The 144,179-nt window shown below is 38.0% G+C and overlaps 2 protein-coding genes across 2 annotated transcripts; both read right to left on the bottom strand.

Annotated features, from left to right (window-relative positions):
• Positions 1–229: 229 nt before the first annotated feature.
• Positions 230–3,315, bottom strand: LOC125235148. Its single transcript, XM_048141598.1, has 7 exons — positions 3,262–3,315; positions 2,743–2,765; positions 2,015–2,119; positions 1,776–1,829; positions 1,466–1,534; positions 1,027–1,057; positions 230–338 (listed from the first exon to the last, which is right to left on the bottom strand). Exons 1-6 carry the CDS (start codon positions 3,313–3,315, stop codon positions 1,045–1,047), a joined length of 318 nt encoding a protein of 105 aa, XP_047997555.1. The 3' UTR covers positions 230–338; positions 1,027–1,044.
• A 25,345-nt stretch (positions 3,316–28,660) lies between these two features.
• Positions 28,661–118,463, bottom strand: LOC125235473 (altered inheritance of mitochondria protein 3-like). The gene is made up of 7 exons (XM_048142042.1): positions 118,442–118,463; positions 114,433–114,565; positions 113,194–113,264; positions 36,519–36,644; positions 30,420–30,689; positions 29,507–29,707; positions 28,661–29,311 (listed from the first exon to the last, which is right to left on the bottom strand). The coding sequence occupies exons 1-7, from the start codon at positions 118,451–118,453 to the stop codon at positions 28,805–28,807; spliced, it is 1,320 nt and encodes a 439-aa protein (XP_047997999.1). The 5' UTR covers positions 118,454–118,463; the 3' UTR covers positions 28,661–28,804.
• Positions 118,464–144,179: the final 25,716 nt, after the last annotated feature.

The following is a 144,179-nucleotide window of genomic DNA, read 5'->3' as shown; positions in this document are numbered from 1 at the left end:
GGTTGTTATAAGTTTCAGTGTGTCTGTCTGTGGCATCGTAGCTCTCCAACGGATGAACTGATCTAGATTTAGTTTTTTTTTTGTTTGAAAGCTGAATTAGTCGGATGTGTTCTTAGCCAAATTTGATGAAAATAGGGTCCACTGTGTGGTCATAAGTAAAATATTGTGGCTAGGTTATAGTAAATAGGTACGGGATGGATTAAGAGACGTCATAAATTAAAGAACATCGTTTGTTTTCTGACAAATATTTGTATTTCCTGGTTTTTAATAATAATCATAAACATTAAGCATGTGCATTTTATGCTCTCTACAACCCTCCACTAGGATGTGCTTGTTCCCTGTAACGAAGATATTTTTATGAGTTTTGGACAAAATCACATTTTTGTACAAGATTTCAGGGCTGATTGTACCCAGATTCAAAAAAATGGAAAAAAAATCGCTTCCGACGGGACTTGAACCCGCATCCTCTGCAATCCGTGCATTGCTCTTAACCAATTGAGCTACGGAAATATTATAATTATGACTAGAGGGAGCTGTTATTATAAATATAGTATAAAGAAAATTGTTCTAATGGAATTTCCTCAACATAGCGCGTAGTCATATAACTCAAATATTTCTGGCCAGCCTTTAATAAATAATAAATAAATAAAGCGGGACACCTTACACAGATCAACCTAGCCCCAAAAAGACTGTACTATGGGTGCTAAGCGACGATATACATACTTAAATAGATAAATACATACTTATACACACAGAAAACATCCACGACTCAGGAATAAATATCAGTGTTCATCACACAAGTAAATGACCTTACCGGGATTCGAACTCGGGACCCCGGCTTAGCAGGCAGGGTCACTACCAACTACGCCAGAACGGTCGTAATATTTAAGGACATTTTAAAAACATCTAACTGGGTAGGTGCTAGCGTTGTTTGTTTTATAACAAAATCATTACGGTCACCTGTCTCCATTGGCACTGAGTAAATGTATGTAAAGGCTTGATTATATTTAAAGTGTAGTCGCTTACATATCCAATATATCCATCCTATTCGGAAGTCCTGTAAATAAAGTTTTATATTAATGAGGATATCCAAGTTCAATGAAAATGATTAAGGCCTGATTTAGACGGCGTGCGAAATCGCATGCGATTTTAGTTACATTGCGGGCTGTTGGGGTTACATAAAATTTTGCACAGCCATCAAATACCGCAATGTAATAAAACTTGTATGCGAGTTCTCGTACCGTCTAAATGGGGCCTAAATCACAGTGACATTGATACTTGACACTGACAATTTTGCCGTTCATGGCCCGTTCAACAAGGGTCCATTATTCTGGTCCCATTTCTGGGTTGATAGGTAACATTGTTACTCAGAGCAGAGTCAGTATTTCCTTATTGAACGGGCAATGAACGGCAAAGTGTCACTGTAGGGTGACAATTGTCAGTATTGTCATATAGGATAACTTACCACCACCACCACCCCTCCTGCCTGGAAGAAGCAGCATCGTATGCGCGCTGGTGATCTTGTCCGTCTGATCTATGAACATAAAACAATATTTTAAAATTGTTGAACTCCTGTACAAGCAATAAGTACTCTAAGAACAAACATAATGTTTTTAATTTAATTGTATTTTGCTTGTCTTAAGTTAACTACTAATATGTACATTTATATTTATGTCTAGTGATTAAAACCAGTGATAAAAAAAAAACAAATCAAATTGTTTTCATAGAAAAAATTTTTGATCCACGGGGTTTGGACCACCCAGTATATTATTTACCGTTGGTAGTTGTCGTAACTAGAGTCAGAAGACCTTAACGGCCCCATTCCGTTCCTACAAAATAAAAAATATTATAAACAAGAGTCTTGCAAAAAGTCCATTAAGTAACATTTACAGTACGGAGAAGCGCAGCCGTGCCGTCAAACGGTTACTTACTACAACTGAACATGACATCTTCCGAGCATTAGGCAGGATGGGCCAAGTTGCAGCAATAAAAGTTGATAGTAATAGGAACTCACCACTCGTCCTGACGGTCAAGTCCTGACTTATAGTCGTCACGACGGTTAAAATGTAAAATTATTCCTATTCTTTCTGGCTTTGCCTGCTTTGATGGCCTGACGTTTCTGAAACATTTAAAAAAACCTATTTGATTCCACATTATACCTACAATACAACATACTAATCGTAATCGACTATCAAAACTGGAAAAAACTTGCGGAGAAGCGGACGGAGTGGCGTAAGTTCATTGGAGATGGTTGAAAGTTCGTCGATGAGACCTGGTTTGCACTTGCAGACAAAGAAGACACCATAGCGAAATGTCGTAATCGGTTGCAAGCTTAATCGAGCATTTCTTTTTTTTTTTGCCATTTTTTTATTTTGAGTTTTTTTAGGGAATTTTAGGTCAGTTGTACTCAGAATCACGAGTACTTTCAATCTCACTGGGAGACAAAAAGTGTCTCAGAATTTCCATACATTTTTGTTACTTTCCTCTTTTGTTACCCCTCACAACATGTACGGAAAATTGTAACAAAATAAGAAAAAATTGTATGGGACAATTTTTTTAACTACTAGGATTAAAAAAGCTAGTGATTCTGAGTAGAAATACATTTTTTTTTCAAAAATATCACATTTCATAAAAGTGGCGAAAAAAAAGAAATTCTCAATCAGGCGCGGTGGCTTCACTCCTCACAAACGGTGTTGAGTGCAAGGACAAATAGTTTAACGTCTATAACTGTTAATAACTTACGGTGGTGGTGGTGGTTGAATACACTGTAAAATAATAGGATAATATATATAAATATAAATATGTAGACGATTAATCAAAATACGAGATTTAATCGACTTGTATCACGGTGCTAATGGATCTGATTTCTGATTCTCTGATTTCTGTAAAACGTAGACATTCAATTGGCAAACAGTAAATTAAATTACTCGTAAATATATATATTTTTTAAATAAATTATTGGTGAATAATTTATTTAAAATAAAATTGAATATATATTGTTGAATATTTTTTCACTAATAGAAATAAAGATGAATTCATTCATAATTATTATAATCTATATATTGACAAACAGTGCGTCAAAGACAACCCTTACTATGTCTGAGGTTGACGCTCTGCAGGCCCTGGGGATGATGCGCAATTGAATTTATAAGTGTACTAACTAGAACTACTTAACTACTGTAGGCGGTTTAGAAGTAATAATCGTAAAACCTAATTGAATAAATAATAATATTGATTTTGACGGTTACAAATGCTACGTACCTGTACTGTCAGAATAACAGCCAGTACAACTACGACGAAGAGCGGTCGAATCATTTCGTCTGGAATATAGAGGTAGATAAATGAATACTATAGGACATTCTTGAGCGCTGGTAGCCTATCGGTAAGTACGTGCGACTTTCGTTCCGGAGGTCGCGGGTTCGAACCCCGGCTCGCACGAATGAGTTTTTCGGAATTTATGTGCGAAATGTCATTTAATATTTTGCCAGTCGCTTTTCGGTGAAGGAAAACATCGTGAGGAAACCGGACTAATTCCAATAAGGTCTAGTTTACCCTTCGGGTTGGAAGGTCAGATGGCAGTCGCTTTCGTAAAAACTAGTGTCTACGCCAAATCTTGGGATTAGTTGTCAAAGCGGACCCCAGGCTCCAATGAGCCGTGGCAAAATGCCGGGATAACGCAAGGAAGATGAGGATGACTATAGGACATTCTTACATTAATAAAATTGGCTAAACCCCATAAGACTTGTTTTTTGGGATCTTATGCAGTGAAATGGCAAAAAACTGATTGACGTGGTATAAAAGTGTATATTATACAAAACACCCTATGTGACTATGACTTATAAGCAAATACTTATCTGTGCTCATCACAAAAATAAATGATCAAAGGTACGGGATTCGAACCCAGGACCATTTGAATAGTTGTTAAATTGTAGATATATTTTTTATACCTAGTTAATAATTAAACACGAAACACACCTGCGTGGAGGTAGCTTGTACTCTCAAATGCATATAAAACGACTATGCAGATGTTTATCTACCAACTATTATACAGCACAGCATGTATCAAATTGTACCAATTATAATTTAGATGTCACCGTAACAATTTACTATGTCCACATTCGACTCGGTTCTTGGTATTTAAACGATTACTATAGACGTGAAAGTGAAAGTTAATTATTAAAGAATCACCCGACGTATCAAATCAATTTGCTTAAAAAACGTATTTATTTATATGCATTCAATAGGATTTGCAAATCTTTTCGTATCTTTTCGATTTGTTTTCTGGGATTGATTAATTATATCTCATTTCGGGCTTACAAGATTGATCGACTCATCATAGGCCTAATGTACCCCGAGGGATAGGCGACCTAGGGCAAAAATAACTATTATTCTAAGTCCTTAGACTAGAAATAAATGAAAATTATTATAGTTTATCTTTTTAACGACCGACCGCCGGTTTTCGACGACCGGTCTGGCGCAGTCGGTAGTGACCCTGCCTGCTACGCCGCGGTCCCGGGTTCGAATCCCGGTAAGGGCATTTATTTGTGTGATGAGCACAGATATTTGTTCCTGAGTCATGGATGTTTTCTATGTATATAAGTATTTATATATTATATATATCGTTGTCTGAGTACCCACAACACAAGCCTTCTTGAGCTTACCGTGGGCCTCAGTCAATCTGTGTAAGAATGTCCTATAATATTTATTTATTTATTTAACTGGCTAACAATTAACCCTGAGACTCTCAGTCAAAACGCCAATATACCTTTTAATTTATCATGAATTGTGCAATACTCGAAAATATTTATAATTTTCGCCGTGTGGTAGAAGTCATTTTATACTTAAATAATTTTCGCCGTGTCGTAGAAGTCACTTTTCTAAGATCCTCCTACAACAGGAAAATTTAAAAAAATTCGCATTTTTAACTATAAAACTCCCGTGAGACTCATACATATTTAAAAATATTTGTGTGTCGAAAGCGCGACATGTAAAGGCGGGGTCGCTACTCTTGAGAAAGGTTCTCGAAATTGAACCGAAACATGTCGAACGCTATATCGACTTAATACGTGAGTAACCCGCTTAAAATATTTTTAAATTCGCATTTGTACAATCACCGGCAAAAAAAGTGATGATTTCTGTACCTTGTCATATTAACGTCTTGTTTTAAATGTCATACCAAATTTTCAAGCAATTAAAAGCGACAAGGTACAGAAATCATCACTTTTTTATGCAGGTGACAAACGGTAGACTATTTCATGGAATGCTCTACAATATCTTTGATACCTATCGCCTATGAAATAATATTTCCATTATTTCCCAAGGCCGCGATCCCTATCATTATAATACACATGATAAATGACACAAACACATTGTCTCTCACTTCAAGGCCGTTTTAAACCCTTTACAGGACATACTAATCACAAATCATACAAAACAGAACCTTAACCCGGCTGAAATAAAGTTAAAAATCTCAGAGCAATTATATATGACGTATAAATGCTTAAACCCCTCACACAATAACAGGCCACATTGCTATTGTCTTAGGGGTCTGATTACCATGACAATGAACCGACTGGGTCTAATCACTATCCTGTTCTGACCCTCCTATTCATAAATGTTACTAGTGAAACCTCGGTAATTTGGATCACGATAATATAATTTAATTATAGCTTCGCGAAATCATATAGAAATGAACCTGTGTGAAGATTTGAAGAATAGAAATAGAAATTTTGAAATAAAACTATGGAAACGGATTAAATCGCGTATAATGAATTTAAAATACATCCCGACGTTTCGAACTCTTTACAGCGTTCGTGGTCAACGGGTGACTGAGGAAAAATTAAAATGTGCAAAAGCTACCCACTTACAAGAAATATTAACGAACCATGACCACAAATAATCTAGATTTCTAAGGCAGGTTCACACACTATTAATAAAGCTAGTTATACATTTTTTTTTTTTTTCTTTACCATTACTCTGTTAAAAAATAATTAACCAATTAATCTACACAAAACTGACAAAGAAACAAACTGCAAATGTCCAACACCATACAACACAAATGCCTCAAAGCCTTCGTCGTGCTTGTTCCATTATCAGATGTACTACTGGATCCCAAGCCGGTGGTTTCCATAGTTTTATTTCATGAGTAACTATCGCGGTAACCGAAGACAATATTATCGAAATTTTGTTCGGGTATCTTTCTGTAACCATAAACCTACCTACTAAGTACCCTATTTTACAGATTTGCTTTAATTTAAAGTGGTTCACTTTCAGGCAAAATCGTTTACTCTCATGGTTAAATTAAATATACTTCGCTCGCTCAACTACCTATCAATATTACCAAGAGAGGGGGTTAAAATTAAGTAGTAACAACTTTTCCCCCTTATAAAACAAACGACCGGTCTAGCGTAGATAGTGACCTCACCTACTACGCCGATGGTCCTGGGTTTGAATCCCGATTAGAGCATTTACTTATGTGATGAACACTGATATTTTCGTTCCTGAGTCATGGATATTTTCTACGTATAAAAAATACTAATATTTCGGTTAAGTTTTCTTTTATCAAGGTTTCACGGTACTGAAATAAAATTCTGTACCCTGTATAGCGGCTATATAAATCTTAGCGAATAGGGCCCTATTTTAAATAGCTTGAATTTGAATATCGTTGTTATTTCTAGTTAACTGTATTTATATGGGCAGAATATTAATCATATTCATTTGAAAAGGGAAAATAAGCCTCCGGTCGGAGGAAAGGGGTAAGGAATGGTCCTATTGATATATCTTTTGCTTATTATAAATTATAGAATTACTCGGTAGGGTTTTAGGGTACGTAGCCAGAGGGACAAACGCTCACGATAATACCGTAGCTACCTCTATCGCTAGAGCCAGGCTGTGTTTCAATCGGCGTCTAGCGTCAACGATTGTCATTCTGCTAGGCTGGCTGGACGGAGTAAAGTTTGGGATTCTTAAAAAAAGGAATTATGTAGGTTTAATAGCCTGTAGGCCTAGCACATGATGGCCGCGAGAGTATGTCGCCGCGAGATAGATCACACGTCTTCTTCTAACTGTATTAATGACATAAGGACGGGTAGTCTATCTCGCGGCGACATACTCTCGAGGCAATCATGTGCTAACCCTGCTGGTAAATTCGGTAGTGAGTATAGTGAACATTTTTCCCTGCTTTTGTAGCACCATACGTTGTTATAATCACGGTAAAAGAATTTTTTTCTTTACTTGTTTTCCGGATATGTTATGATTTGTTCTGAAATCGTAGATTACCTCATTCTAGTTGATTTCGACCACAGACTGCAATTTTAGTTGCGGTAGTTGACTATGTATCTAAGCACGTGTTAAACGGCATTGATGCCATTATGGAGCATAGTTTTACTATCCTCATTAATACATGTCAAAAAGTAAAAAATAAAACCTTTTAAAAATAGATTTTTAGAAACAAAAAAGTTGAAACTTCTTTTAAGTGCACGTTTTATGAATAACGTCTAGTTTCTATGAAGAAAAAAAAACACATCCAAAAATGATCCAAAAACAAAAAAAATGGCACAATATCATCAAACTTATGTGACATGGTTTTCTTTCTTTTGGCCTCAGAAATAAGTAGTTAAAATATTCAGTTTACACACCGTGTATATGTAGGATCGACAAGGTTTACTTATCAAGTTATCAGTGATTTAATCGACCCTTCATGTATTTCTTGACACGATTCCCATTATTTTATTTTCAGACATATCAAGTTTTAACTGCTTCGAGGGGTACCATAAACTCGTTTTATTACTCTGCAGCCAATCCGTAATTAATGTATCAAGTAACTTCCCAAATCAAAATGTCCTAATATCTCCCATTTATTCGCTTCCTGATATATGGGCCAACTTCTGCTGAAACTTGTAACGTTATCGGTAAATTATGATACTCAATACTCATATCAAAGACGTATATGTATAACCATACCTTAAATATAAGAAAATCATACCATCTTATACATTAAAATACATCCGCCTAAGAACGCGCATACACCACACCACATACAGATGGCGCCAAAAAAAAATGATTACTTGTAGATTGGCGTTAAGTGTCACTTTCGAGCAATAAATCTATGTCAAAAGTGACAACGCAATCTACAAGTATAATTGAAAGCTACAAGACATTTTTTTGTGGCGCCATCTATGTGTGGTGTAGTGTATGCGCGTTCTTAGGCGGTCGCATTTCAATGTATGGGATGGTATGATCTTCTTATTTTTTTTTTTTATACTACGTCGGTGGCAAACAAGTATACGGCCCGCCTGATGTAAAGCGGTCACCGTAACCTATGGACGCCTGCAACTCAAAGAGTGTCACATTTAATCTATGGTATAACTTTGACAGATACCGTTTTAGAAAGAAACCGAGCTGTGTTTTTGTATCGTCGTAGGGAGACGAAGGACAGGAATATAAGTATTTAGGTATCAGTTTCTTCGAATTCTACGTCGGTGACCGTAGTCTCAAAGGGCGTAAGGGACAAAACACGATTTTTCAGGAGAGCCAAAAAACTATTTATTTTTGAGAAAAAAAATCATAACTCTTTTATTTCTTTATGAATTTTGGTGCTTGTTTTTGATTTTTTCATGTATCTTTGAGTTCTTTTTTACTAAATAATAAGTATTACGCTAAGTGGATTAATAACAGAGATAGATGTACGTTACGCCAAAAAAAAATTGAGTTTTTGAAAAGATTTGTACGTTACACCAAAAACAGCTATATTCAGTTCATGAATATTTGGGCGTATCGGACACAAAACTTGTTTTATGAGAACGATTTGGCGTAAGTCGTACACTATTCTTAACAATAATTTTGTAAAATCTGCGACAAACTTCATGCAAATTGCTATTTTACTGCGTATTTTTTTAAATTATGTAATTAAGAGGGAATCATAAGTTTATTTTGGAATTAATCAAATTAAAACTTCGCAATTAAATTACATTGTGCGTTAAAATTGTCGTATATAGTACTGAGTAGACTGTAGGGCGGATCCATCAATGTACAAAAATACTTTTTTCGACGTTTTCGTAAACGATGGGTGCGATTTTGATGCCTCTTGTGGAGGCCGTTCTTAGAAAAATAATGAAAAAAGTATTAATTATTGGTAAGTGTCTAAGCTATTTAAACTGTGTGTAAGCTATTTAAACTAATAAAAACACATTAAAAAAAAAGTGTTTTGTAACTTACCTAATCGTTGGTTTTTTTTCGATAGCTTTGTGGAGGCACTTCCCATTATTTAATTTTTTTTAAATATTTTTTACGTCATTTGCACCCTAGAGAACACCAAATTCACACCCATCGTTAAAAGATTTATTAAATTTAGAAAAATGATCCGCCCTGTAACGTACATGAGATTGGGGAGTTACGCCAAAACGCACCAAAAGTTTTTTTTAGCTTGGTGGATACGGCAAAATGCTCTTTCAAACTTGGTAGAAATGACGATTTTTTTTAGGGCGTATCGGACATTTTTTCAAAGGTATCGAGACGTTGAATATACCATTCGATAGAGAAAAAAAATCTGAGTATAACTGCATTCATAACTCATTTTCGCCATTTTGTCCCTTACGCCCTTTGAGCCTACAGTCATCGACGTGTTTTTATTGAATTCCGTTCACTTTAAGGGAAGGTTCTTTATTCATATTCATATTCATATTCATATTCATATTCTTTATTCAGTATTGATTATACATTGTCAGGTTTTACATTCACATATTTATATACAATTTACAAAAATATTTATCTAGTTTAAGTATAATTTAATTTATTGTACATTTTCTCATTGGAATTAAATATTATAATTATTATTTACAAAAAGTGACATATAATTCTATTATATTCGTATTAATTATGATAATTTATGATATTAATTGCATAGTAGGTATATAATTTTATTTCATTCGGTCATATATTCAGAAACGGAATAGTAGGCCTTCTGCAACAAAAATGATTTTAGTTTTAGAGTGAAGCCTAAATATGTGTTCGTATTTTTGATGTTGACAGGAATTTTGTTATATAGCTTGGGACCTAGTAGTCCTAGTACATGCAAACTATTAATTAGGTCAAATACAATTAATTTCTCTAAAAAAACTAGCGTCTCAACTGATCACTTCCTGATGTTATTTGTTTTGACATGTGCCTTCAGACACTTGGCAAAAACTTTACGGTTATTATTTAGGTCCTCTTACACTTTCATTTATTATGTACATACTAGCTTTTTGCCCGCGGCTTCGCTTTTAACGCGAAAATTTCATAATGCTCCATACAAACTTCCACCTCTCATTTTAGTGTAGTGGGGGGTTAGAAAGAGACAAAAAGTAGCCTATGTCACTCTCCACCCTGCAACTATCTTCATTAAAAAAACGACATCAATTCGTCGCTCCATTTTGCCGTGAAAGACAAACAAACAATCAGACACAAACACTTACTCATTTATAATATTAGTATGGATGAAAATGACATTTTTTTTTAATTTACAAAAAGTGATATACCGGGTAGTTCCTGATAATGAACCTAACTGCGTGTCGAATTTACTGGAAAAAAACACGCTGTATAGCTTTCTCGCGCCCCACGTTGGGCGCCAATGTTACGGGATTTTGATGCTACTCAGCACTCACCGTATCAGAATCTCCTAGCCAAGTTCTTAGTCTTAGCCCTCTCTACGACTACACATTTTACTTTGACAGTAATTCCTTATACTCAATCCTCTTTTCTCATACTTATAACTATAAATAACAGAATGGGAATGTAATTCTGAGAGTGTGTATATATTCCGGTAAAAAGTGTGTCTCCCACGGGAAATCTGTGAACTAGTCCCCGTGTTATAAAGTTGTGTGTTTTATAGTCCTTTATTTTAGTCTTTGGGGTGTTATGCTAATGTTGAGCGCCTACGGTTTCTTTTATAGCAATGACATGAGACAGTGTAAGTTTTTTTTTTAATTTAACTCAAATAACCTACATTCATATTATAAATATGTAATCTTTGCAATTTTTTGACTGATATGATTAAAAAAATCAGAATCTAGAACACTACTTTGCTAATTCTCGAATAGATAACGCGTGCTAGTCAATCAATGCTAACCCGTTATACTTACTGCATATTTTTGCAATAAATGTTCATGTTATTTGTAAGGTTTTGCTATTTTTGTGATATTGATTATTTGATTCCAATATCAATAAGTATAAATTATGAAGGTCAGTGAACATTCGAACAGCTCTGTAGGTATGTGTGTAACGCACTAATGAGCCCTGTTTACGGCTCGTCTGTCAGACCCTTTACAGCCTTACCGGCTGAAATATAGTTACGATGGGAAGTTTAATTTCACTAAGGTACGTGAGCCTATACTATAAGTTTTCACTTTTTGAAGTGAAACTTTTATTGCGACTTCTAGCTGCTTGCTGTTGCCACTTCCAACTGACAGCGTTAATCGTTTAAGACTCCTTATTCCTTAGAGCGCTCATCAATTTCACGAAACGGCCATCGATAGATGGCGTTGGCGCTCGGTACGCGAGCACCTGCAACTCAACGCGCGTTTCAACGCCGACACAAATAATCTTGATAGTTTTGAATTAAATTGGTAATAACATAATTTTCAATTTTATACGGGGAATTTCCTGTTCATGGTATGGTAGTAGTAAATAAGGTGTATGAATGTAGTAAAAGTATAGTAGTCTACATATACATATATAAATACAGGTTTCCTAATTAATTGATTCAACAACCAACACCGCTGAGCCGAAACTACGAAAGCTAGAAAGTCGAAATTTGTATAGATTGCATTAACAAAATTTCGAAGAGATAAGAATCGATTATGAAAATTTACACCCCTAGTAGAGGGAAAAAGGGGTGAAAGTTTGTATCGGGATCAATTTGTTTTTTTTTATTAGGAAAATTTTAGTTAGGAACTGGAAATTAGAGAATAGTTTAATAGTGATTTCTGTTTTTTTATTGAATGTATATGCATACTGATTGGTCCCATTTTTATCAGAACCCAGTTCTGATGATGGGATCCTGGAGAAATCCAGGGAACTCCTCAAGTCTGAAAGGCATACATATAGCGATTTTTGTGTTTTTATATGAATAGCATGCATTTACGTACGGAACAATGACATTTGGTGCAGTGGAACTGTTGATGATGGTCAGACCGGAACTCCCTAAATCTAAACGGCACAATTATAGTGACTTTCATATTTTTATAAGAACAGCATGCACTTACGTCCAGAATAGTGACATTTGGTGCAGTGGAACTGCTCATGATGTTGTGTCACTTTTTAACCATCGCCTCAAATCTCTCAAGGAAGGACGGTTCTCAATTCGTCTGTTTTTTTTTTGTTTGTTCCTCGATATCTCCGTCGTTACTGGACCGATTTAAAAAATTTAATAATTAAAGCATTAAAAGCAGTTTTTAAAAAATACCTACACATTTCTACATGTGCTCTGCCTACCCCTTTATGGGATACAGGCGTGATTGTATGTATGTATTTGTACATAATCCAACATTCGCAAGTAGCTTTCATCAGAACCCAAAAGGCGGCGGTTTTTTTTTCTTAAAAATTATTAAACGTTTTTTTTATGGGATAGGAGGCAAACGAGCAGACAAGTTGCCTGATGGTAAGCGATCACTGCCGGCTATGGACACCCGAAGCACCAGAAGTGTTGGTGCGTTGCCGGCCTTTAAGATGGATGTACGTTCTTTTCTTGAAGGTTTGAAGGTCGCATCGGTCCGGAAATACCGCTGGCAACAATTCATTCCACAGTTTAACTGTGCATGACGTGACCTGTGCAAAACATTGCGTCTTAGAAACATTTGAAAGGGTGAAAATCAAATTATGTACATGTTCGTTCTAAAAGTAGCTGATCAAACATCGTCGGTTTGGAAAGCCTGCGATTAAATTTTTGCTCCTTCCTTACTATACATATTTTATTTAGAGGGTTTTGAGATTTAGGTAATAAAACAACGCTTCATTAGGTTTAATAGCATTATGTAAAGTATAATGTCAATGTAAGTGCAAGCAGTCTTATGAATAGAATAGCAGTTCTGTTGACCACCTCCTGACTCCATCATGAGACCTTGGACCTCATCTAGTTCGATGGTGCTCGTCGGCCCAAATCTAATGAGCCCAAACATGATGGGGTTATAATGAGGAGAATAGCAGTTCTGTTGACCACCTCCTGACTCCATCATGAGACCTTGGACTTCGTCTAGATCGATGGTGCTCGTCAGCCCAAATCTAATGAGCCCAAACATGATGGGGTTATGATGAGGAGAATAGCAGTTCTGTTGACCACCTCCTGACTCCATCATGAGACCCTGGACCTCATCTAGTTCGATGGTGCTCGTCAGCCCAAATCTAATGAGCCCGAACATGATGGGGTTATGATGAGGAGAATAGCAGTTCTGTTGGCCACCTCCTGACCCCGTCATGAGACCTTGGACCTCATCTAGTTCGATGGTGCTCGTTAGCCCAAATCTAATGAGCCCAAACATGATGGGGTTATGATGAGGAGAATAGCAGTTCTGTTGACCACCTCCTGACTCCATGAGACCCTGGACCTCATCTAGTTCGATGGTGCTCGTCAGCCCAAATCTAATGAGCCCAAACATGATGGGGTTATGATGAGGAGAATAGCAGTTCTGTTGACCACCTCCTGACTCCATCATGAGACCTTGGACCTCATCTAGTTCGATGGTGCTCGTCAGCCCAAATCTAATGAGCCCGAACATGATGGGGTTATGATGAGGAGAATAGCAGTTCTGTTGGCCACCTCCTGACCCCGTCATGAGACCTTGGACCTCATCTAGTTCGATGGTGCTCGTCAGCCCAAATCTAATGAGCCCAAATATGATGGGGTTATGATGAGGAGAATAGCAGTTCTGTTGACCACCTCCTGACTCCATCATGAGACCTTGGACCTCATCTAGATCGATGGTGCTCATCAGCCCAAATCTAATGAGCCCAAACATGGTGGAGTTATGATAAGTAGAATAGCAGTTCTGTTGAACATCTCCTGCCTGACTCCATCATCATGAGAACCAGAACCTCATCCTGGTCCCAAAATATAATAATAATTCAAACTCTCAACAAACTTCACGTATAACTTAAAATCCAAAATCATATGAAAAGCATGTCGAATGCTAAAATTGCATAAGGTGTAAAAAAGGATCAAGATTTGTTTAGTCGCAGTTTACGGCACTTCTCGGAACTATCGCGCTGCTTACGAAAGCTAGGTGCGCCGGACGATCAAACTCAGGTCCGTTGTCTTCGAGCGCTCGGCGCAGACTGAGCGGGCTCGCGTTAGCACAGTGTCTTTTATTCGAATTTTAGGTGTTTTAAAAACATATCTATCGACAGAAAGGTATGTCTTATATGTATGATTTTTTTTTTATAGGTCAATAAGAAGTTCTAGTTTAGGATAATATTATTTAAGAGTTACAAAAAATGCAGGAATCGCAGGAAAAATACATAATGTAAACCTCTTTTTATCGAAAAAATGGGGAGGATACGGAAGGTTATTTATCCACCATTTCAAGTAAATCTTAAAATGTCAAAGTATTAGCTAACTCGTACAGGATATAACAAATAGGATTGTGATCATTTATTACCCCAAATAACATTTTTAACAGCACAATCACGATTCTAAACGAGCTATTCCACTACGAAATTTGAAAACGTCTTCCGAAAAAACTGATTTTTCGGAAGTATAAAAAGACATATTTTAAAGTAGTACCAATTGACTTTCTAGCTTAAGATATGTACTTTTAGGAACATTATCATTTTTTTAATAATCATTTATAGTTTCTTTATAATTTTGAATGAAAAAGGTTCTATTTTGCAAAAAACGCTCGTCTTTAGGAATAAGGCCTCTTAACGCTTAGAGTTGCCAACTCGAATTTTGAAAAAAAAAAAGAATGCTGGACTGATGCGAGGAATATGCCATTTTTTGAAGTGAAACTCTTGAACTTTCATAATTTTATGATTTTTTGCAATAATTTGAATAATTTGCAATGTATACAGTAAAAATATAGAAGTAAATAAACGCAAAAATGCGATAGTCACTTGAAAGAATATTTTTAAGGTTATTGTTTGCGCCTTTTTCATTCATTATCATCATATCGTCCATCCCGCTCGCTCTTTTTTATGATAACTTCAACCTCATTTTCATTTGTCATGTCACCTGCCTTTTTGTCCGACCTTCTTAAAAAATATAAGTATAAGTAAACACGTCAATCCAATAAAAGACATTCGATGTCAATGTAAAAAAATATGCGCAACGACGAATAAAGTTATAATTATTAAAATAAATAACGATTCGCAAGTGTGCACTGGAAACAGTGAACCAAGTAACTCTTCGTAAGGGTGGCCGCCCGCTGAACTATCCAGACAATAACAGCAGTAAGTTCGGCAACCATCAATTACCATAATTTTATTTTTCTTGTTTATTTTAATTATGTTACAATAGTTCGTCTGGAGCTGGTGGCTTAGCGATAAGAGCGTGGGACTTTCGATCCGGAGGCCGCGAGTTCGAACCCGGCTCTTAAGTCCCCGGCGGAAAACCTTAGCCGTCCTTCTTGACGCGCACGCTGCCCTGAGATAAGGAATGCAATGCACGGTCGGTTGTGTATCTACTTGAGTGGGTGCTATTTCATTTTTACCCGCTAATATTGTAGTGTTAATTTTTAATTTGCAACTTTAATTTATCCTATGTATCACAATAAATTAAATGTAAAATGTATCCACGAATCGAGTGTCAACACAAACCTGACAGGGTTTCATGGCACTCTGGTGTATGAATAAATGTAAGATTTTTAATATAGAATAAATAAATAAAAAATACCAATGAGTTTTTATGAACTTATGTGCGAAATGTCGTTTGATATTTGCCAGTCGCTTTTCGGTGAAGGAAAACATCGCTAGGAAACCGGACTAATTCCAATAAGGTCTAGGTCCTTCGGGTTGGAAGGTCAGATGGCAGTCGCTTTCGTAAAAACTTAGTGCGTAGACGTAAATGATTTTAATCGCACTGTAAATATCTATTTATGGCATTTTAAGCAATCGAGTAAGTTATTCTAAAACATGAAAAACCCATGGTAGAGTCACTTCAAAATTAACTGGTCATTTTCCTGCTCTATTATTAATGGGCATCTTTACAGGCTTAGTTAAGACGGGAAAATATGAGGTGTTTTATGGGCTACAAAATTTTAACACTTAGTTAAACTTAGTTGTTTATTATTCGAAGAAAAGTTAATGTTTACTTATTCTTAGATCCTTGTAAGCAAAATAGGGTATTGGGGTAGCTTCGAAGATAACCTAACCCGACCTTCCCCTATTGAAAATAACTACATCCCCATGTTAGTGATGGGTTAAGAACCACCACCCCCTTTCCTCCCGTGGGTGTTGTAGAAGTCGACTGTGGGATATAGTTCCATTGTGTTGTAGGTGATAGACTCGTAAGCTGCCATTCATCAGCATCATCATCATATCAGCCGAAAGACGTCCACTGCTGGACATAGGCTTCCCCCACAGAACTAGATTTGGATAGAAGAAACAAGTTCATCTATTTGTATGGGCCGAGCGTGTCAGATTGTGTACTGAAGTTGTTACTTTCCTGTCATTTTAAATAAGTCTCAGACCCTTGTGTGTTCATAATTTTTGTGTTGTTGCAATTAAATATCACGTAACGGGGCATTTTTGGATGTTTTTGTTGACTTCGACTTATTAAAATTCACGCCCGAAAAATGCAAGCTGCGATTAAAGACGGACAACTCAGTCGATTTTACTGAGTTCATTTGACACGCTAAGTAGATACTCTTGCTTGCTCTATGGTATACTTATATATGACTTCTGTGGCCTCCCCCAAAGATTGCCACAATGACCTGTCCTTCGCCAGTCGCTTCTAGCGGACTCCTGCGACCTTCACCAAGTCATAAGTCCACCTTGTGGGTGGCCTACCAACGCTTCGCCTTCCGGTTCGCGGTCACCATTCCCATTCGAGAACCGCCCCGCCCCAACGGCCATCGGTTCTATGTGCAAACTGCCACTGAAATATCAGAATTTTGTCTTCTTTCAATCCTTAAATTGTCAAGAGTGGCACTAAAATTTTACTAATTTCCGCCTACAATCTTCTCTGCTTCAAGTTCGCCTTTTGTACAGTGAGCTATATAATTGCATGGAAAAATTATGAATGAATCCATTGATAAACTCGCAATGCACATTTGCGGCCCACTGTACATTAAGTTGTTCTTTTGCTCTTAACCCATTTGGGACTACAGGCTTGTGTCTTCATGACTCCTTAAATATTTGTAATCGTACTCAAAAACAAAAAGAGTCTTGTTTTTAGCCTTCAAACAAAGTAGCGTTAAAATCGCGAAACAAAAGAAAAACTCATAAATGTGAAATGAAGCGAGGTGCAAGTTTATAAATACTTAATCCGTTCTCTGAAGGAGTTCCTCAATTTTCGTTATAATGAAACAACGAACATGGCCACAGACCATTTACTAACCTAGATCTTGACTCTCTAGCATTTCTTAAAATTACATTCATACACTTACGCTTGTTTCCCAGAGGGATAGGCAGAGATCACGGATTTCCATTTGCTACGATCCTGACAAACCACTTACAATTACATTTCCATTAAACGCGTACCATATTTTGTGGCCTTATTCACGACGTTTATAATTACCGCCCGACATGGACACTTTGCCGTACATTGCTTTCGGTGTCAATGTGACTTTGACCTTGGTCTCAACAATTAATTAATTGAAATACTGACTGAGATTATCGTTTTTAAAATGTAAATACCAGTTTTGTTAAAATAGTATTTGCCTGTGTGGTAACGGGTTAATAATTTCACCACCCCCTTTCTTCCCGTGGGTGTCGTAGAAGGCGACTATGGGATATGGGTCAAATTGTGGCGTAGGCGAGAGGCTGGCAACCTGTCACTGCAATGCCACAGTTTCGTTTTCTTTCAACCCCTTATTTGCCAAGAGTGGCACTGAAGCTTTAGTAGTTTCATGTATTCTGCCTACCCCTTTATGGGATACAGGCGTGATTGTATGTATGTAGTATTTTATATATAATATTATTGAAACCTGTGACAACTTCTAGGGCGGAGCTTTTCAAGAAGTATTTTAACGATGACAGTTTCGAGATGTCATAAATATGAGTTTTAAATGATTCACGGTCATAAATATGTACAGGATAAGTAGCGTAAACGAAGGGTGGCCTATGCTCAGCAGTGGGCGATTAATGGCTGAAATGATGATGATGATGAAATATGTATTTACCTAGTTTTAAATCTATACACAAAGTGAAATTAGTCGGAAAGTTGACATCAAAGATTCAAAGATTCAAAGATTTATTTGTTCAACATAGGTAAGTTACTAGATGTTCAATAATTGTTTTCAGTATCACTATGTCGTGCCTATTGACATACAAATATATTAATAATATAGTTACACTACTTAATTAAAATATCACATTCAAATATCAGAACAATAACAGTCAAACAGGGTTATCTCATGCAATCAATTCAATCTAATAATTTAATAATGTCAAAGTAATGTTAAAAAAAAAAAAGTAATTATAATAATCACAATTCATTTTAATTTAATTTAATTTACAATTCAGTTAAAAATTCTCTTATAGTGTAATAGGCTTTCTCTATAAGGAATACTTTAAGTTTTTCTTTGAAAACATTACTTTTGTCCTTATATGCTATTATATTTGGCGGTAACTTGTTGTATATTTTGTGCGCCATTCCTAGAATGCTTTTTTGCAAAAGTGCAGTCTTACTTGGTATTTTTTGCGAAGACTTTATTTTATTTTGAAGTCGTACACTCTTAAATTTAGTAAATAGATTTTGGTTTGTATTTACAAAATTGGCCATTTCATATATATATAAACTTGGCAATGTAAGTATATTAAGGCTTTTAAAAGATGGTTTACATGAGCCTCCTTCTTGGATACCACAGATTGTTCGTATGCATTTCTTCTGAGCCTTAAATACACATTCTTTATTGGTGGAGTTTCCCCAAAACAGGACACCATATCTTAAATTAGAAGTTACATAAGCATGATATGCAGTTAATAGTGACGATTTGTTTGCTATTTTTTTTAAATTGTATAGAGCGTATGAGTATTTACTTAATTTGTTACATATATTGTCAGTTTGTATTTTCCATGTCATCTTATTATCTATGCTTAATCCTAGAAATTTTGTTAAGTCCGTTTCATTTACTTTATGCCCTCTGTAACTTATGTTTAAAGTAGTAGATTTGGTTCGTTGCTTAAATGTCATGATATTGGTTTTGTCCAGATTTATTCTAAGATTATTATTATCCAGCCATTCTATGATAGTATCTAAGGTATTATTTATTTCAGTTTCATATGATTCTATATTTTGACCAGAAAAAATAATAGTGCTATCATCTGCAAAGAGAACCATTGGATGTACCGTGGCCTTAGGCATATCATTAATATAAATTAGAAATAATAATGGGCCCAACACACTTCCCTGAGGTACCCCATAATAGATATTCCTAAAACTAGATGTGTAGATTTCCTCTGTCTTCGTAGTCAAGGATATTCTTTTAATTTGTGTAATTTGTTTCCTATCTGTCAAGTATGAACGGATTAGATTGAAAACATTTCCGCGAACTCCATAAGCAAAAAGTTTGTCTAAAAGTATATTGTGATCAACGAAATCGAATGCTTTCGACATGTCCATGTACAAGGCGCACGTAGGAATTTTTTTGTCCATGTTATTAATTACTTGCTGTACTAAGTCAAAAATAGCGAGATTTATGGATTTTTCCTTTCGAAATCCTTTTTGTTCCTTTGCAAACAGATTTTTATTTTCAAAGTAGTTATATAGACTGTTGTATATGACTTTTTCTATAATTTTGGCAAATACAGAAATCAACGCAATTGGTCTATAGTTCTTCATGTCTTCTTTATCCTCTTTTTAGGGTTCCGTAGTCAACTAGGAACCCTTATAGTTTCGCCATGTCTGTCTGTCCGTCCGTCCGTCCGTCCGTCCGTCCGTCCGTCCGTCCGTCCGTCCGTCCGCGGATAATCTCAGTAACCGTTTGCACTAGAAAGCTGAAATTTGGTACCAATATGTATATCAATCACGCCAACAAAGTGCAAAAATAAAAAATGGAAAAAAATGTTTTATTAGGGTACTCCCCCTACATGTAAAGTGGGGGCTAATATTTTTTTTCATTCCAACCCTAATGTGTGATATATTGTTGAATAGGTATTTAAAAATTAATAAGGGTTTACTAACATCGTTTTTTGATAATATTAATATTTTCGGAAATAATCGCTCCTAAAGGAAAAAAAAGTGCGTCCCCCCCTCTAACTTTTGAACCATATGTTTAAAAAATATGAAAAAAATCACAAAAGTAGAACTTTGTAAAGACTTTCTAGGAAAATTGTTTTGAACTTGATAGGTTTAGTAGTTTTTGAGAAACATACGGAAAACTACGGAACCCTACACTGAGCGTGGCCCGACACGCTCTTGGCCGGTTTTTATAAAGAGGTCTAACAATGGATATCTTTAGTTTGGTAGGAAACTCACCGTGTTCAACCATCACCAGGCGTATAAGCATGGTCGCGCGATAAATGATAAAACATCAGGCGGTCCCTACCACACTATTTGTAAGTGCTCCCTGCCAGGTTTCAACGTCAATATATAAGTAAAAATTATTCCTCTAAAGATTGCAAAGTAGGGTAATTCGCGTCGTCTAGTTCGCTACATGGTCTGTGCACTTGACTCATTAATACGAAACGGCCTGCAATAAGTTACCGAAAACGTCGTTTGTAAAACACGCGACACTGAATAACAACTGAATAAGCAATCTTGGAGGCGTATGCAAATCTCCCAAATATGATTTAACAACCGGTCTGGCCTGAGGCTTAGCAAGCAGGGTCACTACGCGCTAAGTGACCCTGCCTGCTAAGCTGCAGTCCTGGGTTCGAATCCCGGTAAGGCCATTTATTTCTGTATGACACAGATATTTGTTCATGAGTCATGGATGTTTTCTATATATTTGTTTATTATGTATATGTATAGTTGTCTGAGTACCTACCGAAAACACAAGTCTTCTTGTGCTTACCGTGGGACTCAGTCAATCTGTGTAAGAATGTCCTATAATATTTATTTATTAATAAATTTGAGTATGATACCGTAAAACGAGGTGGTTTTAAAATGCAGGGACGATTTTGAAAATTTCCTCCTCCCTTATTCATAATTTTCATAAACGTTCGCTAAAGCTATCAAGGCGATAAAAATCAAACGGTTTTTTTACCCCCGACGCAAAAACGACGGGGTGTTATAAGTTTGACGCGTCTGTCTGTCTGTCTGTCTGTCTGTCCGTCTGTCCGTCTGTCCGTCTGTCTGTCTGTCTGTCTGTCTGTCTGTCTGTTTGTCTGTCTGTCTGTCTGTCTGTCTGTGGCATCGTAGCTCCCGAACGGATGGACCGCTGAAGATTTAGTTTTTTTTGTCTGAAAGCTGAGTTAGTCGGGAGTGTTCTTAGCCACGTTTCATGAAAATCGATCGACTACGTCGCGGTCGGGGGTTTTTTCAAAATTTTAATTTTGTCGTCAGGTTATAATCGTAATAATCATAATCATAATATTTTATTTGTAAAACCAATTTACACGTCAATAATATAATTAGTAATTAACTACAATACAATATAAATGTATGATGATTAGAACAAACAGATTGTTTAATCTAATAATGTCATTGTATATTGTATTTTGTTGTGCTGTATATTTAATTTAAACAACTCTTTGCAGCTTGATATTTAAGTATTTTGCCATTTGTAACTTTAAAAAATGTTTTCTTTTCTGTTTTGGTGGGACCAGTACCTAAACGAGTTAAAAACAAAATGCAATTAAAAACTGGGCAAGTTTTAAGTTGTTTCGAGGGTCGCGCGTTAACAAAATGTGTGGAGTTTAATTTGAAGCAGGGTCAAGTGGGATAGTGAGACATTTGCAGAAGAATGAGCTATGAAAACATTTACATTTTGCAAACAGACGACATTGAGTTTTTGACGTTTTAGAATACAACTTGACAAAAAGAGTAGATATTAAACAAGTTTTTTTTTTTCATCATTTCGTGCTGTTCTGATGCCTGTGTGGTGACGGATTAAGAATTTCACCTCCCCCTTTCTTCGCGTAGGTGTCGTAGAAGGCGACTGTGGGATATGGGTTAAATTGTGGCGTAGGCGAGAGGCTGGCAACCTGTCACTGCAATGTCACAGTTTCGTTTTCTTTCAACCCCTTATTTGCCAAGAGTGGCACTGAAGCTTTAGTAGTTTCATGTGCTCTGCCTACCCCTTTTATGGGATACAGGCGTGATTATATGTAATTGTTCTGATACAAAAGTGTCAGAATAGTTACTACATGTGTTTCCGCATGAGTACAATCCAGGTCTCTTTAAAGCAAGAGTAAATAGGTATCCACCGTAGACCGCATCATCACTTTACCATCAGCCCCTTTAGCACAACTTGTCTTGTCGCGCGCGAGTCCATACATCAAGCGCGACTTCAAGTATGGACTCGCGCGCGACAAGGCAAGTTGTGCTAAAGGGTCAGGTGTGCACGTGGTCAAACGTCTACCTATTCAAATTAAAAAAAATGTAAAATCGGTTTTCAAAGACGGTGTCGCCCCTATTATATTCTACTCTGTTTTGAAGTTACTTGTAGGTATAGAATGTAGAAAGAACTGGAGGAACGTATTGTACGAGTATGAGAAGTGCACGTATATACAATATAAACAGGTGGCGCTACAAACCCCTACTGGCCAGATTTCAAATCACTGACAGCGTGGGTACCTTCACTCCGTCATTAATCTCTTGACGGTCCCCTAGCGCCATCGCCATTTTTTCGAGTGTATGCTTTTTTACAAACTGTACCGATTCACTTGGGCACATAAAATGGCTAATCTGGTTATATAATACATAATAATATATTGTATGTAAATTATCTTTTTAAAGTATCTATGCGCCAATGGCAACTGGTTCGGTCACACCAACAGAGATAACTATGAAGTTACGAACGTCAAACATTAGCCACATGCATAGGCATAGACCCTAAGCTTCCATTCCAAAGCTCTCTAGGCATGCAGAATATCACCGAGTACTCAGTCCGGGCCTTATCGCGGCGCGCACGCGGCAAATTGTTTCCATTTCTATTTACCTTGTCCTTGTTTGCTATTGCAATCGCCTGCAGAGCAAAGGTGCTCTTAAAAGTAATGAAGATCCTTTGGGTCGAAGGTAAAAATGTGTGTGACAGTGACAAACAAGCTAGAATTATTTTGATCAGTCCAAACCGAAAGCTACATGCTGTATACGATTGAATTGTCAATGGCTTGATCGTGAGCTTCGCTCTTGAGATTCTTCTAATCTAGATGCTCTTTCGAATTGCGTTCTAATAATAAAGCAACAGGATTCATTATAAAAATGAGCACTATTTTCCCTTATCATAGTATTGTTTCTATGTCCAATCCCATCAGCATTGAACACTTTATTTTATAAAATTTCTTGCTTCTAAATAAGATCCGTATAAATGATAATGTTGTTTAAGTACAGTCAAGTGTAAAAATATGGCTGCGTACAACTTATCAAAAATATGTCCCATAGCACTTTATGTCGGCGGAATAAGGTCTCGGTCAGTGGCGTAGCGAGGGGGGGGCCGGGGGGGCCATGGCCCCGGGCGGCACATGACAGGGGGCGGCAAAATCGGCAATTAAAAATTATAACATAACATAGAGACAGAGTCGCAGCATAAGTGTTCCTTTGTACCTTTTTGTTACGGAACCCTACTAATAAAAGAAAAATTAAATTATGAGACCAACATTTTTCAAATCGCGATGTAAAACGCGCCAATTCTCTGTTTTGTGCTGGCGCCAGGGGCGGCTCACTCCGCGATTCTATCGCCGCGCTACAAGTACATCCTCGCGGCCGCGAGTTCGCGGCCTACTCAGGGGTGGCGCGCGTCCTCACTTTCTATTGTTAGTTTACGTCGCGAGGTTTTTTTAAGCGATGTCCGCGTGTTGAATGGCTAATAATACTTAGTTAAATAGACATATTGAATAAAATAAATACCATAAGACATTCTTACACAGATCTACTATTGATTAAGTCCCACGGAAAAGTTCAATAAGGCTTGTGATGTTGGAACTTCCAAAATATATAAATACAGTATATATACCTAGAAAGTTCCCAAGATTTGAATATAATAGTATAACATTTTATGTGAGTATTAGGTAACCCTATCACCGGACGCCGCGCACGTGCGGCTCGTTTCTTTGTAAGAATTTTGTAGGTATTTAAAAAGGCGGCATTTCGGGAACATCAAAGCAGTGGGCCTTCTGTACTTGTACTATTATATATTCTGTGCTGGCGCCGAATCAACGCCGAATACACCACGGCTGCGAGGGACGCGGGGCGGGGGCGCGAACGGCCGCACGCTGCCGAGCTTCACGAACTATAGGCGAATGTTCGAAGAACTATGGCGAAAGAGCTTAAGCGGCAGCTATATTACACGATAAAACACCTTATCTTCATACAGTTAAGCCTTACTTTGTAATGAATGGAGTTTTATATTTTTGTACTTACGACACGTGAGTACTTGAGTTGAGCAAACAAAATTCGTCATTTTGTTCCGAAGTTTCGATTTTAAAAACTGCAATTTTTACTTCTTAGAGTTCTTAGTGCTAAGTTTAATTTATAATAGGAAAATATTACATTTGATCTGTGGATTGATATTCAATTCACTTATTGTCAAATTGAGTAAGTGTCTATTTTAAGCATTTTTAGGGTTCCGTAGTTAACTAGGAACCCTTATAGTTTCGCCATTTCTGTCTGTCCGTCCGTCCGTCCGCGGATAATCTCAGTAACCGTTAGCACTAGAAAGCTGAAATTAGGTACCAATATGTACATCAATCACGCCAACAAAGTGCAAAAATAAAAAATGGAAAAAATGTTTTATTAGGGTACCCCCCCTACATGTAAAGTGGGGGCTGATATTTTTTTTCATTCCAACCCCACATGTGATACATTGTTGGATAGGTATTTAAAAATGAATAAGGGTTTACTGAGATCGTTTTTTGATAATATTAATATTTTCGGAAATAATCGCTCCTAAAGGAAAAAAGTGCGTCCCCCCTCTAACTTTAGAACCAGATGTTTAAAAAATATGAAAAAAATCACAAAAATAGAACTTTATAAAGACTTTCTAGGAAAATTATTTTGAACTTGATAGGTTTAGTAGTTTTTGAGAAAAATACGGAAAACTACGGAACCCTACACTGAGCGTGGCCCGACACGCTCTTGGCCGGTTTTTGAATATGAATTGAATGTTGAATAGTTTTGTTCCATGTTTGAAATATTTCTCGTATGTTATGTGCGTAAGTAAACAATAATACTTTAGCTTAGTGGTAAGGCCACTGAGTAATATTAGACGGTCAACCAAATTTTAGCACTAAAAAAATCGGCTAAGTGCGAGTCGGACTCGCCTACCGAGGTATCCTACAAACTTTCAATAGTTGAATCATCAAATGGTATTCATATAACTGTACAAAAGTACAAACTTGACTAAATCCCTCAAGATCCGACTCAATTCCCACATAAGTAATATTTTAATATACAATTTTATTGTTAGACAAGACAAAGAAAATCACGATTCGACTTAAATAGTTTACGACATGTAAGGACGCTCCTGAAGCGACCTCATTATGTCAGGAAAAACGTGATGTAGGAAATGAGCGTTCAACGTACAGCGATATCTTTCGGCAAATTAAGTAAACTAATGTGTGCGAGATAGTATGGACGATGATTTTTATGAGATAATTGTTTATTATGTGAACCGATTTTAACAATTTTTCCTCTCTTTGAAAGCAAACACTTTCATTTTTATTCTGTAAAAAATACAGGTACAATAAACACCCGCAAGAGTGTTCAAATTGAAAATGTAAATCTGGAAGGATTTTTTTATAAAGTAAAAAAAAAAGTTCACATTTTTTTCCAAAAACAGTTTTTCTCCACAATAAAAAAATTATGAATAAAATAGTTCTGATATGTATAGTTTGAGTTCTTTCTAACGATAACCCACTTGCCCTAGTAAATTTGAAATTTGTAGTCTTCCTCCCTTTTATTTTGACCATTTTCTGTATTTACATTAAAAAAAATATACTTTCAATTCAATCTCTACAAGATTAACGATTTTCATAAGTATTGCAAATTTAAAAGCGATAGCATAAGTAGATCTCGAGATATTAAATAATGTGACAGACAGACAGACAGACGGACAGAGTCGCACCATAAGGGCCTTTTATTTGTACCTTTTGGTAAGGAACCCTAAAAAGGCGCGAAATTTAAATTTTCTATGGGAATTTAACCTTCGCCCCTATATTTTCAATATTTTTTTGAAGTGTCAGGATATGGTTCGTCGATGATTCCGCCAACGCCAAGGTTTAGGAAGGCACGCGTTTCAAGAAATTAATAACTAGCCGCTGAGCCCTCTACTTTTCAAATTTGCCGTTTTTTTTAGTACCAAGATTTGGTTGACCGTCTTCTTTAGTAGGAACTAGGAACAAAAGACAAAAGCTATTGGTTTGGATTACCTCAGAAAGGAAAAACGGATCCCTATAGGATCACTCGTGCGTCTTTCTGTCCATCTGTCACAGCCAATTTTCTCCAAAACTACTGAACCGATTAACTTGAAATTTAGCACACGTATGTCCTGTGACCTAAAGACGGACAAGCAATTTAAATTAAGAAAATTTAATTGTATTGTAGGGGTCACTTTTGGTTGATAAAAATGAAAATTAAAAATTAAAGTTTTTCAAACTATATTGTGTTACATTTTATCAAATGAAAGAACTTAAAATAATTTCTCAAATAATTTTTAGTCAAGTAATTTTCAAGTAATTTAATAAAATAGGTAAAAAATGCACAAAAAAAAATACACGAGATAGCCTTCAATCTATGGGTTACACAGGAAAGCCTATTATAAATCTACAGTCAAGCGTAAGTCGGACTTAAAAGAAAAAAAAACTCAAATTTCACTCTCTGCCGCTGAAAGGAGTTACCAAATCTCTTGAAGTCTACCTAAATTAATTTCCGTTTCGTTTTTTAGAAATTGTTCAGAATATCCATTATTCCCAAAAATTATTTAAGTGCCTTCAAAAAACGAGGCGCTTAAGCCCTTCTTGTGGTGTACGGAGCCCTTACAACCATAGCATAACTCGCACTTATAATGACCAAATCAGAGGACCAAATAATCTAGATATGTTGATCGAGGGGCGGCATATCGGCAAAATTGGTGATCGGCCCCGGGCGGCAACCACAGACGCTACGCGGCTGGTCTCGGTACATATTTTTGAGCGGATAAAATCGATAAGTATTTTTGCACTTGACTGTACAGTACATATGTATACATATAAGGGTCATACTAAGAGTTCACACAGTTAATCAGGTACCTGATCAAGCTATATAACCCGGTCGAATGGATGCCTCGCGTGCAAATGGAACAGCGTAGCCTGGACACAATTCAGGATTTTGCGGAAATAGGTTTGGGAGGGAAATATTATGTTTCCTGCACAAGTGCGGACATTCAGAGATTTGTGGATGCATCGTATTTTTAAGGTGGGCAAAGCGTGTTTGCTTTTAATTTTTAAAGTCTGGCTGGAAAATGTATTTTTGGGAGACTTCTGAAGTATATAAACCGCTTAGAATATTTCTGCGATAAATCAGGGATGAAAATTAAATCAACTGACTCGGGAATATTAAAAAAAAACAAATTATATTAATGATTGAAACGAATTATATTATTCATCTCCTGGGAGTTTTGGATCAATTCCTTGGCCATTTTAATTATAAAACTCCCGTGAGACTCAGACGTTTAAAAATATTTTAAGCCGGTTACTCACGTACTAAGCCGATATAACGCTCGAAAAAGCACTCTTGAAAAAGCTCCTTGGAAATGGAGCGAAACATGTCGAGCGTTATATCGACTTAATACCTACGTGAGTAACCCGCTGAAAATATTTTTAAATATCCTTGGCAATTGTTTAATGTCCACTAAGTTCTTTAGTGTCGCTTGTCATGATTTAGCCGTTAGTGAATTAAATAAATAATAAATAAATAAATATTATAGGACATTCTTACACAGATTGACTGAAGCCCACGGTAAGCTCAAGAAGGCTTGTTTTGTGGGTACTCAGACAACGATATATTTAATTTTAATATATAAATACTTATATACATAGAAAACATCCATGACTCAGGAACAAATATCTGTGCTCATCACACAAATAAATGCCCTTACCGGGATTCGAACCCGGGACCGCGGCGCAGCAGGCAGGGTCACTACCGACTGCGCCAGACCGGTCGTCGAATTAGGTAAGTAGTTATTTTTTACGCTGATTGGATCTTTTGTAAGATGGTATATTACAAGGTATTAAGGTATTACAAGATGAAAGTAGGTAGGTAGCTTTTAAGTTTTAACATGGTAATTTATGACATGTTGTTTTTGGAATCAGGAACTTATGAATTAATGACCCATTTCGCAATAAACAAATAATTATGTAATAAGATGTATCAAAATCAATAAAATAACACTTTTGGAAAATAATACATTTATTAAAGTACACTTTGTATAAGAATATGGCATCACAGAGAAAAATACTTTCAGCACCTCAATTTTCTTACCAATACTTAAAAGAACTTAAGCTAAAGATAACATTACGGAAATTGTCCTACACTTCACTGGTACTGCCCGAAGATGGAGTGGGCGAATTTACCAAAGTATTGAACTGGGGGGAAGTGGGGAGCAGCTGCTTGGTAAGCTGGAGGTTGACCCTGGAACACCTGGGCTTGGTATGGGACCACTACAGGTCCTTGTCGGATGAAGATTTGACGTGGTTTCGTCTGAATAGGGATGAGGTTCTGAGATTCTTGTTTAATTTGACGAGCTGGTTGCTGGACTTGATATTGGGGCTGAGGTTGATACTGGATTACTTGAAGTTGGGGTTGCTGGTATTGAATTTGCTGTTGAGGCTGCTGCTGATATTGTTGAGGTTGAGGTTGATATTGAATTTGTGGTTGAGGTTGCTGTTGAGCTTGTTGCTGATAATGTTGCTGTTGTACTTGCTGCTGTAGCTGTTGTTGAGGTTGGTATTGAAGTTGTTGAGGTTGAGCTAAAGGTGCTGTAGGGGCTCCCACTGAGAAACTGGCGTAGCTGATGGCTCCTTGGGGTTGAGCGTTGTAGTTCTGGAAAAGGATGAAAACAAATTATATTTTTGTCTGAAGGCGACAATTATTCACTGTCTTAGACAGTATCTTAATTTTCGAATTCGTTAATAGAAAGTTTCTTGCTTTGTTTTTCTGTATCTGTATTTGGACTTACATCATCATCTTAAATCGCTATTGTACCTAATATTACCAACTCAGGGGAAAATAAATTACCTGTTGTATTTGCGGTTGTGGCTTGGCCCTTTCCTCCGCTTCCTTCACAGCTTCAGGTTGTCCTGTCTTCAGCTCCCTCTGAGCCGGCCTTTGATGTTGCTCCTCGCTTGCGTCAGCATAGGTGATGCCGGGTTGAGCTTGCACTAGCTGGATTAGAGGCTGCTGGTATCCTTGGTTCTGGTATTGAGGGGCTGGAGCTTGCTGTAATTGATAAGTTATAATTAGACTTTTTACTTCAGGTTCCAATAATGAAGTTTTTTGGCAGGGTGTTCAAGAGTTGTCATAAAATAAATACAAATAATTTTTGTCAACGGATGTATAAAATTGAGAAAAAGAAACAACCCGTGTTTACAACTATACTTCGTTTCTTTTAAGATTAGAATTATCTGTCAAACGGGTAAACAAAGAAGCAGTGGTCGTAGACCTTCCTTCTTCGATTTCGGCCGATACCACTGATTTCTTGGAACTTATAACTTATAATAATATGTAAATAAGTTCCAAGAAATCAGTGGTATCGGCCGAAATCGAAGAAGGAAGGTCTACGACCACTGCTTCTTTGTTTACCCGTTTGACAGATAATTCTAATCTTAAAACAAACGAAGTATAAATGGTGAAAAGTTTACGTAGACCTTGGCAATAAATAAGAGTTTAGAATGATTCACGGTTATTTTCATTAGACTTATATTGACCGGGATATAGACCGTGATTACCTTTTTGATTTTTGAAAAGGTAATCACGGTCTATATCCCGGTCAATATAAGTCTTGGCAATAAATGTTGAGGATACGGTTGATAGGTTGTAGTTGGATGTTAACCTAGCGATACATGATGTCTTGCTTGGGAGATGCCAGCGTTACTTCTGCAGAATATCATTCTGTTGGGCCTGGTAAATAGGTGATTGATTGACCAATTACCTGATACTGAATAGGTTGATTAAAAGCTTGCTGATAAACCGGAATCTGTTGAATAGGCTGTGGTTGATACACAATCGGCTGCGGCAGCAGCTGTTGAGGATACGGCTGGTAGTTGACCGTAAGCCGAGCGATAGCTTGCTTAGGGTTGGTCAACTTTGGGTTATACTCTTGTAGAATAGCATTCTGCTGGGGCTGGTAGATCTTGTGCTCGGAATACGCCAGTTGTGATGGGATCGGGGCTGATATCTCATATGTTGTGGGTGATGATAGCTGAAAAAAAATGTAGATTATTAGAAAACGGACCAACTTATTGCAATATTCCCTTATAATTTTCCAGTAGGCCTAGCATTTGATTGTATATAGACTACCCGTCCTTATGTCATTAATACAGTTAGAAGAAGACGTGTCAATCATGTGCTAGGCCTACAAAGGCCAAAATAATTATCAGTTTTGCTGTCAATTAAAAATTTGCAAGATTTATTTAAGATGGCGGTAAAAAGATACCAATTCAGGCACATTTATATTTGCATAGCTATATCAATAAAATGTCTGAAAATAAACGATGAAGACACTTAACGGGTAATTTTGCAAATAAAACCTATTCAGACGAAGTGGCTGTGAAAATTCCATTCCGTTTATGACCATTCATTTCAGTATAAGAACCACCATAAAGACAAAGTTTACACGCGCTCTAGATAGTTTAAGTCATCATAGCATGGTTGTTTTCATTCTGTTTTTTAACCCCCGACGCAAAAACGACGGGGTGTTATAAGTTTGACGTGTATGTCTTGTAACTGAACAACTTCATCTAGCTATAAATAAGAAACATTACAAGTAACAAATGGTTTAAATTGATGATTAAATGTAACTTTGTATCTATTTATTCATATAAAACTATGTCAGAATTAGAATGAATTAAATGATTACACAAAAATAATTAAGCTTTATAATCAGCGTATTATCGTCTATTGAAATTAGCGCCATCTTTCAGCAAATACTAAACATTAAGAACTACTGAGAGACGTACATGGGTGGCGAATAGTTAACGAAGTTATTGAACGGGCGAGCGATTGTAAAACAACTCCGCTAGATGGCGCTTGTTCAACAAAACACCTTATACAACGTGTATCTGCTAATACTCAAAACCTCACACTACACTTAGTAAAATAATTGCTAATTGCCATCATAAACTATAAAACTATTTATTTATGTGCGTTACTGCGGCGACATAGGGATTACCAATAGACAGCTAAGATATCATTGTAAAGCACTTTGAGGTTTTGTCACGGTGGATTTCGCAATTGTAGTAGGCGGGTTTGAGCCAATATTAAGAGTGACAAAGGTTGTGATTAGATGCGAGTTTAGTTTGTAGTGACTTATGATAAACATTAAGATTGGAATGACAAACAACGTCAGGCTCGTAGCGGGAAGGAGAGTTCGCCCAGGTAACTGGCCAGTATTGACAACCCTAAATATTGAAAGGGGTGAGCAGCCTCTGGCGGTGCGATGTGTACATTGTTGTGTTGCAGGTACGGAGGAATAGGCTTGTAAAAAGATGATTAATCATGTTGATTTGAATGGAAATATTACTTCCATCAAGATATGGTTCAGTCGATTCTACTCTCGATTCTGAATAGGCGGTTTTCATATTTTTGGTGTTGGATGGAACACGGTGTATTTCAAGTATTTCAACTATTGCGCAATGCAATAAGTAGTTTAATTAGGTATAAACAATGATATATCTGTCTCTCTCTAAGTCAGGTGTGGAAACACCTGTGATAGGAAGCATCTTTTGCTGAGAAAACGTGGACTTTAATTCGTAGAGCGTATGGGTGTAAACAAAGCACTTATGATCTTTTTATTTTGGATATCGGCGTGTCCAGATAAAATGTCTAGAAATAATTTCACAGGTGCGTGTCCAGAAAAAATGTCCAGATTCGTGCCCTATAAATAGCTCCGGGAGCATTGTTTTGATTCATTATTTTTCGAGCATCAGGGACCGACAGTCGACTCTGGCCTAAAGTGTAAATTGTTTTAAATAGCGGGGAACCTCTGCCCAAATTTCTAAGTGTTTGATTTTATTGTGAATAAAATCTATGTTTTATTCTCGTAAAGTCAGCATTTGGGATAAGTGCTTAGAGTTGTTTAACTCTGGTACTAATGGGTAGTGATTTCTACTAAGTTTAAGTTATGTTTTACTAGAAGTATTGAGAGTTAGTGAGTGTTTATTTTATTCATGCCGTCTATTGTTTGGTTTTGTGGGGAACATATGTTCTTTTCAGAGCTTGATTTTGGATGGTAGATTCCGATTCGGTGGTGCAGGTTTATTGTCTTGTGCTATTGAGTTGGAGTTTATATGAGTGAAGTGAGCCGCTAACGATTCGGTTCTTCTTGTCAGAAGTTTCATTGTTATTGTGATAATCAAATTTAATGGTTAAAGTAAATAATACCTAATCAGTTCAAATTAAGTGAAGAATATTTAATTATAAAGCCAGATCGCTGCCCAGACAGACAGTTTGTTTAGCCTTGCATCGATTAACCTAGCGGCTGTTAAACTATTGATGCAAGGAGGTCCGTAGTTTTACCAATACAGAGGGTTAAATTGGCATTTTTCTCTTTACCAACATAGAAAAATGAAAAATCTCTCCCTCCCTGGTTCTTCAATGCCCAGCTGTTAGCCTAGAGCGAGGACATTATATGTGTCATTTGGAGTAATCCAAGCTCGTTCAAAGCGGCAGTATTTGAAGGCCTTGTATATTTATTGTCATAAGTATATATCATATACACAATAGGGAACTATCCTACCCGATTGCCTCCTGTCCACGGACGCCTGCATCGGGGGGGGATAAATACACAGACTTATAGGGTTTGCTTTCTTCAGTCTAGTCTGCTGAACTCTAGCGTAGTCAGTTTAGGTATACACCGCGTATGTCCTAAAACTCTGGGTCCATGGTGAGTACGAACAGAGTTTTTATCGTTTAGAGTAGGGAACTTTCAGTCTAGTAGGGTAGAATCACACACATTGATAGGTAGGGAAATAAAATAAAGTTCTGTATAAAAACCTATCTTATTTAATAACTAAAAATAAATTAAATTCAAGATCTAAAATCATTGTGAACAAAATTACTGGGTGTTAGAAGGTATTTTATAAATAATATCGTGTGTTTATTCTTGGTATAATGAAACTTCAATATCATATTTATTATCGAAGTGTGAAAAAGCTTTGAATTATTACTGGTTAATTCATCTAAGTGTAATTTGTAATTGTGGTAGCAATTTCTGATTCTTCATGTGACAGCGATCATTGAGTGTTAGCTGGGTTTGTTTAGGGACCAGTGGCATGCGGGCGCCGTCCACTGATGGAAAGCCGAAAACTCCGAGGAGTGATTAAGCTTACTTTTCTTGGGTTTTCAATTGGAAGCTTCTTACTCGGTGTATCGTTGAAACAGTGAAAGGGTCGAGAAGTTATGGTCTATTAGCAGTATTGGGGAAAAGGGGGGTTTAGCTAGGGAAAATGAAACAAAATAAAAAGGGGGGTTAGTTCATAGATAGATAGCCCTTCTGGTTAGGCATAGGATTCTCAACAGAGCAGTTTGGTTGAGATGAGGAGTTTCAAACCACAACGCAAGCTTCGAGCCCAATTGAAACTACTAATAGGGCGTAGTGGATGATTACTAAAATATTTTTTATATTATTTACCATTTATAAACCAAAATTATGAATAAAATGTCTGGCGCCTATAGGTTCTTTCCTGTTCAAGTTCGTATGTTACTTTGCTCGCACATTTTTCACAGGCGTTACTTAGCGTTAACATAATCTCCACGTCTTTTGCCTATTTGTCCAAATTAATGTAATTTTCACAAAATTATGCTGAGTTTTAATTAGTGGGTTAAGTTTTAATTAATCATATGAGTCCAATAGTCGTATCTACTTCGCATTAAAGAGTTTGGGTTGCTATGGTTCATATCGAGGGGTCCTTCTACTACCATTAGACGAACACAAGGCCAAATCTACGGGGTATTTTTAAAGGATGGTTAGTTGTAAGAATGTTTAGTCAAGTAAGTAAGTAAATAAGTGAGTGGGTGCGGAAGTTCGGTACAGTCTGTCTGTCTGTGGAATCGTAGCTCCCGAAAGGATGAACCGATTTAGATTTTTTTTTGTTTGAAAGCTGAGTTAGTCGGGAGTGTTCTTAGCCATGTTTCATGAAAATCGGTCGACTATGTAGCGGTCGGGGTTTTTTCAAAATTTTAATTTTATGGTTAGGTTATTATAATATGTATAGATAGCAAACGAGCCGACTGACGGGAAGCAGTCATCACCGCACATGGACATAGCAATATCAGGAGAGCCACATATGCGCTGCCGACCTTTAAAAACCCTAAATACCTATTCCGAGATCCCTAAATAGGGTTCCAATTCCTATTAAGGGAAACACTTCAGAAGAGAGCTCATTACACAATTTTCACGTTCTGGGCAAAAACGAACATGAGGCCCGTTTGCTCTTGGTTTGCCACATGTCGAGAAAGTGAGGATGAACTTTGTTTTGTGATTATTTTTTTCTTTCGTCTTTGTATTAAAGGTATTGACTCTAGTTTAAATGAAAATAAGTCAGCTCTAATCTGTTATCCCCTGGATCTCCATTGCCAATTAGTCACATTGCGTCAATCAGAGCCTTGGCGTAGTCTTACTGTCGATTTCATTTATTTTAAATGTGTTTTTAATCCTGAGCTGATCGACAAAACATCCAAATGCCCACACATCCAAATGTTGACGACCGGTCTGGCTCAGTCTGTAGTGACCTGCCTGCTGAGCCGCGGTCCTGGGTTCGAATCCCGGTAAGGGCATTTATTTGTGTGATGATCACAGATATTTGTTCCTGAGTCATGGACGTTTTTTATGTATATAAGTATTTGTATATTATATATATCGTTGTCCGAGTACCCACAATACAAGCCTTCTGAGATTACCGTGGGCCTCAGTCAATCTGTGTAAGAATGTCCTATATTTTTTTATTTTTTTTAAATGCTGGCAGACTTTAGTAAGGCCTGAGTGAACGCTCGGAACGGAGCGTTCGACGGGGCGAGCGAGCGTGCGTCTATCCTCTGCAGGGTCGACTCAGGACACTTGTATGAGCTTCAACTGTTTGACATGCAAGGCGCACGCCCCACCCCGCAGCACGCCAAATATGAGCTTAGGCCCACTTAAGAGTTCAGTATTTTTTAAGAATTAGACTTGTAAATGTGAACAGTCAAACTAAATAATTTTGTTTCGGTCCACTCTGAACCAGAGATGCTACACATCGCAATATTTCACCAACCGAATGTCATTTTAATGGTCGAACTGAAGCAATGTGTCTGTATTACGACTTTGGCTATTGGGTTTAGGCTGTTACGAGCTAACTATGAATAATATGTTTGTTTTGGGACTGTTGGGGATGCTTTATCATCGTAATTATTAGAGTTTAACTGTCGTTTAGTAGCTATAATGTTCTTATCTAGATGTTTTGAAGTATCCAATAACTGTATGGTCTATTTTATTCGTACTAACGTGTTTTGAATTGACGTCTTCTTTTCGACCTGGACAAAATACCATAGTATTTTAAGTAATGCCTCCAGCGAATCCTGTACTACTTTGGACACGTGGCCAGACGGGAGCCGGAAAACCTAGAGAAACGCATTATGGATGGTATGGTGGATGGAGGACGGGGAAGTGGCCATCCACCGACCCGCTGGGTGGACAACATTAAGAAGGCCTGCCAGGGATTAACACAGGTGCCTATTATAAGGACTGCAGAAGACCGTGCGGAATTGAGAGTTTTTGTGCGAAAAATAACGACCTCATGTGGTCGCGACCCTCAACCATGAGGAACCGAGGAAGAAGAGATTTTCATCCAATGTTGTGCTACTAAGATGACTGGTGTGCACGCTGCATTGCAATACAGCTATACAAATAGTCAACTGTTTACTAATGTACTGTTATCATAGCGGCAGGGAAGAGGGGACTCTGACTGGGTGTCTGACATTTTAAGGCTGAACTCCGTAACTGCATCATGCATTCATTCAATATATGCTACTAATTGCTTTTAGATTGTTGGCTTACCCGTGGCTGATAGACAGGGATTGGTGAGAAGAGATGGCTGGCAATGGCGGCTGGGAATGGAGGACCCTGGCCTGTCAGCACGTCGGATATCTTGGCTACTTGAGACGCTGGTTGGGAGTAGATTTGCTGTGGACAAATGGAAATTAATGATTAATGTGTCATAATAGTTTAGGTGTAGGTATAATTATTAGGTATCTGCGTTTGCGTTGCCACATGGCTGTAGCTGATTTTATCTTTTTATGTTTAGCTCAAATACGCTGCTTTATGTTGCTAGTTGCTGCGGAATTACTAAACACTGATGTATATACAATTTTTTTAATATTCAGTATTGTCTTAATATAGTCGACTTTCGTTCTGGAGGTCGCGGGTTCGAACCCCGGCTCGCACCAATGAGTCATTTGATATTTGCCAGTCGCTTTTCGATGAATGAAAACATCGTGAGGAAACCGGACTAATTCCAATAAGGTCTAGTTTACCCTTCGGGTTAGAAGGGCAGTCGCTTTCGTAAAAACTAGTGCTTACGCCAAATCTTGGCATTAGTTGTCAAAGCGGACCCATGGCTCCGATGAGCCGCGGCAAATGCGGGGACAGCGCGAGGACGATGATGATTGTTTTAATATAGTCGCTATCAAATATATTGAAGCTGCTAAAACTTACATAAATATCGAAACACGCGCTCTCACATTTTCACATTAACGTATAAGCATGTCCAGAGATATTTGTGAAATCTTTGAAAGCTTTAAAATATTTGTAACGACTGCACATACTCCTTACCAAGTTACGAACATTTAATTCGATGAAAAAGGCCCTAATTCGATAACTAAGGAATAAATAGAAGCTAATAGGCTACAAATAGTTTAAATCTATCCCTTTCCACTCCCTCGAGCGTTTTGAGACTACCAAAAGTTTAATCAAACGAAGTCAGTGTTTTTACCTGATCCTCGCTCGACCCAGTTCGGAGTCCGATCTCCGGACAATCCGGATAGGCGCTGACGTGGGTAGTCAGGTAGTGACAGATATTGAAGGATTGAAGCATGAAATTGTTGCTAAATAACGGCAGTCGTCAAATATGTATGTTTTTGAAAAATGGGGGGTAATAATATACAACACTTGCAATGAGGAAATTGAATCGAAATATTTGTTTCACTTTTTCAAGGCGGTTGCAAATAATTATGTTTGTTGTGTTGTGATTGTGTGCATGCACATTAATTGTATAAAACGCGCTGCTTTAATCAAATCTGATGCTCGATGCCATATCGTATATGAAACGAATTAGCATTCTGATGGGTCAGGGCACAATAGGACATCAACGTTCCACGTCTACCTATAGAACACAAATACATAGGTACATTTTGCCATAGCAAAGACTGTACGTAAGAAATCATGGTGCGTTTCTAAAATCTTTTTGTTTCTCGAGTTATTACATTTCCTACCATGAAAAATTTTCCCCAAAAGATCCTATCGGAATTACAAAATTCCTTTTTTAATCCGTCAGTTCCCTTTGCAATTCAGCTACCTATCACTGTAAATGAATGTCTGTCTTCCCTAAACGTGCCTCGAAAAAAAAACTCAACATTATACTTTGCATTTCTTTGTAAAACGAAAACATTTTCCACGTTTCCTCCCATCTCAATAAATTTGGGTAACTTGCAAAAATGCCTCCGTGTGGCACAACACAAGGAGCTATGAATCATAAATTAAGGGCCCTATTTGGGTCAACTGAGGAGCCGTTTCAGCAGAATTTAGGGGAGGCGCAACCCGACAATCGAATGCGCTATTAGCACAATAGGCTCTGTTACAACCAGTATCATGACTTTTTTTAAATACTATGTCAATGGCAAGCAAACATACGGTCTACCTAAGTGTCCGTATCCTCTAGACGCACGTGTTACATGCGCGTTGCCGAATCCTAATACTCTCCACCCTCGTTGAATTATGGCAAACTTACTCACCGGGAGGAATACAACACTACTTATGAATCGGGTCTACTTGTATAAGTATTCAGAAATTTGACGATTATCTTAAAACTCTGGACAGTTTCAGTTTCCACGTTGCAGAAAATGATACTTATAAGAAATAAATAAACAAGTGTTTTGCTCGGTATAATTGACGAACATACGATCGAGATGAATATAAAGTAAAGTATTCACACGGTATCTAATAAGTATGTCACGTCACTGCCAAGATTTCGTAACTTCTTAATTCAAGAGTGTAAATGGTATATTTGAGGACGTATTAGGAAGTTAAAATACTGTCCAATATGACTGTGCAGCTATTAAGGAAGATTATTTCTTAAGAAAATGTTTATGTACCAGTTTATGGGCGAAGGGATTAAAAGAAATAAAGACGGAACAAGATTAACTACATCGTCTCGTTGCGCTGCCGTTTAAAATCGCGCTGTTTGTTTTACGGACGATGCTTCGCCTAGATTCGTTATTGCGGAAATAAATGCATTTATATTATTGTCTTGATTTTATTTTGCACTGATAATTTAAGGAGTATCTTTATGTCTACTTCCAAGGAGCAAGAACGGGGTTAGGAATACCAATTTTGAACCCAAATTGCCTATTTTACCCCATTTTCCTCGAAACCTAGCAATGTGTTCAGGTTGCGAACTATCTCCTTTAGTGGACAGGGAGTCGCGTCAACTGTGCACACACAACATTTCCATTCTTCATCATCTAGATGGCTGGCAGTCCTAAACTGTGCGTTTCTCCAGAAACTTCCTGCCCCGCACAGCTAAACTGTGGAATGAATTGTCGCCTGCGGTATTTCCGGACGACCTTGAAACCTTCAAGAAAAGAGCGTACATCCATCTTAAAGGCCGGCAACGCACCTCCAACACCTGGTATTTCGGGTGTCCATGGGCGGCAGTGATCGCTTACTATCAGGCGACCTGTCTGATCGTTTGCTTCCTATCCCATAAAAAAACTGTAAGTGCTTGAAAATGGAGACACGGTATCAGCAAGGTTTGGGCGTCCTTTTCGCACTTACAAAAAATGCGAAAAATTTTCCGACGCCATGGGCCTTTATGTGCAAGGCAAGACGCTCCAAAATATGTTATATATTATGAATAAATTGTATGTGAGTTAACGGGGCGTGCGGCGTGCATGTCAAACAATTGAAGCTCATACAAATAACCTGAGTTGACGCTGCACGAATCCGCACGAAGCGCTTTGCTCCTTCTTTTCTTATGCGCACTGCCAAGGAGTGGAATTCCTTGCCGGCGGCTATATTTCCGAGCTCATATAACCCGGCAACCTTCAAATTAAGAGTGAACAGGCATCTTCTGGGCGAGCTCACTCCATCGTAGGCCACGTTTTTCCTTTGGCTAGTCTGTGGTCAAGAGTAAGCCCATTTATAATAATAAAAAAAAAAAAAAGGTGGACGGTCGCCCGCCCCGCCGCACGCTCCGCTAAGAGCGTCCACTTAATTACACCAATACACTAAGGTTCTATTGGTCTAAGCGCGACAGCGGTGAGCGGCAGCCATACGTGCGAATGAAAAGTCCCATCGCTGTGTCTCGCTCCAATGTATGGCCGCCGCTCACCGCTGTCGCGCTTAAACCGATGTCGTGGCTGAGCCACCTATTTTGATGTTGCTAGTACTCTTGAATTCCTTCCTTCAATGAAGAAATACTAATATTTCCCAGTGAAGCAAGGCTCGGACGATATTTAAACAATCTTGGGACAAAGCGGGCAAAGATAAGGCGATTAACGTCGGAATTACTGTCTACCCGGGGACACTGTTCGACGCAACGCAGCGACATTTTGAATTGGGTTGACGGTGATCTTTCCTTATTATGCTCTGGACTCTTCCAAAGGAACATAATTACCCTAACATTCAAATGTGCGCTTCGTTTTTGTTTTTAGAAAGAGATCACCATTTGATCTCCCACCCATCTCCCATAAAGGAAACGTAAACTAGCGAAGGCAAATGAAAACGAAATATGTAACAGATAAACCTGCAAGAAATCAGAATACTCTCTGAATTCCGGTGACACAAAATCCCTCAGATATTGCCAGTGACTAAGGACTTCCTATACTTAACATAACGAATTTAAAAAAAGTGGATCAGGCAGGTCACAAAACTCAGAGATGTGGCGGATCTGACACAGTAAGTGGAGATGGGCTGGGCACATTGCCAGGACGGACCATATTATTATAAAAAAGCAGCGTATACAGCAAATTCAATGCGTATTAAATCTAAACAGCAGCAGCAGAATCTAGTCCCGGTTATTACTCTCTGGAACTACTTCCCGGTCCGCCGGCCTTGCCCTGCTTATATAACGACATATCTTTATATGGACCTCTTGCTTGGACTTTATATAATATGGGTTGGATGAGTTTTTGAGACTGCCTATATAAAGCAGTGTTGTGAGTTATGCGTGATTTGAGGGGAAGTGTAGGGGAAGTAGTTATATAAAATAACTATTTAAAATGTGACGTGCTTACTGTGATCTGCAATGTGCATACTGAGAGGTATTAAAACATGAAATCGACATTGACATTTGAATTCAACACTAAACAACACAAATAAGCATCTGTAATTGTGACTAGGAGCAGCAAGGCAGAATTTTTCCACTTTTAAATTTACAATACACTAAAGTCTACATATTTCCGGACCGATACGACCTTCAAACCTTCAAGAAAAGAGCGTACACCCATCTTAAAGGCTGGCAACGCACCTCCAACACCTCTGGTGTTTCGGGTGTCCATGGGCGGCGGTGATCGCTTTCCATCAGACTACCTGTCTGCTCGTTTGCCTCCTATCCCATAAAAAAAAATATTTTTACTACCAAAACTTATTCAGAAACATGCCGGCTGGAATCGCTCAGACATTTATGGATGAATTGATGTAACGGTAGCTATTTAAATATGGAAACTGATTGAAAAGTTGATGTGGAACATACGTCGACTAATATTCAACTTAATTTTAAACACACTAAGGTTTATTGGTGGTTATTTAATGTGTTGAATTTAGGTTCACACGCACATTAGGTTTTTATGAAGTAGTTATACATGATTAAATGGAAAGTTGGTTGTCATTATGATCGAGTATGGATTTATTGACAGGTAGCAGTCAAATGTAATTCTGATTTTATGTTTTGTAATTCCAGTTGAGGCTTTAAGATAGTAATAAAAATAGTCCTAATCAGTCCACGTTTTTGCACATTATTAGGAGTAGGTAGGACTATACAATACAATACAATACAATTCTCTTTATTGCACACCTTGATAAAATACAACAATACAAAACAAGGAAGCAACACGAACAAAGGTAAACAACAGGCGGTCTTATCGCTAAAGAGCGATTTCTTCCAGACAACCTTAAGGTAGCGGAAATTGATAAATTTACATAATGTCAGTAGGTGTCAGCGAATTCGAAGAAATAAACTTATCGCACAATATAGACAAAAAAAAATCATACATAAACATATATATAAAAAGATAAATAACTAAATGCATAAATATAATTATAAATAATAGTACATTACATCAGAGGCCGGGAAAATGAGGATTTCCGGACAAGTGGGTATATACGGCCGAGCGAGCGTGCGAGCGAGGCCGGATAGGGATACGAGGCCGGGAATCTGTTTTCACGCCGAGGCATGTATAGTGCTTTTCTCAAACATACAATGAAATAAAAAAAAATGCTCTAAAGGACAATATTTTATAAAAAAAAGTTACTTTGCAGGCCTAGGCCTAAAAAATAATATGAAATCCCTTTACAGTCCTCTCGAGTTGTTGCGCCCAAAAAGCGATACTTCCCAGCCCATTTTAAGGAACGTAAAGACAATATTTCATTGCATGTTTGAGAAAAATATATATAAATAAATACACATATAACAGTACCAGGTTATTTAGAAGGAGTAATCAGACAAAAATATTACGGAAGAGATAAAAAGTGGAGTTTAAGTAGTCTCTTGACTATTTTCATCTTATATTCTCCGTTCGGCAACACGCTTGCAAACTTCAGTGTTATAGAATTTGACTGATTAATTGATTAATAGTTGATATGGTAGTATCTATTCTATCTAAGAAGTAGGTAAGCTAACCTGACCACAAAAAAGGAAAAAAACCGACAAAGTTGACCGATTTTCATGAAACATGGCTAAGAAATCTCCCGACTAAATCGGCTTTCAAACAAAAAAAAAAATCGAGCTACGATACCAGATACAGAAATACACACACAGACAGACAGACAGACACATCAAATTTATAACAGTTATAACACCCCATCGTTTTTGCGTTAGGGGTTAAAAAAAACAAAGTAAATATAGCGAGTTAAAGAGATCCCTGAAAACTGACATACGAGTAGATACCAATACCATACACTAAAGAAAAAGCAATCAAGCCCACTGGTGGCGAAGCCGGGAATCGAACTCGGGTCTCCGTCTATCGTAGCTGACGTGCAAAACCGTTACACCACCTCCACCGTTTATATAATAGTGTTACTACTTAAAAAAACAATTAAAAAAATATTCAAAAAAATAATTTGATTTATTCCCTACATCGAGATTCCCTGCATATTGTAGGTTAAGTTGCGAAACAGAATTGCGAAAATTATAATCATAGGTACAGTTGATTGAAAGAAACTTAATACCAGTGACTCATTCACAGAAAGAGGTGCCTCATCATTCATAATGAACTAGCAAGCCCATTCGAATGAAGACTGACATCGGAATGATATTTCAAATATGTACCTATACACTTTAACCCCCGATGCAAAAACGACGGAGTGTTATAAGACTTATAAGTTTGACGTGTCTGTCTGTGTGTGTGTCTATCTGTGACATCGTAGCTCCCGAACGGATGAACCGATTTAGATTTAGTTTTTTTTGTCTGAAAGCTGAGTTAGTCCGGAGTGTTCTTAGCCATGTTTCATGAAAATCGGTCTACTATGTCGCAGCCGGGGGTTTTTCAAAATTTTAATTTTGTGGTTAGGTTATTGAATTAGGTACCTATTCGTAAATGTATCCTGCATCGTTTTACAGCACATATTATGTAGCATAACATTTTTTTGATTTAGAGGAATAATGTCTTTATTATTGCACTAGTAGAATAGAATAGAATAGAATAGAATAGAATAGAATAGAATAGAATAGAATAGAATAGAATAGAATAGAATAGAATAGAATAGAATAGAATAGAATAGAATAGAATAGAATAGAATAGAATAGAATAGAATAGAATAGAATAGAATAGAATAGAATAGAATAGAATAGAATAGAATAGAATAGAATAGAATAGAATAGAATAGAATAGAATAGAATAGAATAGAATAGAATAGAATAGAATAGAATAGAATAGAATAGAATAGAATAGAATAGAATAGAATAGAATAGAATAGAATAGAATAGAATAGAATAGAATAGAATAGAATAGAATAGAATAGAATAGAATAGAATAAACATTTATTCGTGAACACAGACAAGTACTGTAGTACAGATGTAGTGCGAAAGGCTTCTCTTTCGTATTTTTACAGAAACGTAGGAACGTGTCATGCTATTTCAGTCAGTCTCATCTGAACCAGCATGACACAAACCTAACCACAAAATTAAATTTAAATTTAAAAGTGGAAAATGTCTGCCTTGGGTGAGACTTGAACTCACGGCCTCTGGATCGATACTCCAGCGCTCTGCCAACTGAGCCACCAAGACTTCAACCAAGCCAGCGAAATTTTCCACTACTAAGGTCAATGGGACCCGTAGCGACATCTACCGTAAGAGTGTTAAACTTCTTAAACGGCAACCGGAGTTCCAAGTCATATTGGAAATTCACCAGTTACGATGCGCTAACCATGCTAAATTTTAACTTCTGATTAGCAGAAACGTCTGCAATCGATGCCGTTAGGCTTAGAATAAATTTAAAAGTGGAAAATGTCTGCCTTGGGTGAGACTTGAACTCACGGCCTCTGGATCGATACTCCAGCGCTCTGCCAACTGAGCCACCAAGACTTCAACCAAGCCAGCGAAATTTTCCACTACTAAGGTCAATGGGACCCGTAGCGACCAGAGGCCGTGAGTTCAAGTCTCACCCAAGGCAGACATTTTCCACTTTTAAATTTATTCTAAGCCTAACGGCATCGATTGCAGACGTTTCTGCTAATCAGAAGTTAAAATTTACACAAAATTAAAATTTTGAAAAAACCCCCGACCGCGACCTTGTGGACCGATTTTCATGAAACATGGCTAAGAACACTCCCGATTAACACAGCTTTCAAATAAAAAAAACTAAATCGCAATCGGTTCATCCATTCAGGAGCTACGATGCCACAGACAGACACACACACAGACAGACAAACAGACAGACAGACAGACAGACAGACGGACAGACAGACGGACAGACAGACAGACAGACACGTCAAACTTATAACACCCCGTCGTTTTTTCGTCGGGGGTTAAAAAAACTAAATCGCAATCGGTTCATCCATTCAGGAGCTACGATGCCACAGACAGACACACACACAGACAGATAAACAGACAGACAGACAGACAGACAGACAGACGGACAGACAGACAGACAGACAGACACGTCAAACTTATAACACCCCGTCGTTTTTTCATCGGGGGTTAAAAAAACTAAATCGCAATCGGTTCATCCATTCAGGAGCTACGATGCCACAGACAGACACACACACACAGACAGACAAACAGACAGACAGACAGACAGACAGACGGACAGACAGACGGACAGACAGACAGACAGACAGACACGTCAAACTTATAACACCCCGTCGTTTTTTCGTCGGGGGTTAAAAATACGACAATAACGCGATAATGTATGAATGAATGAATGAATGAATGAATGAATGAATGAATGAATGAATGAATGAATGAATGAATGATTATTTTATTTGCATAAAACAAGCGTATATACATAGGTGTTCAAAAAAAATATCCACAGCACGATTCTTGTTTTGCCCCGACAGGCGTACAAATAAGCCACGCTTATATTATGTATTATTTCTTCATTTAGGCAGACATGGTTCAATTTTATCCTTTTTATGATTAAGTGTGTTGAAAAGAAAATTGAAGACGCTTACCACATGATTCAAAAATCATTCTGATATCAGTCTTCGAATCGACCTATAACTACGCTGAAGATGAATGCCCAAAAAGGCACCGACCGCAAATTGGTAATAATTTCAAAGGCGGCGAATCACCTGGGGCCTATTTCTTAGTAAATGAGCTAGCCGGCTTATGATGCTTGCAATTTTATCACTTATCTACGTGGATAAGGCATCCGTCACGTTCTGGCAAGTATGTCAGTGTGAGAGTGACAGATGTCTTATCCACGTTGATAAGTGATGAAATTGCAAGCATCATAGGCCTGCTGATTGCTATCTAGATTGAATCTGAAGTGTGATTTGCGCAGGGCGACTTAATTTTGTGTGGTTCTAAGGAATTAGGTAACTTTATAGAGACATACAGTCAACCAATTGGAACCCTAAGCCGCTCTAAAACCATGTCAAAATGACAAGCAGTAAGAGATTTCTTAAAATCTGATTTATAACGTCACTATGACATAGTTCTACAGTGGCCTAGGGTTCCAATTGGTTGACTGTACCTCATACAGAGTGGGGCCTGTAACAAAGGCGAAGAATTGAACCCTAGGCTATTCTTCTTATACTGATCAACATTTGTTCGGCGACTTTTAAAAATAACTTGTATTTTGATTTTTATCACCCTTGAAAGTTTTTTCTAAGAGGTATAATGTATTGCGAATTCTGACAACAATAATGGCGTACATTGAAGCTAATATTTATTTTGTATGAAAAATTAAAAATTTAAAGACTTCATAATTTGTATACTACTCTGTATACTACTAGATTATACATAGGTATATCTATACTAGCTTTTGCCCGCGGCTTCGCTCGCGTTCAATTTGAAAATCGTGGAATGCTCCATACATACTTCCACCCCCCGTTTTAAGGACGTCGGGGGTTAGAGAGAGACAAAAAGTAGCCTATGCCTTAGTAGCCTTCAACTATCATCATCCTCCTTGCTTTATCCCGGCATTTGTCACGGCTCATGGGAGCCTGGGGTCCGCTTTGACAACTAATCCCAAGATTTGGCGTAGGCACTAGTTTTTACGAAAGCGACTGCCATCTGACCTTCCAACCCGAAGGGTAAACTAGACCTTATTGGAATTAGTCCGGTTTCCTTACGATGTTTTCCTTCACCGAAAAGCGACTGGCAAATATCAAATGACATTTCGCACATAAATTACGAAAAACTCATTGGTGCGAGCCGGGGTTCGAACCCTAGACCTCCGGAACGAAAGTCGCACGTACTTACCGCTAGGCTACCAGCGCTCTAGTAGCATTCAACTATCTCCACTTAAAAATCACGTCAATTCGTCGCTCCGTTTTGCCGTGAAAGACGGACAAACAAACAGACACACACGCTTTCCCATTTATAATATTAGTATGGATACCAGAGTTTTCCAGCGTTTTCCTCAACTTTGGTAACATAGAGGTTATCTCAATTTATTTAGGTTTATTATGCATGTGAGGATATGATGAATTGCCCACATTTCCCACAGACATTCCTGTTTAGATTCTTCCCTTTTTTCTTATGGGAATATTTGTCTTAAATATTTTTCAGAGTTGATGATATGAAGTATTGTCTGGATTTCTGATTATTTTGTGTTGTTCAACCTGATCAATATTTATTATGGTTTTTTTCAACTGACATTATGTTGAGGACTCAAAAATTGCTTTTACATTTATATAGTCCAACAAAATAGTTATTTTTGATTAAAATAAAATCAAAAAGTGGAATCTTGAGCATTGTGATAGTTTCAAAGCCCGAAGTGTAGACAAATTTTGCTACTGAGTGAAACTTTTTCGCCACACCAACACCAGGAAAATATATACAACACCATGGAGAAAACAGCTTAGTATTGCCAACATACCACAACGATTATAAGTAACATATACAGGGTGGGTCACTCCTGTATGGAGAAAAAAAAAGTATTCTATTTTCATTGGACACAGTTACAAAAACTTGCAAACTGATGCAAATAATCAATATTTCAAATTATTTTGCAATTGGAATTAATCTTCTGCCTCCAGATCCACTTTGTAGTTTTCATATATTTTTTTGTACATTTTGTGTGGTGTGCGGAGTATATGTATGTATTGTCTTTTAATTTAAAATTTTGCTATTAATATTAACCTTGTTTACACCCTATTCCATACAAAATACAAAAACTTCAACTGAAATCCAGAAGAAAAAAAAAAAATTGTACACTAATTAATTACAAAATGGCACCTTTTTGTGACTGTGCCCCCTAAGAAAATAAAAAAAAAGTAAAAATTACCCACCCTATAATATAACAGTCTTGTTTTAAAGGTCACATCGTATTTTCCAGGAAATATAAAAATAAACAGTCAAAAACCCATCGAACATAAATATTTGTTTCCACGCGTATGCAAACGTGGGTCGAATGTCCGCTTCATCGAGATATAAAATTTGATGGGGCCGGAATCGAACCCGTGCTCTTAAAATTGAATATCGGGCGCGGGCATTAATTTATGCTGGAAGTGGGAGCCCTTGTGAGTCTATTGTGTAGACTACCTCAGGTAGATCGTGCTTATTCCTGCGGCTTATCGAGTACCTACTAGGCTAACCAAAAATTGGTAGTAGTAGTAGTAGTAACACTTTATTGCACTAAACATATTACACAAAACGCAGAGAATGCGAATAATGAGCAACTGAGAGAGATAAATAGGGAATGGTGGTCAATAACGGTGGAAACGGCAGGTAATAAGTACATAGGTAGTACCAAGGACCATTTAAGTAGTACTTAAAATATGAAATACTTCACGTGACATTTTGCAGCATCGGTCTATCTTTTAGTTTGGTGATTGTCGGTGTAAGTACGCCGCGTGTAAAGCATCTCGGCTAGATCCTAAGGACCTTATAGCATTCGCGTGCTTAAAACATTTCCACTCTTCATTTATTTCATATTTTCTGTTTTTTTTTCTGGTAAATTGTCTACTGTAGTAGTAAAGTTGAGAAACGAGACCAGTGGGCCTAGCGCAATAGGCTATTATCACACTAAACTAGCTCAGCCCAATAGGTTATCCATACTAATATTATAAATGGGAAAGTGTGTGTGTCTGTTTGTTTGTCCGTCTTTCACGGCAAAACGGAGCGACGAATTGTCGTGATTTTTTAAGTGGAGATACTTAAAAGGATGGAAAGTGACATAGGCTACTTTTTGTCTCTTTCTAACGCGAGCGCAGCCGCGGGCAAAAGCTAGTCTGAAATATAACACGCGTGTGACTTAAATACACGTCTTACAAATGTTTCATAACAATGCTAAAATGTTGTTAGTGACTCGGTGAAGTCATGCGAAATGCGTGAATATGCTACACCTGGCGGGTGTCGATCTGTGTCTACAATGAGGGCCGAATTGTCGTAAGACCGTGACCGCGCATACCCAATTACTCCTGTTTTGAAGAAGTTGTCAGCTTCCGTCTGCAGTTTAATGATTCTGCTGAGGTTTTCCTGAAGAACTTCAAGAAATTTAAAAAAAGAAGGATATAAAATAATTATTCGGGTAGATTTTTATTACTAGTACACTTATTTAAATAGGTACCTCAAGATGCAGATTATAGAAACGAATTGAAAAAAAAATCATAATTTTCTTCATTCGATTTAGATTTTGTTGATTTCAAAAGTTCCTCAGTCAGTACAGATGGTGCTTTTTTTACGCACTAGTTCTAGAAGTGGTTCATTTCTTGTCAAGTCAAAATTTCGGAGGGCCATCTGTACTAAAAAAAACCGGCCAAGAGCGTGTCGGGCCACGCTCAGTGTAGAGTTCCGTAGTTTTCTGTATTTTTCTCAAAAACTACTGAACCTATCAAGTTCAAAACAATATTCCTAGAAAGTCTTTATAAAGTTCTACTTTTGTGATTTTTTTCATATTTTTTAAACATATCGGGTTCGTTCTCAAAAAAGTGGCACCGTCAGGGTAAAGTGAATGAAAAAAAATGAAAATGGTTTTTTGTACCATTTTGAATTTAAATATGTTTTTGAGTGCATCAATGATACGGAATTTGCAGGAGGGAACGAAATAGTCGTAAAAACGTAGAACTTATAGCGAGTTGAAATTTTAGACATACAGGAGAAAGTGAATAGACAGGGTAGCAGGGAAAACGTGGCAGGATAAAGAGAGTTTGAATAAAAAAACAAGTTTACCACTAATAATTCAACGTATATCGACTATTATGATTTCGTTAGGATTCATTTTTTTTTTCTTTAAGTAGAAACAAAAGCAAAAAAAAGTATTTTTTTAAACTATATCCATTATTCAAAACAGTTGAAGTACAGTGATATCTGATTATTATTTTCAGTCACGATGCCTGCAGTGTTTGACTGGTAGAGAATGCCTTAAGGCATTATGTACACCATTTTGTACTTTTTTATGTGCAATAAAGAATAAATAAATAAGTACCTACAATCACAGTCTTGTAAAACAACAAAGCACATATCATGATTCACAATGTGAGTTGTACTTGTGCATGTAATGCCTGCAATGGCTGCCCCAGTGGAAGAGTTGGTTCGTCTCCTTGATAAAAGATGTCGAGATAATGAGGTCAGTATTTAAAATGAGGGCCACTCTAGGGCCGGACGGTGTGCCTTGGCTCTTTAAACATCTTGGAAGTAGATTACGTGGCCACATTGACGACTGCCTCCGAGAGGGTATAAATTCTCGTTGGAAGGTGGGGAGACTGTGCCTTTCGAAAAAAGGGTAGTCCAGCTGACTGTCCCTTCTGATACCGTCCCATTGCCCTCCTAGATGATATTGGCACGATGTTGAGCGCATCATCGTAAGTCTCATCTACTGCTGTGCACGCATTTTGAAAGACACGTGCCCAAACATCAGAGATCGGGTTCTGGGAGGAGCGATAGACGCAATTGATGCGCTGCATAAATACAGCGGTCTGGTAGCAGAGAAAAGGCAGGGAGCTATCGCAGTATCTCTTGACATTGCCAATTACTTCGGCTTTCTTCCTTATGTGGTAATAAAATAGGCGCATTTGCTTCCACGACGCGCCTTTCTATTTGAAGATCATCATTCACCATAGGGAATTACCTTGCAGATAGAATACTGCTCAATGAATCAGGAGGAAGATGCCTAGAAAGACGAATGGAGTGTGGTGTTCCTACCGGCTGCGCCATATAAACGTATAGGGACAGGTCAATGAGACTACGTGCTCAAATCAAGACTGACTTCTTTATTCTTCTTCTTACCCACATGCATATTCATAATAATAATCATAACCTACCCACAGTTTTCCACAGGGGTCGGTACTGGGCGCCTGCTCTGGAGCATTGGCTTTGACTTGGCTATCATAGTAGTCCAACTTCTCCGCATGATCACCATTTGTTATGCCGATGACACAATAGTAGCCGTGAGGGGAAGAAAGTACCAGGATAATAAGGAGAGCCACAGTGGCAACTGAGCTCACAGTTAGGCGCATTAATTTGTTTGGGCTTGCGGTGTTACTTGCCACGACCGATGACGTGGTTTTCGAAGGAAAGGTTGGCTTCTGCCCGAAGAAAGTGATTGCTACCGAACTTGCCAAAATGATAATCGTTGACGCTATACGCCGATCGAAATGCAATCTGGTTCTGTAATGCCTATATGCAAGAGCGATAGGGATGTTGCCTTGCCTATTGGCGGTGAGGCGGTCCCTCTTACGCCCCAAATTAAGTACTTGGCCTTAAATTCAAACCAAAATTGGTACTCCGAGGAACATTTTATCAAAATGGTTCCTAGCCTCGTCGGGACTGCTTCGGCGCTGAGCAGACTATTGCCCAATATCGAAGGACCCAATGCCCCATATCGGCGCTTATATGCGAACGTCATCTGCAGCGTGTATACAAAATTTCAGCTCAGTCGGTTGAATATTTCTGCTTCAAATTGGGTTGCAAGATTTGACCTCAACATACATACAAACATACATACATACATACATTGCAAGTTAGTAAAAACCATGTCAAAATAGCTTTTTTAGGGTTCCGTAGTCAACTAGGAACCCTTATAGTTTCGCCATGTCTGTCTGTCCGTCCGTCCGTCCGTCCGTCCGTCCGTCCGTCCGTCCGTCCGTCCGTCCGTCCGTCCGTCCGCGGATAATCTCAGTAACCGTTAGCACTAGAAAGTTGAAATTTGGTACCAATATGTATATGAATCACGCCGACAAAGTGCAAAAATAAAAAATGGAAAAAAATGTTTTATTAGGGTACCCCCCCTACATGTAAAGTGGGAGCTGAAATTTTTTTTCATTCCAACCCTAACGTGTGATATATTGTTAGATAGGTATTTAGAAATGAATAAGGGTTTGCTAAGATCGTTTTTTGATAATATTTATATTTTCGGAAATAATCGCTCCTAAAAGAAAAAAAAGGGCGTCCCCCCCCTCTAACTTTTGAACCGTATGTTTAAAAAATATGAAAAAAATCACAAAAGTAGAACTTTATAAAGACTTTCTAGGAAAATTGTTTTGAACTTGATAGGTTCAGTAGTTTTTGAGAAAAATACGGAAAACTACGGAACCCTACACTGAGCGTGGCCCGACACGCTCTTGGCCGGTTTTTTTTACTTGTGTTTCTTTATCCTGTCAACAGTCACTTTACCCTGCAGAGTGATGGCAGGATAAAGTTACACAGGGTGTAGTGAAAATCCGATTAACTAGATATTATCTCCGAAACTGTTGATAATACAACTGTCATAATTTTACTATACATAGTTATACTTCAATACAACATTAAAATGTTATTGGTAAAAAAACTGCCGTATTAATATTTTAAAATAATCATGCCAGAATAAAGTGGACATACCTGTTACAAACTCCGGACGTCACACTTTGAAAACTTCTAACCACAAGACCGCAGCACCTCACACACAAACCTTTACACCGGCGGCTAGAACCATACTGGCTACGTGTTTTACGTATATTAGGGCCTCAATAAGACTTTCTGTGTGTGAGTGAGGTGCAATACCGCGGACGCACAGGATATGGAGAAAATATCGCTGGACAAACTTTGAAGGTGAAAATTAGTGTTCAAAAGTAATCGAAACATCCCGTGCAACGTATATTTAAGAATATAGTAGTCTATTCTCTACAAAAAACGATATTTTATTATCATAAAACTGCAATTTAATAATCTATAGAGCGAAAACTTGAGCAGTGTCGCGTTGTGACAAGGCAGGGTACAGTAGAAAACGGTCTTCTTTATTTTTTTTTTACAAATGTATTATATTTATAGAAAAAATATGTGTTGGCCTCGATGTGTCACGTTAATGCCTACTTATGAAAATTTTAATTATATGTGAAAATTATATATTTCGCATACTTTCTATTCAAAAACGTGATGGCAGGGTACGATGCCACTATTTTGAGAATTACCCATCGATGACCGTAGGCTCAAAGGGCGTAAGGGACAAAACACGATTTTTCAGGAGAGCCAAAAAACTATTTATTTTTGAGAAAAAAAATCATAACTCTTTTATTTCTTTATGAATTTTGGTGCTTGTCTTTGATTTTTTCATGTATCTTTAAGTTCTTTTTTAATAAATAATAAGTATTACGCTAAGTGGATTAATAACAGAGATAGATGTACGTTACGCCAAAAAAAATTGAGTTTTTGAAAAGATTTGTACGTTACGCCAAAAACAAAAATATTCAGTTCATGAATATTTAGGCGTATCGGACACAAATACCCGTTTTATGAGAACGATTTGGCGTAAGTCGTACACTACTGTCAACAATAATTTTGTAAAATCTGCGACAAATTTCATGCAAATTGCTATTTTACTGCGTATTTTTTTATTATTATGTAATTAAGAGGGAATCATAAGTTTATTTTGTAATTAATCAAATTAAAACTTCGCAATTAAATTACATTGTGCGTTAAAATTTTCGTATAGCACTGAGTACTGTAGGGCTGATCTATCAATGTATAATAGTTATTTGTTATACAAGGGGGCAAAGTTGTATTTTAACGCCGAGTGTGGAATTGAAAAACGAGCAAGTGTAAGGATTCTATAGTTGAACCACGAGCGAAGCGAGTGGTTCGAGAATAGAATCCTGAACTTGCGAGTTTTTTAACACACGAGAAGTAAAATACATTTGCACCCGAGTGTAACACAAAACTTTTCCCCTCACTATAGCGAGGAAACTACAACGCAAAAAATGCATTTAACACTAATTCCAGTAGTTTCAGAGGTGGTAAATCATCTTTATTACTAGATTCACCTTCTTTTATATCAATTTTAAAGCAGTTGATTTGACTTTATTCAAGGTCAAATTACTTTACCCACTAGTGGATAAAATGCGTTTTTACCCGCTGGTATTAAAGGACAAAACATGTGTTTCCGAGCTAGTGAGGGGAAAAAATACTTTTTTCGAGGTTTTCGTAAACGATGGGTGCGATTTTGATGCCTCTTGTGGAGACCGTTCTTAGAAAAATAATGTAAGTAAAAGTATCAATTATTGGTAAGTGCCTCCACAAAGCAATTTAAAGTACTGAAAAACGCATTAAAAAAGTGTTTTGAAACTTACTTATTTAGTACTAATATATTGGTCATAACTCATAATGGTCATGTATTTAATTTTTTACTCTTTTTCTTAGTTTTTCACTGTGTTCAGCGGTAGTTTAATTCCTGTAGCGTTACTATAAATATCGACGAGGGTATATAGCAAAACATACAAAGCAGAGTTATTATGTGGTTGTTTTTTTTTTCGATAGCTTCGTGGAGGCACTTCCCATTATTAAATTTGTTACGTCATTTGCACCCTTTAGAGCACCAAATTCGCATCCATCTTTAAAAGATTTCTTAAATTTAAAAAAATGATCCGCCCTGTAACGTACATGAGATTAGGGAGTTACGCCAAAACGCACCAAAAGTTTTTTTTAGCTTGGTGGATACGACAAAATACTCTTTCAAACTTGGTAGAAATGACGATATATTTAGGGCGTATCGGACATTTTTTCAAAGGTATCGAGACGTTGAATATACCATTCGATAGAGAAAAAAAATCTGAGTATAACTGCATTCATAACTCATTTTCGCCATTTTGTCCCTTACGCCCTTTGAGCCTACGGTCATCGATATGGTTCAAAAGTTAGAGGGGGGGGACGCACTTTTTTTTCCTTTAGAAGTGATTATTTCCGAAAATATTAATATTATCAAAAAACGATTTTAGTAAACCCTTATTCATTTTTAAATACCTATCCAACTATATATCATACGTTGGGGTTGGAATGAAAAAAAATATCAGCCCCCACTTTACATGTAGGGGGGTTACCCTAATAAAACATTTTTTTCCATTTTTTATTTTTGCACTTTGTCGGCGTGATTGATATACATATTGGTATCAAATTTCAGCTTTCTAGTGCTAACGGTTACTGAGATTATCCGCGGACGGACGGACGGACGGACGGACAGACAGACATGGCGAAACTATAAGGGTTCCTAGTTGACTACGGAACCCTAAAAAAGGGCGTGGAGTCCCTCTGCGCGGAAGAAGTGAAACTTCCTAACATAACCTCAAAAACATTTTGTCAAGTGATCATCACGTTCTTGCGTTTAGTTACGTCCATCTTTTTACTGTTTTAAATATGTTACATTGCTATTTGCCCAAATTATTGAAAAACAAACATAAACTCATTTTGCACTCGATATAAATATAAAACACACAGGACACATTCCAACCAACCATTCTACCATTCAATAACCTAACCACAAAATTAAAATTTTGAAAAAACCCCCGACCGCGACATAGTGGACCGATTTTCATAAAACATGGCTAAGAACACTCCCGACTAACTCAGCTTTCAGACAAAAAAGACTAAATCAAAATCGGTTCATCCGCCACAGACAGACACACACACAGACAGAGAAACAGACAGACAGACAGACAGACAGACAGACGGACAGACGGACAGACGGACAGACAGACAGACGGACAGACGGACAGACGGACAGACGGACAGACGGACAGACGGACAGACGGACAGACGGACAGACAGACAGACAGACAGACACGTCAAACTTATAACACCCCTTCGTTTTTGCGTCGGGGGTTAAAAACATTCTGGGCATTCTTTTCTGACTGAGTAAATAAGTGAATGAATGGAATGAGTGAGTCGAGACAGAATGTTATGCGCTGAGTGAGCGGCATTCCACGCAAAATAACAATGACTGAGTGTTACGCGCTGTCAGTTGCAAGTCGCATTAGAAGTTTCACTTCAAAAACGTCGTACGATTATTATACGTCATACTCGTCAGTCGGTCGTGTCTTAATTTATCACCACTTGTTTCGAACTTCCTTTTTTCCGCACTTGTATCGAAATATACTGTATTCTGCGAGGGATAAATAATGAAAAATGCAGCCCCTTACCGGGAAAGCGGGAATATAGTGACTTTTATCGCGCGATATTTTACAGCGCAGATTAGACTGTCGTGCTAACTTTATTACCACTTTATTATGATGTAAGGAAACGGCGAAGTGAAAATAAACCTTTTATTAAGATATATTGTGTTCGTGGTAGAAAATAATGCACAAAGTAAAATAAACATTACTTGTCACGGTTAACTTAATCGAATTTGTATTGTAAGTAGGTATCCCCGTATGCTGACGGGTTAAGAATTTCACCACCCCCTTTCTTCCCGTGGGTGTCGTAGAAGGCGACTGTGGGATATGGGTTAAATTGTGGCGTAGGCGAGAGGCTGGCAACCTGTCACTGCAATGTCACAGTTTCGTTTTCTGTCAACCCCTTATTTGCCAAGAGTGGCACTGAAACTTGAGTAGTTTCATGTGCTCTGCCTACCTCTTCAAGGGATACAGGCTCACGCCTGCATCCCTTGAAGGGGTAGGCAGAGCACATGAAACGCACAATCACTTGTATGTAAGTAGGTATGCAATAATAATATAGAGCGTTGGTGGCCTAGCGGTAAGTGCGTGCGTCTTTCAATCCGGATCCGGAGGTAGCGGGTTCGAACTCCGGCTCGATGAGTTTTTCGAAATTTATGTACGTCATTTGATATTTGCCAGTCGCTTTTCGGTGAAGGAAAACATCGTGAGGAAACCGGACTTATTCCAATACGGCCTAGTTACCCTTCGTGTTGGAAGGTCTGATGGCAGTCACTTTCGTAAAACTACTGCCTAAATCTTGGGATTAGTTGTAAAAGCGGATCCCAGGCTCCCATGAGCCGTGACAAATGCCGGGATAACGCAAGGAAGATGATGATGATCCGAATATACTACATGTACAAGCATAATGGCTATGGAATTTCCGTTGCATTTGATTATAAAATCAATTACTTTTAATCGGATATTGCTCGCAACAATGTCAAACAAAAAACTCGAGAATACCCATAAAATTAGATTTGAAGTAGTAAAAACTAGCCGCGCTTGTATCCGATATTAAAGGGCCGTCGGCTGGATATTTTAATAACAGTGTTTATTCCACAATCTTCACAAGCATTTGCCTCTAAATCTGTTGCTTAGAGCAACTTTTCAGATTATCATCATCATCCTCCTTGCGTTATCCCGGCATTATATTGACCGGGATATAGACCGTGAATCATTTAAGACGATACAGGAGGCGTCAATTCTCCATACAAATGCTCTCGACTATTTTCCTCCCTGGTTTTTGAAGATAGAGCAATGATTTTTTCCATACAAATTGTTATTATTTTTATCTGTGTCGGACCATTTTGATTTTTTTAATATTTTTATTTTTAAAGACGCTGGGCTGGAGCCGATTTAAAATTTCCAAAAACGGCCTTTTTCATTATGGCGCAAAAAAAGGTGTGATACTCAAGATTGGTAACAATTAGCCAAAAAAGCTAAACGGTCCGACACAGATTATTTCATTTTTATTAAGATTCTCAAATTTCGTTCCGATTGATTAAGTTTTGAAGGAGGAAACAGTCGAGAGCGGAACCTCGATTTTAAAGATTTTTTGAAATATCTTTTAACTGAGTTGTTCTTAATGGACAATTTTTTTCGATAAATCTAGTTGATAACACTTGTATATTTAACTAAAATTCCCAAGTTGAAAGGGGGACTCCTTTCCATTTTAGCATTTTCGCTCCTGTATCGTCTTAAAACTTTCGATCGCCATTGTCCGAGATGACAGAGCTATGCGCAGTGCATAATATTGAACAAACTAGCCCAAAGAGGTCGCATCACTAAATACCGCATTCTAAATTGTACTACTAAGTTTAATCGCTAGACAAGCTTCTGGAATATTCTCGCAGTTTAGCCCGTTTATTTGTAAAGAGCTTCAATATTAATATCCCACCAGAATATTTCCTGCTCGGCTACTCGCTGTTCTATAACTAGTACAACGTAGGAAATATAGATGCGGACTATGCGACAAAATTATGTATACACGACTTTATTGCTCATTTGTATTGATCACTCTTGAAAGGAGAAAAAAAAGTAGGTCATACAGACTTTGTTACTGATATAACACTTTAAGTTCTCGCGCTTTGTACACATATTTAAAGTCACATACAGATCGAACGCGATTAATTAACATTATTTTACCTTTTTGTTATGTTGTGAGTGCTGTGTTTCATGCGGTGGGAAATAAACATTAACTAAAAGTGGGTAGATTATATTTATTTATGTACCCCGAATATTTATATAAGGGTAGTTTTGTGTTGTTTACATCTCCGGTGACACTTTGCTGGGACGTCAGTCTTCCGCGACCACGGCCAGTGCAACCTGGCCGAAACGTTGGGAAAAAAGGTAAAAATAATGTTAATTAATCGACCTGTATGTGACTTTAAATATTTGTTACTGATAACCTGGTTTGGAGCCTGGGGTCCATTTTGACAACTAATGCCAAGATTTGGCGTTGGCCTGTTTTAAGAAAGCGACTGCCATCTGTCCTTCCAACTAGGCCTAGGCCTTATTGAAATTAGTCCAGGGGGGTTACCATGACGTACTAAAGACGTTCAGTTTAGGTTGAGAGAAAGGGACACAGCTAATATAGCAGTTACATAGCTCCGTCCCTCTCTCTCAACCTAAACTGAACGGCTTTAGCACGTCATGGTAACCCCCCAGTTTCCTCACGTCTTCCGTCACCGAAAAGCGACTGACAAATTTCAAATAACATTTCGCATATAAGGTCTAAAAAACTCATTGGTATAGTATGAATTCTCTGAGACGGTTTTTTGGCTTTTGCCGTAATCTGTTAAACAAAAGCCTTTGTTTTTATTATTCACGGCGGCTAGCTCCTGTCTCCACGGCACGCGCTATAGTCTCAGTGTAGTTAAAAAGCAACTATCATGATAGTAATAAGGTTCAAATCCATAAAAAGCCCTTTCGTAGATAACACGTTTTGTCATCTTCAAAAAAGTTACCTGCATACTGCAAACTGTTTCATGAATCTTATTGTTATCATGATAGTTGCTTTTTAACTAAACTGAGACTTTAGCGCGTGCCGTGGAGACGGGAGCTAGACGCTGTAAATAATAGAATAATAGAAATAAAGGCTATTTATAAAGATTACGGCAAAAGCCAAAAAAATCATCTCAGAAAATTCATACTATACAAGCCGGGGTTCGAACCCGCGACCTCCGGATTGAAAGTCGCACGCTCTTACTGCGTCACCTCACCAGCGCTAATGTCAATAACCAGTATTTACAAATTATTTTGCTATTGGAATATTCACGCGGTAACGTTATGGATACATGTTTATGGCACTTTGTCCGCATATAATATCTCGACTGTAGGCGACGTTGGGGAGATGAAATACGGTTTAATTACATGTGTGCTAACACGACATTTTGAATGTTTGTGTAACGGAAAATATTGTGTCGTCGCATTAAACAAACCTCTGAACTCACAGACATGTGAGTAGGTACCTATATATAGACAATAGTTGTAGTGATTGCCTAGTAAAAGATTATAATAGTACATTGTGCAACGAGGGGAGGTACTTGAATATTACCAACGAGAGCAAGTTAAATCGCGACGGCTCGCCGGAGCGATTTAAAGACTCGAGTTAGTAATATTCATACTCCCCGAGTTACAAACAATGTTTTTGATCACAGTCACTCGCAATGTAAAAAATATGTAAATACAGAGTGTAACAAAAATGGTGGTGATCCGTTTAAGGGCGTACTCAGTATCGTATTCTTATCAGGAAAAAGTAGAAGAAAATTTTTTTTTCGCTAAAAAAATTTTCACTTTTGTATGAGCCGGGCCGCGCGAATCGGTCGAATCTCCATACAAAGATAAAAAAATTTTTTGCGAAAAAAATTTTTTATCTTACTTTTTCCTGATGAGAATACGATACTGAATACGCCCTTAAGCGGACCACCATTTTTGTTACACCCTGTAGATGTAAAAAAAGTTAAATATGGTGCAAGAAATTTCATTATTCCCCGATTTTTCTATAACTCACGCTCCATATGCGTGCAATAGCACATTTACAGTGCGGGTGTGATGAAAAAAACATTTTCATCACACCCGAATCCCGGCAAGGGCATTTATTTGTGTGATGAGTAGAAATATTTGTTCCTGAGTCATGGGTGTTTTCTGCATATATAAGTATGTATTTATCTATATAAGTAAGTACCTCTATATCGTCTCCTAGCACCCATATCACAAGCTTTGCTTAGCTTGGGGTTAGGTTGATCTGTGTAAGGTATTCCCCCTAATATTTATTATTATTTTATTATTTATTTATTATAAGTACCTACAACTATAACACGTCCATAATAATGTACTAGTTGTAGGTAATTTATAGTTCCTTAAAAGTTCCTTAAGCAAATTTACCTGTGACATGAGGCAGGCAGAATAAAGCACTCAAAAGCTTCCGTGCGTAAAATGATATATAACGCCTACGACAATTTAATAGCAATTTAGAAATGTCTCACAATATTATCATCATGTTTAAATTACAATTTAAATTACATGTGACGTTTTCAAGAAAAAGTACCAAATTGTCCTTTACCATAAGGAGGAAATTTGCTCGTATATTTATACCAATTTCGTATAATAGCGTTCTTATGCTTAAGCGACCATGTGGCACGTTTTGCTTAAAAACGGGGCTAAATATACCTAAATAATATGGGATATGGAAATTCCCATGATTATGGGAAATGGTTACCGAATGGGACCCACGGACTACGATAGACGGTGTAGGTAGAGGTACAGGCAGACCAAAAAGGAGATGGTGCGACGACCTGGAAAAATTTTATCCCAACTGGTGGGGAAATGCGAGTGATAGGGTCGAGTGGAGGAAGAGAGGGGAGGCCTTTGCCCAGCAGTGGGACACTAACGTAGGCTAGAAAAAAAAAAAAATGGAAATTCTACGTCGTCATCGAGATGGTTTTATGACTACATTTTTAGGCCCATATAAAGGAAAACACATAAGTAGGTAATGAAAAACCTATGAATGCATGTGGTAAAAAAGAAAATTAAATTATCATTTTACATGCCCTAGATGTTTGATCATGATAATAGGGTTTTTGTCAGCCTCGTTTTTCGAACTTGCTTAGAAAATAATTAATACTTATTTAACTCAACTATTTAGAGACAAAAGTGCCGTTTTTTAAAACAAAAACATTATTATTATTATTAGGAGCCTGTTATGTCCCACTGCTGGGCAAAGGCCTCCCCCCTCTTTTTCCAATCTTCCCGATCTCGGGCAGTTTCGGGCCAGTTGTTAAGGAAGCAATCCAAGTCGTCCCGCCATCGCCGGCGGGGTCTGCCGGATCCTCGCGTTAGGCCGGGTTGCCACTCTGTGGCAATCTTAGCCCACAGCTCACTCGGCATGCGGCAGACGTGTCCAGCCCAGTCCCACTTTAGCTTGGCCGCTTTCCGAGCCACATCGACAATTTTTGTCTTGGAGCGCAGCGCAGTGTTCCGGATACGATCCATTAATTTTACGCCTAATATGCTGCGCTCCATAGCTCGCTGGCAAACCCCGAGTTTGGACCTCTGAGACGCTGTTAAAGACCAAGTTTGTGCACCGTAGGTTAGAATTGGAAGTATGCACATGTCCGTGAGTCTCCGCTTGAGTGACAATGGGAGATCACCTTTCATCAGATGTTTCATGGACCAATAGCTCCTCCAGGCGTTTCCAGTCCGTCGTTCGACTTCCTTCTCTTGTCGCGCCTGGAAGGAAACTAGTTGGCCCAAGTAAATGTACTCCTGGACATGTACAACAGATTCTCCGTTTATCTGAATCCTACACGGGGTGCTACAATTGGTCATTAGCTTGGTCTTCGACATATTCATCTCAAGTCCAACCTCGAGGCTCGCGTCGCATAGATCTTGTAGCATTGATTGTAGCTCGGAAGCAGTTGAGGAGAATAAAACGATGTCGTCAGCGAATCGAAGATTGGTTAGTCTTCTATCTCCGACGACAAGGCCCCTCCCTCCCCAACTTGGCACAAGCTTCCGGAAGACTTGTTCCAGTGTGCTAGTAAATAGTTTCGGCGACAACGGATCTCCTTGTTTGACTCCCTTTTGAATGTTGAAGGACGGACCGGTGGATTGTAGTTTGATGGCGGCTGTACTATTTTGATATATGGCGGTTAAAAGCTGGATATAACTAGGGTCTATCTCTTGACTACGCAAAGCTGTGAAAATGGAATCATGGTGAAGACTGTCAAACGCCTTGGAATAATCGACGAATGCAATGTAGACTGGAATATTGTACTCTTGGCATTTCTCAATTATCTGGTTAAGCGCCTGTAAGTGGTCGGTGGTAGAGAGGCCTGGGCGGAATCCAGCTTGTTCGGGAGGTTGGTGACGATCGAGGGTTCCTGATATACGGTTTTCTATTATTTTAAGGAATATTTTGTAAAAAAACAAAAACATAATTTAGGAATACTCGTATTGATCGGGATATAGACCGTCATTACCTTTCTGATTTTTGTCGAGCTCCCGATATTTCCACTCAGTTACATGGATTGCATCATGATCGCGGAAAACGGTCAATATAAATCTGATGAAAATAACTATGAATCATTCAAAACTTAAAAAGGTAATTTCGAACACTGACATTCCGATCCTCATCATATCTAGATCTTATGTAACGGATATTAAAATTCTGAATCAGACTGGTTGATAAATTATACTTTAACAGGAAATCACACTACGTGTAAGTACAGATAAGCAAATCTATCCATCATTGTAGGTCGATGACACTTCTCTCAGTTATTCCGAACGTTCGAGAGAACTCGAGGGTATGCATAACGTAGAATCATGATCTGAGTATTTTTGGAATTTAATTTATCAAGTTGTATATGACAACTTTATCTATGAAAGCAGAGTGTAAAAATATCGGCTGCGTAATTTGACCCAGTAACCTTAGTAAACATTTATACAAGGTGCCCATGAGGAAAGGGAATAATTTAAATAGCGTATTCCCGACCCCATTTTAAGACTAAAATACCATATCAACTTTCTGGATTTCGCCTAGTTTCAGAGTTATTGCCAAATGAAAAAAGAAAAAATAGGCTTTTTTAACAGCGTTGATTCCATTATGGAGAATAGCGTCACTATCCTCATTGATAGATGTCAAAAAGTGAGAAATAAAACCTTCAAAAATGAGGATTTTAGAAAAAAAAGTTCAAATGCATTATAAGTGCCAGTTTTATTTAATAACATTTACTTTTTATGAATACATTCATAAATAACTAGTAAAAAAAAACTGCCTGCCTAAAAAAATTAGACAAAAACTTACGTGTGCTTTGATGTTTTTAAACGTAGTAATAACAAAACAGAGATATATATGTTCCTCATATTACACAGTCTATATTATGTACACTGGCCTAACCCTACCTTTAATTCAGCTATGGGAACTAGCCCAATCCGGTCGAATGTGTGACCATATCCGCACTGAGGTAACGTTGGTCGATATGTCGTCCGACCGGTCGACGGAAACATTGCGTCCATGTTACATTTTGAGTTAGTAATTATGTTGCCAGGTGAACTAGTCAATAAAGAGGAGGAAAGTAACACCATTTAGCTAATTTGGAATTAAATGTTGCCCTATGCAAGACTTATATAATCATACATTTTATATTTCCATCTTATTAGGAATCGTCTCAGAATGTAGGTTAATCCTCTCTAATTACCTATATTTGTGAATCTCTTAAGGTTTTCCTTATAATATAATGTGTTCCAAATATTTATGTACAGTCAACCAATCTGAATCTATAGAACCCTTTCACAGTAAAAGTCAAACTGAATTCTATAGCAAATAAAGCACAGTGGCAATACGACAGAGTTCTAGAGTGGCCTAGGATTCTAATTGGTAGACTGTACAAAACAAAATATTCCTCTCTATGAAAGTTCGATTCAATCTCTCAGCCATGCCATTGCCTTTGATGTACGACAAATCTACAATTTTGCACGATTGCTTATGTTATTTTTAATTTTAGATAATAATCACGTTACTACCTTGAATAGAGGCTTCTTGAAAGATTGCGTACGGATAGAAATAAAAGTTTTTTTGTTCAATTTTTTTGTTGTGTTATTTAAAATGAGTATTTTCAATGAAGGCTTATTACTCGTATATATCGGCTAATCTAGGCCACTGTGGACTTTCTAATAAGGCAAGCTATTTGCGAAGTGCCAAACTGGATAGTACCAATTATTTATTTCTTATCACAAATAAATATTAAATGAGAAATAAATAAAGTATCTCAATCATCAGGAGTTTGTTTTGATATCTGGCCACGTTAAAGTAAACACGTTATCCGCTAATGTTTTGGAACTGTATCTTATTTTTGTTTTTGTGTAAGCGATGTTTTCTTTGGGGAGGAAACAACAAAACCATTTCTGTATATATTTGCACATTATTTCTTTGAATTTGTAAGCTTTTGTGTGATATTAATGAAAAATATATGCATTATTTACGAGTGATTGTATAAGAATATTTAATGTACAATTTCGTGAGTCGATAATGATTCGAAAAATTGCTTTCATTACGAGTAGTTAAGTGTTATTGTTTGATCCAGATATTTGTCAAGAAAATATATACATACATACATACATACAATCACGCCTATATCCCATAAAGGGGTAGGCAGAATACATGAAACTACTAAAGCTTCAGTGCCACTCTTGGCAAATAAGGTATACCTAAGGGGTTGAAAGAAAACGAAACTGTGACATTGCAGTGACAGGTTGCCAGCCTCTCTCCTACGCCACAATTTAACCCATACAATTTAAGAACATATATATTTCTTTTAATGATATATTTCAAGAAAGTTTTTGGTGCCTTCCTAGAAGTATCGCAAAGAGCACACACCAATATTAAGCGTGGATTGAAAAATCCTTACAACTAAAATCTCGAAAATTTCCTTGCGCTAGCATAATATTAAATATTTTAGGCAAATAATATATACTTAGTTTTGCAGATTCAGAATATTTTGGCGATATTCAAATATTGCTTGCGAGTAAAAAATTGAGTACATTCTGGATTCTGGATAATTAACCTTAATTTAGATTTTCCCAAAATTACTTTGAATATAGAACCATAACATTCTCTTCAACCTAGCGTTTTCCCGGCCTAGCGCCAAGTTCACTTTCCTGCTCAGTCCTCTCCACTTTGCCTGGTCTTCGACATCCTTAGGCGTGAGATTGTTATTTGTTCTCTTGCATGTCCGCTCCCACGACGTCCAGCCAGTGCTTCTTAGGTCTACCGGGGCCGCGTGACTTAGGGCCTTGGACAGTGAGATTAAGACATCTGTTTCCGATGACATCGGATGTACATTGTAGTCCACCGGTCAGCGACGTATATCGCCATACCATCGGAGGCGTCGGAGGAGGGATAGAACCATAACTTTGAGCGGATTTTTTTATACTGATTCCCTGACTTATAAAACAAAAAAGCCGCAACGTGCTCTTTTGCTTGTACGACATTTTATTTTGTAATGTACGGAACCCCTCATTACTCCGACACGTAGCATGTTTTTTATGTACAAGTAATAAGGAAAGGCCACAAGATTGGATCACCGAACTGGTTTGTGACACGTAATGTGGTCTAGTACATTACATGTACCACACGAGGGTGTGGCGCGAAAGCGGTCCCACTGACGGGTCGAAGGATTATGTCAGTACAGACATAGATTAAATACAAGGCGATCATACTATCCCATACATTAAAATGCGACCGTTTAAGAACGCGCATACACTACACCACACATAGATGGCGCCACAAAAACGCCTTATTGCCATCGATTATTTGTAGATTGGCGTTGTGTCACTTTCGAGCCGTAAATCTATATCAAAAGTGACACTTAACACCATCTACAAGTATAAATTTAAAAGTGGAAAATGTCTGCCTTGGGTGTCTGCGTTTAAGAAGTTTAACACTCTTACGGTAGATGTCGCTACGGGTCCCATTGACCTTAGTAGTGGAAAATTTCGCTGGCTTGGTTGAAGTCTTGGTGGCTCAGTTGGCAGAGCGCTGGAGTATCGATCCAGAGGCCGTGAGTTCAAGTCTCACCCAAGGCAGACATTTTCCACTTTTAAATTTATTCTAAGCCTAGTGGCATCGATTGCAGACGTTTCTGCTAATCAGAAGTTAAAATCTACAAGTATAATCGAAAGCTACAAGACATTTTATTGTGACACTATCTATGTGTGGTGTAGTGTATGCGCGTTCTTAGGCGGTCGCATTTTAATGTATGGGATGGTATGATCTTCTTATATTTAAACTAAGGTACAGATAATAGTATATTATATAACGGTAACGTTATGAAGGCTATAAAAGTTGAGTACCGCGGTTAGGCCACGAAGGCTTGCCGAGTGGCCTAAGTAAGGTACGAGACTTTTATAGCCTTCATAATGTTACGATTGTATACTATACTTTTTCTACGACAGCCACATACATACCTATTCGAGAATAATAAAATGGGTTAGTTACTTACTTCATGTAATGAATGGGGAATATTTGTGTGGATCGTCGTAGCATTGAGTATTCTGTCCACAATGTTGATGGCGAGAACTTGTTGCACAATTCTTCAAAATATGCCAACAACGCCGTTTCAGAGAAAGTTAAAACATTTTTTTGCAATTTCCATGTCAAAACAATCATAACATTTTTGGTACGCTTTATCTGACTTTTCATGTAACAAATTGTCAGTCACTTTGAGCGCCCATAGCCTTGATTTCTTCGGAAGTGAATTTTTCACCAGAATCACTCATAATTACTTATGTTTTTGCACAATAACGTCGAATTAAAACAAACTACACACCACCGAAATAGTTCAAATAGTTTCGTGATAAGTTTACAAATGTCAAACATACCATAGACAAGAGAAATAGAAAATAAGCCGGTTTTCAATTACGAAAAATGTGGTTGCGTTCAAGAATATTTAAATGTCGAATGTAAAATTATTGGATAAACTTATGATTTTTACCTTTGTTTTGCAATATCTAATATGTAAAACGCATTTAAGTTTATTTTTTCATCTTGATTTAAATTATGAACCTAAATATTATATTATTTATTAAAAGTGACTTATTACTGTAAATGAAAACATACCTGATAAATGGAAGTTGTGCTTTTAAAAAAAAAATTAAGAGAACTCCTATATTCATATGATTACTGCTAGCAGTAATCCTATGAACCTATAGACAAATAGACTTTCTCATCGTTACTCAAATGAACTTAATTTGGATACCGCTGACAATAATCTAATTGACAGATTTAAGTGCTGGAGTAGAATAAATTAATAGTTTAAAAAACACTATAAAACACGCTTTTATAAATGCACGTAAAAGCCAAAAATAAATTATGGATCGTTCAAGTTGTCTCTATTTGTGAGCTGAAGTTTAAAAACTATGTGCTTTTAATTATAATATTTGATTGTAAAAGCGTGGGGCGCTGCAACAGGAAAGACTTTTTGTATAACTTGCTGATAAATCAAATTATGCTATGTTACGGGAAGGAGGTTACACAGATTGACGCGCTAACTGGAGTTGCAGCATGACTAGTAGGTTCTACATTAAACAGTCAAATCAATTAAAAGTCAGTGTTCAAAGTAGGTACCAGTTTGTCGAACTCAGACAAAATATGCGCTAGTAGCGAGGAGAGTCGACAGTCACCGACACTTAGAACGCCGCTTTTTTCCGGTAATCAAATAAATCAAAGTACAAAAGGGGAAAGTGTCTACAGTGACAGGATGCAGAGTTCTTGTTCGTGGACGAGATATCTTTGGTTCTCTTTGGTAACCCTTAGGCGGCATATGTAAACGTTATGTTCTTATGCAACTTCATTCGCCAGGAAGTTCGGATTAGTATTTGTTTACAAGAAAGTCTTTCCTGTTCCAGCGCCCCACGCTTTTACAATCAAATATTATAATTAAAAGCACATAGTTTTTAAACTTCAGCTCACAAATAGAGACAACTTGAACGATCCATAATTTATTTTTGGCTTTTACGTGCATTTATAAAAGCGTGTTTTATAGTGTTTTTTAAACTATTAATTTATTTAATACTTTTTAGTCATTAATTTTGTACGTGCTTTACATTTTTTTTATATAACCTACGTTTCCTTTGTGTCGTTGTCTCGGTTTTTGTACCTTTTGCCATTTTATGAGTAGTAAACAATTACATGCAATGTTTACATGGGCAATGGGAGCTGTAAGTTCCTATTTTTGACACATTTATATTGAAGTAAATAGTGATGTAGTTAAAACGTATCGGTTGCCAAATCTAGCGATTATTTACGAATTGGTTGAATAGATTAGGCCATATGAACAAGGAGCTAAATGCTATGTAAAACGGTAAATATACGTTCATGGTTTGTTCGTTAGTATCATTTATAAACCTGTTTATCATCTTATTTCATTCTATTGTAATTTTTACTTAGTTGAAAAGTATTGTATATTATAAACTATTCGATTTCTATCAACTAACGGAAATGTCATTTGAATCGAAGTGCTAGACTCTGCCACAGCACTAGTTTTTAATGATGACATAACAAGTAAATCCTTCATGATAAATGGGAGCTGTGCTGTAGACCTTCGCGACATGCTTAAAGAACGCAAAACTGAAAAATCCCTAACCTATAATTTATTTGACATAGGTACTGCGTCGGTCTATCTTTGTAGGTGCTTAGCCCCCCGTCCCCCATTTTAATTTTGTTATCAATTTTTGTTTTGTAAGCATATCAACGCTAGCCCGCGAAGTGGGCTGCCTATATTCACTTTTAAGGGTCACAAGAAAACCCTAATATAACTTATTGTAGATACTTAATTAAGTATTTCTTTTTTGCCGAGCCCCCCCTTTATTTGCTCTTAAGGGTCACAGCAAAACCATTACCCAACTTATTTTAAATACAACGTTGATCTTTCTTTTATGCGGGGGGCTTCGCCCCCCGAACCCCCCTTTGTTTGATATTAAAGGTCACAAGAAAACGCTAACCCAACTTATTTTAAATACTACGTTAATCTTTCTTTTATGCGGGGGGCTTCGCCCCCCGAGCCCCCCTTTTCGTTACTCTTAAGGGTAACAAGAAAACCCTAACCCAACTTATTTTAAATACAACGTTTATCTTTCTTTTATGCGGGGGGCTTCGCCCCCCGAGCCCCCCTTTGCTTGCTCTTAAAGGTCACAAGAAAACGCTAACCCAACTTATCTTAAATACTACGTTGATCTTTCTTTCATGCGGGGGGCTTCGCCCCCGAGCCCCCCTTTGTTTGCTCTTAAAGGTCACAAGAAAACGCTAACCCAACTTATCTTAAATACTACGTTGATCTTTCTTTCATGCGGGGGCTTCGCCCCCCGAGCCCCCCTTTTCGTTACTCTTAAGGGTAACAAGAAAACCCTAACCCAACTTATTTTAAATACAACGTTTATTTTTTTTTAATGCTGGGGGCTTCGCCCCCCGAGCCCCCCTTTGTTTGCTCTTAAAGGTCACAAGAAAACGCTAACCCAACTTATCTTAAATACTACGTTGATCTTTCTTTCATGCAGGGGGCTTCGCCCCCCGAGCCCCCCTTTGTTTGCTCTTAAAGGTCACAAGAAAACGCTAACCCAACTTATCTTAAATACTACGTTGATCTTTCTTTCATGCAGGGGGCTTCGCCCCCCGAGCCCCCCTTTGTTTGCTCTTAAAGGTCACAAGAAAACGCTAACCCAACTTATTCTAAATACTATGTTTATCTTTCTTTTATGCGGGGGGCTTCGCCCCCCGAAGCCCCCTTTTCGTTACTCTTAAGGGTAACAAGAAAAGCCTTACCCAACTTATTTTAAATACAACGTTTATCTTTCTTTTATGCGGGGGGCTTCGCCCCCCGAGCCCCCCTTGTTTGCTCTTAAAGGTCACAAGAAAACGCTAACCCAACTTATCTTAAATACTACGTTGATCTTTCTTTCATGCGGGGGCTTCGCCCCCGAGCCCCCCTTTGTTTGCTCTTAAAGGTCACAAGAAAACGCTAACCCAACTTATCTTAAATACTACGTTGATCTTTCTTTCATGCGGGGGGGCTTCGCCCCTCGAGCCCCCCTTTGTTTGCTCTTAAAGGTCACAAGAAAACGCTAACCCAACTTATTCTAAATACTATGTTTATCTTTCTTTTATGCGGGGGGCTTCGCCCCCCGAACCCCCCTTTTCGTTACTCTTAAGGGTAACAAGAAAACCCTAACCCAACTTATTTTAAATCCAACGTTTATCCTTCTTTTATGCGGGGGCTTCGCCCCCCGAGCCCCCCTTTGTTTGCTCTTAAAGGTCACAAGAAAACGCTAACCCAACTTATCTTAAATACTACGTTGATCTTTCTTTCATGCGGGGGGCTTCGCCCCCCGAGCCCCCCTTTGTTTGCTCTTAAAGGTCACAAGAAAACGCTAACCCAACTTATTCTAAATACTACGTTGATCTTTCTTTCATGCGGGGGCTTCGCCCCCGAGCCCCCCTTTGTTTGCTCTTAAAGGTCACAAGAAAACGCTAACCCAACTTATTCTAAATACTACGTTTATCTTTCTTTCATGCGGGGGGCTTCGCCCCCCGAGCCCCCCTTTGTTTGCTCTTAAAGGTCACAAGAAAACGCTAACCCAACTTATTTTAAATACTACGTTGATCTTTCTTTTATGCGGGGGCTTCGCCCCCCGAGCCCCCCTTTTCGTTTCTCTTAAGGGTCGCAAGAAAACGCTAACCCAACTTATTTTAAATACAACGTTGATCTTTCTTTTATGCGGGGCTTCGCCCCCCGAGCCCCCCTTTGTTTGCTCTTAAAGGTCACCAGAAAACGCTAACCCAACTAATTTTAAATACTACGTTAATCTTTCTTTTATGCGGGGGCTTCGCCCCCCGAGCCCCCCTTTTCGTTAATCTTAAGGGTAACAAGAAAACCCTAACACAACTTATTTTAAATACAACGTTTATCTTTCTTTTATGCGGGGGACTTCGCCCCCCAAGCCCCCCTTTGTTTGCTCTTAAAGGTCACAAGAAAACGCTAACCCAACTTATCTTAAATACTACATTGATCGTTCTTTCATGCAGGGGGCTTCGCCCCCCGAGCCCCCCTTTGTTTGCTCTTAAAGGTCACAAGAACACGCTAACCCAACTTATTCTAAATACTACGTTTATCTTTCTTTCATGCGGGGGCTTCGCCCCCGAGCTCCCCCCCTTTGTTTGCTCTTAAAGGTCGCAAGAAAACGCTAACCCAACTTATTTTAAATACTACGTTGATCTTTCTTTTATGCGGGGGAGCTTCGCCCCCCGAGCCCCCCTTTTCGTTACTCTTAAGGGTCACAAGAAAACCCTAAACCAACTTATTTTAAATACAACGTTGATCTTTCTATCATGCGGGGGCTTCGCCCCCCGAGCCCCCCTTTGTTTGCTCTTAATGGCCACAAGAAAACGCTAACCCAACTTATTTTAAATAAAACGTTAATCTTTCTTTTATGCGGGGGGCTTCGCCCCCCGAGCCCCTTTTTGTTTGCTCTTAAAGGTCACAAGAAAACGCTAACCCAACTAATTTTAAATACTACGTTAATCTTTCTTTTATGCGGGGGGCTTCGCCCCCCGAGCCCCCTTTTGGTTACTCTTAAGGGTAACAAGAAAACCCTTACCCAACTTATTTTAAATACAACGTTTATCTTTCTTTTATGCGGGGGGCTTCGCCCCCCGAGCCCCCCTTTGTTTGCTCTTAAAGGTCACAAGAAAACGCTAACCCAACTTATTCTAAATACTACGTTGATCTTTCTTTCATGCGGGGGCTTCGCCCCCGAGCCCCCTTTTCTTTACTCTTAAGGATCACAAGAAAACCTTAACCCAACTTATTTTAAATACAACGTTGATCTTTCTTTTATGCGGGGGCTTCGCCCCCCGAGACCCCTTTTCGTTATTCTTAAGGGTGACAAGAAAACCCTTACCCAACTTATTTTAAATACAACGTTTATCTTTCTTTTATGCGGGGGGCTTCGCCCCCCGAGCCCCCCTTTGTTTGCTCTTAAAGGTCACAAGAAAACGCTAACCCAACTTATTCTAAATACTACGTTGATCTTTCTTTCATGCGGGGGCTTCGCCCCCGAGCCCCCTTTTCTTTACTCTTAAGGATCACAAGAAAACCTTAACCCAACTTATTTTAAATACAACGTTGATTTTTCTTTTATGCGGGGGCTTCGCCCCCCGAGCCCCCCTTTTCGTTACTCTTAAGGGTAACAAGAAAACCCTAACCCAACTTATTTTAAATACAACGTTTATCTTTCTTTTATGCGGTTCTTATCTTCCGGCACCATCATCAGGCCTTGAAACCTAATCGTAGTCATAGTTCATTACAAGACTTTTCTAAGAAGCCCAAAAACAGCTATGATACGATGTTCCATCATGTAGTTCCAGTTCATATCTTCCGGCTCCATCATCAGACCTTGAAACCTAATCGTAGTCAATGTTCATTACAAGACTTTTCTAAGAAGCCCAAAAACAGCTATGATACGATGTTCCATCATGTAGTTCCAGTTCATATCTTCCGGCTCCATCATCAGACCTTGAAACCTAATCGTAGTCAAAGTTCATTACAAGACTTTTCTAAGAAGCCCAAAAACAGCTATGATACGATGTTCCATCATGTAGTTCCAGTTCATATCTTCCGGCTCCATCATCAGACCTTGAAACCTAATCGTAGTCAATGTTCATTACAAGACTTTTCTAAGAAGCCCAAAAACAGCTATGATACGATGTTCCATCATGTAGTTCCAGTTCATATCTTCCGGCTCCATCATCAGACCTTGAAACCTAATCGTAGTCAAAGTTCATTACAAGACTTTTCTAAGAAGCCCAAAAACAGTTATGACACGATGTTCCATCATGTAGTTCCAGCTCATATCTTCCGGCTCCATCATCAGACCTTGAAACCTAATTGTAGTCAAAGTTCATTATAAGATTTTCCTAAGAAGCCCAAAAACAGCTATGATACGATGTTCCATCATGTAGTTCCAGTTCATATCTTCCGGCTCCATCATCAGACCTTGAAACCTAATCGTAGTCAAAGTTCATTACAAGACTTTTCTAAGAAACCCAAAAACGGCTATGATACAATATTCCATCATGTAGTTCCAGTTCATATCTTAACCCTTAACACGGCAAGACATGAAGTAATGTAACCATGTATCTCTTTGCATGTTTTTAGGTATAGTTATGGGTCAAAACGAACCATTTTTCAGAAAAAATAAATGAAAGTATTTTGAAAGTAGGATTTTCAGGACGTCCGTTAAAACGGACATTGCCAGGAATCTCACTGAGTGATGGCTCCAAAGGTAGTCCTAAAAAACGGACAACGCCGTCATAAGGTGTCCAAGAATAAAAATTAAATTACCTATTATAAAGTGAAAAAACCTTAAATTATTAAAATAACACACTACTAAATAATTAAAAACACTTAAACAACCATCAGAAGATTAAAAAAGACACATGACAACCCAAAAAACTATTAAGTATATAAATGTTATTATGATATACAATCAAAACATATTCGTCCCTTAGCCTAAACCCCAATGTTCTTATCTAATTTATATTTTCTATGGACCAGAGCATAATTCTTCTCGTTTAGTTTACTTATAAGTGAGTTTCAATATTATAACTATTGAAAAAGTAAGGTAGGTAGTCAATAAATACCTTCCCTTCCTGAAATACACGTTTTTTATTTGGTGATTCAAAATGCCACCTTTCATGAAAATGTTAACTAAAACCTAAATATTTTTAAGCTGTTATGCCGATAGTAATATAGTATTCACATTAAGACACATTTAAGACATATTCACATGACATATTATGTATATCGGTAGGTATACGGAATTAAAAATAATCTCGTTTCGAACTCTTCACAACATCCGTCTGAACAAGAAATTATGTTTTCACGTCTGTCCCAATTGTAACGTGTAAAACTACCCACATTCAAAAATATTTAATAAATCTGTAAGTTTCAAAGCTACGGCTAGTTATAAATTACAATTCTTGTAAGTATTAAGACTAAATACGTAAATATTCAAACCATTCATTGTGGTCTCACAGTCTTGACTTTCTTGTTTCTTTATTATTGATGACTGAATTCTGAGCACAGGAAAAGTTAACTTTCACATTAAAAATTACATATTTCTTGATCATATTGGCATCTGGCAACATAGTGGGATCATATTGATTCTCCTTAGCCAGAAATAGAAGCTGATATATAATTTTATGGCGTATATCCATAACATACTCCATGGCTGCAGATTCTTGGTCCTTGGTGTTTGACATTAGGTATGGAAAGCTTTGCCAGAATATAAATGATTTCCTTTGTTTCTACACATGAGAAACTTTACTTTTTTAAGTCTGTTCTGAATTTTGTGGTGAGTCATCCAGCATTTTAAAGACCTAAAGGATCATAATATCTTTTTCATCAGCTTGAAGAGGTTTCATGAGTCAAAATTGTTTATACTGCTAATTAAAGGCGGATTTTGCATTTGCTAATGAAAACCCACATTATGTAAATTTAGTATTAGAAGCATAGTTTGTATTCAGGCCCAGTTAATTATAAATAAAATTAAGAATTTAATAAAAAACTTATTTAACCCATTTATGGCAATGTCCGTTTTCTGTCACTATTTTGATTGCCCATAAGTCGGCACTGTCCGTTTTTTAGGACATGCTAGATGGTTACTTGATTTCCAGTAATATCGGCAATGTCACAAAATTGTGACACGAAATATTTCACAATTTCTGAATATGAAAAAATTAATTATTGAATGAACTCTATACACGAAACTAAAGTTTAACTCGTCTAGTAACAAAATCAACAGAAACAGTACACCTGGATGAATTAGTTTATATTTTATGACGTCACAAATGCACTTCGCCGCATATTCCGAAAATTCGAAATTTCAACGGTCGCTTGCGCATAAACCGAATGTTGCCGAGTCATGCTATAAGCTCGAAGATGTAGTGTTTTTCTTCCACTTTCATGAACGTATAGCCTTTTCTAGCTAGCACTTAGTGTTTAAACTCTAGGTCACATTAAGTGACTGTACTAAAAAAGTGACAGGAAAGCTTTAAGGGTTAAGGTAATTCTATATACGCTGGGGAAACCTTTATAAACATCCCACATAGCCCGTATTTCGACACTATGATCGGTGGGTAAAAAGTACTTTTTTCTATTATCCCTTACAATTTTTTACATTTTGCTTATACTTATCGCAAACGTAATCTTCAAGCAAGCAAACAACGATCGTCTTAGAGCACATTGATTGTAAGAGACCGCCGACCGATTATCCGTATCCCGCTAACGATACCCATATTATTATCCGTATCGTATCCGTATCCGTATCCGTATCCGTATCCGTATCCGTATCCGCTATCGCTATCGCTATCGCTATCGCTATCGCTATCGCTATCGCTATCGCTATCCCTATCGCTATCCCTATCGCTATCCGCTATCCCGCTATCGCCCTATCGCTATCCCTATCGCTTTCCCTATCGCTATCCCTATCGCTATCCCTATCCCTATCCCTATCCCTTATCAAGATGTTTAATGATATAACACTAAGTTCTCGCGCTTTGTACACATATTTAAAGTCACACACAGGTCGAACGCGATTAATTAACATTATTTTTACCTTTTTCCCAACGTTTCGGCCAGGTTGCACTGGCCGTGGTCGCGGAAGACTGACGTCCCAGCAAAATGTCACCGGAGATGTAAACAACACAAAACTACCCGATATTAATTTATATAAATGTTCGGGGTAGACAAATAAATATAATCTACCCGCTTTTAGTTAATGTTTATTTCCCACCATGTTTATTTTAAAGGTATAAATAATGTTAATTAATCGCGTTCGACCTGTATGTGATTTTAAATATATGTTTAATGATTTCTTATCAAGTGCTAAAATATAAAGTTTCATGGTTTTATCATTTAAAATTAAGAAATCCCATACAAACTTTCAACCTCTTTTTCAACCCCTTCATCCCTTTTTTTCGAAATAAAAAGTAGCCTATGTTCTGTCTCAGGGTCTAAAGATTGTCTGTTCCAAATTTCATCAAAATCGGTTGCGTGGTTTAAGCGGGAAAGCGTAACAGACAGACGGACAGACAGACAGACAGACAGACAGACAGACAGACAGACAGACAGACAGAGTTACTTTCGCATTTATAATATTAGTATGGATAGTTTGAATTATTTTTGCAATAAATAGCAGGTACCTTTATTCCCCAAAAGCAATATACGAAATATATCTGTTGAAAAATAATTACATATTTACCTAACTATAAAATGATGACTTAGCTTTTGCAGCCGGTTATATTTTCGTCTAAAGTTATAAACTAGGTTATAAAGAAATATTATTTTCTCGCGATTAAATTAAAGTTCTTTATGCGGAAAATTTTAATCTCAAGAGAGAAGGAGTGAGAACTTTCGTGCAGATATTTTTTTACGAGTAATTTAAGCGAATTTACTAGGTACTGAAGTTATTAGAAATATAAAAGAATTTAAATATAAAGGAAATTTTAAATTTCTCTTGTAGATCCACCAGAAGGCTCACTGCTTTGATATTTACAAAATGCCGCCTTTCATTAACAAACGGACCGAACGCGGGCAGCCGATATTGAGTTGTATTGCGCCGCGAGAAGGTCGTCACCACTGAATGGTAGGCTTGTGTAGGACATGTACTAATAGTACAAAAGATACGATTCCCTGCACTGTACTAGACCGAACTACTCCCAAATGATTCTGCTCTCTAGTACATTTAGTACACACACAGGCGCAACAGAATGGATGCGAAAGGAGCGAAGAGCCGAGGAGTAACAGTCACAGCAAAGCGATCCGTGTGATCCGACCGCAACCGAACTAGAACCGACTGAATCGGACCGAGAGCGCGCGAAAACGGCCGATCAGCTCTCGGCTAGTACGAGCGAGCGTTACTGTACGCCATATGCACAATTTGTCTCTCGCTCTCTCGGTGTACTACTGTCTGTACTAAATGTTCTAAAAGAACGAACTAGTACACTTCGGAGATCGTACTAGTTGGGAGCGATCTTTTCAGTGAACGAGCAGGCACAACTCTACTGAATGGCAAGTACTTGTAGCTCGGTGACAGAATCGTGGAGTGAACCATCCCTGATTACTAGTCAGGATTTGACATGTTAAAACCATGGTAGATGGCCACATAGGTATAAATTAAAGCAGGGGCGGCTCACTCCGCGATCCTTTCGCCGCGCTACGAGTACATGCCGGCGGCCGCGAGTTCGCGGCCCATTCAGTGGCGACGACCTTCGCGCGGCGCAATACTCATACTCATACTCATACTCATTTATTTATAAAGCCATTTTACACGTCAAGATTTGGTTTAAAAAAACAATATTCATACAACAATAATACTTTAGGAAATAAATAGACAGAGGATTGAGATTACAAAAATTAGGCCATATTCACATTAAAAATGTACAATAATATTTTTCTAATTAGGTAACAAAAATTCGTCATAAGTGTAGAACGGGTGCTCGACCAGCCAATTTTTTTAACGATACTTAAAGTTCGACACACTAGGCGCTTCAACCACATATTGCGGCAGTTTATTATAGACGGCAGGGCCCATCACATGTGTTAATTTGTTGGATTTTGCCAATTTACGGTCGATACCTACTAACTTTCCAGCATTTCGAGTGTTGTACTTGGAACACATGTTAGTTTTGTATGCTGCCAAGTTCTCTCTTACATAAATGGCTACCTGCATGATAACTATTGCAGGCAGTGTGAGGATTCTTAGTTTTTTAAAGAGTTCTTTGGCCGGAGTGTCTACAGGTACTTGAGCAACGATCCTGACAGCTCGTTTCTGAAAGCGAAAGACCCTCTCCCATTCAGCACAGCGTCCCCAGAGCTCCGCACCGTACTGTATTAGTGAGTGGAAAGTGGCGAAATAGCATGTCCGGGCTACTTCTGGAGCCACAGACTTTGCAACCCGACCTAAGGCAAAGCACGCACTGCCCAGACTACCACACAGTTTATCTACTTGCTGGTCCCATTTTAAGCCCTGATCAATCCTAAAACCTAGGAAAGTAGTCGTGGGTGCCTGTTCAAGTATTTTCCCATTCATATGAACTATCAATAGAATTCAATGTCGTCTGCACGCGTGCGGTCCGTTTGTTAATGTAGGTAAGAATTTAGAATGGCGGCGTTTTGTGAACATCAAAGGAGTGAGCCTTCTGTACTTGTACTATTATATATTCTGTGATTAAAGTCAAATTAGAAACACACACGCAAAACGTAAAAACAAAACATGGCGGCACAATCTCTGCTGAACACCATTTAACTTTATACGTGCAACAAACGTGTTTTATGCAATTTAACGACATTGTGAACGAGCTTATTAATGTCGAAGCTGATTTCAGCGCAAAACGAGGGGAGTGTCTACCAAGAGTATTTAATTTTTTAAAATACCGTTATCTCTTCTCTACACCTTATAAGACAAAGTCGCCCGCCGCGTCTGTCTGTCTGTTTGTCTGTGCGCGTGCGTGTGCGTGTTAGTGTGCGCGTGCGCGCGCGTGCGCGTGCGTGTGGGTGTGCGTGTGCATGTACGTAGATTTCTCTACGTAGGTACCCATGGTTATTCACTAAAATTCGAGCAGTAAATGAGAATATTATTTTTCCATCTGGGGGCCGATTTTTGAGTCTCACGGCGTTCGAATTCAGATAAACTTTTTAACAAAAAATAAAACCGCCTTCAAAAATAAGCGCGTTACAAACTTACAAAACACGGAGAAACTAAAAAGCCAAAAATAATAAACCTTTCAATTCAGATTTCTTATCGTATTGCAATAAGCTAAACATCCAAATTATAAACAAATCAATTATTTTTGTAGTCGGTACCAGACCTGTTCGTCGCCTTGCTATTGCCTGTTTGCCCCACCCAACCATACACAGGCTGGTACCGACTCCAAAAATAATTGATTTGTTTATAATTTGGATGTTTAGCTTATTGCAATACGATAAGAAATCTGAATTGAAAGGTTTATTATTTTTGGCTTTTTAGTTTCTCCGTGTTTTGTAACGCGCTTATTTTTGAAGGCGGTTTTATTTTTTGTTAAAAAGTTTATTTATTTGTTGATTTTTAGTGGTTCCTAGTGATATTATATGTATCAGTCCGAATACATGTACAGTAGTGAAAGAATTATCCTTAAACTCCTAACCATTGAGGAGTTGACCTTCCATCATCAGCTCAGCCACATAAAATTATTACCATCAGACGTAAATACTGGTGTACCTTTGAAAAATAGACTAAAAACATTACATGTGCCTATAACATTTGAAGAGTTCCCTCGATTTCTCCAGGATCTCATCATCAGACCCTGACTTGGTGCCAATGGGACCATCTCAGGGTTATACCGGTTTGATCAAAAAAAAAATTTTGAAAATCGGTCCACGATTCTCGGAGATATTCAGTCGAATTGAGAACCTCCTCCTTTTTTGAAGTCGGTTAAAAATTGTCACTGAAAATAATAGGCAATTCATCGTTTTTAACCGGTATTTCAGTGACAATGAGACTCAAAAATCGGCGCCCTGAGCTGTGTATAAATTGCGTTATGACAACACGATGCGACAAATTTTATTTGTCGCTGCATTAATTGGCGCTGCCGCGAATAAATACTTCGCCATTGTGGAAAAGCGTGAAACTATTTTTCAATTATAAGTCCTCTATAAAAACTTTACCCACGTATCATGAAAGTATTTATTACTCAGGTAAGCTATATACATTTCATCCGTATCGTGATTGAAATATTTAAAGTTGTATCGCATTCTGGGGCACGGAGTTTTTTTGTTTTTCAATTTGACAATACTGCCAGAAATACCCATTCTGTTTTGGAAACAAGCAAGTTAATAATAATTAAATTTAATTGTCTTAATTTATTAGTATCTAATAAATAACAAACATAATGAACCTACAAACAATGCATTCCTACAATATTGTCCTCAAAATGACAGTAAAATGTGTTACGGTTACACAGTTAACCCTGTCACTGCCAACTACACTGACGACGATTAGTATCTAATAAATAATAACAAACATAATGAACCTACAAACAATGCATTCCTAGAATACAACACTGTCTTCAAAATGACATTAAAATGTGATACGGTTACACAGTTAACCCTGTCACTGCCAACGATATCAACTAGCGCGCGGTCACAGCCCAATATCAATTTTATCATCAACTTTCGTGCATTCAGGTAAGCCTCAAAAAAGAGTGGTTATCTTAAAAACTATACAAGATATCGAACAACTTTTCAGAAAAACATGCAGCATAATTATGTAACGCTTTTTTTCTTTCATAAAATCATCATTGCAGTACGATGCGATTGCAGTGGCGAAAAATTTCCTTCAACTCCAGAGTAGCGTCAGTTTATGCGTCACGCTCTCGACATTTAAAGGCGGGGTCGCTACTCTTGAGAAAGATCCTCGAAAATGGATCGAAACATGTCGAACGCTATATCCGCGGGAGCTTTATACACGTACCTTCTAATGATAATACAGGCAAGGCATTCGAAGGGTTATACCGTCCTCAGGAGAGGTAACACAAGCCCCTTAACATTATTATCTGTCATCTGCCCCATTGTTAAGAAATCCAATTATTCGAATAATAATGAACTTATTAAGAGCGCAATATTGAAGGTACAGTCCGGGTATAAATATAGATGCGGACAACGTGCCAAAAACAGGTAGCCACAACCTTAACGTGTAAGAAATAAAGTCGTGTATACATGTTTTAGGCAGTTTTTTCGCATCCATATTTATTAACTTGACTGTTTATAATTGTTAACGAGTATATTGTTCTGGGGTATTGTGTTGTTTTTATTTATTTAGCCGGGGGCGGGTCCGGTTTCGCTTATAAACATACAATAAGGCAATATTTAATGGTCAATGTAATTAGGAAATAGGTTGGTAGGTACTCATGTTCACTGTTAGTTGAGAAGACACGTGTAGTAAATTAAGGTAAATTGTTCATTTTAATATTTAATAACCACAAAATTTAAATTTTGAAAAAACCCCCGACTGCGACATGGTGGACAGATTTTCATGAAACATGGCTAAGAACACTCCGGACTTACTCAGCTTTCAAACAAAAAAAACTAATCTAAATCGGTTCATCCGTTCGGGAGCTACGATGCCACAGACAGACACACACAGACAGACACGTCAGACTTATAATACCCTGTCGTTTTGGCAAAATGTCACGGTGAAATAATTTTCTTCAAAGCTGAGACACTGCAATAACTTTAAACTATTTTAATACCGTGCGAAAATATAAATTGACTAGACTAGATACCCCCGAAAATGTGAGAATTTAAGTGCGAACAAAGTTGCTAACATGTGAAAAATGGTTCGATTGGCAACCCTCGGTAATTTGGCGTCAGACGGGCAGTTTTCGGAATATATGACGGTGATAACCCTGCCGGCCTATCCGATGACAATCGTTGACGCTAGACTCCGATCGAAACGCAGTCTGTCTCTGTTGCGCCAATACGAAAGAACAATAGAGATAGCTGGCTATACGATATTGTCGTAAGCGTTAGTGCATTTGGCTACGTACATGAAGGACGAGTCAGCAAAGTCGTGTTTGAAGATAAGAATGATTCAATGAGTTTGATGAGATGTAGAGTAGATGGCTTGAGAGGAAAATAAATAATAGGTGAGATAGACAAAGGGCCCATTTGACTGACGACCGGTCTGGTTCAGTCGGTAGCGACTCTGCCTGCTGGCGGTCCTGGGTTCGAATCACGGTAAGGGCATTTATTTGTGTGATGAACACAGATATTTGTTCCTGAGTCATGGATGTTTTCTATGTATATTGTATTTATCTATTTAAGTATGTATATCGTTGCTTAGCACCCATAGTACAAGCTTTGCTTATAATTTTAGAACAAAACGGGACTTAATCGCGTAAACACTTACATTTATATTAGGCCCGACGTTTCGAACATCACATTATGTTCGTGGTCACGGGTAGACTGGCGAGGAATGTAAGTGTTTACGCGATTAAGTCCCGTTTTGTTCTAAAATTATAAGCTTTGCTTAGTTTGGGGCTAAGTTGATCTGTGTAAGGTGTCCCCAATATTTATTTATTTAGACGATACGAGAACTTTCATACGAGTTTTATTACATTGCGGTATTTGATGGCTGTGCAAAATTGTATGTAACCTCAACAGCCCGCAATGTAACTGAAATCGCATGCGTCTAGATCAGGCCTAAATCAATAGTACATTACTACAGAGGCCGGGACAAAGGGGGTTGCCGGCCGAAGACATATAGACGCAATAATTTTTTTTTGTATGAAAACGCACCCAAAATCAAATATTGTCTAGGGCCCGTACCAGTTGCAGTTGACACATCTATAAAGCCCCTTATAGTTTTTTTTTAATTGGCTAAATACCTGGATGTTATGTCACAATTATCTGTGTTTGAAAATTAAAAAAACCGGCCAAGAGCGTATCGGGCCCCGCTCAGTGTAGGGTTCCGTAGTTTTCCGTATTTTTCTCAAAAACTACTGAACCTATCAAGTTCAAAACAATTTTCCTAGAAAGTCTTTATAAAGTTCTACTTTTGTGATTTTTTTCATATTTTTTAAACATATGGTTCAAAAGTTAGAAGGGGGGGGACGCACTTTTTTTTCCCTTAGGAGCGATTATTTCCGAAAATATTAATATTATCAAAAAACGATCTTAGTAAACCCTTATTCATTTTTAAATACCTATCCAACAATATATCACATGTTGGGGTTAGAATGAAAAAAAATATCAGCCCCCACTTTACATCTAGGGGGGGTACCCTAATTAAACATTTTTTTCCATTTTTTATTTTTGCACTTTGTTGGCGTGATTGATATACATATTGGCACCAAATTTCAGCTTTCTAGTGCTAACGGTTACTGAGATTATCCGCGGACGGACGGACGGACGGACGGACGGACGGACGGACGGACGGACGGACGGACGGACGGACAGACAGACATGGCGAAACTATAAGGGTTCCTAGTTGACTACGGAACCCTAAAAAGAAGACTTTGCCGGCCTTGGCCTGCAAGGTTTGTATGAAATTCCATTATCTATCAATCGTCCTAGCCGCACCTGCAACGTCAATTATAAGGCACATAACATCAATATTTCATACCATGTTTGAGAAAAGGTTATTTCTTTGAGAAAGTTCATTAAATCTTATTTCGGAAACATTTTGTTTACATTTATTCCAATAAAGATACAGACTACAGGTTGTTTTACTGTTATAAATGTTACATAACACGGTGTGTGGCAGAGACAGCGCGCCATAATAAAAATATTTGATTTCAATTTTCTGTGTCGCTCATTCGCACTATAATTTAATAATTGGACGTGGGACAAAGATATCACATTATCAAGATTTTATCGTGACGTTGTCGTGTCGCTATCGTGTCGTTATCATGTCGTTCTCATGTCGTACGCGTGGGAGCATCGTCACGGCTCTGGCCCTGCACGCCACACCCTCCATACATAGTTTGGTGCAAGTCACACGCTGATATTCAGTAATTTTCAGTATATAACAGTATAAAAATATACAGGGAGTGTACATATACTGGCAGTTTTTAAGGAGGTGAACATGTGGTTGATACAGAAACTAAGACCGTTAAAAGTGAACCTTCATTTTTTTTAAATTATAAATGGGCTTACTCTTGACCACAGACTAGCCAAGGGCAAAGACGTGGCCTACGATGGAGTGAGCTCGCCCAGAAGATGCCTGTTCAGTCTTGATTTGAAGGTTGCAGGGTTATAATATGAGCTCGGAAATATAGCCGCCGGCAAGGAATTCCACTCCTTTATTTTATTTATTGTTTATTGAATAAGCATCTTACATAATGAACATAAGAATAAATAAATACAATGTCCCCCAAAACTGTTTACACAGTTTGACTGTGGGATCCACGAGTCTATACAATATATAATTAGTTATAACGTTAATATAATATACGGATTTACATATTACTGCTAAGGTAAGTAAAAAGTTGTTAACAAGTAGGGCATCTAAAGTTTATCTATGTAGTATTGGAACAAAGACCTTTTGAACCTATTTTTGTTTTTTTCCATTCTAATAGCTGCAGGTAAGGAGTTGAGTAAGTAAGGTAATGGCAGTGCGCCTAAGAAAAGAAGAAGCAAAGCGCTTCGTGCGGATTCGTGGAATATCCACCAAGTAAGGATGGAGACCGGCCGTGATTTTACCCAAAATTATCCTAAATGTTCACAAACTATGGACAAGAAGCGCTCGACGCTGCATCCCGCATCAGAGCAAAAACATCCACATCATAGTCCGGATACGACAAATAATAATCATCATCATATCAGCCCTTTATCACCCACTGCTGAGCATACGCCTCTCTTCTAGTACGCCACTTGTCCCGGCCGCGCTCGTGGTTCTGAAGTAGTCTCATCTAGTTGTGATGACCAGCAATTTTCCGGATTTTTAATTTTTAACAAGCAGAAACGTCTGCTAACGATTCTAAACATTTTTATATTAAAGGAAAAATTGGAAAAATTTACGCTTCCGGCGGGACTTGAACCCGCATCATTTTTGCAATCCGTGCAATGCTCTCACCAATTGAGTTACGGAAGCCACGACAGACTATTACGTCTTATAACGTAATAGTCTGTCGGTAGATGGCGCTAGACGTCACCCCAAGACGTGTGTACATAAGGAAAGGCATGGAAAGATTTGCGATGTCCGGCGTGGCTTCCGTAGCTCAATTGGTGAGAGCATTGCACGGATTGCAAAAATGATGCGGGTTCAAGTCCCGCCGGAAGCGTAAATTTTTCCAATTTTTCCTTTAATATAAAAATGTTTAGAATCTTTAGCAGACGTTTCTGCTTGTTAAAAATTAAAAATTTAGTATGGGTTAGCACATTGTTACTGGTGAATTCTCAATATAACTTGAGACTCCAGTGCCGTTACAAGACGTAATAGTCTGTCGGTAGATGGCGCTAGACGTCACCCCAACACGTGTGTACATAAGGAAAGGCATGAAAAAATTTGCGATGTCCGGCGTGGCTTCCGTAGCTCAATTGGTGAGAGCATTGCACGGATTGCAAAAATGATGCGGGTTCAAGTCCCGCCGGAAGCGTAAATTTTTCCAATTTTTCCTTTAATATAAAAATTTTCCGGATGTCGTCCATCATCCAACTATCTATCCAACGGACAAATTAGCGTTTTTAGGGTTCCGTAGTCAACTAGGAACCCTTATAGTTTCGCCATGTCTGTCTGTCCGTCCGTCCGTCCGTCCGTCCGTCCGTCCGTCCGTCCGTCCGTCCGTCCGTCCGTCCGCGGATAATCTCAGTAACCGTTAGCACTAGAAAGCTGAAATTTGGTATCAATATGTATATCAATCACGCCAACAAAGTGCAAAAATAAAAAATGGAAAAAAATGTTTTATTAGGGTACCCCCCCTACATGTAAAGTGGGGGCTGATATTTTTTTTCATTCCAACCCCAACGTGTGATATATTGTTGGATAGGTATTTAAAAATGAATAAGGGTTTACTAAGATCGTTTTTTGATATTATTAATATTTTCGGAAATAATCGCTCCTAAAGGAAAAAAATGTGCGTCCCCCCCCTCTAACTTTTGAACCATATGTTTAAAAAATATGAAAAAAATCACAAAAGTAGAACTTTATAAAGACTTTCTAGGAAAATTATTTTGAACTTGATAGGTTCAGTAGTTTTTGAGAAAAATACGGAAAACTACGGAACCCTACACTGAGCGTGGCCCGACACGCTCTTGGCCGGTTTTTATATCTTATTTTAGCCTTCAAATGTTTTATTTTATATCGGCATTCTTTTTTGTACTACTGTTATTTGTGTCACTAGTTTCGACTCTCCTCATTGTAATTTACTAATTATATCACCCGCTTGCGCCCTTGACTCGTACCCCGTGCACCTGCCAAACGAACGAGTTTATCGAATTTAAATAATTCATTGCCTGTATGTTTTCCGTTTGTTTCGCAACTCTGTTCGCAACTGTACACACGTGTACGTACAGTCAACAACACAACACAAAGTGCCAAAATTATGTATACCCACCTGTTCAGGCAATAAAGTTTGTATTCACAGCTGTGTTGTTGACTGTATGCCTTTGTACAGTTGTACATGTTGTGCATACATAATTATTGGCACAAAGTTCAATAATACAGGAGGTTGAAACATACACAGACAGAAAAAGTAGGTTTTCGAAAAACTCAATGAGTTATTCAAACAAAAAAATGACTTTAGGACAGAATACGATACCTTTTCAGTACAGATGGTGCATTTTTTACGCACTAAGTCCGAGAAGTGGTTCACTTCTTGTCATCAGGTCGAAACTTAACAGGGAAAAGGATCAAAAGGAAATCCGTAACTCGTGTCGATTCAAAACACTCCCTTCGGTCGTGTTTTAATTTATCGCCACTCGTTTCTGGCTTTCTCTATTCAGCACTTTTGTATCGCAATGCACTACCTATTTCCTTACGCTTCATCCAAGAGACTGTTTCGAAATTCACCACGACCTTGCACGAGTCGCACTTATGGTATATTATGTAGGTACCAGGAAAATTTTTGCTAGGCAACACTGAGCGAAAAGAAACCTACCTTAACATTAGTTAAGTACTTTACTAGTAATCAATTTTAGGCAAGCCGGTGGGAATCAGCTTGTATGGACCAGCCGCTGCTGGTAGGTAATACCTACATTTTGAAGAATTCGAAAAAAACATTAAAGTAAATTAAATATTTGATTAAAGGTTATTGGAAACTAAAAATCAATTTTGAAATAAAATATAAAAACAGCCGTTAAAATTGCATTTTGTTTATTTTCCCGCGGAGAAATTGCCGAGTCTGAGTTTTGTGAGCAAACTAATTTCGAATTTCTTGAAAACGCAATATATAGACGGTGAACCAAATCTTGGAACAAAAAATACAATAAATTAAAATTTTCTATGGGAATTCAACTTTCACCCCTACATTTTCAATCAATTTTAAAAGTCTTTATTTACATGAACATATTTACATAAAAAACTAAGACTAAAGTTAAAAGTTAGCAGACGGTTTTGCTTTCATTTGTCTTTGCACTATTGTCAAACAGTAAATTGCCCCCGTCTGCTTGCTGTGTGCAGGTTATAACCACCAGTTCCACTTTAGATTCCAGCCGGCATAGCCGAAACGACAATCCTTGACGCTAGACGCCGATCAAAACGCAGACTAGCTCTGTCGCGCCAACACGGAAGAGTGATAGACATAGCTAACTACGATAACGATATCATCGTAAGCGTTTGTGCATTGGCTACGTGCACTTCTTCCCGTCCTCAAATAGCCAATTTGTCCGGTAACGAGCCATTCATCCGCGCAAACCTTTTTTACTGTCCGGGATATTAAACCTTCTTTGTTACGTTTCAATGACGCTTTAAATAAATTTTCTGTCATTTGGGGGACTGTTTTTGTGCGGAGAGGGACTTCCAGCTGGGACAGGGGACCGATTTTTGAATCTCGAAGGCATGAATTCGCCGTTCGAAAGTCGTAGCATTACGTCGTTTTCCACAGACTTTCGAACGGCGAATTCATGCGTTCGAGACTCAAAAATTGGTCCCCAGGTGACAGTAACTTTAATTGAGTTTGACAACCCACCATCAAACATACAAAACTCGAAACGTGTTTCGCATCTTTAGCCGGCGTATCATGCTTCCAATTTTATCACTTATCCACGTGGATAAAGCATCCGTCACGCTTTGGCAAGTACGTCAGTGTGAGAGTGACAGTTGTCTCATCCGCGTGGATAAGTGATAAAATTGGAAGCATGATAGACCGGCAGGAGATATTGGAAATCCGGCAACTAATGTCAGTCAAGGTAAGCACTGATAGACTAGCACAATTATCTATTCGCAGAATGAAGGAATGTTCTAGATTATTGAATATCGATACACTGATTTAAACTTTCACGATGTTTACACACATGAAAAATTTCAATCGAGACGAGGGGTTTAGTATCTCATCCACTTGGAACTCGGTCTTTAGTAAATGCAAGAAGAAACAAATATCGCAAGTTGAAAAACCGACGTGAGTGTTGTGTGTCGACAAGGTGACATCCCTAGTGCACAAACTGTTCAAGTGGGTAGTCAGGATCAGGACCAAGTGCGGGTAGTTCGAAAAACTCGTACTAGAAGATGCTGATGTCAACTTCAGCCAGCCTGCTCCGAGACCACGAAGACAATGCCGTCCTTCAAACGTCGGAGGTTGGTGTTTAAAACATAGTAATACGCGATTAAGGCCCGTTTGCAATTTTAAATATGATTATCGATAGACGTACAGATTCATACTAATTGGTTTGCTACATTTTAAATAATGTGTTTACAAAATCCTTAATTCATTAACTCAATTTTCCGCGTAACCGCCATTGTGTGGCGGCCATCTTGTTAAACTCCCAAGACGACATGGCGGCCAAAATTTAATTAAATATAAATAAGTTCGGCAACTTTTCCCATCTAATCGGATTAATTCGTGTCGAATGACATTAATAACTTGCAATTTCATCGGAAGGGATTGTAATTTAGATTGATTAATCACATTAATTTGTGGTAGAAGGAAATCTGGAGGATATTACGTGATATTACATAGTTAATGATGTTTTTTTTAACTCGCGTCTAAATTGGCAGTGTTAACGCATTTTTAAAAACCGATCAAGTTATTGTTAAAGTCTACACAAATAGTGTTCATTATAAAATACCTCACAAATTAAAATTTAAAAACTTAAAGAAGCACAGACCTTTTTCACGAGCGAATATTTCTGGAACAGGGGTAATTTGCCACAAAGATTGTCCTTTCGTCAAAAGTAACATAATAAAGGGTCGTCTATTTTTGAACGCTAATAATGAAAATATTCGATAAATGTGTCTTTTCGAATTTGGGTCTCCTGTTGAAGTAAATTGACCTTTAGCTGGGTATTTAGTCTTATTATCTTTAATATGAATAATGTTGAAGGCATTTCAGTATAAGGTACTAAAATATAATTATTTAGGTCGATGCGGTCAATTCTGTCATAGGGACTATAGCGTCAATGAGCGCATCGCATAGGTACTTTTTTTGTTTTTAACCGTCATAAAATAAAACAAAATATCAAAACCAGGTGCTATTGATTGTTAAACATGCTGAACGAAAAGCAATACCTTTGTCGACGAACTTATCGCTTGTGTACTATACTGTGGACGGAATAGCCCCTATCTTCCTCAGTCCTTATGTACAAATAACATATTCCAAATTTGAAATTTTGTTGAGTAACAAAAGGTTCCAAATTCAAAACAAATACTGGCAGCTCAAGAGCTGCAAGCAAGCTGGAGCTCAAGAGGCTATGGCGACATTGGCTACATTGATCTTAATAGGAAATCTTGTAGGACCATAGACTAAATATAAGAAGATCATACCATCCCATACATTCAAATGCGACCGCCTAAGAACGCGCATACACTACACCACACATAGATGGCGCCACAAAAATACCTTGTTGCCTCCGATTATTAGTACTGTCACTTTCGTGCCATAAATCTATGTCAAAAGTGACTACAGGACATTTTTTGTGGCGCCATCTATGTGTGGTGTAGTGTATGCGTGTTCTTAGGCGGTCGCATTTTAATGTATGGGATGTTATGATCCTATATTTAAGCTATGGTAGGACCTAACATGAATCCCTGTAGTACCCAGTAAGTAGTATTAATTATTATTATTATTTTTTATATATATTATAGGACATTCTTACACAGATTGACTGCGGCCCGCGGTAAGCTCAAGAAGGCTTGTGTTGTGGGTACTCAGACAACGATATATTTAATATATAAATACTTATATATGTCACCGTAAAATTGTAAAAACCGTTAGTTTATAATTTCACTAGCGAGATTATGAACTAACGAAATATTGTGAACCGTAACGTACAGTTCACAATTTGACGGATTATTTTTACGTTAGATTATAATCTAACGAAGCGAAACCGTCATATTGTAAACTGTCATGGAGTCGGAACGAAGCTAGCGCTCTGATTGGTCGGTTTTATAGTAGATCGTTCTGTGGCCATAGAGTGACTGACACAAATAGACACTGCAATCACAGATGTCAATTAAAAACCTCGTTAAACTTTTATCATCAAAATTCGATATATTGTTTAAGGAAATGAACGGAATAGAACGTAAGGAATCGAACTCGCCAAATAAATAAAATTGTCAGTTACTTTGCTTGTTATGTGGCGGCTTAATTGGTATATTTCTTGTGATTTAATATTCAATTTTCGAAAAAATAAAACCGTTAGTTTATAATCTTACTAGTGAGATTATAAACTGACCAGTTATTGTAAACCGTAACGTTCACAATAATCCGTTAAGATTATTTTTCGTTAGATTATAATCTAACGGAGAGAAACCGTCAAATTGTAAACTGTCATATGCGTCAGGAGCTAGCGCTCTGAATGCTCAGTTTTTTGTTAGATCGTTCTGTGCCCATAGAGTACCTAACATAAATAGACACTACAATCACAGATGTCAATTAATGTATTAAAATAGTACATTACGATACAAGTGCGTAAAAAAGGAAGTTAGAAACGAGTGGCGATAAATTAATGTTTTAAATCGACACGCCACGATACGAGTTACGAATTTCCTTTTCGCACGTGTATCGTACGACGTTTTTAAGGACAGATGGCCCTCCGAAGTTTCGTCCTGACATTATAATGAACCACTTCTCGCACTAGTGCGTAAAAAAGCACCATTGTACTGAAATAGTACATTTTGATATAAGTGCGAGAAGTATGTCATTACCTTACGAGTCCAGAGACATTTTGCCACGAGCGGGACGCGAGTGGCAAAACTCGAGACAAGTGAAGAATGACATTTTCTTCAATTCAGGCGTACCTGCGTGCATCAGGGGGGGGGGTTGAAGCTTTTAAACTTGCGTTCATATTTTCGATTTTGCTATCCATCCAACACAATTTATTTATTTCATTGAGTGCCATAAAAACATACACATTTAAGATTTGGGACGATTATTTAATATATACCTACATTTTAATTCAATGGACTCATTTATGCCTCGAATAACATAAAATGATTATGACAAATCGCGTAACATATTAAGGTTTTTGGACGTGCTTGCGTTAATTTGGTAAGACGCCACTACTTTAAATGACAGACGACGCGTTTCGTTCCATTTCACGTTCTGTTTACACGACTCATTATGAGCCACTTTTTCAAAGTATAATCCATTTTATAACTTATGTTTAGTATGACTAAAAGTAAACAATGCCTTTTGGCATTAAGTCCGCCATTTGTACATTTTTGTATATTTTGTGCAATAAAGTTTAAATAAATAAATAAACAATTACATTTATTAAAAATCAATGTTTTAAACATTAATCACTTAATAGTAAGTTTATAGTTTTTTTGCCGTCTTAGTAAAATAGACTAATATTAAAACAGCTCGGTATGTAGTCGTAAAATGGAACGCATACTTTTTACGCATGAGTGCGTAAAATACAACTTCTCGCAAGCTAAATAGACAAAAAAGGGCACTTTTTGAGCTACTGTATTAAAAAGTATATTTCAGTACACATGATGCAGTTTTATGGCACTAGTGCGAAATGTGGTTAATTATGTGCCCACATCGAAACATTAAAGGGCCATATGTATGGACTAAAAACGTCGAACGATACAAGTGCAAAAAAGAGGAAGTTTGAAACGAGTGTCGATAAACCAAAACACGACTGAAAGAAGAGTAATGTACTAATAATTGACATCTGTGATTGTAGTGTCCATTTATGTTAGGTACTCTATGGGCCCAGAACGATCTAACAAAAAACAGACCATTCAGGGCACTAGCTCCTGACGCATATTATGACAGTTTATAATTTGACGGTTTCTCTCCGTTAGATTATAATCTAACGAAAAATAATCCGTTAAATTGTGAACGTTACGGTTCAGCATAACTCGTCAGTTTATAATCTCACTAGTAAGATTATAAACTAACGGTTTTTTTTTTCGAAAACGAAATATTAAATCACAAGAAATATACCAATTAAGCCGCCACATAACAAGCAAAGTAACTGACAATTTTGTTTATTTGGCGAGTTCGACCATTTCCTTAAACAATATATCGAATTTTGATGATAAAAGTTTAATGAGGTTTTTGATTGACATCTGTGATAGCTGTGTCTATTGGTGTCAGTCACTCTATGGCCACAGAACGATCTACTATAAAACCGACCAATCAGAGCGCTAGCTTCGTTCCGACGCCATGACAGTTTACAATATGACGGTTTCGCTTCGTTAGATTATAATGTAACGTAAAAATAATCCGTCAAATTGTGAACTGTACGTTACGGTTCACAATATTTCGTTAGTTCATAATCTCGCTAGTGAAATTATAAACTAACGGTTTTTACAATTTTACGGTGACATATACATAGAAAACATCCATGACTCAGGAACAAATATCTGTGCTCATCACACAAATAAATGCCCTTACCGGGGATTCGAACCCGGGACCGCGGCGCAGCAGGCAGGGTCACTACCGACTGCGCCAGACCGATCGTCGAAATATAAATATTATTGTTTATTATCGTGCAAGAAAGTCTACAAATCCCCACAACGTCGGATGAAATGAAATATAATATTCCCTTCTATTTTTGTGCGAATTTCAATGAGGAAAGTGGAAACAATATACGGAAATGGATATTGATGACTTTTAAGTCAAAACTCAATGCCGGATATTAAATTTATTTATGCGAAAATAAAAACAGATGAACCGTTAAATGAGCTTCAGGGGTTTATTTAAATGGTGCTTATCTGCTCAAGTTTTTTCTAATAATACCTGTAGCTTTGACTTTGCTAGTCTAGGCCCCGTAGCGGAATGGCATTTCTGCGATGCGAAACTAAAACGAAACGCCGCGAAAGGTTGGCTCTGTCGCGCCAATACGCAAGAGCGATAGAGATAGATATCTACGAGCGTTTCGTTTCGTGAGCTTTTGTGCTTTCGGCTACGCACGCTGGTGACCATTTTAGGCTGGCCGGGTCTATAACGTCAATTGGCTTAGAATACTAGTGAATGGGATATTATAAAAAGACGGCCAGTTATTGCGAATGACCAGAAAGTTTTTACCTTGCTGAGCTAATCATGGAATGAAATATCTGTCACCCTGCTCGTTCGAATCTAGAGCAGAGCCAACTGGGGAACTCCCTCCGCCTTACAGAAGCCAACTAACTAACTAACTATTGTGGCTCAGTGATCCAAAGTGAATCTTGGCCTCCGAAACGAGAGATCGCCACCTGTCCCGATCCTGCGCAGCCTCTTGCCACCACACTGTCCTCCCAGCGGTACCTGGGTCGACCCGCCGGGCGGCCACCAGCCGGTCGACCCAAGAACGCTCTCTTGACAGCATGATCGTCTCCCATTCTGAGTAAGTGACCGAACCAGCGAAGTCTGTGGGCTTTCGTTTCGCCAATGATATTGGGTTCGGCCACTAACTCCTCGATCTCAGCATTTTTCCGGACCCTCCAGGTGCCATCGTCTCTCTGAATACCTGTGCGGCGGGATAACACCCCTCCCACGGAAAAAAACTAAAGTTACAGAAGCCAAATAGCCAAAAAGCCAAATAGCACTAAACCCTACTTATAGTGTTGTGTTCCTGCCGGTGAGTAAGGCGGCCAGAGCTCAACGAGGGTGCGGTGTGCAGGTGACGTGCACTCAGGCCTTACACTGAGAGAATGTAACAAGAATAATCCTTTAAATAATAACATACATACATACAATCACGCCTGTTTCCCAGAGGGGTAGGCAGAGATCACCGATTTCCATTTACTACGATGCTGACAAACCACTTTCGCTTCACACACTTTCATAACGTTTCTCGTACACGCTCGTCGGTTTCGAGTACTTCTGACCTGGGGACCGATTTTTGAATCTCACGGCGTTCGAATTCAGAAAATTGTCACCGAAATTGCCTACTATTTTCAGTGACAATTTTCTGAATTCGAACGCCGTGAGATTCAAAAATCGGCCCCCTGGCCTTTTTGCAATATTTCCCCGATTTGGTCGAGAAAAGTTCGCCTAGGTCTTCCACTTCCAACTGACCCTTCCACTCTTTTATCATATGCCTTATTCGTTAATCTCCTCTCATTCATCCTCTCTACGTGCCCGAACTACCTTAACATACCCATCTCAATCTTTGTCACCACATCTACATCCACTCCACTTCAATGATAATTTTCTTCCTAAATAATAAACCGTGCAAAATACCCGTGGACTGTGGCCACGGGTCGCTGCACCGATTAATCTTTACTGGGTAAATAAACCGCGATTGTATTAAAATGGGCTTTTATTAAAATTAATTGTTTGCTCGGGATTAATTCCAGTGCAGTGTATTTAACGTTTTCAGATAAAAATGCTTTTAACCACTACTATGAAGTTTTTGAACACGTTACCTACTCGATAGTATAAATGTCAAGGCAAAATTTTATTTCACCCTCAAACCAAGGCTCGGAACCGGTTTATTTTTTACCGGTTAAAACCGGTTTATTTCGATTTTACTCCGAACTTTGTAAAGAACGCGAACGTTATGAGAACTTTATTTTAACCGAAATAAACCGGTTTATTCGACGAGCGGCGAGACGCACCGACACCACATATATACGTACGTTCGGGCAGCGACTTTTGTTTGGTTAGAACAGTACCTATCATGCTGCGGAATCAACCGGTTTATTTCGTTCTATACCGGTTAATCGAACGAAACCTTTATGAAAGCTTTCCCCTAAAAACCGGTTTAAAAGTAGCGGTTTTTCGAGCGAAAACGAAATTTAAAGGTTTTGCCGCAAGTACATGATAACGGTTTGAAAATATAACCGGTATCCGAGCCCTGCCTCAAACGGTTTTTTTTAAATTATAAATGGGCTTACTCTCATCCACGAACTAGCCAAAACAAAGACGTGGCCTACGATGGAGTGAGCTAGCCCAGAAGATGCCTGTTCACCTTAAATTTGAAGGTTGCCGGGTCACTAGAGTCAAACATTACATACATTTTTCGTGATGAAAACGCTGACGAGTAATCAATTCTGAAATATAAAATAACTCATGGTAGGAGGGTCTTAATGCTGATGGACGTGTGTAATAAAACGTGTTAATAAATGACTAAAACGCTAAAGTACATAATGAGAGTTTTACAACACGCCGTAAAATATTTATTCGAGTAAAACTTTGCAAAGCTGCAGTTTTTTAGGGGTACGAAAATTAAAAGCGTGTAAATTGATTTTGAAGATTTAGACTTTTAGTTAGACGTTTCCAGGGACAGATTAAGCTAGATCGATTTTTCACTCCCGAAAATCCCCAATTAACAAATTTCAGCGATATCGTTAGAGCGGTTTCCGAAGTCGCTGGTATATTATAAATACCTACATAAATGTACAAGAATTGCTCGTCTAAAGGTCTAAATATAATATTACAATAGATAGATATGTGAATGTGATATGTGATTAGAAGTAAATGTGGAAGTTCATCCGCTCATTATAGTATTTAATGATAATAGTTTTAATTTGTAAATAGTAGAATAGAAAGTGATATCTGATTATTTTTTTCTGTCACGATGCCTGCACGTATCAAATGTTTCTTTTTGACCCAGTGGTTGACTGGTAGAGAATGCCTTAAGGCATTATGTCCACCATTTGTACTTATTTTTTTTATGTGCAATAAACAATAAATAAATAAATAAATAAATAGATATGTAGATACAGTTAGTGTAGTTTCATGTGCTCTGCCTACCCCTTCATGGGATACAGGCGTGATTGTATGTATGTATGTATGTAGATACAGTAAACTGTGCACCATGAACTTTTGAATGAATACCATTCATAATGTGTCCACACAATCTGCAGTTTTGTCGCAAAAATATTTCTCAGCAATAAAATTCATATTAAATTATACTGTATCGAACACCGAATAACGTGACCGTTTCTCGATTCTCGCCCGCGGATAAAACACAATTTTACGCCAAAGTAAAACTTCCTACAAATTATTATTTCCATAATCCGAAACCTAATTTCTTCCCACCGCCTTATGCAAACGCTCGGAACGATCAAAAAGCACTCTTTACTTCCACTAAACGCTTTATTGCGAACTTGAAACTTTCCGAGAAATAGACTTGTTTCGGAGAATCCACTTTTCATGAAAATTGCGAACTTTTCGCAAAGTCGCTCCTTAAAAATCTGCTGCTTTAAGACCTTTAAGTCCTTGGCAAGCTCGGTCGAACTTCACCTTCCCACATAAATAAATAAATATAAATATAGGACATTCTTACACAGATTAAATAGTTAGATTACTGAATCCTACGGTGGACTCAAGATGGCCTCAATGTTAGATTGCGTGCCTTTAAATCAAGCCACTTATTGGTAACACAGGTTATTATTGCTCCAGCTTTTGAAACAAAAGAAATAGAACAAAAAACAATACAATACAAACTCTAATTATTGCACGCCTCAATCCTCAAAGCAATACAGTAAGTACCTAATTATAGTTAGTATGTTTAATTTCTTTTATTTGCTGTTTCTGTTTTCTTACTTCTGTATTTTGTAGTTATCACGAATAAATAATTGATTGATTGAAGTAATTTAGGTCGCGAAATAACCTTTTCTCTACTCCAGCACTTAAATCTGTCAATTAGATTATTGTCAGCGGTATCAATAAAAGGCTAAAAGTCTCGTACCTTACTTAGGTCACTCGGCAGGCCTCGTGGCCTTAACTTTTATAGCCTTCGTAAAGTTACCATTATATAATATACTATTGTATATCTTGGAACTGCACTATCTTTAACCATCTTATCTGTAACTACCTTTTAAATTGCTCCAAAGCAAACAAAATAAATCTGAAGATTGGTTATATTCCTGCCACAAAAATAATCAAAAGTTCGCATCAATGTTAAGCTTTCGAGTTGCATGTCACTTATGTCACTCGTTGAAATGTCAAAAGAAAGCGGTTTTATCGCGCTTTCGACGAATCGGAATGCCAGGACGAATTAAACTCGGAAATTGTTGTGGTTCTGACACTTCTGACAACTTGGTCTCTTGCGTCAGTCAATGTGCCAGCCCTTTTAGAGCCGACCGGCATATCTAGGACGGACGGTAAGAGGCCGAATGGGATGTCGTTGGTTCCGTGGAATATGGGACGGGTGCTGGTTTGGGACGCAACTTGCGTTGACACACTGGCCCCGTCTCATCTCCACCGAACCTCTGTGAGGGCAGCGGCAGCAGCAGAGGCGGCCGAGAAAATAAAGGTAGGAAAATACAGCGGTCTCGGCGCCGAATATATTTTTATTCCATTCGGCGTCGAGACCCTTGGTCCGTGGGGCCCTGGCGCTCTGAGTCTCTTCAAGGACTTATCGAAGAGACTAAGAGACGCCACCGGCGACCGAAGAGCTGGCAGCTTCCTCGCCAGCGTATTAGCTTGACAATCCAGCGAGGAAATGCTGCCAGCGTCTTCGGTACTATGCCACAGGGGCCGTTTTTAGATTTACTTTAGTTTAATTTTAGATTTATTTAGTTTAATTTAATTTTTATTTTATTTTATTTTAAGTTTAATTTTAGATTTAATAGTTTAGTTTTATTGTAAGATAATTTTATGTCCCTAATGTTTTATAATATGGCAGATTAATATTACTTATGTACTTGTTGAGGTGCATGAACGTTATCAGTATCAAATATTTAAATTGCATGGATGTAATGAGTTAATACATCGCGTTCGGCGTCCTGTTTCGAGCCATTTGCAGAGCCACCGTCACCGTCAGGCATGATTGCTTGCGGCGCGGCGGCTAGACTTCGTGCGTCGAATATGTCTTAGAAACAAAAGTTTTATGTCAAACCTTTACAATAGGCTACTAGACTCATATCGAATTTTCTCACAGCAAATGATTGTATTTTGTAGTATTTGACGTAAAAAAAACAATATTTATAGATTTTGGGTATAAAAAGTATATTTTGAACACGTATTTTCGATAAAAAATGTATGTAATTTTTTATTTATTTTGGCCACCGAAAACACTGTCATCAGCGATGAAGTGATGTCATCTAATTCCACAGATGTCATATATACCATAGATCAAGCAAACGTATCTACTTAGCGTGTCAAATGAACTCAGTGAAATCCACTGAGTTGTCCGTCTTTACTCGCAGCTTGCAGCTTTCGGGCGTCAATTTTTGTAAGTTGAAGTCAACCAAAACATAAAAAATGCCTCGTTACGTGATATTCAATTGCAACAACACAAAAATTATGAACAATCAAGAGCCTGAGACATATTTAAAATTACAGGCAAGAATCAACTTCAGTACAAAATTTGACACGCTCGGCCCCTATACAAATATATGAATTTGTTTCTTCTATCTAAAATAAGTTCTGTGTCTAATTCGAACCTTAGGTACTGCATGTCAAAACAATCACTGACAAATTGAACTGTATGCCTTCATACTTAAAAAGTCAGAAAATGTTGTTTTCGAATAGAATGACCTGATGAACAGATAATCTATAGATTAACATGACTGTGTTGTTTTCGCCTGATTACGTAAAAGTATACTTTAAAAATATTTTTTGCTGTTTTTAAGTCATAATAAAATATGGTAATATTTTATTTCGGTTAATTGGACAGTGCTTAATCATATAAAGCAGACTTTAAAAAAGGGTAAAGTAGCCTATTATGTTGAGAGCGCGACGCATGTACCATATCGACTTCAAAATCAAAAAATCAAAAGCATTTATTTCATAAACCAATTTACAACAAAACACTCGTAGGTTGAGACTTCCTATTTATAATACCTGTGACAGGAAGCCCCGCTCTTCCTCAGTTTTCAACTACATTTATTTGTACACAGTTAAAGATTTGAGATGTGAAATAAAATAATAATGGTAACACGTGAGTAACCCGCTTAAAATATTTTTATATATGTTTGAGTCTCACGGGAGTTTTATAGTTAAAATTACTTAATCATTTTGAGACAAGAGTACTTATTTAAATTCGTATATGGAGGTCTAACCGCTCCGATTTATGTTTCATTGACTAAAGAAAAGAAAAATTGTATCCAAATGCGAGATGCGGGTAAAGTTACGTTCTTACATGATAATTTTTCCAATACATTACATGTTTTCGCTTCGATTGGCAAGGAATACATTTAGGTACTTACTGATTACATACCTACAAATCATGTCCCTAAAAAATTGCAACAGGTACCTATACCTAAAGGCCAAACTCATGATATTAATACTATAATAAGCCTCATGAGTCTTGGCAGGGGCGGCTCACTCCGCGATCCTATCGCCGCGCTACAAGTATATCCTGGCGGCCGCGAGTTCGCGGCCTACTCAGGGGTGGCGCACATTCTCACGGAATGCACGTTCGCACTTTATATTGTTACTTTACGTCGCGAGGTTTTTTAAGCGATGTCCGCGGGTGGAATGGCTAATAATACTTAGTTAAATAGACATATTGAATAAAATAAATACCAAAAGACATTCTTATACAGATCTACTACTGATTAAGTCCCACGGAAAAGTTCAATAAGGCTTGTGATGTTGGAACCTTGAACAAAAATATATAAATACAGCGTATATACCTAGAAAGTACTCAAGACTTGAATATAATAATATAACATTTAATGTGAGTATTAATTCGTTTGGATCCATTGGTAACCCTATCACCGGACGCCGCGCACGTGCGGCTCGTTTCTTTGTAAGAATGTTGTAGGTATTTAAAAAGGCGGCATTTCGGAAACATCAAAGCAGTGGGCCTTCTGTACTTGTACTATTATATATTCTGTGGTCTTGGAATTGTTTTATACCTACGCTCTCCAAAATTTGTATAACATACTAGCTTTTGCGCGCAGCTTCGCTCGCTAAAAAGAGACAAAAAGTAGCCTATATCACTCTCCATCCCTTCAACTATCTCTACTTAAAAAATCACATCAATTCTTTGCTCCGTTTTTCCGTGAAAGACGGACAAACAAAGAGACACACACACACTTTCCCATTTATAATATTAGTATGTATTGTCCGTATTAAATTTCTGTATGATAATATAAATCGCCAAAGGAACTCGTGCAACGTAAACAATGTCATATATTTCCTCGCGTCCGTCTAGTTCGCAGTTCGCACGAATTATTCGAAGCTTATGCATTCAGGTTTAGTTTAGTGAGAACTGGTTTACCGTGGGAAATATATTTAGTCTGTGTCTTTTCATTTTTATTACTTTAATTTTATTTAGAAAAATACTTTTATTATTGCAGTTTAGAATGATTTACTGTTAGTTTCTAGCTCGAATAAAATCAAAAAGATAATGACGGCTCATATCTGTCAATATAAAGTTCATGATTGATCATAATCTTGAGTATCTATAGCCTCGTCCTGCCCACCATATACAGCTTGAGACATTGAAATTTAAACCAAATTATTGAATAAATAGATTTTCCTTTGTACCACGATTTAGGTAAAACATAAGAAAAAAAATTAGATTTTTTTGCCCATCCAGGCTTTTAATTCATAATTTCCAAAAAAAATTAATATGTCCTTTATAAATCACATTGGGCAGGACGAAGATATATAAAGACGTATGTGGTTAAAATTAAATTTATAACTAAGTATATAATATTGTCATATTTCTCACCGAAACGGGTGACACTATGCTCATCAGCTTGCTGCTCAAGTTCTTATTGCTCAAAAGTAATTTGTACGAAGTTTGAAATTTAACGAATTGAAATATAAATTTTTTTAATGTGTTAACTATATATCACATTTATTAAACCATGAATAATCACAGACAATAATTAAAACAACACACTTGATTATCTTAGCACTCCCTTATATGAAAGCATAATAAACTATGTGCCCGAGTAGGGACCCCTGCGCGACTCCAGACACGCCCAAGAGTGATAAATGCCCGCTGTCAGCTTTACTGTGTGCGGTCATTGCCAGTGACCTATACAAGGTGCTCGCGAGGAACCCATATAACTTTAACGGCATATTCTTGGTCACATTTGAAGACTAAAATGTCATATAAACTTTTCTAGATTTCGTCTAGTTTCAGAGTTATTGCCAATTAAAAAAAAAAAACATTTCGGTATTGTTACTCAGTAGAAAAGGTCTTCTTAACGGCGCTGATGCGGAATTGTGGAGCATAGTCTCACAGTAGTCATTGATAGATGTCAAAATGTGACAAGAAAAACTTCCAAAAAATTTGGTTTTTAGAAAAAAATATTAAGGAACTCATTTTAATTTCCAACTTTATTCATAAAAATTGCTTTTTATGTGAAAATACGTCCAAAAAAGTTGAAAAAAAAAAAACTTTTTTTTTTTGCGAAAAATTTTAAAATTCATATAACATTTTTTCTTTCTTTTGGCCTCAGCGTGGTTCAAGTTATGCAGGTTCCTCGCGAGCACCTTGTATAATGACGCGTTATTCTTAACTAGGTGACTGGGGAAGATTGTTTTATTTAGTTGATTTGACGCAAACTTAGGAGGAAATATCGACGTCGTTGTCCAAAAACAGGGAACTTCACACTGAGAAAAAATACAACCAGTTTTCATGTTCGTTCAACAAGTTTTTTTGGTTAAAATAGCGCCTACGTGCTCTTTGGTTCAAACAACAAGCTACTTGTCATTTGAATCGGCAATATATATTTGAATCAACAAGTCCATTTTATAAAAACAACCTGACACATATTGTTTAAAACATACGTTTGGCTGATTCAAACGGATAAACCGCAACAAGTCGAACTTGTTAAATTCACAATCCAAATTTCTCTCAGTGCAGGCTTAGCTGTTTAGATCCGAAAACACACGTAGACGGAGTACACCATGAAATTCTCAATGGTAATAAGTAACTTTTTTTTGAAAATTGACTTTATCGTTTTGTAAAATTGTCTTTATTCAGAGGATAATTCCTGTAAACTAAATAAATTAATAATATTACAGGACATTCTTACACCGATTGCCTGAGTCCCTCGATAAGCTCAAGAAGGCTTGTGTTGTGGGTACTCAGACAACGATATAAATATATAAATACATATATACATAGAAAACATCCATGACACAAATAAATAAATAAATGCCCTTATCGGGATTCGAACCCAGGACCGCGGCTTAGCAGGCAGGGTCACTACCGACTACGCCAGACCGGTCGTCAAGTCTCTCAGAAAAATGACAGATTACTAAAATGTGTTAAAGGTCTCCCCAAACCTATCGACGCGGAATCGGCTGTATTAGCCGACCAAAAATCGCTGTTAGTATAAAGACGCTTTCGCGTCGTCGTTGCTGAACGCATTCGTACACAAGTTCTTACTAACGAGCGAATTTTGGTCGGCGAAACCCGATAACGCGTCAAAAGATTTGGGGAGACCCTAAACGAGACAGCGTGTGGAATACTCCAGAATTTTTTACTTCAAATTGTTTTATGCAATAAAGAAATTTTTATTTATTTATTTATTTACATACATACATTCATAATATATAATCACGCCTGTATCCCACAAAGGGGTAGGCAGAGCACATGAACTACTAAGTTTCAGTGCCACTCTTGGCAAAAAGGGGTTGAAAGAAATCCGAATTGTGACATTGCAGTGACAGGCTGCCAGCCTCTCGCCTACGCCACAATTTAACCCATATCCCACAGTCGCCTTCTACGACACCCACGGAAAGAAAGGGGGTGATGAAATTCTTAACCCGTCACCACACTGTACTTATTATAGCACGGGTATTTATTTATATATTTATTTAAATAAAACATTGCTGCGAAAACTCGTTTTTTTTGCGACATTATCTGGCGTCCAAGAATTGTGACATAAAGACCAATTTAAGTTCAATACTGTCCTCGTAACTCAGTACTTTCGCAACGAAAGTTGAGAATCATTATCGTTCCCTGTCTGCTAAAGGACCACATCTCAAAACAACATTTTTTCGAGAATTCGCGTGTCAAAGTTTTGATACATGTTTGTGCGTCAGTAAAATAGCTCTAATTAGGTTAATCATGTTTTATTTGGGCTTGGTTTGTTCCTCAGAATAATGTATGCTACTAGAGGACTCAAAAAATCTATAATCTATTATATTACAATTATCATTGTTCCGTCGAGGAACAGAGAATTTTTGTTTTAATTTCTTTTCTTGATATAGTTAAATAGTTATTTCATTTTCATACATACAAGGCAACACAATTTTGAAAGAATACTTTTTTCCATGTATATGTAGCACAGTTTTTTGGAGCTGGCAATTACAGAAGTCCCAAAGCGACTTTCCGGTGCGCCTGCCACGGCACCTGGCGGATATATAAAAAAAAACTCTCTCTTCGACCGTGCGAGCGCCATGATCTGCGCTCCCGTTATTACGAATTAAAAAATAGTTATCGGTGCACCGGCGCGACACAAACGTGAAAATTGACATTTTAAGTGATATTCCGACCAGTGACCTAAGCTTCCGTTTATATGTGACAATCGTTTTAGTGTGAGGATTTTCCCAAAGTGTTTCCACGTGGCCCCACAAGCGCCTCTGGACAAATGTAAGTAGCCTCACCAATTAAACGCCGCTACATATAGTTTTTTGATCCGTTCGATCCGGATTTTTCTTTCTCACGTTGTGTTGCCCGTGTATTTTGCGGTATTACGTACCCATCATTCCAATTACATACGTTTGTAGTTCAATTTTTCATTGTAATTTCCGCCATCTTTGCTCACGGCAAAATGGTACCGAATCCTACAGACGGTGTCGAAACCGACACATCGTGTATGACACAAGATTTATTCGAGCGAGATCTAATTCTCGACGAATTAAAACGAACATTACAGTTCGCAGCAACGAATATAGAACAATTTCGTTCAAGAACTTCCGATTTAACAGCGCACCAGCGAAAGTTTACCAAAATTCAAACTAAGATCGAAAAGGCATTAATTAAGTCTAATAGCTTCAACAAAGAAGCCAACATTAAGATTCGAAATGATTTCAACGATTTATATTACGCGATAGTTACGCATTTAAATAACCTAAAGGAGGTAGATGTAGAAAAGCGGCGAGCGAGCCGCATTCCTGTGCCTAGCCAACACGACACGTTTATGAACGACCGTCGAAACTTGCCTAAATTGTCGCTTCCTGAATTTCACGGTGAACCTACTGGCTGGCCCGCCTTTTTCGACTTATTTCAATCGTTGGTCCACAACAACAATGCCTACACTGACGCGGAAAAGTTTAGGTATTTACTACTTTCGGTTAAAAACGAACCATTTAATTTAATTAAATCAATTCCCATAACGGAAAGTAATTATTCAATTGCGATCGATGTTCTAAAATCCCGTTATGACAACAAACGCATTATTGCGTCACAACATCTAGATAAATTATTCGATATCGATTCTTGTTCCGCGCGCTCATCTGCTGTTGCTATGCGAAATTTGCTTAATGTTTACCACGAAAATATTAAAGCACTTGAAGTTTTGGAGTTTCCGGTTAAAGAATGGGACTTCGTTCTGTTAAATTTATTATTACGTAAAATTCCCGTTAATACGCGAAAAGAATATGAACGTTCTTTAACCAACCCAAGTGAAATACCTAAAGTCCAAACCTTAATTACATTCTTAGAGCGCGAACTTACGGCGGAACAGATGATTACAGTTTCCCACATACAGTCCACAAAAAATAATTCCTTAATTACAACAAATAAAAATAATTTAAATTCAAATCAAATTACACCTAAACGGGTTTTAATTACGAATACGTCAGACCAAACTCGACCGTATGTCGATACGAATAAGGTTCGATCTTGCGTGAAGTGCAAAGGCTTCCATTCACTTCACAAATGTTTAGAATTTTTAAATTTGTCTACTAAAGATAGATTCACATTTGTTCAAACAAATAACATTTGTTATAATTGTTTATGTTCCGGACATGACTTACGTAATTGTAAATCAAGTTTTAAGTGTCGTAAGTGCAATAAGAAGCACCACACCTTAATTCATTTAGATTCGGACCTTACGCGTACGCGACCCTTCCCGGCGAACAATGAAGCCGCGGAACTAGTTGCCGTCTCGCTCGCTCTAACGGAGCAGTCGCAGCCCGGCGCGGGCGCTGTCCCGAGCCCATCAGCTGTTCACGGCGTGAATCAAAATAATCTAGGTTTAGGTATTGAGCCTCATACGGTGTTACTGTCAACTGCGTTGGTTGACCTTTATTACGAAGGTAATAAAATTGCTACAATTCGTTGTATGTTAGACGGGGGCTCACAAGCAGCTCTTATTACTGAATCGTGTATGCAACGATTAAATTTACCGCGACGAAATGTCAGCGAGCCGTTGGTAGGTGTCGGTGATTTACCGCTCAACCCTAGGGGTACCTTCGTGTGCTCAATTTCGCCCAAGGGCAAACAAAGTCCAAGTATTCCTTTGGAGGCTACTATTTTGTCAAAATTAACCCGTCAAATGCCTAGTGTACCACTAGCACCGTACGGGGAATGGCCTCATTTGCAAGGGCTCGCTCTAGCCGACCCTGAATTTCATAAACCTCAGCCGGTTGACATGATACTTGGCGAGGACATTTTCATGGATGTCATTCGCGAGGGTATAGTCAGGGGTAAACCTGGCACACCCACAGCAATCAATAGTGTATTTGGTTATTTACTAGGGGTAAAGTCAACTTTACTTCTAATATTTCGACTCCACGCCATACTTGTTTTACGTCGTTCGACAACGACAATCTCGAGAAGTTTTGGGAGCTGGAGTCAGTTCCAGAGATGCGGAGTTACACTCCCGAAGAAAAGCTATGCGAATCCTTTTTCCAAAAGACGCATACGCGCGATGAGACAGGGCGATACATAGTTGCTCTGCCATTCAAGCCCGATGCACCGCCCCTCGGCGAGTCTCGGCAAATTGCTCTAGCACGTTTCCACAAACTGGAATACCGTCTAGAACGAAACCCCCAGCTGAAGGCGGAATATCACGCGTGCCTCCAGGAGTATGTGGATCTTAACCACATGGAGCTCGCGGACGATAACCCCCGCTGGCGCGAGTTATTACATCCCGCACCACTCGGTGTCGAAGATTTCCGACACTACCCGAACTCGTGTTGTCTATGATGCTGGTTGTCGCACAACGAGTGGCTACGCGCTCAATGATGCGTTGCTAAAAGGGCCTAAGTTACACTTAGACATAGTAGATGTACTTCTAAAATTTCGAGTACATAAAGTTGCATTTTGTTCTGATATTAAACAAATGTATCGGAATATTCTTGTACGTGAGAGTGATAGGGACTTTCAGCGCATCCTGTGGCGCAAATCGCCAGAGGAACCTCTGCGCGATTATAGGCTGCGTACCGTTACTTTTGGTATCAGTAGTTCCCCTTATCTCGCCTTGCGCACAATTAAACAGCTCGCGCATGACGAAGCCGAGCGTTTCCCGCTCGCCTCGCCAGTCCTCCTAAATGACGTGTTCGTCGACGATGTGGTGACCGGCGCAGATACCTTAGCCGAAGCCCTCAATCTGCAGCAGGAGCTGATAGGTATTTGTGCCACGGCCGGGTTCGAATTGCGAAAGTGGCAAAGTAACTCGCCAGCCATTCTCGCTGCCACGCGACCGACAGAGTTTCATGGTGAGCGGCGCGAAAATGTTCATTTTGCCGAAATGGAAAATGACAAAGGGGTCAAGGTCCTTGGACTTCAATGGAATCCAAGATCTGACGCATTTAGTTTCAAAGTTCAAAGTTCTTCGCAGGCCTGTACAAAGCGGGCGATTCTTTCCGAAATTGCAAAAATTTACGACCCCCTCGGGTTATTATCTCCGGTGACATTGTTTGCCAAACATTTAATTCAATTGCTATGGTTAGCCAAAATTTCCTGGGACTCAGAACCCCCTATCGATATTATTAACTCATGGACGAGTTTTATTAACGAGCTACCGCTCCTATCGCAAATTTCTTTTCCTCGTCATATTTTCAATACTGACGACTTCGATTCAATCGAAATTCACGGATTTGCCGACGCAAGCAAAATTGCATACGCAGCATGTGTTTATATACGTCTGACGGACAACACCGGGCGAGTTCAAACCTATTTAGTCATGGCTAAAAGTCGCGTTGCACCTCTTCGGGTATGCCTTACTATACCTAGAATGGAATTGATGGGTTGTGTAATCCTATCAAAATTAATTGAAAGAGTTATGCATCTTTACGGTGGTCACATTCACCCCGATCAAGTGTACGCATGGTCTGACAGTTCCGTCGTGCTCGCGTGGCTTCAGTCACCCCCGCACGAATGGAAAACGTTTGTCTCGAACCGCACTAGTGAGATTTTGTCCCGTGTCCCGGCGCGCTGTTGGCGTCACGTCCCGTCAGCTGATAACAGCGCTGACCCGGCGTCTCGCGGTCTGCTCCCCGCCGCGCTCGTACAAAATGACTTGTGGTTCCATGGTCCTACATGGCTCCAACAAAGTCGCGACTCCTGGCCTATACCAAAACCGGTGGTAAACACGAACGAGGAAAAACGCAATACACATGACTCGGCAAGTCTTAGTTATGCATGTGTGTCCACATTGCCACCTTCCCCGGACGACGACACTCTTATAACGCGATTTTCGTCGCTAGGTAAATTAGTTCGCGTCACGGCAGTCATATTTCGTTTCTACAATAAATGCAGGAAACATAAACAAACATTCCCAAAGTACGTCACCGTACCAGAGTACAATTTTGCATTAAATCGACTAATATTGATTACACAACAAAAAGTGTTCGAAGACGACATTAAAAGGATTTCGTCAAATAAACTTCCGTCAATTCGTTTGCGGCGTCTCACGCCCATGATAGATAAGGCTAGTTTGTTACGCGTCGGCGGACGTATTCACAAATCACTTTTACCTTTTGAATCAAAACATCAATTGATTTTACCTAAAAGACATCCTCTTACAAATCTTATTATTGACGATGCGCATATAAAGGAACTACATGCCGGTTCGCAGTGCGTGCAAAACTCGCTCTTACAGCGATACTGGATTATCTCTGGTCGTGATATTGTTCGCCTCCGCGTACATCGTTGTATCAAATGCTTCCGCGCTCGACCGACTCGCTGCCAGCCGCGCATAGGAATGTTACCCTCGGTTCGGCTACGCCCCGCACGTGTGTTTAGTAAAACGTCTTGTGACTTTTGTGGGCCATTCTACGTACGCGCTAATAAGGTTCGTAATGCAAAAATAATAAAATGTTACGTTGCAGTTTTCGTATGTATGAGCGTTAAAGCTGTACATCTTGAGTTAGTTTCCGAACTTTCCACGGAAGGTTTTTTAGCTGCGTTGCGACGTTTCACGTCCCGTCGAGGATATTGTACGGATATATATACCGATTGCGGACGTAACTTTGTTGGTTGTAATAATTACCTTCAAGAGTTATATACTTTTTTACGTAATGATTCGGTCATGAGTGCCCTTAATCAACAAACTTTAAAACAAGGATTAACTTGGCATTTTCAACCACCTTATGCTAGTCATTTCGGTGGATTATTTGAAGCGGCTGTTAAGAGTTTCAAAGCTCATTTACATCGCGTAATAGGTACACAAACGCAAACATATGATTGTATGCACACTTTGACGTGTCAAATCGAAGCTGTATTAAACAGTCGTCCGCTCTGCGTTCTAAGTTCGGACTCCGCGGATCCTTTACCTCTTACGCCGGCCCATTTCTTAATCGGTGAGCCCTTAACGGCCCTACCGGACGTTTCTCTGATAGACGAGAACCCTAATCGTCTTACACGTTGGCGCTGGATACAGCAAGCTGTCCAGCATTTCTGGCGTCGATGGAGTCGTGAATATCTCCATCAACTGCAACAAAGTACAAAGTGGCTTCAAGACCGCGGTCCCGCCGTTCGTGAAGGTACTGTTGTTGTGGTATGCGACGACCACCTGCCGCCGCTGCAGTGGAAACTCGCGCGCGTTCATGCTGTCCATCCGGGCAGCGATCAAGTTATTCGCGTCGTAACATTGAAAAGCGGGAACACGTTGTTCAAACGACCTGTTGTGAAGGTCTGTCCCTTACCTTTAGAATAAACTTATACAATCGTTACGACTCTTAATGTTAAGTTAAATATAAGTTTCATAAAATATTTTGGTATACTTTCGTATAGTTTTTTCTCTTTTTATTTCTTTAAAAGTCACTCCGTGTCTTTTAAGGTGAGCGGCATGTTCCGTCGAGGAACAGAGAATTTTTGTTTTAATTTCTTTTCTTGATATAGTTAAATAGTTATTTCATTTTCATACATACAAGGCAACACAATTTTGAAAGAATACTTTTTTCCATGTATATGTAGCACAGTTTTTTGGAGCTGGCAATTACAGAAGTCCCAGAGCGACTTTCCGGTGCGCCTGCCACGGCACCTGGCGGATATATAAAAAAAACTCTCTCTTCGACCGTGCGAGCGCCATGATCTGCGCTCCCGTTATTACGAATTAAAAAATAGTTATCGGTGCACCGGCGCGACACAAACGTGAAAATTGACATTTTAAGTGATATTCCGACCAGTGACCTAAGCTTCCGTTTATATGTGACAATCGTTTTAGTGTGAGGATTTTCCCAAAGTGTTTCCACGTGGCCCCACAAGCGCCTCTGGACAAATGTAAGTAGCCTCACCAATTAAACGCCGCTACAATCATAATTATTAGATATATACAAGAAAGAAGTTTTAACTATAAAACTCCCGTGAGACTCATACATATTTAAAAATATTTAAGCGGGTTACTCACGTATTAAGTCGATATAGCGCACCGAGCAAGCGCCCGCAGTATGCGTCGCGCTCACCGAGCAAGCGCCCGCAGTATGCGTCGCGCTCTCGACATGTAAAGGCGGGGTGTCGCTACTCTTGAGAAAGGTTCTCGAAATTGAACCGAAACATGTCGAACGCTATATCGACTTAATACGTGAGTAACCCGCTTAAAATATTTTTAAATAAGAAAGAAGTTGTCAATTTTTGTGAAGATGTGACCATAATATGCATCTTTTAAAAAGGCAGGTATAACGCCGTGGCTTGCGTGGGCGACGGTCGCGCGATGGTCGCGCGACGGCGATGCGTCGCATACGAAATCAAACATTATCGATATGGAAGTATGAGACGCGACGGCGACGGCCCACGTCGCCCACGCAAGACACGGCGTAAGGATAGTTTTTATTTTCATAGGACCCAAATCCTGCAAAAATCTGTGATTTTGAGATATCGCCGTATAGCAGGGGAGGGGTCGAAGGTACCGGCTTGTCTCGATACAAGGCATGCCAGTTGCCAACTATTCGGCAAAACGCGATAAAAAAACTCCCCCTTTCCCCCCTTGGAATTATCACGGAACTTTTATATTAAATTTCTTGCCGAAGTTGTTTTGCAAGGGCGAATACAGACGGGCCTCTGCGGGCGCTGTTCCACCTCCACCAATATTGGAATTATCTTTAAATCGGAATCGTTTTAAACCGATGTTAATATTGAATGATCAAGCGTTCTGTTGCGATTTTTTTATATACAACATAACAACAACAACATACAATCACGCCTGCATCCCATAAAGGGGTAGGCAGAACACATGAAACTACTAAAGCTTCAGTGCCACTCTTGGCAAATAAGGGGTTGAAAGAAAACGAAACTGTGACATTGCAGTGACAGGTTGCCAGCCTCTCGCCTGCGCCACAATTTAACCCATATCCCACAGTCGCCTTCTACGACACCCACGGGAAGAGAGGGGGTGGTGAAATTCGAGCGTGCGTCGTGATTTTTTTTTATATGATATTCTTGAAATAATGTGCTTTTCATGATTTATTTTTATTAACTAGAAATAGTCGTACGTTACACAGGCATTTTTAGAATTTGGGAGTAGGGACCCAAGATTAGCGTAAGTCGTTGACAAAAATTAACTCGCTGTCAGCTTTGTGACGATAACTAAGCATGAAATTTCAATAAAAATATTTGTTTTGTGTTAATTACGACATAATTTTAAGCGATAATCTATATTTAGAACGTGAAAAAAAGTTAACTTAATTCTTAGACATAAGTTGTTATGCTTAATTGTAGTCATAAAACTGACAGCGAGTTAATTTTTGGTCCCAAATTCTGAAAGTCCCCGCACAAGTCACCATTCACACGTTTTAAACTTGATATTTGAGATAATTTAGTACATGGTATACTCTTGTAATGTAGAAACTGAGATGTTTGAAAGTGATTGAGATATGATTACACAAGAAGGTCAACCATCTCTTCAAATAGATTTGTTTCGTTCCTTTGCTTTGTTTCTATGTCCGAAATGAGGCGCCTGCTATTTGGAGCATGACTATTAACTTTTTTTATTAGATCACACGTAATTTGAAGGAAAGTAATGGTGAGTTTGAAGATGGGTATGAGTATTGCGGATTTATTAGTAATAATACACGCTGGCGATCAGAACAGCATACATTATATATTATGATGTTGCGACAGAACTTAACCAGCGGATGTTCGCTTAATTTAATTAGCATAGTAAAAGTAGAATTTAACCCATTCGCTGACAGTTTCGACAGCCGAACCACTGCCGCAGATATAAGTATTCTCAATGACAATGACATTTACGTTGACAAAATTACAAGTTTCCGTAGTGAAAGATTTTTTAAACATGATGATCCTAATAAATCTCATAACTTGAGATTGATGTATGCATGGCATGGCAAACAAAGATTGGCACGAAAGAAAGACGAATTCATCTCCACCCAAAGCAGACTATAAGCTCCTATAATAAATAACCTCTAGAAGGTAAACATTTATCTCCCAAGTTCCCTTACTCCCCAAACGTCATTGCTTGATATACGACGTCAGGATTGCCATGCCCTGCCCTCGCACCAACATTAAACTCACTCTTTAACCTTATTGCTATAACTTTAACGTCCTTCGAAGATCAGTAAAGCGTTCTTCTCATGGACAGTTGTCATAAAATATATTGAAGCAGACAATGCGCTCACAAATATCGGAACAGCGTGCGTAGCCGAATGCACAAACTCTGACTAAACGCTCACGATAATATCTCTTTCGTGGCTATCTATCTCTATCGCTCTTGCGTATTGGCGCGACAGAGCCAGACTACATTTCTGCGGCGTTTCGGTGGCGTTTCGCGTCGCAGAAATGCCATACGGCTACGGGGCTAGGACTCTATTTGCGAGGCGTTGTGTGTGTCCAGATAGTTTTGGGCACCTCGGAAGATCCGATTTATATGAAAAACTGGACATAGTTCTCGAACCATTTTTATACTTTGTTTCAATAATATAGGATATTAATGGTCACTTCTGTTGCTGTTGGTTCATGTATAGCATGAGATACCTATATGACATTCCTCGTGAGTTCTATTGAGTTTTTGTTTACGGCGATGAAATTCATTGTTTGGTTTACTCTTTCTGTATGCCCGAAGATAGGAATAGATACTTTAACAGGTAGGTCCTACTACGTAGGTATAAATAAGGATAGGTCGCTAGCCTGTGGAACAAAAGCATACGAATCATAACTATTCCCATGCTAAATAGTATTGCAATCCCAAACGTTTGCCTACTTGGTGTAAAATTAATTTATAATAAAGTTAATTTGACTCCATGTCTAATATTATTTCCAAAGTCATCACTGAGATAAATTTGCATTGTGGATTTAGCAAGTTCGACTTGTTACGGGTTTATCCGTTTGAAAGAAAAGTATCTTAGTAAACGGAATAAATCACAATGATACAAGTTGAATTTGTTCGAACAACAAGGTCAAACTTTTTAAAAGATATTTGATTGAATCAGCCAAACATATGTTTAAAACGATATGTGTCATGTTGCTTTTATAAAGTCGACTTGTCGATTCAAATACATTTGCTGAATCAAATGACGAGTAATTTGTAGAATGTACTCGTTACACTTAACAAAATCTAACTTGTTGATTGAACCAAAGAGCATGTAAGCGCTATTTTAACCAAAAAACTTGTTGACCTAACATGAAAACTGGTTATTTTTTCTCTCAGGATCGCATTTTTACTCCGTGAACTTTTTGCAGAGCAATCATTAAAAAAGGCAGTAACATAATAGAATATAGTTATTGAATCCAGCTACTATGACTGCTAATTTAAACTAGTTTTTATAAAATATAACACTTACCCGGACGGGAGATTTTTCAGTCTGTGAGTCTTTGGAGTCTGCGTATTCTATGCCCGGGGTGGCCGGCGTCACTGTTAATAATATAAAGATATGTAGATACATAAGTAGGTAATATAGAATTATACATATTAAATATTATAGGACATTCTTACACATATTGACTGAGGCCCACGGTAAGCTCAAGAAGGCTTGTGTTGTGGGTACTCAGGTAAAGTATATATATAATATATATATATATACATAGAAAACATCCATGACTCAGGAACAAATATCTGTGCTCATCACACAAATAAATGCCCTTACCGAGATTCGAACCCGGGACCGCGGCGTAGCAGGCAGGGTCACTACCGACTGCGCCAGATCAACATCATTTACATCACACATGCTACACAAAATTAAATACTTAGTCGCAAAGGATCATGAAACTTTTGAATGAGCCTTGCTTGTTCTGATTTGTTATGATTTAGATTTAGATTTATTTATTTCATAATATAAAATTACATTATAAATTATTCTACCTTAATCTATAAGAATTTATATTATGATCGTCGAGTATGATTTTTAATGAAATATCAATTACAATTATAATTTTACTTTATTTATTTAATATTATGGCACAAAAAAGGCACATGACATAAATGTAAAAGTTCCAGTTTTGTCGCAAAACAATAAAACTTGTCAAAAGAATACAAATCTAAAAGTTACAAGGTATATTATGTTACGAATTTGATGTTTTGATAAATACGACAGAGATGGACAGAGTGACTTGGCCTTCTACTTCGTGACTTGGCGATTCTATTTCTCGTAGTTAGTATGACAGTGAGATTTGCATACTTGAATAGCTTTATCAAAATAATATTTAAACTGCCATGAAATTTAATGACTACATCTGAATCGGCATAATATAGCGCGCGCGAGAGAGAGAGAGAGAGAGAGAGAGAGAGAGAGAGAGGCTTTATTTAATATCACATTACAATGTTACAAAATTAATATAGATATACAAACATAAATTCATGCTTATAAGTGAATTCTAAAAAGAGATACAGAGGCAGAGCATATGAAAATGCTCAAGTTAAATCGTTAAGGCTCACTTGTACCACCGAAAATGGTGCGTTTACCCCGAGGTTAACCCACCATTTTATTTGGAATTTGACAGTTGACAGCCCACTAGCCTTGAGTTAAGTGGGTAGTGCAGGCCTTAAGAATGCCACGAAACTTTGACCTGTTGAAAATTCCTACCTGTTGGCAAAATAGCGGGTGCCCGCTTCTGTACAGCTCCATCTTCTGCCCTCCTCTCTGTTCTGCTGTCTTCCTTCTGCTTACTTCTGGCTACGTCTGCGTGGCACGCCGCCACCAGAAACAGTGTTGCCACCTTTAATGTTAAGAACATTATTAATGGATTGGTATTCCTAACTGGTCGTAATTCTTATACAAATCGACTGAGACGTTCATTAACTGGTTGATCCTGCTTAAGACGCTACAGGAGCGAAAATACTAAGAAAATGTCCATTAAGAACAACTCAGAATATATTGCGAAAAATCTTTAAAATCAAGGTTCTGTTCTCGTCTGTTACCTCCTTCAAAACTTAATCAATCGAAACTAAATTAAAGAATCTGAATAACAATGAAATAATCTGTGTCGAACCGTTTAGTTTTTTGGCTAGTTCTTACCAATCTTTAACACAGATAAATATAATAATAATCTGTGTTGAAAAAAACATTGTTCTATCTTCAAAAACCAGGGAAGAAATAGTGGAGAGCGTTTGTATGGAGAATTTACCCCTCCTGTATCGTCTTATGAAGCAGAACGTTCCGGGTTAAAACCCTGTGAGTTTTTGATGATGTTTAACCTATCGACCTACACTGACAGTTACCGTAGCCTATGATGGACTTCTGCAACTCAAAAGTTACTATGCGCATTGCCAACCTAATAAAAACTTGTACACTCCGGTTTTTTATATCCCCATACTGTACATCATGAATGGTATCTACCTATTAAAGTTATTGTGTGTAAATAGGCTTTGAATTTTCATTACAAACAAGTATGTTAAAAGCCTCTTTAAGTCGGAAATTTTACCAATTTCGATTAATAATTGATCCATTAATCCACAGATGCGTCTTAGAACCTAAACGTTTCACAATAGTTATTTATAGTCACGCTCTGAACTTTAGTTAAAGGTAAAGCATAAAGGTAGATAAGGATGGTCTTATGGCCGTTCCAATTCTAGTAATAGCTAAAAAGTCTATGTCGGTACAGCCGATGCTCTTTTCGAGACTAACATTTAACATTAAATAAGATAATTCCTACACAGGGTGTATTTTGATAGCGGGTCAGTAAGGGCAGCTATGAGATCCCGTGGTCCTACGCGAAAATGGTCTAAGGAAACCATCCCTCGATCTCAAATTGATGAAAAATGGCATTTACAGATTACAGATTTTGAAAAAACATACATTGTGCGAGAAAAGGGCATTTTTACCAAAAAAAAAATTTTCGACACCAATCGATTCCATTCCTACTCAGGATCAAAAGCTTGTATGGATATAAAATATTTCTGGCTAGAAAAGTCTCAAATCGCGAAGAACTTTCCCCATACAATTTGTATGATTTTATTTTTACGTGGTGTTTTTTTGATGCCAATCGATTCCATTCTTATTCAGTTGTATTTGATTTTTTGTAGAAATCAAGGACTTACAAGTTTGAACAATGTTTGTGAATTATAAACTAGACAATTTGACAATTACCTACGTTTTTTCAATTCAATTCAATTCAAAATCTTTAATGTCAAAAACAACACACAAATGTCAAATTAAAATACAAAAAAAAATACACTAAAGAAAATATAATAATTATAAATAACTAAATCAAAATAAATATGTTATTAATTTCTATTGATGTGCTGTATTATAGTTTAATGAACAAAAATATATACAGAACTTGGTGACTAATTTGGCCAATTTATACCGCACATAATCAATAACCAACCGTCAAACTTTTCATACAAGTACCTAAGCTTTTAACGATTTACCGTTGCCTGAGTGCCCACAACACAAGCCTTCTTGAGCTTACTTGGGACTCAGTCAATCTGTGTATGAAGTCCTATAATATTTTATGTATTTTATGTTGACAAACTAGGCAACCTCATTCACTCATTAAGTATTAGTAAGTCAGAGCAACGCACGATAAGCGTTGGAGCTCGAATACTCGTCAAACTTTTTATACAACCTTTTAACTAACTACGACGTTGACTGACAGTTTTTTGCAACCGAAGTTTATCTCATTTCTCATGCTACTAGTCCAGTTATGCAGTATGCGATTGGGAGCGTATAATCGTTAAACTTTTTATACAAGCTTTTAACTAACGGTCACGTTGACTGATTGGTTCGTGCAACCGGGCTTTATCTTTCCTTATTCGGTGTACTAGTTACTAAGTTTGAATAATCGTCAAACATGTTGTATCTACTAGGTTTTATTTTATCTAACTGGGTACGTAGCCAAATGCACAAACGCTCGCGATAATATTTATCTTATAGGTTTAGCTGTTAATGCTAATGTTAAAATAATAAATAAATATCTGTTTCGTAGCTAACTATCTCTATCGCTCTTGCCTACACAGAGAAATTTGCATTGTGAATTTAACAAGTTCGACTTGTTGCGGTTTATCCATTTGAATCAGCCAAACGTATGTTTAAAACAATATGTGTCAGGTTGTTTTTATAAAATCGACTTGTTGATTCAAATATATTGCCGATTCAAATGACAAGTAGCTTGTTGTTTGAACCAAAGAGCACGTAGGCGCTATTTTAACCAAAAAACTTGTTGAACGAACATGAAAACTGGTTGTATTTTCTCTCAGTGTATTGGTGCGACAGAGACAGACTAAATTTCTGACTGTTTGGTGCAATCTTACAATAAACAGTAAAGTCGAATATACATTATTTTGACTCGTATTTTTGTTTTTATTTTGTCTATATCTACATTTTTTATTTGATTGATTACGAATGACAGAAATGCTCGGGTAATTTCAAAAGGGGAATCATGATATGATGAAAATAGGTGATTTTTATGCGACTTTCGGAGTTACCCTAATGCACCCTGCCTTGACTGTATACTATTTTAACTGACGGCTCCGTGCAACCGGGCCGTATCTCATTCCTCATTCGGTCTAGTTACCAGTGCGTTTGAGCACTAGCTCGGATCTAACTAGATGCTGATTGGAAGGCCGGTGGCACGTACCTCAATCAGACGGTAGCTTTAATCAAGCACTCTACGTGCAAATTTACTCGCAAATACTATAAAAATCAAATTTGAAACCAGATATAGTTTTTAGTTTCTACTGTTTAATATAAAAATATTATCATCAAACAAAATTCGATTTAGATTACGGAGAAGATTCAACTAAATTATACAATTTTAAACCTGATATTTATTTATTTAATCAATATAATTTTAGTTCTTCCTGTTCAAGATAAAAAGTTTTACACGAATTCAAAAATAAACGAATAAATGAACACTTCGCTGACATTAACTTTTATACATAACATTTCACTGTAATATATCATTAATTTTTATGTTGTACTAGCTTTTGCCCGCGGCTTCGCTTGCGTTAGAAAGAGACAAAAAATAGTATATGTCACTATCCATCTTTTCAACAATCTCCACTTAAAAATCACGTCAATTAGTCGCTCCGTTTTGCCGTGAAAGACGGACAAACAAACAGACACACAGACTTTCCCATTTATAATATTAGTGTGGATGTCCCACAGTTTAAAACTAATTCATCAAAAATAATTTTATAACGTTCTTTGACTTGTAATTTTTTTATGAAATAAAATTATGGAAACGGATTAAATCGCGTTTAATGAATTTACAATTCATCCCGACGTTTCGAACACTTTACGGCGTTCGTGGTCAACGGTTGACACGAACGCTGTAAAGTATTCGAAACGTCGGGATGAATTGTGAAATTATACGCGATTTAATTCGTTTCCATAGTTTTATTTCATGAGTAACTATCGTAGTAACCGTAGACATTTTTTTTTTACTTTTTGACCCGCGTTATACTTCTTTAAATTAACTCTCCCGCTAAAATTCACGTTATTTCAAATCACATATTTAAACAGCCTAATTTATCCCCAGTGCTGGCCTAAAACCTCTCGCTTATTACACTCAAATCACATATTGTATCAAACACACTTTTTAATACACGTTTGATTTTTAAATACACATGATAAACACAAAGGCACTGACCAAAAGCTTCATGATCACTCTGATGTATGATTGTATGTGTGGGCGCGCCGCGTGCGAGCGCACTTATATGCGCACGCGCAACCAGTCTGATCTGCTGGGATGTAGTGAGGCTGCGCGGAATGGCCACTCGGCTAATTGAAAGTTAAATAGGTAGTGTTTCTTATATTTATATTATAAAGGTTATTTCAAATGTTAATGAGCGATGATGTTTCGAATGTTAATGTGTTAATTGAGCTTACCGTGGGCCTCAGTCAATCTGTGTAAGAGTGTCCTATAATATTTATTTATTTATTTAAATGTTTTTGTCTACTAGAAATATATGGACATACAATTGTGTCAAATGCACAACTTTTGTGTATTCAACGCAAAAAAAATTGCGCATAAAGTAGATAAAATTTGGTTATTTTAAACGAAAACACAGAAGAATACAATGTGTTTGTACACTAGTATGTAATGTATAAAGAAAAATATGAAAATATTGTTAAAATGCGTATTATGAGTAAATGAGTAAAGTAAATAAAGTAAACGAGTTACCATAATGACATCAAAAACTTTTTTTAAAACGGAGGAGCCAATGCGGAACGACCCTACTACCAGGTCGAGTTACCCCACGTCCGGCCGCCCGGCCGTCTGTCGCGAACTTTTACCCGTGCGCACTCTTACCCAATATTATACAGGGTGCTTTTTCATTACAATATGTGGAATATATATAAATGATAGGAACTCCAAAAACTGTTTTATGAAACGGTATTGAAATTTTGACTTATTAGAGCCATCATCCTCCTTTCGCTATGCCGGCATTCGCCATGACTCATTGTCCACCTTTTTTTTATACTACGTCGGTGGCAAACAAGCATACGGCCCGCCTGATGTAAAGCGGTCACCGTAACCTATGGACGCCTGCAACTCAAACAGTGTCACATGCGCGTTGTCACCCCTTTGATAGCTATTAATCCCAAGTTTTGGCGTAGCATTTGTTTTTTTTTATGAACACGACAGTTATCGGACCTCCTAACCCGAAGGGTAAACTAAGCCTTATATTATTAGCATAAGTCGGGTTTTTTCACGATGTCATCCTTCACCGAAAAGCGACTGGACGGTCAAATGACATTTCCCACATAAGTTCCGAAAAACTTATGGTGCAAGCCAGGGTTCGAACCCGCGACCTCCGGATTGAAAGTCGCACGCTTTTACCGCTACGCTACCAGCGTAGTAACAAAATCACCCTGTAAATAACCTGTCATTCTTAACAGCTCACTTGCTGCTCATTTTGACAGCAACATTAGTCATCATCATTAAATGTTTATATTTAATGCACAGGAAAAAACAAATTAAGCTTTAAGTTTCGTTTCGTTGTGCAATTTGTATTTCATTTAGTTTTATTAGCCCTACTACGGCAAGCCTAGGGTCGTACATACATACATCCACACAATGACGCCTGCAGGGGTAAGCAAAGTATATGAAACTACTCAAGTTTCAGTGCCACTCTTGGCAATTGAGGGGTTGAATGAAAATGAAATTGTGACATTGCAGTGACAGGTTGCCGGCCTCTCGCCAGTCTCGCCTACGCCACAATTTAACTTATATCCCACAGTCGACTTTTACGACACCTACGGGAAGAAAGGGGGTGGTGAAATTCTTAACCCGTTACTACATGGGTTCTAGGACTAGGGTCAGTATTAGTTAATCAGTATACATTTGCACATACATATTATTAACAGTAAAACGCACTGAGTCTTGAATTATTAATTTATTTCCACGTAAAATGTATGACAGCACTTAGACCGACGCTGCTACGATCCAGGGCGGTAGCCATCTTGCCTTCTCGTCCACCCACTGCCGAGCTGTCAGCTCGGGGACGTTCCGAACTACGCTAACAGATCGGCCATTCGACCTTATCCTTTGCCCACAAAGGAAATCTCCCACGCGTGGGCCACTGAACTTCACCACCAGTCCACCACGCACTTCGCAGCTCAGCTCACCAGTGGCAGTTAGCCCACTAGTCCGCTAACTCTGCGAAACAACCAAATTCATGTGAATGCTTTGCCCGAATGCAAGCCATTGTTTCAAGAGGCTTTTCATCATCCTTCCAGAATACCAAACCCAGATCCGTTCAGGACACTAGTAAGTCTCTCACCAAATTATTGTTTTCGTGAGAATAGATACATTCTAGATTTCTATTCTATCAGTATAAGAAAATACACCCACAAGTCACTTCTACTGTTTCCATAGCTAAACGAGAAAACTTATAAGATATTTTCAATCAAGGCTCAACAGACCTTCAATTATCCAACGTCGAAAATTATATTTAAGAACTACTTGAAATTAATTCAATCATAAAAATTATGATGCATGACTTGCATGACCTTCAGACCAGAAAAGTTATAGGTGCATATGCACCACGCTGTTATAACAAAAACATGGAACGGGCTCACGTCTGACGTCAGTGATGTAGAAGATGCGTGCTTCACGCAGGGTCAGCACAAGACACTCGCTCGGCTCGGTGGGCCTCGGCTGTACACCAAGCGCCTAGCTCCACGTCTACGGCAGCCTCCAATCCAAAGATGCGTGCTCCACGCAGGGTCAGCACAAGACACTCGCTCGGCTCGGTGGGCCTCGGCTGTACACCAGGCGCCTAACTCCACGTCTACGGCCGCCTCCAATCCGAAGCATAGATATTAACCAGCCATTATAGTCTCTCCAATTCTGTAATTCATATTATTAATGTTACACGTGTTCCGTTTTATCACAACGAACAATATGATTTCAGAATAACCGTGCATTTCATAGTCCAACCTGAACTGTGAAACATTATTACAATTTACATCTTATCAACGGGCTACAGAACATTACACAAACAGATCATAGTAGTCTGTTGTCTTGTCTCAATACCAATTTTGTATTGACCAAAGTTAAAGTAGTCATTGACCCTCAAACATAACTAGGGTACATCTAAACTTTACTCGTAATTAATGTTGTGTTCTGCCTTACCGACACCATACGTGTTACCGACTATCCTCAATGTTCATCTCAGGCCCATGCCGCAAACTCCATCGAGTTCACAGTCACCGCCACCGCGCAATAGCAGCCGTATCTTGCGACTTCGTCACGAGTGCAGAGACTGCAGAGAATGACGTTATCCACTTCTCTCAGTCTGGCATACACAGTAGGTACAGAACTTCTCCGCCCAAAGCATCATGGGAGGTAACGCCACACATGGCGTCCTGAAAATAGACGTCACCGCAAGAAGCGTCGTGACTACAGACAAGTCGTGATTGACGACCCGAAGGCGTCTTGGAAACAAGCATCACCGCAAAAAGAGTAGTGACTACAGACAACAACGCACGAGGCGTTCATGAAACAGGCGTCACCGCGAGAAGCGTAGTGACTACAGGCAACAGCGCACACAGGCGTTGATGAAACAGGCGTCACCGCGAAAAGCCTAGTGACTACAGGCAACACCGCACACAGGCGTTAATGGAACAGGCGTCACCGCGAGAAGCTTAGTGACTACAGGCAACACCGCACACAGGCGTTAATGGAACAGGCGTCACCGCGAGAAGCTTAGTGACTACAGGCAACACCGCACACAGGCGTTAATGAAACAGGCGTCACCGCGAGAAGCGTAGTGACTACAGGCAACACCGCACAGTGTGAAACACATGTCACCGCTACAAGCGTCGTGACACAGACACCACCGCACACAGGCGTGTGAAAACACATGTCACCGCTACAAGCGTCGTGACTACAGATATCACCGCACACAGGTGTATGAAAACACATGTCACCGCTACAAGCGTCGTGACACAGACATCACCGCACACAGGCGTGTGAAAACACATGTCACCGCTACAAGCGTCGTGACTACAGACATCACCGCACACAGGCGTGTGAAACACATGTCACCGCTACAAGCGTCGTGACTACAGACATCACCGCACACAGACGTGTGAAAACACATGTCACCGCTACAAGCGTCGTGACTACAGACATCACCGCACACAGGCGTGTGAAACACATGTCACCGCTACAAGCGTCGTGACTACAGACATCACCGCACACAGGCGTGTGAAACACATGTCACCGCTACAAGCGTCGTGACTACAGACATCACCGCACACAGGTGTGTGAAAACACATGTCACCGCTACAAGCGTCGTGACTACAGACATCACCGCACACAGGCGTGTGAAAACACATGTCACCGCTACAAGCGTCGTGACTACAGACATCACCGCACACAGGCGTGTGAAAACACATGTCACCGCAACAAGCGTCGTGACTACAGACATCACCGCCAGAGGCGTGTGAAAACACATGTCACCGCAACAAGCGTCGTGACTACAGGCATCACCGCCCAGAGGCGTGTGAAAACAACTTACTTCATCCTCTTGGGAGTCTCACGCTGACAGCTTACTGTTCAGTACTTCTCATTGGCAACCGCGACCATGCCTTGTCGCGCATCAGCCATGTCAGCATTTCTCACTAGCAGCAATGCCAGCAATACTCCAAACCGAACACATACTTGCATATGTTTCCTCTGAAACCATACTAAAAGCAGTAAATTGTTCCACACAATGTAGCACCATTGGCTTTATGTTGTTTCATATAATACTACCGTGTTCCATTACACTGATATTTTACTCAGCTTTGAAAAGATTCCAAAATCCAGAACCTCAGACCTCAAATTATCCATGTTTACTCAGTTTCAGTTGGACATTAATTCCTTTAGGTACTCATACCAGATGTTGTTCATAAAATCTAGCCACCAACAGTGTTAGAGCACTTAACAATACATAACTTACTCCAACATTTAATTGGGAAATATAAATTATACAGTACCGCCTACAGTAGCAAATCATTACTTGTGCAGTTTAGTAGCTTGTGCAGCATAATTAAATCAATCATATCTTACCATTGGTCCAGTAAAGGACCCAATACTTAGTTAACCTTTTGTATAAAGATCACCATGATTAATAATTTTGTCAAAATCAGACTACTGCACACTCACCTGATTAAATTGCAATGGACAACAACCTTAAGTATCCATCTCACCATTATTTCCCACTTGAAATATGTTTACAGTCTTTCAACAAGCATTATTTTATTTTGCATGAACTTTACACAACAGCCTCACCAGCTAACACCATGCTTGCTTTAGTTTATGTGCCAATTTTCCATCACAAATACTATCTGTGAACACAATGTAAGAACACACACAGAGACAAATAATACTTTGATAACAGTAATCACCATACCATACTCATTTTGCATGAATAAAACTCTTATACGTTTTTTTGTAAGTTGAACATGTGTTATAAACACTTGGCCATAATAATTATAATCAATTCATCCTCTGTTTCTATCTTGTGAAGCAAGCAGTAACTATTAGAGTCACATTTTGCATTGTTCAGGCCTTCATTCCACTTTCACAATGATCAAAGAACATAATGTAAACATACACATTTTTCAATGTCAACATACACTAATACAACAACTTTGATAACATTAAATCACCATACCATATCCATTGTGCATGAATAAACCCCTTTTGCTATTATTTTGTACTAGCCATTCATTGATCATGTGTTACAAACACTTGACCAAGGTTATCAATGTAACCCTTAATCCATTCTTGTGAAACAAGCAGCAACAAGCAGTGACTACTACTGTCACATTTCACATTGCGCAGACCAATATTCTATCACATTTACTATCTGTGAACATAATGTAAAAACACACACAGAAAGACAAGTAGTACTTTGATAACAGTAAATCAGTATACTGTATTAATTGTGCAGGGATACACCCTCATCACTATTATTTTCTGCTGGTAAAACTGTCCACATGTGTTGCAAACACCTGACTACAAAATGCTTAGTAAATCCACACTACTGCTCTTGTGAACCAAGCAGCAATTATTAGTATCACATTTTGCATTTTGCAGGCCAACATTCCACCACAATTGCTATCTGTGAACATTTAAACACAGACATGCTCACAACACAAAACAATACTTTGATAACAATAAATACCCATACTTTACATGTGTACTTTGTTGATATTCTGCATAAATACTTCTTATAGGCACACCTCATCATACCTTTTGCTTTAAGACTAATTTGAGATGTGTTCACATTCCCACAACTGTTCAACAGGTAGCGGTCAGTTTTCTCATGATTCCTCTTGCGGAATCCACAATTCCACACTCATTGCTGAACTTATACTTGTATTTGTTAAACAGGTCAATATTACACCATAAGTAATATCTGTAAACATAATGTGAGCACATACACAGAGTACACAGACACACATCTCAAAACAATCAAACAGTAAGAAATAGTAACAATATTCAAAATCACACCAACAGACTTACTATACTTTCAGCAAAGTACAACATTCCTTCATGCCAGTCAATAAATGACAATGTAATAAAATCACTCCTTTCACTAAGAGGAACTAAGCTGAATAATTAATCATCAATCAATTAAACTTAAATGGGATCATAATAAAATGACCATTGAATTTTTGTTGTAGTCTCGGGTAGTCACCAATACTGTTGTCATCTGCAACATTACTGTACCGCATTAGGTACTATCAAGTGCCAACCACTTTTATTTTTAACATCATACATTTTTTTTACCATTGAAAGAATTTACTAAATGTAATTTTAAATGACTCATGCTATAACTTCCTCCGCTGATAGCCGAGAAGCTAACTTGTCTAATATGGCTCCGGCAAATCTTCAGCAATATTACACTCACATTACCTTACCTCAGTAATTACTAAAACTTTACTGAACACATCTTAATCATTATTCAATATTGAAATCAGTACATCTTCAAGATACAAATTACATATATTGTACACTTACTAAGAATACTTATTCTTAGACTTGAAACCATAAACCCTTGCTCTTTGACTTGCAATAATTATTGTGTAACACAATTTTATTATGATCACTTGTATAATTTCCCAACAGCACAAACTAAACCATGTGCAACCCATAAATAATGAAATATCACACTTTGCGCATTTTAGGTGAATGTTCACCGAGTTCACTGTACACATTTTATATTTATTATTTCTAAACATGTATAAAACATAATATCTTACAGTAGTACCTGCTTTGTTATCCATAAGCAGTTCACTTTGTTACCTTGTAAGCCAACATCAGGCTGGGACGGGATCTCAGTCATGTTGATTATTACATCCAGATATTTTGTTTCACATCATTTTGTCCCAAGGCATTCATATTTGTACCATCATCAAACACCGGTATGCCATGGAGTTGAAGTTATCATTTCTGTTCTGTAAATTAAGCTCAAAACCAGCACAGCCACTCTAAGACTAGAGTGGTATTATAATAAATACCAATGCATGTTGTGCATGCATTTATGTAATAATAATGTATAAGTTTCATACCAGAAACACACCAAATGATTTACACCAATTTCAAAATGTACATTCCTGTTAGTATTTATCTACTGGACTTCACACAATAAGGATCAAAGTCCATTATCATCTTACGTGTTAGGTTATTGGTGCGTAATTGTTTATTACAATTTCTTGACAGAAAACGTTCACGTATTTGAACAATTGGACATACCTGTATTCAGGGATGGTAATAGCCACATCCAACCAGTGTAACACATTCGTAATCGAGTCTTATTGCCTCGACTCATGCTCGTAACTTACCGCAGTCGCCAGGCGACAATTTTGTTGTACTTGCGTACTTTTTCGTTATGAAAATATCATACATTTATTGAATAACTTTTCGACAAACCATTTAAACACTTCGCGACTCAAAACTTAATGCATTTTACCAAAGTGCGTACGCGCCCATTTCGCGCGCAAATGACGCTTCTTCAAACAGTTCGATTATTAACTAATTTGACCGAAATACTACGTAGGCATGAAATTCAGAGATCGCACTTCTGAATTATTAACAGTAAAACGCACTGAGTCTTGAATTATTAATTTATTTCCACGTAAAATGTATGACAGCACTTAGACCGACGCTGCTACGATCCAGGGCGGTAGCCATCTTGCCTTCTCGTCCACCCACTGCCGAGCTGTCAGCTCGGGGACGTTCCGAACTACGCTAACAATACATACATACATTCCAGAGACCTCAATCAGCTACTAAATACGAAATTATACTTAATATAATAATATTGACATTTTGTTCCTTATTTAGCTGTAGAAAATTGAATCATTTTACTGCAATAATGAAATACAATTTATTAAAAATGTGTAATTTTTATTACAAAACAGATATTAAACGTATAAAAACATAAATGATCATCTAATAGACCATCAAGAGTTTTCTTCTACATCATGTCATAAAACGTTGTTCCGCACTAGAATTAAAATAGGTATTTATTATAAACTAGTTTTTGCCTGCGGCTTCGCTCGCGTTAGAAAAAGACAGAAGTAGCCTATGTCACTTTTCATCACTTCAACTATCTCCACTTAAAAAAACACGACGATTCGTCGCTCCGTTTTGCCGTGCAAGACGAACAAACAAACAGACACACACAGTTTCCCACATTTATATACCTCTATTAATATTAGCCTTATTTACATTTCCTATAAATCCTTTATTTACATGAACATATTTACATAATTACATAAGAAACTAAGACTAAACTTAAAAGTAAGTATGGATTAATTACAGCCAAAAGCTCCTATAAGAAAATTACTTCGTAAGCTCAACAAGGGTGTGACTTTCGTCACCTTTCGTGTAGCCTCTGAAGTTCCATGCCTCTATAGTATACGGTGATTGCTGACCATCAGGACGGTTGTTTGTTTGCCACCAACGTATTATAAAAAGTACTAGAAACGGGAAATAACGTAATAAACCACGCAATAAGACTAAAAGTCTTAAATTAAGAGGCCTAAATGTAAACTGACACATACATACAACAACATACAACATACAATCACGCCTGTATCCCATAAAGGGGTAGGCAGAACACATGAAACTACTAAAGCTTCAGTGCCACTCTTGGCAAATAAGGGGTTGAAAGAAAACGAAACTGTGAAATTGCAGTGACAGGTTGCCAGCCTCTCGCCTACGCCACAATTTAACCCATATCCCATAGTCGCCTTCTACGACACCCACGGGAAGAAAGGGGGTGGTGAAATTCTTAACCCGTCACCACACAGGCACATACTGACACATAGATATGTTTATTTATATTCCTAGCATGCTTGTAATATCAAACCACGTACATGAAGAAATGAGCAGTTCTAGTGTTATTATAAAACATTTCAAAAGTTTACCGGTTATGCTGGTTCACTAAATTGGTTTACACAGCTCTTCTTTAAACTGTCGTCATCTTTTCTGGATGTTTGAGAACATGATAAATTGTGTAAATTGTGTAAAATCATAGAGGAATTAGTAAGGGAAGAGTTGTGACTCCCTACATCAGTAAATGTGAGTTATTTGTATAGGCATAGTTATAGTGACATCTAGCGACAATCACGCGTCAATAGATGTCGCGACGAACGAAGTCTACTCACCAATTTTTAGCTAATATTAATCAGTAATATCAGTATTATGTTTTCAATTCCTTCTGCTTGTAATGTGGTGCTCAATGAAAATGCTCCTCGTTACGGAGCAAAACATGTCGAGCGACCTTCGACAATTTTACGTGAGTTACCCGATTTTACATGTTTAATATTTGGAGTTCGAATCGATTCATATATCAGCTGTCGAAACTGCTAATTAATAAGTAAATAAGTCTTAGTGCGTTTTCACATTTTAGGTTCACCTTAGTGCGTTTTCACATTATCCGATCCGATATCGGATGTCGGACCGATATCCCATATATTACAGGCGCCATCTTGGATATTTTCTATTGAAATTCTTCCAACATCCGATATCGGATCGGATAATGTGAAAACGGCCTTAGGCTAGTTTCCTATACTTCAAATAAAATATTTCATGCAGTGCACGAAATAAAGCACCACATGATTAAAATAAATATATGGACAGTAGTTATGTTTAAACATAATTTCTATTTAATAAGCCAAAGAGAAAGATATAAAGTAAATGAATTGACCGTGACGTCACTCCTCAGTATTTCATAGTAATTCCATATTAGAAAATCGTTTTGACAGATCTTAAAAAAGGAGCTGATTTGACTAGTAGGAAACTAGCCTATTATCCGATCCGATGTCGAAATGATTTCAAAGGTAAAAATGGCGGTTTAAAATTTAAATGTATGTGATATCGGTCCTGCGTCCGATATCGGATCGGATAATGTGAAAATTCACTTACGGTCCGCTTCCTTTGTCTACCAAATTATCCGTACGTTATTGACTCCTTACCATGCTGAAAGGTACGTGTAGGCTTATGATATGTTAAGTATGCTCAAGTAGACAAAGGTAAGTAAGTACACGTGTGGACCCCAACCTCGTTAGATCACTCAGCAGCTGTCAGCTCGATTGTGTTTGAAACTCGATTTGATGGAGTATATTATTCATGTCAATGGTTTCAAATGAAAATTTGACGACCGGTCTGGCTCAGTCGGTGACACTGACACCTAAGCCGCGGTCCTGGGTTCGAAACCCGGTAAGGGCATTTATTTGTGTGATGAGCACAGATATTTGTTCAAGAGTCATGGCTGTTTTCTATGTATATAAGTATGTATTTATCTATCTAGCAATGTATGTCGTCGCTTAGCACCCATTAGTACTAGCTTTGCTTAGTTTGGGGCTAAGTTGATCTGTGTAAGGTGTCCCTAATATTTATTTATTTATTATTATTTATAAATGTAAGGATAAGGACATTTTTATAAATTCGACTGAACATTTTGGTTCGCTGTTACACTGTGGCCAACTACATACAGGTTGATTTAAAAAAGACCGTTCAAACTTTGCATAGTAACTTTTAAGGTCATAATGAACAACTTACATTACGGGCCAATGCTGAAATCGCGCAGAAAAATTTGGCCGTTCTATAGAAATGATCATCATGACAGCCAAAATGTATGGAACACCCAATTTTTTATTTTATTTCAGTTTTGGTCCTATAATCAAAGTTGTTCATTATGACCTCAAAAGTCACTATGCAAAGTTATAGCGGTCCTTTTTAAATCGTCGTGTATTATCCTTTTCACCTTTGAACATTCTTGTTTAATGTACCATTGTGGAACGTAACGCTACAAAGTCATTGGTTGATGAGTTTTCATTACGAACGCGATCTGTACCCCACGATATTTACACCTTAAACTCCTACTTTAAAATCTTATCTTATTTAAAATCTTGGTCGACTGTGGGATATGGGTTAAATTGTGGCGTAGGCGAGAGGCTGGCAACCTGCCACTGCAATGTCACAGTTTCGTTTTCTTTCAACCCCTTTGCCAAGAGTAGCACTGAAACTTGAGTAGTTTAATGTGTTCTGCTTACTCCTTTATGGGATACAGGCTTGATTGTATGTTAATTTATAATTTAAATCTTCATACTGAGATAACGCTATTGTATTATGTATTATGAAGACCATAGCATTAATTTCATTGCACTGATGTCAGTACACTGACGTCTTTCTTTTTAACCAGCGGTGAAATATCAATAGTTTTTAGTACGATCTGATTCGAACTGTGATCCGATTCTCTTTAGTTTGCCCTATCTATAGTAGCTGTCTCTTATTCTCCGATTTACAATCACATTCCCATTTAAATATATTACTGACATGTAAAATATCAATCGCGATAATATTTACTAGTCAGCCTACTAGCATTCAAACTATATGTCTTTCCAACACAAAAGGGTCCGTTACTCCAAGGCCGTTAAAGTCCAATTAGATCCTTTCTATCCGCAAATTCAACAAAAAATCTGATAAAATTAGTCCTCATCCCACATGAAACATAAGGACCCTTATCTAATGGAAAGCCACGTATAATTTAGGTGCCATTAACAGTGACTATGCTCGTGACATATAGGGCTTACGGATATGTTAGACTGCCTACTAGGAGCAATACTCTGGACACGATAGACTGGCCATCGGTGGACTGTAAGTCTTTGTAATAAAGGTTATAAATGGTAAGTAAAGAGTGGATGGTGGTACTGACCACTATACAGATCACTAGTGTGTTAGATGGAGTAAAAACTTGCCGCTAGAATTCTAGCGCATATTACCACCTATTTGCATTGATGGCTGGAGCATCAAAAACTACTCGTAGCTACGTTGTTGCTTAGGGAGCAATGAAATGATGCGGCATTAAAACTCGCATTGATTCTTGTGTTTATCAGGCACCTATAAGACGTCGTAATGACCACTAATGTTGTATTGGTCATAAAATAATTGTAACTATTGTCAGTTTTCAGAAAAAATATACATATTCTCATTCTCAAAAATCATAGTGTTTTTAGTCTACTTATTTCTGCTCAGAATTTCAATCGTACCATCAAGAAAAAATGTCCGGTCCACCGATGGACTATTTATTTAGATTGTTTTTTCGTTTATATATTCAATAGCTTTTGCCTGCGGCTTCGCTTTCGTTAGAAAGAGACAAAAAGTAGCTTATGTCACTCTCCATAGTTTCCATCCCCTCAACTATCTCTCCTTAAAAGATCACGTCAATTCCTCGCTCCGTGTTGCCGTGAAAGACGGACAAACAAACAGACACACACACTTTCCCATTTATACTATTAATATGGATCTCTGAAAGAATTAAAATGCTCATAATTTTTGAGGATTTTTTTTTAACCACCAGCAATTAATGTATTATATTCTGAGCTTAAAGAACCCAAAAACATCAGGATCTGTAAGAATCAGGTCTTCGGCCACAGAATAATATAATAGTACAAGTACAGAAGGCTCACTCCTTTGATGTTCACGAAATGCCGCCATTCTAAATTCTTACCTACATTAACAAACGGACCGCACGCGAGCAGCCGACATTGAATTCTATTGCGCCGCGTGAAAGTCGTCACCAGTAAACGGGCCGCGAATGTAGCGCGGCGATAGAATCGCGGAGTGAGCCGCCCGTGCTTCGGCCTACATTTCAGAAAAGCCCACATTTTGCAACGTCACATGCGGAGTCTACTGATCTTGTCCAAGAATGCGCGTTGGCAAAGAAAATAGTTCGCACATACTGGCCGGGCCACGTGTGTTGCGGTTGCATTCGCTGCAGCTTAAATGCAGTTTGCGCAACGCCGATTAAAATATAATGTGAGGGTGCTATTGCGTAAGGGTCTATGGTTTTAGTTAGAAATACATCCAACTAGATGTAGATTTTATAGGTTGTCTATTGTTTGCCCGACAGTCATTTAACATAATATTCATATGCCCGAATCTAACTTGCCTGAATTTCATTTGCCCGAATGATTGGTTTACCATAAAAATTGTATGACATAATGGTTGTTTATCCGAACATTACCTTCCATAATCATACAATGCCATACTATTTGTTAGCCATATTATTAAGTGCAATAATATGGTTTAATATAATATTAAAACGCCATAAGCAATTATTGCCATATTAATTGTTGCCCATATTATTACCTAACCTACTTTCTTTTTTTTTTTTAATACTACGTCGGTGGCAAACAAGTATACGGCCCGCCTGATGTAAAGCGGTCACCGTAACCTATGGACGCCTGCAACTCAAACAGTGTCACATGCGCGTTGCCACCCCATTAGATTTTCTGATAGCAGTTTCATTTTCCAGGGGGTCACAGTTCTAACCAAACCTAACCTACTTTTCAAGCAGTTTCATTTTCCAGGGGGCCACAGTTCTAACCTAACCTAACCTACTTTCTGATAGCAGTTTAATTTTCCAGGGGGTCACAGTTCTAACCTAACCTAACCTACTTTCTGATAGCAGTTTCATTTTCCAGGGGGTCACAGTTCTAACCTAACCTAACCTACTTTCTGATAGCAGTTTTATTTTATTTTCCAGGGGGTCACAGTTCTAACCTAACCTAACCTACTTTCTGATAGCAGATTCATTCTTTAGTACTTCTAGTAGTGTCGTCTCTGTGATAATTACGCATTTCGATGATTCTGCCAAATCACATTATGGAAATTGACTTTTCTGGTCGCTAATTTGGATGACAAATGATGGTATGGAATGTGGTAATTACCGATTTCGATGATTCTGACAAATGACATTATGGAAACTGACTTCATGGGAAACAAAGTTTCTGGCACTTGATTAATATAGTAAACAATGATCATGGCATAAGATGTTATGAGAAACAATATTATGATTGTTGAATAGGGTGGCAAATAAAATTATGGCAAATGAAATTCTGGCAAATGGGGGTATCCCGTCGATAGTCTTATTTCGGCATTTTTCACAAGGCGACAACCATTGTGCCTATTTTGGGTGATAAAATTGAGGTATTTCTACTCTAGCCATAAATTATAGAAAACATCATCCTCCTTGCGTTATCCCGGCATTTGCCACGGCTACAATAATTATGTCATTTCAGTTCACTTTAGTTAACTGAAATAATTTCAAAAATAGTACTTTTTACAAGTTTTATACTAATTTTCGATACCTGGCAATTTTCTCTGCATCTGAAACACGTTTTTTTTATCTATCGCGTTATCGACCAATCAGAGACAGTTATTACAAACAATTGGTTGCTATGAAATTCGATGTTGATACAACGGTGAAGGACGCTATTAACATTAATTTTAACTTGAACGATGATAATTGTTCGTCTATTGATGATGACGATGATGACTAGAAAAAGTAGTAATTGTATACAATAGTGATGATATAATTTAGCTTTTCACTCTCGCACCGTACTATTAGGCCACTCAGCAAGCTTTGTGGCCTAAACATGGTACTCGACTGAAAAGCTCTGGTATTATATCACGATTGTATAAAATACTATTTGTCGCAACGAGTGTCTTTCCTGAACACGCAGTATAAGAAACAATCATAATGATCCTTTTATTTTGCATTGTTAACAATTTTTACCAAGTGCTAGTTTTTCAACCCCCGACGTAAAAACGACGGGGTGTTATAATTTTGACGTGTCTGTCTGTCTGTCTGTCTGTTTGTTTGTCTGTCTTACTGTGTGTGTGTGTCTGTATGTGGCATAGTAGCTCCCGAACGGATTAACCGATTAAGATTTAGTTTGTTTTTGTCTGAAAGCTCAGTTATTTGGGAGTGTTCTTAGCCATGTTTCATGAAAATCGGTCCACTAATGTGGCAGTCGGGGGTTTTTTCAAAATTTTAATTTTGTGGTTAGGTTATAGGTTAATTAAGTTTAAAAATCCTTTTATGGCAGGAAAGTCGTATAAAGTTTAGCGAGACAAAAGTCGTATAAAGTTTCTGACCCGTCGTTTATCTGCCCCGTCAGTACAAAGCCGCATTGTGTGCGGTTAATTTGGTATGTTTTGACCACAGACCTCGGAGGTATTTCGGCCTTGACCTGGTGCCCTATGTGGCATTAGCCTTTGAGCATTAAATGGTTTATAATAGATTTCTAGACATTGTAACTTTGCCTATTTTCTAAAAAAAACGGCCAAGTGCGAGTCGGACTCGCGTTTCGTGGAAAATTAAAACAATATATAATTTCTTCGTTCATTCATCACTGCTAAACCATAAATGGTGTCCTTACGTGTAAGGCGCTGAAGACCTTTGTGCATATTATCGATACATTTATTATGAAAATTAAAAAAAAAAACGCAACTAAAGTGAATTTATTTATATAATTTTCAAAAACGCTAACAGAATTTCAAAACAATTTTGCAGTGGCAGTTTTCAAGTTTTTTTCCTTAAGCCCGACCTACGCTTGACTGTAGATATTTAATAGGTAATGTAAAGGGCTGTCTCGTTGATTTTTGATAATTTTAGGCTTAGTAGTTTCGGAAACAAAGGCAGGGAGAGGAGGTGATAGCCTGATAGGTCATTTATTCCCGGTTTTCTTCAATTATTTCTTAACTACTTAATTCAAAATTATAAAAAAAGATATAGGTATAACTTTAAACTTTTTTCCAAGGCCAAATATTATGAACACGTACTATTTAAAAAAAAAACATAAATTTATTCAATAAATAAAAAGTGACTAGTATGTACAATCTTAAACAATTAAAATATAAAAATTAAAACTAAAGTACCTTAAAAATTTAAATAAAACTAAATTAAAATATAATTATAAACTAATAAAAAAGACCTCCACGAGCTGTACCGGGTGCAAAGGTGCCCATTAAACTTGCCGCATTGCCGCGTTGGATGGCAATGGACAACCTTTGCACCAGGTACGAGCCCGCACGAGCATCGGAGGTCCTTTCCCTCAGCTTAAGACTATTTTACTGTTAAGCAAGTTAAATAACATTACGCCAAAGATCTAGACCGGTCTAGTTGTAGTATTACATAAAGCACTCTAGTGCCAAATACTTGCGGGACGACCCACTCACGTCTCACTTTTATTAGCACCATAAAACTATTTCATGCGAGACTTTTGAAATTTTTGTAAAAGCCTGTTAATACTTATATTTAAGAAACTTTTATTACATACATATATACTTACGTATCATCACGCCTGAATCCCATAAAAGGGCAAGGGTAGGCAGAGCACATGAACTACACAAGTTATGAATTTCCATAGAGTAGGTACCTAGTCTGTTAATTTAATATTTCTTTTTTTTTTGATGAATACTTTTGCTGATTAAATTGTATCTCGTTTTTTAATGCATGTTAATTATAAGATGTAATGTTTTGAAAAGACGTGGCCCGCCGAGTTTCTTGCCGGTCCCATAGTGGATACCCCCCTCCAACTGAGGGGGGACTGAAATCTTCTCGAGGCTGAGGCGTAGGGTTAGAGCCGGCGTAGCTTTATTTGACGTTCATAAGCGCATTGTAATATGCCTACTTGGAAAATAAATATTTCATTTCATTTCATTTCATTTCATTTCATTTCATTTCATTTCAGAAATTTCTTATTATGGCCAACCTTAAGGGGCATGCCTGCGCCAATGACCTTCGATTTGAATCCATTGATATTATGATACTTCCCAAAGCCTATCACGTTAACAGTATCGTCTTTAAGCAAAATAGTATCTCATAAGTACTTCACAGCTCAATGTTTATGTGATATGCGGCATCAAAGTTGAACTATTTTGGGACCAAAAACTGTTTTTTTAGTCATAACTTTTGTTGAAATTTAGAAAAGACAAAGGTAAAGGTGCGTGCATTACCACATTGTTAAAAAAAAAAGGTTGCCCGTGTGGTGACGGGTTAAGAATTTCACCACCCCCTTTCTTCCCGTGGGTGTCGTAGAAGGCGACTGAGGGATATGGGTTAAATTGTGGCGTAGGCGAGAGGCTGGCAACCTGTCACTTTAATGTCACAGTTTCGTTTTCTTTCAACCCCTTATTTGCCAAGAGTGGCACTGAAACTTGAGTAGTTTCATGTGCTCTGCCTACCCCTTCATGGGATACAGGCGTGATTGTATGTATGTATGTATGTACAAAGGTAAATCCAAACATACCAATATTACCAATTTCATGTCGTCGAGACCCTCCAATATAAAATCAAATTTCGAAAAAAGTAGTTTTTTAGACAATGTTTTAAAAAAACATAAAATATAAGTATTCTTTTTTTTCGAAATATGGTTCTTACAAATAGATATGAAAGATTGAAGCACCAATAGCCGTTTGTCTTATAATTCTATCTATAGTGCCAATTTAGGAGTCAGACTCAAAACTTGGAAAAAATCGATAAAAACCGTGTGGAGCCCCTCCAGTTAAAAAGTACAGTGTGGCAAAAAAGAGTAGAAAAATAAATAATAGTGGCGCCACCGTCTACGTAAACCGTTTTGCATATATATAGCAACCATTCTAGGAAAACAGTTTTTTTTATTTTTTTTTATTATTATAAATGGGCTTACTCTTGACCACAGACTGGCCAAAGGCAAAGACATGGCCTACGATGGAGTGAGCTCGCCCAGAAGATGCCTTTTCACTCTTGATTTGAAGGTTGCCGGGTTATATGAGCTCGGAAATATAGCCGCCGGCAAGGATATCCACTCCTTGGCAGTGCGCATAAGAAAAGAAGAAGCAAAGCGCTTCGTGCGGATTCGTGGAATATCCACCAAGTAAGGATGGAGACCTGCCGTGCGTCTAAGAGTCCGATGGTAGAATGGGGACGGTGGAATAAGCTCGTGTAGCTCTTGAGCACACTCCCCGAAGTGCAACCTGTAAAACACCGACAGACTAGTTAAATGTTGCTAAGATAAAAAAATAGTACCATTTGTACCCCGTTTTGCAAAGCTAGTAGAAGTACGTTACTACACTTTCCGAGGTGAGTCCGTTTCTTTAAACAAAACTAAGTTCGCAAGTAGCCGAGTTATTTTAAGTTCCTTCCTTATTTATTTTTATGTACCAACTTGACTGCAAGTTTTCTTGCACTTTGCCAAGGGATATAACTCTACATTACTTTACGTTTAAACTCATTAGTTTATGTTGTAGTGTAATAAAGAAGCTGTAGCTTCGCATAATCCAGTATTTAGAGAGTTTCGGAATAAAGTGTACCGGTAGACTGGGGTTACTTTGATTCGTGGGGTAACATTGATCATCGATTTTTGAAGAATAGGGAGATGAGTTTTGAGCGCACATTTAAACAATTTACGTATTATGTGGTTGACATGCTTGCTTGAAATTATTTAGTTTAGATTGAAGTAGATACTATTTAAGATTGTGCTTGAAAGAGGTAATGGATTTACGGTTACTGATTGGTGGCGGTAAATTGTTCCAACATTTTGTGACAGCATATCGGAAGCTGCCGTACTGTGTGGCGTACCAATAAGTCTTAGAACACCTCGTATATAGCCTTCGAGAACATCAGTTTTTCGATTAAGATAAGATGGTTGTTTATCGCGAATTACTCCAAAACGCAATAGCTCATAATGTGAGGTACGTCTGGCAGCCATGTTTAATAAGTTATTACAGTTCAAACATGGTATGAATGTCATGCAGATCATCATAACCCGCGTCAAGAGTAAGTGCGTTTAATTAAACCATTGCGAATGCGGTCCCCATATGTAATAGTTCCGTATATTTGCGCAGTGAAAGTGAATCTATTACAATCCACGCCCACACATCTTATCACCGTTTGCAATCTACAATAATCTACATACGCTCTCAAATATTATCGAACTAGCATTTGGCTGCTTCACTCCCGTTTAATTCGAAAATTGCCGGATGTTTCATACAAATTTCCAACCCCCCCATTATAGGGAAGTGAGGGGTTAGAAAGAGACAGAGTAGCCTACACTGAGAGAAATTTGCATTGTGAATTTAACAAGTTCGACTTGTTGCGGTTTATCCGTTTGAATCAGCCAAACGTATGTTTAAAACAATATGTGTCAGGTTGTTTTTATAAAATCGACTTGTTGATTCAAATATATTGCCGATTCAAATGACAAGTAGCTTGTTGTTTGAACCAAAGAGCACGTAGGCGCTATTTTAACCAAAAAACTTGTTGAACGAACATGAAAACTGGTTGTATTTTCTCTCAGTGTACGTCACTCTGTATCCTTTCAACTATCTTCACTTAAAATTACGTCAATTAATCGCTCCGTTTCGCCGTGATAGACGGACAAACAGACATACACTTTCCCATTTATAATATTAGTATGGATATATCTAAGAAGCCAAGGCTTTCATATATAACAGAACATGCACTCTATCTCTTGAAAATAAAGGTGTGTTCGTAAAGTCGAATGAACATGTTATTGGTAGTTGATTGTTCAAAGGAATATAATACTTGTTCGCATATTAATGTAAAGAGTTCATTGTTCACAACTCATAACGATGTATTATTTCATCATTGATATTCATATTATTACTGTGAACATACTGACAATGTCTCATGATGAAGGTTCATCTCAAACAAAGACATATCGTCACTACTTTTAAAAAATCTCGTATCTCACGCAGTTCCTCAAAGTTAAAACGCAGTAAGTCTATATGCATTCCATATATACTTACTACAATTTTCTTTTCATTGACAGACGAAGATACAAGTTTTTTTAAAAGTAGTGACGATATGTAACTCCGTATAGACGGATAAAGTCTAAAAAAAACGTACCTCAAAGCCATAGAGAAAAAGGTACAGTGGCCTAGATGGCGTTACACCTTTGGGGAACGCTCGGCTAGATGACGCTAATATTAATTGACATTTTAACACATATCATGCTAACAATATGGGCCAAATTGTCAAAACTGGGGTTCAAAAGTTTTAAGCTTGTGTCGAGAGATGGCAGTCTATGCACTGTGATTACACATTTTACTTTGACAGTAACTCTCTATAATACTCTATCCTCTTTGATCTCATATAAGTTTACACTTTATATAAGTTTACAAAAAAATTGATAAAACCAAAAGTTGATGAATAATGATGATGGCATCATCCTCCTTGCGTTATCCCGGTAAAATTTGGCGTAGGCACTAGTTTTACGAAAGCGACTGCCATCTGATCTTCCAACCCGAAGCGAAGGGCAACTAGGCTATTGGAATTAGTCCGGTTTCCACGTGATGTTCTCTTTCACCGAAAAGCGATGGGCAAATATCAAATGAAATTTCGCACATAAGTTCCTAAAAACTCATTAAAGTAAGAGCCGGGGGTTCGAACTCGCGACAGTCGCGACCTCTGAATCGGAAGTCGCACGCTTTTACCGCTATGCCACCAGCGCTTTTAACCACACCAATAATAAAAATAAATAATAGGAGATAGGGCATAGCGAATGATATTCCGCTTTGTGTGGTAGGGCACAGCACAGCGGATATCATCTCGCTCGAATCTAGAAGAGCCCAAACTGGGGAAGTACCTCCGCCTTACAGGAGACCGCAGCCATATACCCTACTCATAGTGTTGTGTTCCTGCCAGTGAGTAAGGCTGCGAGATCTCAACGAGGGTGCGGTGTGCTGGTGACGGAAGGACATACGTAAGGAACTAATTTGTTCCGTCTATTGTCCTTTGAGTCGTCGGCAACCCGAACCCTCCTTAGAGCTAGTACACTCCTTTTTGCTGTATAAATACTTAACACAGCAAAAGGGAGTGTAAAGTTTCTAATGGATTAGCAACGCGCATGTGACACTCTTTGAGTTGCAGGCGTCCATAGGTTACGGTGACCGCTTTCCATCAGGCGGACCGTATGCTTGATTGCCACCGATGTAGCATAAAAAAATATCTGTAAAATAAATACCTGGAACCAAACTATAAAAAAATGCACTCACTCAACATACAACTCAGTAAGCAGATGGGCGGGATATGAGATCATAATCTAACCGTTGCATAATGAACGCCACCGGTCAAGCACCGGACGAATTGCCGAATAGATCTACTTTCACGATATACTCGTAAGTTGTCTTATTGAGGTTTCAGAGCAAATGAGTCATGCGTAATTGACATATTGAGAGATAAATACCTATAGAATAGAATTTGTTAAATGGTTTGAGTTCATTAGAATAGTGGAGACAAAAATAGTTAGGTATTTATGCGGTTGGTGCATAATGAGAGGTATTAAATAGGGATGTTACGAATGTCGCATGTGTCACATTCGCGAATGCGAATGCGAATGCGAATATTCAGAATGCGAATGTGCGAATGCGAATGCGAATGCGAATATCGCTGAATTTCATAAAAAACCAAAATGAAAGCCAAGCAATCACTAACAACCCGCTAGGTAAAAAATTTGAAATGCTTACTATTGGTCAAAATGCCGAGTACGAACTTCACGCCGTACGAATTTGACCTATCTGCGCATGCGCGAGTCGACAGTCGACAAGTAGCAATTGGAGCGGCCGGCGCGGGCGAGGAACAAGCTGCGACTTGCACACATTCGCATTCGCAAAACATTCGCATCGTTTGAAGCGAATGCGAATGTCAATGCAAATGTTTAAAAGAATGCGAATCATTCGCATATGCGAATGCGAATGCAAATATTCGTAACATCCCTAGTATTAAACCATGAGTGTTGTTTATGAAACGAGCCGTCAGGTCAGGCGAGTACCTATTCATGTTTTTATGAACAAGTCTCCTTATGATATAACTCGAAGCATGTCGCAACAGTCACCGCGCACTATAATAACATGAGTCCATCCGTTTAAATTAGTAATAAAATAGGTACCTGAAAGTTATATTTTCTGTGTGTTAAATACCTGACTATGAGTTAGTGAATAATTAATGAATTTTAAGAACCAGCTCCACAAGTCAAACTCTAAAGTCTAATCTGGGTTAAAGGGTTATGATAATGTGAAGGAGTCTTAAAGGATCATGGGATCTGCTTTGTTATTCTATTTACTGTTTCAAGTATATCGTGTACTGTAAAATTAGTAAAGCGGTATCTACAAGAATTTATACACAATATTCATAATAATCATTATTTATTGTTCCTTCATTGTTATAAAAAAAATGGACATATAGAAGTAGGTCGGAGGAGGGAAAACATGAACTCTCGGCGTGTTTCTACTTCTGTTTATTCATTATAAACGTCAACGCTAAATGCACTTTAAGTTTCGTGTTATCTGCCGCTCCGTACCATACCTTCATACTAATTCGGGTTACTGAGATGCACTATATTGTCACTATCACGTCACTATCTATCACGTCGGGGTCACCACATGTGGGAGCCCTAATCATAATAGAAACTCTTGAATCAAATTTCAATAAATTATATTTATCACGAAAAGAAAATCACAACGATAATAATAAAATATTTTAGTGACTTTTTATATTAGACATTGACACCTCTCAATCAATCATTACAACAGCCAGAAAGCTAGAATAGGTTATACAAATAGGTTAGCTAAAGCCGCCACAACCTTTTTATATTCTCATTGACATGTTGCGATGTACTCAGCCAATTTTTTTTGCTATTTCAGCATTGATCTCATAATAAAAGTTGTTCATTATGACCTCAAAAGTCACTATGCAAAGTTTAAACGGTCCTTTTTATCTCACCCTGTATTACCTTTTATTCACCAGTTGGCGCCACTGTTGAGTAAGGTCCAGAAATATAGTTGTCATAGTTAAAGGCGACTTATAAGATCGGCGTCGAAACAAAAGTATTGAATCTCGTTAATTAATTATAAATAATATCTAGATTATTAATTGTCAATAACCTATGATCCTATTTTTGCGCCTCTTTTTCTTAATTGAGCATTTCTTTTTTTTTCGCCACTTTTATGAAATGTGATATTATTGAAAAAAAATATGGTATTTCTACTCAGAATCACTACTTTTTTCAATCCTAGTAGTTAAAAAAAAATTCCCATACGATTTTTTTCTTAATTTGTTACCATTTTCCGTACATGTTGTGTGGGGTAACAAAAGAGGAAAGTAACAAAAATGTATGGAAATTCTGGGACACTTTTTGTCTCCCAGTGAGATTGAAAGTACTCGTGATTCTGACCCATATAACCATAATCGGTCGCCGTTCCTACGCAAATCCTCCTATTTTGTGTACACACAGGTCTTCGGGTCTCAATGCTTAGTCGCAGTACGGTCGACGTTTAGTCGCGGCGACCCAAATGGGGACGATTGGTAACAGGCACAAAAGTGACAGAAGTGTGCACTACGCGTGCACACATTGTTACCGTTTGGCGACTACTTTCCCAAAATCATTCGTTCATTTCATTCTTTTCAAATGGCGACTGTCAGAGACGTCAAAGTAAAAAAGAAATAAAATCATTTGACATTAAAATGTAATGGCGTAAGAATTTGTTAAAGATAAATATTGTTTGCATTTGTAATATAATGTGGGCTAATTACCATGGCCAATTAAATTGCTCGAGTGATTTCATAAAATAAGTCTAAATTTATCAACGCGCCATCAATTTACCTCAGTTTAACCAGTAATAATATTATTGACTACTCGGTGTTTGCGTGTTATGTATATTGATTGGTGAAGTTTTAGTGCTCCGGTGCATATACTATACTGAAATAATTAAAATAATGCCTAGAAAACCAATAAAGTTGTTCAAATATGGATTAAGACGGTAATATTCCATGTAAAAAACAGTCGCCAAACGGTCACCAAACGGTCGACAAACGGTCGCAAAATGGTCGCAGCGTACACGCGTGACCGAAAGCAGTGAATATTTATTGGATTTTCAAAATGGCTAATGTATTCATTTTTTCCAGGTATCCTCAAACTTTATAAACAATTAAATATGCCGTCGTACTCAGTTGTCCTCACTAAAGAAGATTAAAAAAAAATTGTAACGTGCGTACCGAGCTGCTGGGTTGTAAAGGATCGGGGATCATATTATTATGGTCTTCTATAGAGCAACTAGTATTTTGCGGCATTTCACAATTGACACTTGTTGAAGTAGTCTTCATTAATATTACTATCAACATTAATTTCAGCGATCTGTACTTCTTTTGTCAAGATTTTTGTATAGCACTTATCTATACATCTACAAATTTGTAATGTTAAAGAGACATAAATAAAACGTAGTAGAGTAAATAATGTGTTTTTTTTTTGTAACCCAAACAAAATACTTGTAGATACGAGTGCGGAAAAGAGGAAAATCGATACGAGTAGCGATAAATTAATACACGATCGAAGGGAGTGTTTTAAATCGACACGAGTTGTGAATGTCCTTTTCGCACGTGTATCGTACGACGATTTTCAGTACCTAAATCTAAGCTAAGAGTTTCGACCAGACAAGAAATGAATCATTGCTTGATTTGCTCGCACTACTGCGTTAAAAAAAGCAGCATCTGTACTGAAAAAACTATCATTGCGCAACAGAAATTCTATTAATATCACAGTAAATAGGTACTCTATTTCATTTGATTCCTACTTTTATTGTGTAAAGCAACACTACACTTCATTTTTATCAATAAGAATTAAAAATTATATATTTAATACATTAAGTAACTATAAAGTGCTTATCTATTTGTATTATCATTCTGCACTTTTCTTAACTTTCCCACATTTCTATAAAATGTCGAAGAGTGCTTAAGAGGCCTTATTCCTAAAGACGAGCGTTTTTTGCAAAATAGAACCTTTTTCATTCAAAATTATAAAGAAACTATAAATGATTATTAAAAAAATGATAATGTTCCTAAAAGTACATATCTTAAGCTAGAAAGTCAATTGGTACTACTTTAAAATATGTCTTTTTATACTTCCGAAAAATCAGTTTTTTCGGAAGACGTTTTCAATTTTCATAGTGGGATAGCTCGTTTAGAATCGTGATTGTGCTGTTAAAAATGTTATTTGGGGTAATAAATGATCACAATCCTATTTGTTATATCCTGTACGAGTTAGCTAATACTTTGACATTTTAAGATTTACTTGAAATGGTGGATAAATAACCTTCCGTATCCTCCCCATTTTTTCGATAAAAAGAGGTTTACATTATGTATTTTTCCTGCGATTCCTGCATTTTTTGTAACTCTTAAATAATATTATCCTAAACTAGAACTTCTTATTGACCTACAAGAAAAAAATCATACATATAAGACATACCTTTCTGTCGATAGATATGTTTTTAAAACACCTAAAATTCGAATAAAAGACACTGTGCTAACGCGAGCCCGCTCAGTCTGCGCCGAGCGCTCGAAAACAACGGACCTGCGTTTGATCGTCCGGCGCACCTAGCTTTCGTAAGCAGCTCGATAGTTCCGAGAAGTGCCGTAAACTGCGACTAAACAAATCTTGATCCTTTTTACACCTTATGCAATTTTAGCATTCGACATGCTTTTCATATGATTTTGGATTTTAAGTTATACGTGAAGTTTGTTGAGAGTTTG

The sequence above is a fragment of the Leguminivora glycinivorella genome, chromosome 17 (assembly GCF_023078275.1).
Source record: "Leguminivora glycinivorella isolate SPB_JAAS2020 chromosome 17, LegGlyc_1.1, whole genome shotgun sequence".
Classification (NCBI taxonomy): domain Eukaryota; kingdom Metazoa; phylum Arthropoda; class Insecta; order Lepidoptera; family Tortricidae; genus Leguminivora; species Leguminivora glycinivorella.
Note: the sequence above shows the minus strand (reverse complement) of the source record. Positions and strands in the feature narration are given on the sequence as shown.

What these genes read in the sequence shown, in the direction of transcription:
- LOC125235473 (XM_048142042.1), bottom strand. An exon ending in TCCCTGTCTATCAGCCACGG is followed by an intron (nt 30,690 to 36,518) that starts GTAAGCCAACAA and finishes ATTTTTTTTCAG; the next exon opens with CTATCATCACCCACAACATA. An exon ending in CACAACCGCAAATACAACAG is followed by an intron (nt 29,312 to 29,506) that starts GTAATTTATTTT and finishes ATCCTTTTCCAG; the next exon opens with AACTACAACGCTCAACCCCA.
- LOC125235148 (XM_048141598.1), bottom strand. Translation starts at nt 3,315, where the DNA reads ATGATTCGACCGCTCTTCGTCGTAGTTGTACTGGCTGTTATTCTGACA. An exon ending in ATTCAACCACCACCACCACC is followed by an intron (nt 2,120 to 2,742) that starts GTAAGTTATTAA and finishes TAAATGTTTCAG; the next exon opens with AAACGTCAGGCCATCAAAGC. An exon ending in AGTTACGACAACTACCAACG is followed by an intron (nt 1,535 to 1,775) that starts GTAAATAATATA and finishes TTATGTTCATAG; the next exon opens with ATCAGACGGACAAGATCACC.